The following is a 129,082-nucleotide window of genomic DNA, read 5'->3' on the forward strand; positions in this document are numbered from 1 at the left end:
CCTCTTGGGAGAGAAGTGCTCAGCAGGTTTTTCTTTTGCAGGGGTGCCTGCAGACCTCAGGGGGTGGGTGGCATTTACAAGGCATACCTCCAGCCTGCTTCCAAAGGACTCGGGACACAGCGTCAGCACGATGACAGAAGGGACAGAGAAAGGGAAGAGAGAGAAAGGCAGCACACCTCCCTACCCCATCCATTTCAGACCCAGCACCTCGCTTTTGCTTACCAAAATGTACCTATGCAGTAAACACCCTGCTCTGGCAACACGGCCCTGCAGCACTCAGGTGATCCAGCAGCAGCAGCCCCCAGCAGTTTTGTCAGGGTCTCAGCTTCCTGCGGCATGGGATCGAGCCCTTGCCCTCTCCTCCCTCTTCCCTGAAGGTCTACCCCGGCTGCGGCACTCACAAGCCTCCCTTAAGCACAGTAGGATGCTTGCAGCAGCAAGGCTTGCTTAAGGGACTCCATGAATTGCTGCTGTCTGTGCAGATAGCGCAGCACTGAGAAAGCCTACACACACAGGCAGATGGCCAACTTAATCAGCTTGTGGTAAGTAGCTAAACCATTACGATAAAGGCACTAATGCTTGCACTGATGAATGATCTCAGCATTATAATCAATGTTTCAGCCAAAATTAATGCACCCAAGCCCCAGGCAACCTCCTGCTGAAGGCAAGCAAGCGATAGAGCTGTATGAGCTCTGACAGCCCAAGCAGTTACATTCTGGTGGAAGGTATCTGACAGCCCCCTGCTATCACAGGGCATCAGGATGTGAGCAAGCCAGCAGCGCTTCCTGCCCACCGCTTCACACCTCACGCAGTCCGTGGTGAGGCCCAAATCTCAACAGGGTCTGGAGCTCAGAGGAACACTTCAGATAAATACCTGGCACAGCAGATACTTAGCTGAAAACTTGGTCAAACTCTTTGCAAGGCCTGTGAAAAAATGCCTTGAAATCTCCTGAGAAAAGGCTCTCTCAGGAAATTTCTGGCAGGTCCTCATTTCTATCTGGGGCCAGCGTGCTACCACAATCCACCTGTCCCTTGCAGGAGCTACTGGCTGGCAAAGATGGGGGAAGGCATGAAGAGGGCAGGGAGCAGGAGGTATCACCCATCCAATCTCAGGCTGTCCTCAGGGCTCTATCATGTAACTGCAGATCTGCTAACAGGCAAAGCACCAGAGAGCTGCCCAGTTTTGTTAGGGAACCTGCCAGCCCATGGCAGCGTGGCCTTGGAGCCACACATGGTTTTGTTTTGTTTTGAAATGAGGTTATAGCAGGCCTGACACATCGCGTCTTTCCCCTGCTAAAATTTTCCAGACCAATTCTTACACACAGTGAGACTATGGGATGCAAAGGACGGGTGTCACAGGCTTCAGGAGAGGGTGAAACAGCAACCATGTCACATCAGTCATCAGTTGGGTCCGGGAAACAGTCTGAGGCATGTTCCTGGCTTTCCACATAACCTATCATCTCCTGTTCTGGCATTTCCTCAGGTTCTACCACCACTGGCAAATTTTCTTCCACCAGGGGTGGGGGCTCAGTGCCTGGACCAATCTGGGCAGCGTCTGGAAAAGAAGGGGGAAACAGCTTACACGTGTGCAACACATTCATCCCTGGGGAAATTACCCCCTCCCCTCCCCAGCCCTCAGTGCTGCCAGCTGCCCAGCCAGATCAAGCACCCCCCTCCCCAGGCTTCTACAAGCCACATTTCAATATGCTTCATAACTACTGACTTACGGAGCTCTCTCTGCAAGACATGTTGGTGCTGAAGCTCTCTGGACCCAACAACCCAAAATATACCAAAACACCAAAGCCAAATCTATTCAGTTTTATTTGAATCATAAAAGCTAGCTAAATGTACACATTTTTAATATGTTCTCACCTTAACACTTCCCACATGCAATTCTGCTTTTACTAATTTGTAGAAAAATTAAATATGGGATGTTTTGTTAGTCAAACTGATACTGTGGAATTTTTTAAAATAGAAACAAGTTCTACATTATTAATATATTAATATTAAACAACTACCTGAATGACTTGCATTTTTTTTCCCCTTTCTTGCACTACATTCAACAAATGCTTCTTTAACAATGATTTAATTATGACGCTTCTTTAATAAGTGCTTTTAATAAACTGAAGGCAGGGCAAAGAAGCATATAAAGATAGACAAAAAGCACAGATGAGCAGGTGAGAGGCCATGCATAGTACAGCGAAGGACACAGGGAGCAGAGGCAGCAGAGCTGAGCTATGACCTATGTAATGATGTCTGTGCTGGACCTACTTCAGCTCTTGATGATGCATTACTAAGGAAGGTGTTGCCAAGCATTCATGTTTGTGACAAATTTGAGGGAAACGTAATGCAAAAAGCAGAGTATTAATATCGAGTGCTCACAGATTTCTGAAAGGTTTTTATTGCTGCATTCTCTTGACCACACTATACTAAAGCTGTGGGGTTTTATTATCGATTATTTTGAAGGATATAAAATGTGATTGTATTCCTATTTTGGCCCCAGTTTAAGGAAATGTGTAAACCTCTGACTTTGATAGGATTTAGCCCTGTTTACAGCATATTGGTAGATGCTGTCCCAAAGACGACATCTGCCTACTGAAACATTGCTGATTCTTATAAAATAAAACTGATGATAACGGTGTGGGGGGGTGATAAAAATTGCAGGAAAGCTGCTAATTTGGGGGATGGGGGTTGCTGGTTTTTTTTTTTGTTTGTTTGTTTTGTTTTCATGGGACATTTTAGCACGGGATACAGTGGCACAGAGAGCATACAACCTGCTGGCAGCACCCTCTGCAGGACACTCACGAGAAGGCTGCTGCTACATCCCACAGCTGGGTGAGGGCAAGAGCTACCCAGTACAGCACCGATAGGCGACCTGCTGCAACTTCTGTCACCCAGACAGAGTGCAGCGGCCTAGCAGTCCTCACTAGCTAGCTTCAGGCTTCCCTCTGCAGCCAGGTCCCCCCCGCTGTCACACACGTTCATTTCACCCTCCTCAGCAGGCTGTCTGGCGTGAAACAAGTCACTGGACGCACCCGGCACTGGAGGGCAGTCGATTTGGGCAGCTTGAGCCTCCACATGGTCTCCGTTGGGGGGGCTCTTCACAGCTTCACTGGAGACCACTGACATTGCTATTCCGTCATCCTTTTCATCCTCTGCAAAGCCAAAATGAGAAACTTGAAGGGAAGAGGCCCCCCGGCCCCTGGCAGCGCTGGCACGTTCGTTGTGAGGCCAGGCCTCCAGCACACACTCACGGCTCCCCCTCACATGGTGCTGGCTCCGCTCCCAGAGCGGACAGCTGCCAGCACACAGGGCCACTGCCGGCCTGCCAGAGACCAGCCTGGCCGTACTGGCAGGATCACAGCTTGAGGTGGCCACGCAGGCAGAGAGCACTTGGGGACAGGTGCTGACAGAGGACGGCCAGCAGAAGCCATCAGGTTCCTTCAGAATCAGGCCCAAACGAGGCTCAATTTTCTTGCCCATACAAAAAGTTTTGCTGCGTTTCTTTCTGGCACATGCTAGCAAACGTGAGCTGAAGAAGGGAAAAGCACAGTTTTCTTCAAGACCCCATCAGTCCTAGCAGTTGCCTGTCAGCGAGTAGGTTTCTGCTCCACTGGGTCAAGGGAGAGCTGGATGGAAAACGAGTACCCACCGAGGTGAGGCCAGTTCATGCTGGGGCTATTTCCACCCCAGCCCGTAGACACACTGCCCCTTCTGGGTGACCCATCCCAGGGGCAACAGAGCTCCCCACTCACCTGAAGGCACTGGGATGAACTTGTGCTTCCTCTTCATGCAGCAACAGATGACTGAGGACACAACCACCACCAGGATAGCTGCACCCCCTGCACATCCTGCCAGGATGTAAATGAACAACGGGTACTGCAGCAGGTCTCCTGCAAGAAGGACAGCATTGTTAGTTGCCAGGGCAGGCAAGCGTCTTTCTCCCAGCTGGAGAAAGCCCCACGGCCAGATTGGTGCATGTGGGCATTACTGTTGCTTTGGATCAAGGATGTTTGAGAGGAATTATGAGCTGTAGCACATCGTCATATATGTCACATCGTTTAATCGTGGTATGGAATTTTTCATTATAAAAAGACTCGCACAACTATGCTGTGTGCATCTGTTTCTGTCTACTCTGAACAATATCTCAGATAATCCACACTTCCTCAAATTTAATGGAGGAGGTGGTGGTTTTAAAGATGCTACATTTCAAAAAGTTTTGTGAAAACCAGAAGCACAGAAGGAGACCTAAACTAGCATCTCCTGCTGAAAGAAGAGCCACAGTCTGCCCTCAGTGCTCAGAGTATGCCTCAGAGAATTCACTTCAGATAGCAGTATAGCAACTATGCCAACCTCAAAGAAAGCGCAGGTTCTGATCTGACTTTATCAGATAGACACAAGAGGATACAGACACCAGGGCCTCTAAAGCATGCTAAACCTCACCATAGCTTTTTGAATCATTGGGACCTCTTCTTGCCTGCTACTCAACCCCTTTGAACAAGACAGCAGTAGCTTCACATAGTGAGGCTGAACAGCTAGGAACCAGACCAGCTATCCAAACACAGCACTTCTTCACTTTCCCTGCATCTCTCTTTTTAAAAACACACTGGCTAAACTCCGGGCAGCGCCACTCAGGTTCCTCCAAGAAGGCTGCAGACAAGCTCCTTTCTGAGCTGGGCACAGCACAGCGCCAGCACGATTCTCCTGCTCGGCCAGCCTCTGTAGGGACAGTTAGCACATTTTTAAGAGTCTAGGCTCAAAATTAAACTTTCAGCAAATGAGAAATCATTGCCCTGATCATTTTATTTCCTTTTTGAGGAAAGCTCAAGAGAATATTGTCCAAGGCCTAAAATATGTTGAAAATGGTCCTGAATATTTCTTTTAAAAATGCCATTTGTTCAGAAGGTCTTTCCAAGAGGTATTATGTTAAAAATCAGAAATAAAACAGGCACTAATTAAAATATGAATAATAAAATCCTTTTATGTATGTTGACTTGTTAACTTCTGAGCCATTTGTTTTAGATCCTCCACAATGAGAGCCCTTTGGTGCCTTGGAAATTTATAGTATTTCTGCCAAATTGTTTTAAACACTTAAAATTAATTTCATCAGCCAACAGGTTGCCCAAATGAGTGATTTTACAATAGATCTCGTATCTGAATTGGAACAACTGTGGAAAAACTATATTTATCCCTTTGTCTGGAACAAATAACTCACAAAATGAGTTAGTCTTTAATTCATTTAATTGAACTTATTTCTCTCCATTTTTCTAGTATCCATAACAGCTTTATCGCACTTCTTATGAACACGGCTGCATTTGGTGACTAAAAAGTAAAAATGCTGCTATTTCCTTTCTCTCACACCCTTCCCAATACATGTTTATGCATGTGCTCATCCCAACAGAGCTATCACCAAACCCCCTCGTGGGCTTTTGAAGAGGAAATGAGAAACTGATATCACACCCAGGGAATTGGGCAGCCACCCAGAATAAACAATGGTAGCTGTCAGCAGTCGTGTAGTTTATCACAGGGCTTGATTCAGAGCTCATGGACATTTGCATCCTCACTCCCCAGTGTCTCAGTTAACTTGGGTCTGACCATGCTGAACAACTTTTGGCCAATTCAACTGGACAAAATTAGGACTGTTGCTCCACAATCACAAATGCCAAACTTGTACAGGCTGGCCTGCAGCACCAATGCAACCAAGCATAAACAGCCCATGGCATTTCTGTCAAGTGCCAGAACACAGAATTCTGTGCTTAGGTCAGTATTTTTGCTTTTATACCAACTCTATGCCAGCCATGAGAAAAGACAGTACCCAATCTGCTGCAGAGTTGGAGCATTTCAGACAATTTCTAAAACACTAGGTGCTATTGCACAGTACAATTTCTCTAGCAGCAAAGCTTTGTTAAATTACTTATGACTAAATTAATCAAAAATCTTACGGTTAAATTATGTTATCCTGACACAGTTCTGATGACCATCTTCACTGCCAGAGAGGACAAAAACCTTCAGATCTTCACTACTGGAGATGCAAGTGAATATCTAATCAATTTGATTTTGTTCTTTATTAGAAGTCAGCTTACAACACTGACCAGTGCTTTGCATCTTGAGGTTATGGCAGTCCTAGGATGCAGATTTACTGTTTCATTACAGCATGGTCTCATTCAAGCAGGTTACTCAGCATTTATGGAGAGCTTGCAAAGGGATCAGGTCATGGCTTTCTCACAGAACTACATACCCAGGCAGGGACAGAGATTTTTTTTTATTTTTTTTTTATTTTTTTTTTTAAGTAAATGACTTGCATCTTTACCTCACCTCTGATAATGCAGGGCCGATAAAGGTATTTATATAGTCTGGTTTATCTTTGTGCTGCTGGTCTAGACAAGGAGAAAGATGAGGCAAAACACCTCAGCTGAGTCCAGCAGCAACAGGGCTGAATTAGTAGAAGCGTTTTTTCCAAGGATGTTGCAGAAATTGGAAAGCAGTGAGGGTAACGGGTGAATGTCAGAGTAGGAAGAATCTTGTGTTTCTACACTGACTCTTAAGAGCATGTAAAATCTCCATCACTAGAAGTAGAAAAAGAAATACAGAGATCCTTCCCTGCAGCAGAGTAGGGTAGAAGGACCTGCTGAACAAACTTTCACCCTTTCTATGACTGTAGCCTCAGTCTGAGACAGAGCAGGAAGAAGGAAGTCACTGGGACACTTTCTAATGGAGGATGTGGTAAGTCTGGAAGGCAGCTGCCCGAGGACAGAAGACCTTATTTTTTATGCTGACAGCAACAACTCCTAAGATTCCCACCACAAGAGACCAAGAGGGAGATTTTCTGGCATTGCCATTACTCACCATAGTTGCAATACAGCACAATGGGCCCGCACCTCGAGACGCTGTTCCTGTGGTGAACCTCACATACAAATTCCCCAGGCATGGTTTTGTCCAGGCGAACCTTCTTCCCACCATCCTTAATGCAAGCCTCGGAGGTCTTCAGCTCACTGCCATTCAGCAGCCACTCAAATCTCATCCTCTCGTTGCTGGGCACGTTGCAGGACAACTCTCCGGTCCCATTGGGGAAGCACTGGATAGCAATGGCTGGCTCTGGTCATGCAGCACGGGGCAACAGGAACAGGGAGGGAAGAGAGACAATGAGCAGACTCAGCACTGACTGAGAGCTGGGCAGGAGCTTTTCCTACCAGGAAGACTCCCACAGCATTTGCTGTTAGCCAGGGGGCACAGCAATCAGTAAACACTCTTCAGGGCCTGCTCCCAGCCCTCGGCAGCACTCACCCAACCCTACTGCTGACTCTTGGTCAATGTTTTGGGGACACCACAAAAATACAGCCTCTCTTCATTTTCCATGTAGAAACTGACAAAGGCAACAACAGAAACCCATGATCTGAGGATCGTGGACACACCCTAAGCATCTGGTGACCAGAGGCTTTCTCCATAATCAATGGATAACTGTAGCTTCAGAGGAGAGTCAGACCTCTCCTTGACCAGGTACTTTTGCTGTCATTGTCTCTACTGTTTTAGTGAGGAATTAGTAGAGATCATGTCTAACATAGGTACCAACACAAGACACCCACAGTTAGATAGAACGGCCCAGACTAGGACAACCGAAACTGAAGCAATGCATCAACAATCATATTGTGTTTTCCTGATTTTCTCTCTTTCAGTCTACTCTAAGGAGCCAAGCTATTTCTGATATTTGCCACTTTGCAAATACAGACTAACCAGAGAGGTTGTATGGTTTTATGACCATAAGAGTCACATTGAGAATATCTATGCAAATCATCTATGTAAACAAGCTCAGAAATCACCCTCCTCAACTATGACATCAACTTCAACTAAAATTACTGCCTCCAGAAATACCTTTGCTGTGAAATTGTTTCCCTGACTTTATGTGGCAACAGAACACAAGGAGGAGACAAGTTCCCAGAGTAAATTCACTGAAATAGAGGTAAAAAACAAAACACTTTGCAATCTTTGCCTACTTCCAGTCTAAGCCCCTGATCTTTTTTGCCAAGGAGTCACATCTTTGACCTACTCTCTGTGGCAGTTCTGCTTGTTTGCACTTGAACAGCGTAAGGATTCATTTGTCTTCACTGAGACCAGTTTGCTTTGACATTTTCATTACACTTTCATGCGCTTCAATTTCTCTTAAAAACTAATAAGTGAAAGTTCTGTAAAAGGAACGGTGGAGATGAGGACAAGACCCATGGTTAGTGGCTATCTAGAGCACTGTTCAGCCAGGGGCTGAACCTGTTTAAGCCTTCTCTGTATTAACCCAAGCAACAAGCTGGATTGTGTGTCAGTGACTTCATTTCCTTCTTTTCAGTCCACAGGTGGATGACCAGGCAAATGAAGGGGAGTGGGAATGCTGAGGCCATGGCGATGACATCAGAGAGACTTGCAAGGTAAGGTACCTACTGCAGGTCTCTACACAGACCCAGAAGACACTGACCTCAAAGCTGATAGTGGGCAGGAAAGAATCAGAAAATCATACCTGGACTCTTTCAATACCTTTTCTCAACTGCACAAAGCCGTCTCTTCATGAAACCCATCAGGAAGATTGCTCTAGAAATGGACTGAAATCTCCAGCTGCATGTCTATATACTGTAGACTCAGCTTTAAAAACACTTGATGCTGCTGCCTCTTACATCAGGAAAAAAAGTACATAGCTCAACTGACTGGCTACTTGAAGGGAGGCTCAACAGACAGGAAAGACTGACAACATGGATGCAAAAAGCATTCTTTAGCTTACGCTTACCATTCCCGCTCTCTGAGACTTATGAAGCTGTGCCTTCTGTTCCAGAGGCACCTATAGCTCCTGCAAGCTCAAGAGGTATCTTAGAAAGAAATTCAAGGCAGCAGCTTCCAGACAGGCTCACAGGTTCACAAGCTATTTATTGTTAACAAAGTCACTTACCAAACACTTTCAGTGCAAAGGATTTGCTGATGTTGTTAAAAACAAATTCATAATTTCCTTCATCCTCCTTCTCCACAGTCCTTAGCACTAGAGAGCCATTCTGCAAGTTCAGACGTCTGTAACGTGTGCCACAGCCAGCCAACCAAGTACCATTTACCATATCTACGAAGCATCTCTCATTGTCCTTGCTCATTTTGGAGAGGTTCTGCAGGTTTTCAATTCCTACAGAAAACATTGCTGAGCTGCCGCTGAGCACACTAGTCGTGGTGACAGAGCCTGGAAGAAGAGCGCAGAGTGTGGGCATTGAGCTTTCTGTGTCCGTCTGTCTGTCATCCATCCTCAGCTGCCCCCCCCAAAGGGCAAAAACTGAGGTGAGATGTAAGAGGGACCCACCCCTGGGGACACCACGAATCAAAAAATCAGAGGAGCAGGAAGGGCGACAGTATGCCTTCTATAAAGGCTAGCTTTCTTCCCTGCTACCGTGAGGGTCGTACACACACCATGCACACAGTGACACAAGTCTGAACAGCTGGTCTTTCCTCTCCCCGAATTTTACATGACCCTACCCTCTATCTACCACTTCTCCTGATTGCTGAGTGTCTGTGCAGAGAAAAATGCTTAGAGCATTAATGCCATAGGTCTAGTGTAGATAGTAGCAGAAGCAATTGCTGCTTGCACAGCTTCTTTTACCCAAAGAGTACTGTCGCAGTGTCAGCATGAACAAGCCTCACGGTATCCCTGGACGTTATTAAGTTGCTGTACTCAAATCATAGATGGGTAAATGGCAGGGTGACAGCAGCTCAGGGACTGACCCAAGGTCACAGTGAGTGTTAGGAACAGGACCACATTGCTCTCCACCCCTCCAACCAGCATTTTGCATACAAGGATCTTAAGTTCTCCATTGAAATGCTTTTACAGACACAGTACACTGGGAACGTACTATATTGTTAGTTATAATTAGTTTACTTAAAAAAATAAATATACATCTTCCCATAGTCCGACTGCCCCTTTCATGCATTAGCAGTTACACTACTTGATGTATCCCAGAGCCTGGTAGAGTCCTTAAAGATCTTGGAATTAAATTAAGGTGTCCACCTATCTAGGCAAATCTGTGCCACAATGCCATAAAGAAAAATCCCACTTACCATCAGTAACAGTTATTATCACCAGCAAGCACTGCAGAATAAAAGGAGAGTTGAAATCCATTTTAAAGAGCTCCTTGCATCATATGCAGAGATGATGATCTGGCTCCAGAGCTCAGTGAATATAGCGTTCAGGAAATGATGTCAGAAGCAAGAGTGAAAAAAAAAAAAAAAAGAAAAGAAACCCCATACCGGACAGATTGAATAATGTTACAAAATAGACCTGCAAGGTTTTGGGTGACTGAATTCAGACTGAGCCGACATGAGCCACAATGTGCTTTGCAAAGTCCCGCACCTTGGAGCGGGTTGCAAGTGTGAGAATAGGACTGGGAGGTGAGGAGAAGGAAAAGCTCTTCTGGTCAACTCACCCCACCTAGCAAGATGCCAACGCAGAGACTGGGCAAAGGGGAAAAACCTGTTTCTTTCAGTCTTTTACACTTTACTGAAGTACAGAATCCCCACGTAGGGAATAGGAGTCTGTCCAGTCAGATAAAGCACTGCATATACAGGCTGATTTTCTGCAGTACCAACAACTGTCCCTCACCGAGATCCTCACCAGCAGTAGGTGTGGGAGAAGATTCTCCCTCTGTATACAAATATACCTTGCCAGTCTGAACTTTGCTGGGCTCTTCCAGTGTTGTGATGGTACCTGCCAGGCAGGAAAAGGCTCTCTGTACAACCACCCCAAGCAAATACAGGCTACAGAAAGCTAAGTTGCATTGCAAAACCATACCAAATACAGCCTGAAAGCTATTTCGGCGCTGTTTGGAGTACAGCTCCCAGAGATTAGACCAAAAAGCCAACCCCAAAGAATCACTGTGGAACACGTATCCACAGGGCCAGTGCGACTGCCCCACTTTGTTCACACTCACTGAGAGGACTTAAAACTCACTGGTATTTCACACAGAGCGAGGAGGAGGAGTGCTGCACACAAGCAACGCAGCAGAACCTGCCACAGCGTTAGAGCCAGCATCTGGATGTTCTCAGACACGCTTAGCAGATGTGCTTGGGAACATCTGCGACGGGAGTTCAGGATGCAGCTGGTGATCTTATGCTTTTGTGTTGTTTCTCTGGACACGCAGCCCAATGAGTTAAGGAAGCTCCACATGGTGCAATTCTGTATATAGGCACGATTCTAAGAAATAGTTAAATCCCTTACATGTGCTGTTTTTCAAACAGTTTGGCTCTGCTTGATAATTCCACATTTTAGCCAGTGGTTTGGCCCCTCCAACTTCTTAGCAATGACAATTAAATCTTAATACCTTGTGCTCCTAGCGTCTAAAACCTACAAGTTAGTTCAAGGCTACCACAGCATCATCCTGTCTTTACCATACATGCATAGGACAGTCCTAAATTGATCTACGATGTGACAGAAATAGCCTTCTCTGAGAAAAGCAGTGAAGTGAGTCTTTAGACACTTGCAGCAGAGCAGTGGAAGGAGGAAAGAGAAAAGTATTTACAGCAAGAAACACTTTCATTTCCTTCTGTTCAGCTGAAATTACTTGAAGAAACTCTCCCTCCAAATACTGCTGCAAGACTGCGGCTAACCATCTGCCTTGGATGTGCGTGTCCATTTTCATTTCACCTCCACGTTTGAAGGGCAAGCTGGTTGAGCTTAGGATTGCAGTGCTATGGTGGAGACAGGAGGCAAAAAAGACGGCATGTGCAAGGGTCGCTTCAGACTAGAATTCCAAAAAGCTCAGAGCCTCAGAAAAACAGCAAAAAGCAGAGGGTGTCGGCCCACAGCAAAATCCAGCAGAAGTTCACCTTCTCTCCTAGTCAATGACAGCAGCCTTGCAGAGCTCATTTGCAGATTTGTAGTGAAATGAAAGAAAAAAATACGGCCTTTCTGCTGTAGCTTTTTTGTTACAGAATAGACTCTGCATGACGGTGACATTGTGGTGTCCTGCATTTAGTCTCCCTCGCAGTGACTCCAGGGCAAACGAGTACATTTATGAGTTCAATATTTCTGACTGCTAGCGCCCCATACATCACGCAGGGTATGAAGTCCCATTAGGCTCCTTCTGTCCCTCAACATCCTGGCCAGTGAAAAAAAGAAGTCACAGCCAGGATGAAGATGACTGCGCGTACACTGTCTGTGTTGCCATCAATCAGCAGTCCCTTCTTAAAATCAACTCTCCCAAATTTTGTACATAAGGAATTTTTAGATGAGACTAGACACTAACTTCTGACATTAACTAATGAATGCTCACAACACCCCTAAGTAGCTGGAGAAAATACTTCCCCTTTTTATATAAAGATGCATGAAGTTTTCTGTGACAAAAAACACCTTGTGAGGCTTAACAGAAACCACAAGAAAAAAAAGTAATTTGCAGTTGGAAGGTGAACTAAAATCTTTTTTACTTGGTGAGCTGCAAGCTCAGAGGGCCATTTTGCCCTTACAGCCGCTAATGGCATAGCTAACCACTTTTAACAGAGGAAGGACACTCATTCCCTATACAAGTCCCTGTTGGAGCACAAGAGACTGAGAGACCTGAGCTAGTAAAGTAGGAAATAAGCTGTGAAGCACTGTGAAGTAAATTTGTACATCTGAGCTCTGCATACCTTCCTTTAAATAGGCAGGTGACCGCCAGCAGCGCACCTATTTTTACGGCTACAAATGCACGCAGCCTGCCTTCACACAGGGGGAGGTTGCAGAGCCCAGCACCGCAGCCTCTGTGCATGGAAATGAAAACAACACAGCAGCTCTGGTGATGCACAGGACCACCTCCACAGGCTGCAGCATCGCCCCCATGCCAGAAAACCCACAGCTCGGTTGCTCAGCTGTGCAATGGTACGGCCATGACCTACAGAGCTGCAGTCCTGGGAGGAAGGAGGCCTGTTGCCCTGTTAGCTTTGCTGTCCCATCCACACCTACATCTATCGGTGCATGAGAAAAAAAAATTAACATACTTTGAGTGCAGCCATGAGGCAGGAACAGGGTGCAGGTCTGAGAGATGCTTCTGAGTGGTGGCAGTAGGACCCCTGAGACCACAAGGAGAAGATGTGAGGACAGGGAAGAGTAATACGAATTCTTTGTTAAATGGAAATAGACAGAGCACTATGCTTGGACCCTGAACTCCTTCTTGATCTATATTATATATAGATCTATATATATTATATAGAGATCAAGAAATTATATAATAATTTTATATAACTTTTATATAATTATTATATAATACTTTCTATTATATATAGAGAGAGAGCAAGTAAGTTTTCAAAGATAAACACAAAGTTGTATGCTTACATGGTGATAAAGAGAGTGCCATGCAGCTTGTTTCTCTAACTGCAGAGTTGCAGAGGTCATAGCTACTCAATAACTTATTTACAAAGTGGAATTACCTAGTCTGGGTGCTCCTCTAGATCATGTTCAGAGCAAGTGACTTTTGGACAAAACATGATGTACCAGGATAGCAGGACAACAGTCATAGATGAAAACCCTTTTCTGTCAGGGAATCTACAGCCCCACACAGAGCTGTAAAATGGAAATAAACCTGTACCCTCCCAAACTCCTACTTACAGACAATCAACTGAGGCATGTGTAGGATTTCCCCATCAGCTCCTGCCAAACACCGTACGCTCCGCATAAGACCTGCCCCACTGGCCCTTGCCTCAGCTGCTCCACCACAGCTCTCATACTTGACACGTTTGTTGCACAGCACAGCAGCTCTGCTGCTTTGGGACTCAGCATCTCAAATAAAAGCAGTCAGCCTGATCCACGACACACAGCCAGCTGCACCTTGTTTATGTGGTCCTGCAGGGGCAGAGAGAGGCTGTGGTGTGGCTGTGGATGGACAGGCCTAGAGCAGCCCCTTCTCAAAGCTGATCCACACCTTAAATGCACACGCCATGCACTTGAACAGATGCACGCCACACCATCTGATAGCATGTCTGACAGATTAACGTTCTTCCTACCACGCAAACCAGAGCGGGGAGGTCCCATGTGTCAAGCTTTAGGAAAGTGGACAGGCCACACCCAGGTCACTGATGCTTCTCCCCACCTCCCGAAATCATTCATTTGTTGCCATTCCTACATAAAATTGCACCTGGGGAATTTCTTCTCACCAGCTCTTAACCTGGATGCTGAATGAGGCAGATGAGGGAACTGGACTTTAGCTCTCATTCCTCTTGCCTCCATCCCAGAGACAACCTGCAGATGATTCCCTTTTCTGCCCAATCCATGCAAACTGTACAGCCTGAAATATGCCTGTACAGATACACATGCTCAGACACAGACAAAGAAGGACCCGGGGATCTTCTGCAGAAGGTCTGCCATACCTCAGACACATCTCCATGAGGCACACACCACTGGTCCTCGTCTCATGCTTCCTGCCACAGCACTGACTTTTGCTATGCAATGCTGAGGCTGTCTGAGACCCACTGAACCAGACACTGCTGTTCTGTCTAAAATGGACCACCCAAGTAACGGGGCATGGCATGTAGGATCCTGAAGTGGCAAAGGAGACAAGGTTCTGCACAGCAAACTGGGGACCTAATCTGCAGAAACCCTCTGCTCAAAATAAACCAAGCAGAAAACCCACAGTAGCACTTTCATTTGCTGCGTATCGTCATATACTTTGGGGGAGCAGACTTCTTTGCTAACCTGCAATGCAGAGCAGAAAAGTCCCATGCTTTCAAAATACAGAGAAGACAAGCTGGAGATTTTCAGCTTCCGTTTCTGACAAGATAAAATCCACGTGTTTGTCACACTTAATACACAAGCTTCCCCCTCCAGCTCTCTGGTGTTGAAATGAGACCGATCAGAGTTACAGAAGGAAATCAGACTTCTGCACATTAATAGTTGCTGTCATTCTCCCTCTTGTCATACCTGACTGCTTTCCATATCTCCCCAGCTATCAGAGAGCTCCAGGGGGAGCACCACACATTCATCCCACCCACATGAAACCCCCAACTCCACTTAGTGCTGAGCAGCTACGTGGGGAGAGACCCAAGCAGGTCCACTGAGCAGCACACACACGGAGACGGCACTGTGCCACAGTGCCCCTCGGGGCGCTGGAGCACGCCGAGTGCCGAGTTCCAGGTGAACGGTCTGACGATGGCAGAACACTGCATCATCCTGTCTCAACGCTCCTGCCACGTACTCACAGCCTTCGCACACACCGCTTGGGGCACAGGCTCTGGCTGCCCCAGCGAGGGCACCGGTTCTGCTGCCAAAGGTCCCAGCACCAGCTACTACCTGCCATGTCAGTGCTCGTCCATCCCCTTGCTGCCAGGGGACAAGAACATGAGGATCCCAGATGTCCAAGCCAAGCACAATGATCACACACAGTTTCTCTGACATAGCTCTCCTACTTTGGCCCATGATAATGATAGAAAAAGAACAGTCTGTATATGGAATAATTGCCAGAAACCACACAATTTATATTTAGTGCCACTGTGTGCAGGGTGAAGTGCTTTGCATTTGCTTTGGGGAAAATATATAATACATAAATATATTATTACAAAACTATTGGGACGTATGGGTTCAATCAAGCTTCTACAAGATCAGAACTTGACTGGACAACCCTATCAAGGACAGCAAACACAATGCCTGTAGTCTCTAGGCTTTGGCCAGTTTCACTAGAATTAGAGGAAAATCTGTCGCTGTGAGTGGACAACACTTGGAGAAGTCAAATTAGGATCTAAGCTGCCACAGGTTGCCGCAGGTCAGCCACGCTTTTATTTCCCCTTTTATTACCCCTTTGTGCCTTCTGCTGAAGCTTTGCTATCAGACGCAAGAAACTGCATCTGCTGATACCTGGAGCAAATTAGAGCATTTAAGAGCTTTAAGAAGTCTTTTTTAAATAGCACATACATACTCTTTGATCAAGTGTGTATATGTGTGTGTATATATATATATATATATATATCCAGCTCATCTAACTTTGTATTGCCACTTTAAGTGCTTAGCAAATCCAGACTAAGATATGTAGAAAAAACATTCTTGTCAGAAGACTGAATTTTTTTTTTTAAATAAGGTCCAGATCTCCACTAGGAACGTTTTAGGGGTCTACATACTAAATGGGGCTGAGAAGCATTTTTTTTTTTTTTTTTTTGTGGGATCAAAACTTCAGCTTGCGAAGTTAAATCTAAAAGGCAAGTGGAAAAATCCTGGTTGAGGCCAAGACAGCAAAAATTAATATGGCCTTTCTAGACTAGATAATTCTTACATACCCCAAAAAACTGAAATGAACAACTTCTTTTTAGAAAGTGCAACTTTTTTTAGAAAGTGCAAGTAATTCTGTGTATTTGGCAATGCCAAGAGGCTGACAAATGTTTCTCCCATGCTCAGTGGAAACAGACATGGCCTTCTGGACTGACAGCTTAGTTCATGGCAGAATGGACTAGGTCAAATCTGAATATGGGGGAAGGCAGAACACCATAACACCCAGATCTCTGCAAATTGAGTGGTCCCTGAACAGGTCCAAACCACATTGCAACAGAGATTCAGCTCCATGGAAACAAAACCAAAGTACTGCGAGATCTAAGTCTTCTGAAACTCAGGAAGGCCACCATGAGACTGACTTTCACATGCTAGAAGTTTAAGAATATGGACTGTAAGGCTTTCTACCTTGTATTTTCCAGTGGTTTACAGAAATAGTTCTGATTACTTCCAAGTGTAGACAGTTATTGCAGCGGAGGCGCATATTCTATTAAATGAATTTCCAGCAATGCTGACAACCTTAAAGTACTCCCTGGATATCGAGAGGTGATCAAGTTCAGATCAAGTTCATATTCACCCATGGTTCTTTTCCCTAGAGTACTTCTTCCTAAACTTTTCTTGTTGTCTCACTGGAAACTGAAATTTGGGTGTGTTCACCAGAGTTCTGGATCTGGGGATCTCTCCAGGAGTAAAAATCATGAAAAAAAGGCAGACTAGTAAAATGACAACTTGAGAAATACATCACTTAGATTTTTCTGCCTAAATCCACATAAGATTTATTTGCAAAAATATCTCACATTACTTACTGTGTTTATTCAAAAAGCAATGGAAAACTCAATCACGGACAGAGATAACATGCATTTTCACATTTCAGTTGAAAAGACTCCATTCCTAACCATATCATAGAGACAGCATTTATAGGTTGCTTAAAACTCTTTTATGTGCCACAAGGAATGTGATGGAGGGATAAAAGTAACAGTCTGAGACACTCAATACAGCACAATAAAACACTATGCTTAAGACTTTTAAACCTACCTTACAGATGTAGTTGAAATACTCTTTTTAAGAGAAGATCACCAGATACATCATACCTCTTGACAGCATGCTGTTCTCAATCCTCTTGCAGTGCACTCTTGAGAATTAAGGTATTATTAAAGAAAGGCACAAAAACTACTGCTGTCTGAAGAGGGCTGATTCCTCTGATCAACCACGAAGGAAGAAGAGAAGTTGTACCAGACAACCTGATGAGATTGTCACTGGAGCAGAATACATTCCTGGGCAATAAAAGAAAATGTTACAGGGATGCTGGACTCTAACTGTAGGATAGCCATGTAGAACTGATTAGAAATGGAATTGGGAATTCATATAGTTCTACCCCAAAGCTGCTCCCAATTGGCCGTATAGTCTCTAAGAGTCTTTCTATGTTCCTCTTCTTTATTTACTGTACCTGCAAAGCGTCAATTATGGACCAGTAACTAACTAAGGCATTTAATTAAATGCCTTGCAACCCACCAATTCTTTAGGAGGCACAAGAGGCATCATATCCTAGGACAAACATGCAAGATTTTCTTTTGAAAAAAATCGCAAATTCTGAATGGATTTTTAAGTAACATTTCCATCCAGAGAAAAAAAGCTTTTAAGGGTTTCCAGAAGAACCTCTTTGTCTGCCTCAAATGTCTACTGCAGGAAGGACCTCATTTCTCAAAGTCTTCAAAGTTACCCACTCAATGCAAGGGATGCCCTAAGAAACTTGTACACTTAGCTAAGCTAAGTCACAGGCCTCTGTAAGTTAGGGAAAAATTGGGCCACCGGAGGTATGTCACAATGAATCCCAGCTATTGCATTCTACCATGACAGAAATGCAACTGGCTCACTTCTCACAAGAGTTCTGCTGTTTTACCTCTTTCCCATCACACCACATTTACAGCCTGTACCTGGTTGTATGGGAGGTCATCTGCCCTTTTCCAGAACAGTCCCCCCCAAACACAAACTGTGATGCAGTGAACTAAACTGGTGGTGGATGGTTTTGCTTCACTTCTGTTTCCCCAATAACTGATCACACATACCTAAAACCCAGCAGGGCACACACGTTCATGCTGGAAAAATCCCCCAAGACAATCCCACACACACACACAGACATAGTGCAAATCACTAGAGCTGAACAAATACTGAACAAATAAAGGGTTCTTGATACCCTTATTAAGTACACATGCACACTCAAAAGGGAAGAATCAAAGAACAACTGTGCCCTGAGCCTGCATCCTCTTAAATGAAGCGTTGGGAAATTACAGGAACTGCATTAGCATCTTCAACAGCAGTACATGGCCCTTGTCCTGTCTGCCCATGCAGCCCAGGGAACCCAAACAAACACCCTTCTGTTTCAAGAGGAACGACATTCCCTTGGCAACCCATACATTTGTGTGTGCAAATACAAGCACCAGTGAAGAACCACTATCCCCACAAAGAGGAAAAGCCCCATGTATCTTCACTAGCCAGCTGGAGACAGGAGAGGAGCCTGAAGGTCACACCAGAGTTTTGAATGCACACATCCCAAGCAATACAGACCAGTTAACCAGACCCACACAGCTCCCTGCGCAGGACCCCATTCCACCCACCACGCAACAGACCTACCATAAGATTTCTGAAGCTCGTTTCAGGTGACCCTTGGAGAGCCTACTAGTTTGAGCACGAGCCTACCAGTTTTGTACGAGTGCCGAATTTCAACCAGTCCCATCTAATTTTTTGCCAAGTTAGGCTGCTCTGGCCAGAGATGAGCAACTAGTCTTTGATTACTAAGTGTTTTTTTTCCATCTTTGCTCTCTTAATTTTATATCCACTGAGGCTGAGATGAGCATACAACAAAATTCTTGCCCTTTCAATGAGACTGGATGCTAGCCCTAAAAAATTCTATATAAAAGTTTCTGTCACCTTATCCCAGGCCCTGTGTGTTTTAGCTGTCAGAGACACTTAACATGCAAAATACAGCAGCATTCCAGAAACAGCAGTGCAAATCCTTCTGGAGAAACTTAAGCACATCTTGTGCTAATAGTAAAGAAATCTTCTCTTGCCAAGTACTCATAACACTATTAATTCCATTGAGAAAATAAGTCTAGACATTTTTAGTGAACTTTTGTCCACTTTGATTTTTGTCAAAGAAGAACATCCATTATCTCCATTTTTCCTCACCAGTGTGAAGACAGACTGATGGCACATCCTCATCTTCTCATAGAGTCACAAAACTTGAAGACAGCTATCTGTCAAGAGTCTCTGCAATACATGGGTGCATGCCATTCCACAGCTGACCCCATTGGAACAGGACATCGGTCTAGATAACCTGTTTATCCTATGATCCTAGGTGAAGAAGTATACAATTTAGAAATCACTAAGCATAACATCTCCTACTCTCTTCCAGTAGTCCCTGAATTATTCTCAAATTCCCCATCCTTGAACCAAGTGACCTAGGACTGCTCCACTGTTCCTCCACATTGCCCACAAGCCTTGGCTCTTTACAATGTTTCTCCCCTGTTTGCAAGAATGATCCAAACCCACCCCAGCAAGATCAGTGAACCAATGGTTGCACTAGGAAATCCATCTTTGCATTTCCCAATTTCTGTAATTGGCTCCTCTTCCCATTACTAATGAGAGATTTCATTATTGCTGCCAAGGTTCCCCAGCTGAGTGGGAAACCTAGGCTATCCTTTCACATAACAAACTAACTGAAGCCCTACCTTTCAGAAGTTAGCTGCTGCACTGCTGAACAACCTTCACAATGGTGCACAGCATTTTGTTCAACAATTGACTGATCCACAACACAAATTACAAAGCAAAAGTATGAAACACTGCAAAACTTCCAGGACTTTGTTCACGTTTATATATTGTATATATATAATTCATATATATGAACAATTCATATATGTTCGTATATACATGAATTGCTCATAATATTGTTCAAAAATATTGTTCATATATTTTATGTTTTCATATACATATAAATATCATATTTAGAAATTACAAAACAACCTTTACTAAAGGTTATTTCCCAGGGATCTGTGAGAAGGTCACTGAGAACTGTGGTTACTGCTTCTGGAGAAAGTAATTTTTTAGAGGAAAAACATCTGAAGAAAATAAGCATAGTTTTCTGTAATTTCACACACTGTTCATAGGGTTAACTCTGGGCACACATTCTAGTGCTATTGCCCCTGTTCCTTATCTCTGATTGGGAAATGCTGCCTCACCACACACACAGGCATTCATGTAGTAACAAAGCTTCTAGTTGCTTGGCACCAGTTCTTCAGTAACTTCTGCATCTGTACTTTTTTGTAATATAACAACACATAGCAACTCATCTAACTGGAGGAGAAAAAAAAGACAGGAAAAATTCTGGACTGATATGCTTACACTACTTTGCTATCCTTAGTAAAATCACACTCTGTATGTACCACCACCACCACAGAAGAGCAGGGAGGATGGAGAGGCATAGACTGCTGGCAGAATTTGCTTCTGAGTTTCTGCACATCCTGTCCTACAGCAGCCAGCAGCACAACGCTGAATGCAACATGAGGAAGTGAGACAAATTAGAAGAACTGAGTCCCAGTGGTCAGTCTTCGCTGAAGGACAGGCTACAGTTTCTGCCTGCAACTGAAGCTAAGTTCTTCATAGCACCTGCAATTACAACACTTCACAAACTGAAGAGGAAAGCCTTGACCATATGTCAGCTAGTTCTGTAAAAATTTTAAGAGTTCAGAAAATACAAAATACTTCATTATTAAAGACGCAAATGTCTACATGAAAAAAAAATATGTTTGCTCAAAATTCAGTGCATTTAAAGGTAACGTGAATTATTTTGCTTACATTTCATTGCATATAGCCTTGAAATACAGACTTCTGTGGCTCCAGTAAATTTAGCTCACATATTTTTGGTATAGCTAAAGATGTGCACGCATCTCACATTGCTGCTTCTGTTTCTCATCTCTAATTGGGAAACGATACCTTACTACAAGCAAAGTTGCTCTTGGGGCATTTACAACCATTCTGCCTTTGAGTGTATGTACAACACAGCTCACCTGAAGATAAGGAGAATGGCCTTGTAAGGGACTTCTTTCCCAAAGGAGTAATTTTTCCAGGAAGGTACCTCTTGATACAGGATTTCCTCATGTTGAGCTTCCTGAGCATAGAAGCACGCTATTTAGAGTAAAAGCAGCAAAGGAGAGCAATTTCCTCCAGATCATGATTCACCAAATTGGCTAAAGGAACCTAAGGGAAGTGCTGCAGATTAACAAGGAAACAAGAGACAGAACACAAAACAGTCAGGAAAATGTCCAACACTCCCTTTCCACCGACTTTTCTGCTGCTCCTTCACCTTCCTCTCTGTCATCTAACCTCTGCTGATGTTGAATACCTGCCCAATCCACACATGACATGCTTTGAAATCCACCACTCTCTATCACTTAACCACAGTCACTTTCTTTAAAACTGAATGACTGACACACCATTTCAGAAGTCTCAATTGGGCACGGCAACTGAGAACGAACAGAAGCTTAGACACAGCTTTAAAACTGCAGGATATATTTGTGGACCAATTGCATATTCAATAAATGTACCCTGGGCCTTCAAATACCTCATGAAGCCAGATGGGGAGCCATGAGGGGCAGGGTTTCTGTGGTTCTCTTGGCTGAAGAGGCTCATATTTCCAGCACTCAGCACTTCCACCACAGTGTGGAGACACCAGAAGGAAAACTGCTTAGGTAAGGAGTAAAAAAAGATCAGGAGACAATCATATTCTCAAACCTTGTGGCTACAGCAATCACTTCAGTTTCTGAGAAATCTGCTGTAAAACATGATAGCAGCAACAAGGTTTGCAACTCCAAGTAATGTTGGCTGGCTGTGGAAAGTTCACAAAGTTTGTAGCTGGTAATGTAAGCAGCAATACTGAAATTAAAGTGGATAAATCTTCACCTGACCAATGAAGACATATAGTTTTAGTTACATCACTTGATTTGACAAAAAGATTTGCTTTTGCAGACTTTTCTAATCATTATACATAGAAGTGGGCAAATACATGCAAGAAACAAACTAAGTAGAAGAGCGAGAGCTTTCATGCATTATAAAAGGCTCATACCTTTCTGTGTTCTTTGGGATGCTTATGGGTTTAAACACGTGCCTCCAGGCTTTGGTTTAAAGTGGTCATACAATCACTGAATCAGATGTTTTGCATATTGCCACAGACTCGGAATGCTTCTCTTTGCAAGCTTTTACATACTCAGTAGGGTTTGATAGTTAAGGTTTTACTTCCTCTTGCACAAAGAGCGATAAACAGTTTTTGACAGACAGTAGTGCACTTGAGACAGACTGACTGTAGCTATCCTTAAGAGGACACAAAAAGCGTGGCTTGCAACTCTGTTAATTTTAGCCATACAGTACAGGGGTTGGAGTGAGCGCTGTCCAAATAAGGTGACGTGGAGCATGGGCTGTATGCTAATTCCTCCAGAACCGCTTCTGTCCTCCAGAAATAACACTAACAGTATGTCCACGTTTACCATTTCCGTCAAAAATCTCCTCTAAGCTGATCACCTTCAGATATGTTTAATTATCACATAACACTCCTCCAAACACTCTGGAAGTACCAGATAGGTAAGTTTTCCATTAATTTTCCTCTTTTTTTTTGTGCTAGGGAGCCCAGGACTGGATGCCTTTTCAAAGGCAGAGAGAAACAAATCGATCTAATTCGCCAATATCTAGAAACTAAGACAAATGCTGGTCTCCTAACAACACTGCACATATCGACAAGTTGCTGACTACACTACACCTGAACAGAAACTAGTATTTTTCCAGGCCAAACTCTGTCTTTTAGTAGCCTAATTTCAGATGTCTAGCACTCAAGTCCTGACTTTAGTGTGAATGCTGTGGATGACTAAAATTACATAACCAAAACCAAGGACATTCTAGCATAACCACCTTAAACCATCAAAGATGATGATAGCAAAGTGACACTGTAAGAAAAAACAGAGGATCTGATCCTTCAGAGTAAATCACTATTATTATTTACAACTACCACATTTATTTTAAGTTTTATTTGTTAATCACCTGATAAAGGTTTCTGTTGTGCTCTCCTGCATCCAGTCTAAGCACTGCTGAGGACAACAATTCCATTACAAAAACCCCCAAAAAAATCTACTGACGAGTCCAGTTCTTTAGGAGACTCCCTGCCTCCAACCTACCAGTACGAGCCAGTTGCTCCAAAGCAAGTACAGTCAAGACTAACTATCCACTGTCTCACGTACAGTTCACACACCACCATGCTCTGGAAACACAATACATTCTGCAGCTCAGAAATGTATGAATCTGGGTATTGAATGAGGTGGTCTGGGTGATGCCAGTATCCAAAGCATAAAATAGAAACAAAGACCCACAGGCTGAACTGGAGAGTGGTGCTCAGAAATTGTTAATGCTGTCCCTAACCGTGCTCCTTAGTCACTGTATGAACTCAAGAAAATAATGTCATCCTCCTCCATGTTTCCCCTATCCATACAGGGCGAAATGAAGCTGTGCCAGACTTTTCTAATTTATCGTTCATAAGGATGCTTGAGGAGTACTTTATAAATGCATTTATAAAGGATTTTATAAAGCACCCTATTCTGAGGTAAGAAGGATGAATTCAAAGTAATTGATTTTAATTAAGTTAGTTTTGTGGCCACTTCAGGAACCATAACCAGCTTCCTGCTTCTCATGAGTCTCCAGAAAACTTGCAAACAATATTAATCTGTTATGACCTTTGAAGAAAACACAATCTTATGACAAAATTTTCTATACATTTGGTATTTCTTTTTCCCAATGTTAATGTATTGTTGAGAAATAATGTTACAAAGGAACAAATAGATATAACAACCTGCCATAAACTCACTACCCGAAATACTGTCTAGAAGGAAAACATTATAACATTTATCACACTGAAATCAAAATCAGTCACTGTACACATCGGCATGACTACTACTTGCCACACTGGAGCAAGGGCAGAGAGTGACTGTGAAGGAGCAGCAGAGACAAAGCATCAGGGACTGACCACAGCCCCATTCCCCATTCCCCGGCACTGCCTGGGGGGAGGAGGTAAAAGAGAGTGGATGGGGGGAAGGTGGTTTGAGTTTGCTTTTGGTTTCTCACTGCTCAAGTCTGTTAGTGATAGGCAATAAGTTATATTAATCTCCCTAAACTGAATCTGTTTTGCCTGCAATGATAATTGCTGAGTGATCTCCCTGTCTTTATCTCAGCCCTTGAGCCCTTTGCATCATTATCTTCCCCACTTTGAGGAGGGAGTGAGAGCGCAGTCGTGGCAGAGCTCAGATGCCCAGCTGGGTAAAACCACCACACATGCACTAGTGCGTCTTAAAAACTCCTGAAGTATTTTTTGCACAGCACAGAATTTATCTGTCTTCTCACTACCACATTAGATACTTTGTGGCCTAACAAATGACTTAGACTACCTAGTTAGGACTATTCAAAAATAACCCTCCTCACTCGTTTACTGACCGCAAGCACCAAGAAGCTGACCCTGTATGCACCATTTTACAGCAAAAAGCAAGCCACGGTAATGTCTCTGACCCTCTCTGTGCTCGGATAGCATATACAAGGATTAGGAGAAAGTAACAGGTCAGCTATAAAAACAAGATAGCTTGTTTGGCTTTGCAACCAGAATTTTTCAGTCTGTATCCATGGTGGAAAAAGTTGTGTAGCTCTTCTCAGAGCTGTTCCGTCAGTCCTGTTACACAACTGCTAGGCTTGAACCTTTTTGCAATCTTCACTGTCATACTGCACGGAAAGAAAGATACCCATTTATAGTCAAGTCTTTCTTTTAAAGCACTGGAGCTTAGGAATAACATTCTCAGTCTACATGGAAGTCTACATTTTAAGTCTACAACTTAAAAAGGAAATTATGAGGAATCTCTCAGTATTTCCTACCATTCACATAGCATTATTCAAGAAATCTAATCTTCACAAGCATCCTCCTGTCCAAAAAATAAAAAAAAAATAAAGTGCACCATATCAATAATTAAATAAACTTCACTTAAAGAGTCAGCACTAATATCATTACTAGTGCCATCATGTTAATTTCAGGACTGATAGACACGCAACTAAAGTCAATGGCATAGGTATCACATGTCAGGAAGGGATGATACACTGGAAATCACAATGAAAGTTTAGATGGTGTGCAGTAGAGAAAATGAATGAGCTGTTTGTAATGTGTCACCTTTCCAACCAAGTGAAGCATCCTTCCAAACACACGCTTTCCCGACAGGTAAGGATCATACTAGACAGCCTGGCTTATAGAGCACTGGAGGGGACAAAACTAAATTTCTGTGTGCATGAATGATGGCAAGCAGGACTAAATCAGCCAAGATATGATTTTCAAAGTTGACGTGAAAGACAACACAAAGAGAGACTTTAAGTTACACATCCTCTGGCCAAGGCTGAGACCATAGTTGTGAAGGTGAACTGAACACAGTCTGTTGAGTTAGCTTACCGTAGCAGTATCAAAATGATCTCCATCTTACCTGTTGTTTTAAGGAAGTTAATAGTTGAGGATGAGTGGTAAACTTGCACCAAAAATTTCCTTGCACAACATCTTTTGGGATGCATCATATACTTATCTCTATTCTTTAAAACAATGCATACTAACAGGGACCATGCTCGTGGAGAAAACCTCCAACCTGTAACTGCTTGAAATGAGACTGTGAATGCAATTTCCACCACCTCTGACCCCATATCCCTTAAGAAAATTGAGTTTCTGTTCAAGAGATTGCTAAACTGTTGGTAGCTCCAGAATAACGCACCAGATGAAAATCCAGATGATCCAAGTAAAGTGGGAGACAGTAAACCAATTGCTGAGATGCCCAGTTTCCTTCACAGAAACAGCGATGACTAATTATTTGGTAGAAGTTATCTGTATATATAGCAAAAATATGTAGTTCTCAGTTCAGCATTCATATTAATGTTCTCCTGTACACGTGCATACACACTCTTGAGCAGACAGAACTGAAAGAACGCTTTCTGTGTCACACATCAGAAAGGAACTACCCCCAGCAACTCAACATCATCTTTGGTTTCTTCAAGAGCTGTGTTCATAAAGTAGCTTATTACAGAGACTAAAACCATTCCCAATCCCATGGTATCTTCACAAACAGCAAAGCTTAGTTCCATGTTTAGAAGCACTCTAAACATGAGACATCCCACTTGGGATCCCACAGCAGAAAAATGAGGCTGGCAAAGTGGGCAGTTTACGGTCACAGCTTATGATCCTGGACAAGGCAGCAAAGCACAAATTCAGAGACAGTGGTGTTTTTAAAAGAACAATTAAGGATTAAACAAGTTTGAGACAGTACTAACCTAATGAAAGCACTAGCTCACATATGTACTGTCATTTAGCTTAACACATGGACTTACCTCTACACGTGTTTTACAGAAGAGAGCACTTCGCTTTGGCCCTCATACACATACTTACATTACTTGTGTTGATCACACCTGTAAAGGAAGGGAGGCCAAAGCACAGGGAGACCCATTTTGTTTCCTATCAGAAGCACAGCTGCAGTCAGTCAGCCTCATCTACCCAAGCAAGGTGAAAACTATACCTTCATACCAAGAGAGCCCATTGCAGCAAGATAGGAAGTGTTCAGCATCTTGAACCAACACTTACTTCATCTGACTAGATGCAAACTGATGACATTCAGATACTGATTTGAATCTGGACAAGGGTTTATTTGCCAAAAATAAAAGAAGCCATGCAAGGACAACTCACCAAAACAGAGAACAGTCAGATATAGTCTACCACCTTCCCTCGCGTGATGTACACAACACCAGCACTTAAGACCACACATGACGGTCATGACAAGACAAGGGTTTTTTCAACTAGAGAAGCCAAATCTCTTCCACAAGACAGGCCTACAATACAAGCATCCATCAAGGTTTGCTCACCTGGGCTCATTCAACAACATTTAAAGCAGAGCATCAATGCAGAGATGTTGGACATGGTTATCTTTCTAACGTACCACCAAGACTAACAAAATCTGCTATTTTAAGAAAGCTTGTCTGCCAGTTTCTGCCATGGCATTTCTGCCATTTCTGTCAGCAGATCTGCTGTATGTGAAGAGTGATTGTTTCTTGGCACAGTGCACCTTTACTAAAAAAAAAAAAAAAAAAAAAAAAAAAAAACAGCATTTTCAACATCCTCCTGCAGATGTCCACTCATCTTCTCACATTCAGAGAAGATTATTTTTCATTTTCAGGTTACATGGTAAAATTGATAGTTTTAGAGATTTAAAGCACTTAATAGTTATGCTAACATGACATAGATGATAGCTATATATTTTTTCTTCACAGCCTTGAAGGTGATTTGCATGCATACAACTGTTCATGGTCTCTAAAGAGCAGAGAAATTTATATGAAACACTGCTAGTCTCAATTACAATGCTTATTATAGATCACAAATAGCTTTTCTCCAGAGCAAACCTGAACAGACTGTAGGGGTCAGCAAAGCCAAGCTAACAGTATTTCTTTTCTCATCTTTTTGCTTAACAGTACAGAAGCAAAAATTCCAACCTGAACCCCACTGTAATGCCCTCTTTACTGAACAGTTGCCCTGCCTTTGTCCACAACATTGTATCTACCCTGTTCACAACACAAAGCTTCAGACCTGCCTTGGGAAGACAAAAGTAGTGAAGGACAAGGCAGCTCTCACATTTGCAGTTACCACCTGCTCAGCACAGCCCTGCTCCCCACTTTATGGCCACAAAAGCCCTGGGGTCCTGATAGCAAGGTCACCTTGTGTTCAGATAGATACCTGGATCACACATATACTTTAGAGGACAGCTTTTGCACAAGCACAAAAAGCTAGCTGTGGTACCTAAAGGGTTTTCTCTTGCTTTTTTCTCACTCCCCTCTTTTCTGTGCAGCATTTTGCCCTTTTTTCAGTATATTAACACAAGGGTACCACCAGCGTGGCCGCAGGGCTCGGCCGTGCCCTGCAGTGGGGCAATGGGAGCCAGGTGGAATCAGTCATGTCCTGCACGGGGCAGCCACCAGACTCTTCCCACAGAGGCCAGACCCACTAGCAAAAACTTGCCACCTACACCCAATACACATAGCAAGAAGAACTCAACAAGTAAGAGCTGACAAAGGGTTATTTTAAAAGCAAAGCATCTTTAGCTTCCAGCTATGATACATAATTGGAAAACATTTCATTAGAACATCTGCTGCAACAAAGAGCAATAATAACATTCACAATGCACATCATCCACAGGGTGGGACGTTAAGGAACCCACTTCCATGCTGCTCCATCTCACACAAAGTTTTAGAGGAAAAAAGGAAAAGAATGCATAAAGTTGGCAGGGGGAGAACCAGAAACGTAGAGAAAGCAATGTGAATTCAAAAGTTACCTTGAATCCAGGAGAAACTCACTCAGAAGGACTGGGGTCACAGAATCACCAAATGGTTGAGGTTTGAAGGGGCCTCTGGAGACACTCTAGTCCAACCCTCCTGTGCTCAAGCAGGGTCACCTACAGCATGTTGCACAGGACCGCTTACTGGTGGGTTTTCAGCCTCTCTGAGCAACCTGTTCCAGTGCTCTGTTACCCTCACGGTGAAGAAGTTTCTCCTTATATTCAGATGGAACTTCCTGTGTTTCACTTTGTGCCCACTGCTGAGTCCGTTGCTGAGGCCTCATCATTTTTACGTCCTCAGGATATTTATACACATTGATAAGATCCCCCCTCTCAGCCTTCTCTTCTCCAGGTTAGACAGGCCCAGCTCCCTCAGACTTTCCTCATAAGAGAGGCGCTCCAATCCCCGAATCGTCTTCGTAGCCCTCTGCTGGGCTCTCTCCAGGAGCTCCAGGCTTGTGCTGGGGAGCCCAGAACTGGACCCAGTACTCCAGGTGTGGCCTCGCCAGGGCTGACTGGAGGGGAAGGATCACCTTCATCTACCTTGACCTGCTGGCAACACTCTTCCTAATGCACCCCACGATCCCACTGGCCTTCTTGGCCACAAGGACACACTGCTGGCTTACGGTTCACGTGTTGCCCACCAGGACTCCCAGGTCCCTCTCTGTAGAGCTGCTTTCCAGCAGGTCAGCCCCCAGCCTGTCATGATGCTTGGGGTTATTCCTCCCTAGGTGCAGGACCCTGCACTTGTCTTTGTTGAACTTTTTGAGGCTCCCCTCTGCCAACTCTACAGCTTGTCCAGATCCCAGATCCCTCTGAATGGCAGCACAGCCTTCTGGTCTGTCAGCCATTCCTCCCAGTGTTGTATCATCAGCGAATTTGCTGAGGGTGCACTCTGTCCCTTCTTCCTGGTCACTGATGAATAAATTGCACAGGACCAGACAGTACTGACCCCCCAGGGACACCGCTAGCTACAGGCCTCCAACTACACCCTGTGCAACTGATCACAGCCCTCTGAGCTCTGCCATCCAGCCAGTTCTCAATCTGCCTCACTGACCACTCACCTAACCCACACTTGCTGAGCTTACTTTTCTATGAGGATATCATGGGAGATGGTACCAAAAGCCTTGCCGAAGTTGAGGTAGACAACATCCACTGCTCTCCCCTCCTCTACCCAGCCAGTCATTCCGCCATAGAAGCTAACCATATTGGTTAAACAGGACTTCCACTCAGTGAATACCCACTGACTCCTCTTGATCACTTTTTTTTTCCTCTACATGCTTAGAGATAACATCCAGGATGAGCTGTTCCATCACCTTTCCAGGGATGGAGGTGAGGCTCTCTGGCCTGTGCTTTCCCAGGTCCTCCTTCTTGCCCTTTTGGAAGACTGGAGTGACATCGGCTTTCTTCCAGTCCTCAGGCATCTTCCCTGTCCTCCACGACCTTTCAAAGATGGTAGAGAGTCACTTAGCAATAGCATCTGACAGCTCCCTCAGCACTCATGGCCTCATCCTACCCAGGCCCCTGGATTTGTGGGCTTTGATTTTGCCTTCGGCATGAGGGCTCCCACACTACTCAGCAGCAGGCCTACGTTTTCCCTGGTCTTCCTCCACAGCTGATCTTCTCTGAAGAGAAGACGCATTTGAGGAAACTTGGTCTTCTTGACAGCCCTTCACAGATTTAATTCCAAACAGACCTTGGCCTTCCTTCTCACATCCCTGAATACTCTGACAGTGTTCCTATATTCCTCCCAAGGGGCCCATCCCTTTTTCCACATTCCATATATTCCTTCTTCTGTTTCAGGATGAGGAAGCGCCTTCCTCATCCAAACAGGCCTCCTGTCCCCTTTGCTTCACTTCTAACCAGACCGATGCACACATCCTGAGCTTGGAGGAAGCAATGCTTGAATAGTAACCAGCTCTCTTGGACTCTGCTTCCTTCTAGGGCCTTAACCGATGGGATTCCCCCAACTTGGTCCGTTCTGCTCAATCCTACTCATTGCCCTGCTTTCTCCATGCAGGATCCTGAACTCCTCCACTCACAGGTGTTGCAGCCAAAGCTGATGCCAACCTTTACACCTCCAACCAGTCCTCTTCTGTTTGACCCAAGAATACTGCCATGGTCTTCCTTGACAGGCTCCTCCAAAACAAAGCATGGGGCTAACTCATAAAAAAAATGAGTACTTCAACCACTACCAATAAATCACTACAGATAATGAAGAATTTGGACAACTTCTTTTCGAGCTATTTTACCTCAAATATCGTGATTTTTATATGAAAGCATGTAGGCAGGTGACTGCTTCACATGCTACTACTATAATTCCAATTAACACATACTTAAATTGCAGCACAGCAAATAACAAAGCTCCTGCTGCCTGCCGAAAGTGGATACTTTGGTCAAAAAAAAAAAAAAAAAGACACCAAATTTACGGTATCAAGTGAGCGCTGTGCCTTTCAAAGGAACCATTCCACCTCCTTCAGTAGGTCATGACACTGCCAGAGCTGGCAGGAGCACAGGGATGGGTGGCCAACAGCTATAGTAGTGAAGTTCTCGTGTGCAATGTGTGGATATTAATGGCAAATAGTGATTGTGTAAATGATTCTCTGGCTGGCTGGCTAGGGGACAGAGTCTCTGGCTGGGCACTGGGAAGGTGACAGGCTTTGGGACTAGTCTGTCTGGTTGACTTGGGATTTTTTACAACATGGAATTAATGTAAGAATAGAATAAATAGAATACATTTTCAAAATAACAAATGGAATAACTCTACAAATAAAATCCTACTGAAGGTTAAATCGATGCTGAGCCTTTAGTGTCTTTTTTTTTTTTTTTGGAAATGAGGAGAAATTTCTTCTCAGAAAGAGTAATCAGGCATTGGAACGGGTTGCCCAGGGAGGTGATGGACTCACCGTCCCTGTGGGTGTTTAACAAAAGGTTGGACCTGGCGCTTAGGGACATGGTTTAGTGACATTGGTGGTTGGGGATGGTTGGACCAGATAATCTTGGAGGTCTTTTCCAACCTTAAAGATTCTGTGTTGCTTCTCAGTGAGTCTAAGTCTCTACTCACTGTGTTCTGGCAAATAAACTTTGAGTACTGTGTACAGTTCTGGGCACCACAGTACAAAAAGGACGTGAAACTATTGGAGAGTGTCCAGAGAAGGACTACGAAGATGGTGAACGGCCTAGAGGGAAAAATGTATGAGGAGTGGCTTAGGTCACTTGGCCTGCTCAGCCTGGAAAAGAGGAGTCTGAGGGGGGACCTCATCGCGGCCTACAGCTTCTTCATGAGGGGGAGTGGAGGGGCAGATGCTGATCTATTCTCTTTAGTGACCAGCAATAGGACCCCAGGGAATGGTGGCAAGCTGTGACAGGGGAGGTTCAGGCTGGATATCAGGTAGAGGTTATTCACTGAGAGGGTGGTCGCGCACTGGAACAGGCTCCCCAGGGACGTAGTCACGGCACCAAGCCTGTCAGAGTTTAAGAAGTGTTTGGACTGTGCTTTTAGTCATATGGTCTGAATTTTTGGATAGATCTGTGTGGTGCCAGGAGTTGGACTTGATGATCCTTGCGGGTCCCTTCCAATTTGGGACATTCTATGATTCTATAAACAGCTGAATCACCTTCTTGGTCTTCTATCAGCACCCATCAGGAATTTAAAGAGGACTTACACCATCAAGACTCAAACTCACACCATAGACTGGAAGGCAGACCTCAGGTTTTGAACCAAGTGGTTGCTCTGATAAGCCTGAATGCGAGCTAGCAGGTGAGCCTCTCAAAAAAAAAATAATAATAATCTAACACCTCCTTTCTGAATGCAGTAAGAAGGGTAAGAGTTGTAAAGACAGGCAGTTATCCTGATAGCTGTAAAATTCAATAGGAAAACTGCACTCAGTTGTGAGAAACCCAGGTGAAGAAGGATGTGGACAGATTGGGTGCACTCTCCACAGCAAAGAACGACCCTCTGAGAACAAGACGAAAAGGGCTTGTTCTGCTTCCCAAGGAAGGGCGGTCAGGAAGTGGGACTGTAATCATGACCGTATCTTTGCTCTAAAGAGACACCACCAAATTATCTCTGTTTATTCTAGGGCTAGAATACAAAGTGGTAGATTCTGTCCACATACAGGGCATTAGGATGTACTTAGTCAGTCAGTCACATTATATGAACAATCCCAGTTCATAGCAACACTCAGCAACAGCTCTTCAGTTATAAGAGAAAATACTTTTATTCAGCATTCTATAAGGAAAGATACTTCATGAAACCTGCAAGCAGCACCTTATACCTGTAATACAAAAACCATCCACAAAAATTACTACACACCATTTGAGATGCAATTTAATACAGGTATTGAAGAAAACACATCTAATTGCCGTTAATGAACAGCCTTGGTAATTACAGATATGGCTATACCCCTTTGCTAGCAATGTTCTGGTTTCTCTGCATTCTTTTTTTCCTTCTAAAAAAAAAAACAAACAGTTCCTTAATGTGCTGTCTAGCAAACGCTATAGTGAAATCACGTCCAAGTCTACTGAGTTACACTGCAGCTTTCGTATCATCATACACCATATGAAGGCTTTGGCAAGCTGCCCATGTCCAACAAGCTGTTAGGGTGTTCATCCTCTTCCCTGTGCATTTACACAGGTGCATGGACCACACAACAAATGGGGACTGAGGTCTGGGGCCTGACTTGGCCTCCGGACATCCCCAAGGTCCTGCTTTTCTTCATTGGAGCCTTTTAGCAGAAGCAAAGAGGCAGAGGCTCAGCTCAATTCCTCTCACAGTTAGTTACCATGCCTCTTTTCCAAGGGGTTCCTAAGGGGTCCTCCTGGAAGACCTTCAGAAGCACAAAGGGTAGAGAAGGGCTTATCCCTGGAAAACAAGCTAATCCCCAGAGACACTTCCTTCAGGCTTCTAGCCAATTCTTCTAAGCATGTGAAGTAGCAGATTCATCTGAGCAACAGCAGAACTGCAATGTTAGCTCAAAGCCAGCTGAGAGAGAAGGGAAGAATCCAAACCTCAGTCCAATACTGTCAACATGTTTCCTGGCAAATCTGATAGTAAGAACTCCATTCCGAACCTCCAGACTTGTCCTCTGCGCACCCCGTTCTGATCAAAGCACACGTAGAGGGTTCACCTCCTTCACTGCATTTCCAGGACACTTTGCACCTTGAAGATGCATGGTATGCATTGTCCATAACAACACCCTCTTTGTCTTTCAAGTCCTCAAACCCTGGAGGAAGGAACTCCTCAAATTCTGCAGGAGCACTGTCAAACACCGGGGGAGCGGGATAATCAAAATTTGATGGAATGCAGTCCTCAAATGCTGGATGGATGTTGTTCTCAACGTTGGGGACAACACGCATTTCGCTAACTGAAGCAGGAGGCTCTGCAGCTTTCCTGCCTTTCAGCTCTGGCAACTTGGGTTTTTCTTCAGCTGGAGGAAAAAGCCAGTTGAACAGAAATCTCGTCAATGCCAACAACTAGAAAAGACAGTGAAGACAACACAGGAAAGAGACAGGGCCACAAGTGGCAAAGGCTGGTACTGGTGGTAGAAGCGGTCAAAGAATATGTGTGAACATGATCCCCTTAAACTAAAAGGCTGTCTTACTGATTTTCTTTATGTGATTTGTAACCAAGTGACCAGCTGCCAGCAGAGACACCATGACACCCCGAGCCAGAGCTCACAGTGCACGCTCCCTTGCAGCTTCACAGGGGCACCCACAAGCACAGACTGACCCCACCACAGTGGACTCTGCTACCTGGACAGGTAAGGGCCTTGGGACACCACAGTCCTGTTGCCTTCCTGGGGTGCCTACTCCCCTCGCCCTGCAAACAAACCCTGGCTCAGTTTGTACCTCTGCTTTCTGATGGCACGGGCCCCAACTCTGGACTTTCTTACACCCAGCGATGACACATGGAGACCCAGAACATCCCAGTCATGCCTGAGGCAGCAACATGCAAATGGATCTTTCCCTCCATACTGAGCTGGTGGGAGCAGGGCTGCTGGCCAACAGCAAATTGGAAGGATCGCTGCAGTTAAGACAGGAGAAAAACCTGCCCTACATGATCCAAACAAGCCCCTCTGCCCAGAAAGTGTCATGCCTAACAAATGTGCAGGGCAAGTGGAAGAACAGGCGAAAGCACCAGCTTTCCCCAGGCAGTGAGTAGCTACCAGGAACCACAAGCCTGCACAGCATTGAAGAGAACCCTGCTATGCTGGGGCAAGAAGGATCTGAGACTGCAGAAAGAACTCTATCTAGATAGTCCCTTGTTATCTAGATAGTCTTAGTGCAGCACACGTGATTATCTTAGTATTAATGCCATCGGCAGCTCAAAGTGCTGTCTTTGTTCAAATTTCAGATGTTTCTACGTTAGAAAAAGTTCCCCTTGATTACAGTACTCTGCTTGCATAAGACAATCATGCCTCACTAAACCAAACTCAGACAAGCCACATCACACTCTTAGATCCCTGTCTGTGACCCATAGGAAGGCACATAATGAAACATACTCACCATTTTCAGACCAGTCATGTTGCTCAGGATAGTCTCCGTCATCTGTTAGTCTCAAGCTTGAATGCCGTAAGACTGGTACTCCTAACCAGGAGTTAAGCCACGTCAAGTGAAAAGCAGATAAATATACTTGAAGCGTTTGCAGGAAGCCATCATTCTGCATATTCATCATTCTGCATATTACTCAATTCCCTATAGCTTATCACTTACTAGAGATTAGAGGATAGGAGGAAATTCTTCACTCAAAGGGTGGTGAGGTGCTGGAACAGGTTGCCCAGAGATGTGTTCAAGACCAGGTTAGTTGAGGCCCTGAACAACCTGGTCTAGTGGGTGGTGTCCCTGCCCATGGCAGGGTGTTGGAACCGGATGATCCTTAAGGTCCCTTCCAACGCAAGCCATGTTATGATTCTGTGAAGTCCTCCCCCTCTGTTCAGCTTTTAAGCCTTTCAAGTAACTACCTACTCCTTCTTACCGGACGGGACAAACTACCTTATGTCTTCATTACCTATGTGCTGGACCAACTTTGCGTTTCAACTGCAAAGCACCGCGGGGCAATAACTAACAGCTTCTTGTCAGAAGACCACCCTTTTCCACCCTCTCCTACCATTAGGCATTGCAGCAGGGAAAGGAGATTCTCCATCCCATCTTGCCGACATTTGGGGGTGAGCTACTTAGAACTAAGAAACCAAAAGATCTTCAGGTAGAGGTAAAAACTCACACAGGCCTCAGAGCTAACAGGGCTCTGGAGCAGCAATCAGCTTCATCCATACTGTGCAACACTGCCAGGCACTTGGGAAGGTTGCCTTGGTTTCAGCCCCGGCTCACCAGCTCAGGAGGAAACACAGGTCCCTCCCCTTGCCTGCACTCACCAACTCTGTGCTCCCAGAAGTGACCAAACCCAGGGGAGTTCAGCAAGGCACAGGTCCCACAAGCAGAGATACGAGGCCCTATCCTACCAGTCAATGTCCCACCACAGGTGAAAAATAAATAAATAAAAACACAGCTCTCAGCAGACCACACACCACACAAACAGGAGAACGGCAGCTGCCGCAACCTCCTAAGGCCTTGCCACAAATCCACTCTGCAGACATCAGACCAGCCTGGACACTCCCAGCATGCGACCTTGGCATGGAGGGCTGAAAATCCTCCCATCAGTGTGGAAAGGCCTCGGGCGGTCAGTCCCTACAGCAGAGCCACGTGCTGGCTGTCACCAGCACTGACAGCAGCCTGCTCGTCTGGACCAAACTCATACCAAAAACCACAGTCAGATATCTCCTGAATACAGAGAACTGGATCTATGCATCAATTGCTATTTAAATAGGCTATTTAGGTGTTGAAGGAGATTTCTTACCTGTCCTATGCCCAGGCTTCTGAAAATCCCATATCAGTGCAACCAAGAAAATAGTAACTACAACAGCTGCTGATATTATGAGAACATAGAGAGAAGGATTTCTTCCAAGCATCTCCTTTTGCTCTATAATGAAAATTTATTTGTCAAAACACTTACAGTACAGCAGGTTGAAGCTCCACCATTAGCTTTTGTGATCTTAATCATTATTCTTACGTCCTGTAAGTAAAATATCAGAAAGCTGACTTCTAAAATTAGAGGTTGTCCTACTGATTTTCCTTAAGTGATCTGCAACCAAGCAGTCGCTTTTCACAAGGTGTCACCTCTAACCCAAGGCATTAGGACAGACCTCAGCCAACCTGCCACCAGCTGCTCTTTGTCTCATGCCACCAACTGAGAAACTGATAAGGTGTAGTGGTAATAATAGCTAGTATGCTACTTTCACATGCTAGGCAATTTGCTGTCGCAACACACCTCACTTAAACTTGTGAGTCTCCCTGTATCCCTCTGGTTCAGTTTCTCCATCACAAAAGCTGTGTAGTTTAGAACAAAACCATCATCATAAGCAGCATTGCATTGAGAGTTTCCTGCTTTCCCCATCACAGGAACCCTTGCAGATGTGCCGGTGAATCTGGTCTCAAGTTGGGGAACAGTCATAAACTCAAATTCACCAGAAAGCCCTTCTGATACATCTAAACCAGCAATCATTTAAAGATACAGCATTTACTGGCCCCCCAAAAGTCATTCTTCTATCACAGCTCATAGTATTTCCTAGATACAGTGGAGTAACAAAGTAGAACTCAAATGACACCTTCTTCCACTCTGGGTGAAGTAGGCACTGGCAAAAGAACGCCCAGCTTTACCCAGCAAGGCTTACCCCAGGAAGTCTGTGCTTCATCTCTCTGCTAATTACATGACTGCTCATGCATTTGGGGCCGTCTCCTACATAATCCAGTAGATAATCCAGTACACAATCTCTTACATAACCCAATACACAGACAGGTTTCTGTCTCTAGTCTGGACCCAAGAAAGCTTTTCATTTTTTAGCAATACTCACCAACATTCACATTAGTGATGCCTTCATACACAACTCTGCCATCTCTGTCTTTCACTTCTATAGAATACCTGCCACGGTCACTTGTCTCAATCCTGTCTAGTCTAAGGCTGTGACTAGACACAATCTCAGACCTGTTACCGTATTCTCCATGGTACCAAAACCAAGAACCATTTGTCCGAGCTACTTCCGTGTTCTCCTTTTTCCAGGCTATCTGGAAGAAGTGTTCCGGCATCATCTCTGTTAGATTCAGGAATATGGACCCGCCGATAAATTCTGTGATTTCTTGAAGTGTTTCCACTTCTGAGGGGAGAAAAACATCAGCTCATTAATACAGGATTTTATATGCCATACAGTGACCACAAGCAGGAATATTCCTCGCATTTCTCGTTAAGTGGAAGTGTGCTTTGCTATAATTGATGTATCAGCCCAAAATCAATACACATAAATTTGTTTTGAGACTGCTCTGATAACTTAACTTGTAACCAGGTAGCTTCTTTTCCATTATACTAATGCTTCTTCCCCACCACCATCTCCTTCCCGACAAGGGAGAAAGACAGTAAATGAAGGGCATTGCGAGTGCTGGAAAGAGCAAAGGGAACATGAGGAAGTACATATGGAATCAGAGCTAGAGCACGCCTCCACAAAGCCAGGCATGCCTGCCTTCAGGATTTGATTTTACATCACACCCAAGAGCCAGGTCTCCTGCACTTCGGAGAAGGCTTGAAATGCAGTAGGACTTCCCAAAATTATCATCTGAAAAGCTGGTCTGAATGTGACAAGAACCACCCTCGGGCACATGACTGTCCCAAGCACTCATTCCAGACATTAACCTGTGCCTATAGAGACCCTCTCCCCGCAGGCAAACTGTTCTGTGGCACAGGACTCACAAGCAGAGATAGCAGCCTGGCTTCTTGCTACAAGATGCAATTTGAGGTTGATACAAACATGAGGTAAACCACAGGAATGTGGACTCTGGTTGAACCCTCTCCCAGTTCAATGTTTTATGGAGATTGCTTACACTTCTATTTTTCTTCATACTGGCAAGGAAACCATGAGCATATGCTGGCTCAGGGGGAAAGCAACTGGTCTTGGGCCACCATTTTGTTGAATTTCATGAAATAAGATTCCTTTGGAAAACAGGCTCTGGAAGAGGAAGCTTGCCAGAGTAGCGTACACCATCTACATGTTATTTTCAGAACTTGCCATAGAAGTAAGTGCATCTCCTTTCTCTGCTACCCCCATCCAACCTACACATTTAGACTTGAATCCTACAACACAGCTACACTCAGAGGAGGGAAGGGAAGAAATGCGCAAACGTTTTTCCAGATATTTCATTTGTCTACAACATGCATCATTTGGGAAAAGACTCATCTAATCATTTTGTAACCCAAAGTGAGGCATGCAAACGCAGAAAGGACACCTGAAAATCCATACATTAACACACGTGTATAGCATGCTCAGACTTACTCTTCAGTTCCAGGTGAAAAATCTGATGCAAATGCAAGCCATCCTGATCGTACACTTCTGCCACATACTCTCCCTGATCTCTCCATTCCGCGGGGCAAAGACTCAGGCTGCCGTTGTGGAACACACGGGCCCTCTTGCAGTAGACCTCTGACGCGTTTACCGATTGCCTTCTGATCTGCGCCACTCGCTGTCTGTCTTTCTTCCAGATGGCATGGATGTACCCAGCTGACTGCAGGCAGGCCAGGTGAAAAGCAACACAGTCACCTACAATCCCTCTGACAAGGTATCCTGTTGAAACACGTGCATGTGAATATTTACTTCAGGGAGATACAGGATATCTTGTACTTTTGCTTTTTGAAACTTTTTACTACCTTGGAAGCATTTCCACACAGGCTTACAAGTAATCTACCAGGACCTAGCATGCCGACAGAGCTTACTTTTAAGAAACGGCAGATAATGAATTAAGTCCCTGAACGGTTCCCTACGAACCCTAAGAAAGTCCATTGCCTCGTCATGCTGAGGAAGCAGTTTACTTGGATTAGATTTAAGAAGGGAGAATCCTACGGGGAGGTCACAAGATATATCAAGAGCGTATTATGAATCGGCATCCACCATATATATTAATGCCTAGGGACACATCTAGAATATTGTCTTTGACACTGACCAAAACCCAGAGAGTAAGTTTTCACAGTTTCCCTACAAAATTGGATCCTGGCATTTACAACAGCTGCTGTGTCAGAAGTAAATGGAAACAATAAGCCTTATGTCTTTTGTCATAAGTGGAATTCAGCATGTCTAAGTTATAAAATTACTATAGTCTCTATGTCTGAATGAAAATAATTCCCATGCTAATGATAATTGCTTGTTTCCAAAAAGCTAATCACTTCTGGGCAAAGATTATTTTGCCCTGACAAGCAAGGATTTTGCTTATCTGTACTTAATTCTTTCATCCCCAAACTCTCAAATTTGTCAATATAGTGCTAGAGACAGAAGAAAAAAAAATTCTTCAGAATGCAGCATCTAATTTATGCAACCCAAAGTAACAACTGCCGTGCAACAATAAGCAGAGGGTGGTGTTGACGACACGGAAAGCAGGAAAGCAGAACAGAGCAAAATCCTGACTAATCTTCAAGCTGTGGATAAGATGACAGCAAAATCAAGATCTGAAATAAAGTCATAGTTACATTTAAAAGTCTAACTGTAGCATCTTGCTTCTAGACCTGTGGCACAAGTGTAGATACTAATCGTGAGCACAACAAATGTTTAATCAAAATCATGGCATGCAAGTGTTCTCACGAGGTTAATACGTGAACTCAAGAACAAAAAGGCAGAAGATGCCAGCCAGGAACACACAACCTATACATCGTAATGCAAACTAGCGTCTGATCCAGGCATCCCTACATCGTAAGGGAAGGTTAAAGTGATAACTTGCACCCACCATGCACATGTAACTGAAATGTTCTTTGGTGGAGGCAATGCTGAGAGCTGGCGCAGACCTTAGCCGTGTACTGTCCTGCATCCTCCTTTCCAACAACGCGGAGCCCTAGTGTTCCATTATGAAAGACACGAATCCGCTGGCCGTACCCAGTGCTGCCATGTGACCCCCGCTTTAAGAGCACGTCTCCCTTGTACCATCTGATCTGAGAACGATGCTCCAACTGGGCATAGCCAGGGTCAAAAATAACATAGTCGCACGCATTTCCATTTATCGTTGTCACATCACCGTGAGCTGAAAACACAACACAAAGAACGAGGTCATTGCAAACAATTTTCTTTCAGTGTAACCCTCAAATATCACCCTAATCCTGCAATTAACAAACCCAGCAGCACAAACCTCTTGGAACACATCCACACCAAAACACATTTTCAATCACAGTTCAGTGTAAAAGCGCGTAATGGCTACAGAATTAGGAATCAAATAAAAAAAAAAATCTTACCTTCAAGAATAACAAGTGCACACAACGCAGCCTGGAAGGTGAAAATAGGTAACATTTCAGAAATGATCATTTCTTTGCTATTATGTATACATTTCTGCATGGGCTTGTTCACCAAGAAATCATTAAATCCTACTAGCTTAGGTCACTAATGAATGATGTGACTTGAAGTAGGCGAAGAGAAATGTTTAAAAGATGCTTTTATGCTAACCGCTTCCTTACTGAAAACGTGCATGAAATTCTCAGACAAACAGAATAGCTATTTTAAAAAAACACACACTGGTTTCAGCCTCTGTGTCAGAAACGCATCAGCTATGAACCTGTGGGTAACCTTCCCTTTTTTCTTCCTTTTTTTTTTTTTTTATCATGCCACAGTTGCTATCAGACTACTTTTCACAGCAAAGGCCATCGAAAATATGTTTGCTATTGCTACTGTGTGCAGAACCTTAGAGCAAATCTGAAGGTCAGCTGGGTTGCAGCTGGGACAGAGTTAATTTTCCTCCTAGTAGCTGGTATGGTGCTGTGTTTTGGATTTAGGATGAGAATGTTGATAACACAACGATGTTTTAGTTGTTACAGAGCAGTGCTTACAAAAAACCAAGAACATTTCTGCTCCTGGTGCTGCCCTGCCAGCGAGGAGGCTGGGGGTGCAGCAGGAGCTGGGAGGGGACACAGCCAGGACAGCTGGCCCGGGCTGCCCAAAGGGATGTCCCATGCCATACAGTGTTCTGCTCAACCCTAAAACCGGGGAGTTGTCTGCGGGGGCTGCTGCTGCTTGAGGACTGGCTGGGCATCAGTCATCTGGTGCTGAGCAATTACATTGTGCATCTGAGTAATCTTTTCTTCTTTTTTTTTTTTCCCCATGCCTTTTCTGTCCTATTGAACTGTCTATCTCAATTCACAAGTTTTACTTTTTCCCCCCTCAATCCTCTCCCCCATCCCACTGGGTGGGAAGTGAGCAAGCAGCTCTGTGCTGCTTTGCTGCCGGTCAGGTTAAACCACAACAGGTGCATAGTTTTATAATCGCAAGTGTAAGGATGTCTGCAAAAAAACTTTATCAGTTATCTGAAATACTGGAACTTCCCCCAAGGAAACAGTTTATGTGAAACAGTGTCACACTATACAGCAGACCAAAATAGTGTCACACATCCCATTCAGCTTCCAGTTTTGCATGAATGTGCACATGACACTAATAAAGCGAGCCATGGGAGACGATGCAAAGTACTTCTTGATAGGCCAAAGGAACTTCTGCAAGTCTCCAGAGAGGTCTGTGGTGCCCGCACATCTGTCAGCTGGGTAGTCAGCTCAGCAAGTGAATTTATTTCTGGAGTGCACACCATCTGATTTCTCATTCTCAAGCCATAAATTAGGGTGAATTTGCCTTTGCAGTGCATGCACACCACCACGACTGCAATTTGTGCACTAAATTATTGATTGAACTTATCTTTGCTGTCTCCTGGTTGCCCCAGAAATGACTGTTTCCACTTGAACAAGAAAGAAGCAAAACTGCACATAGGGCAGAGCTGCGTTGGAGGCCCAAGATGAACAACAAAATGGACAGGATTTCTGGGGAGGAAAGCACGTTGTCTCTCTTTCTGCTTGTGAAGCAATGCCTCATATCCAAGTAGAGCAAGTACAGGGCCATAGAAAGGCATGCATCTGAGAGCCGGAAGATGAAACAAATGTCAGCTGACTAGCACTGACAATCCAAAATAACAACTTATGTGGTTCACACTCATACAGAAAATGAGAGACATCCAAAGCATGCATCCTAAAGACCACATCCCAACTAAAAATGTACGCCGCCATACAGGTAATCAACAAGTCAACCACTTCTGCTATGTAAACTTGATCAGCGAGTTTCCATAACCTTCACTGCTACCTTCTTCACTGGATGTGTGTTTAACCATGAAATATGGCTTTGTGGATCATTTCACTGCCTTGTTTCAGCAAATGCAAACACTGTGGAAACTACGGCACTCTGAAGACTTAAGAAGCAGTGATTGCACATTCAGAAGAAAAGGAGAACTGCAAACTAGTTTCTTTCAACACAAAAGCATTCAAACCAATAGTAAGAAACGAGCACAAAAAGCCATCAAATACAAGTCTAAACAGTCCCATCTCAACTCAGAGTTATGAATGAGCAGGGTGATTTAATGAAGCCAGAGAGGTAGCCATAGGTCTGTCAGTGCCATCTGAAGCCATCATTCAGCTTCAAAAGCCCTCTGAAGGAGAGCAGCTACACCAACAATTAGCATCTTTCACCACAACAAAGATGACCAACATCAGATGCGCCCTCCCATTATCAATCTTGGCATGGTAGTCTATGCCTGGACCAGCTAAACGAGCTCCGCAAACGGTGCAGGCCCAAAAGGCATCCATCCAACCTACTGTTTATTTGCTGGTGATGGCACAGGCACTCTTCCTTCCTGCCCGTCTAAACTGGTGATATTCCTTGTTAGATAGAAGGAGGGGAACACTTTTACCAGGTGGTCAGTAATTCGTTGAGTCTTTACACAGCCAAAAATAGTAGCAAGACTTACTAAACAGTGGCAGTCAGCTTTTTAGATGTAGTTTCATGCCAGGCTCAAAGTGGAAAGATGTTGACTTGCACCTTTAGTCACACTGGTCTTGTTAACTTCAGTGTGCCCTTCGCAATTCTCATGCTATATGAAGAGTTATGTGCATGCATGTGTGTATGTGCATGTGTCCATGTGCAGCTATACTTGAGTTTTTTTTGTTTTAAGCTTTGCCTTGCTTGTTCATCCCTCAAGCAGTCATCATAAATAGAAAAGGCTAACAGAAACCAGCTGAGTGACTCCAGCCCACCTCTGACAGGCTTGCATACAGAGCCTTCCCTGGGTACTAGCCTCCAGCATTCTCATAATCACCTCAAATGCTAAAAAAGTCTCCTTTGTTAATCACTTCTTCTCAGAGCCCACCCACAGACCACTGAAGCCCAAATAATTTGCATACCATTACCTTCAGGCAGATAAGACATGTGTGTGCAATTTTGGGTACACAGTTTCACTTGTAACTTGTAAAGCAATCAATTCCAGTTGAAATTACGCTGCCATAGGACCCGAGGCTGCTATCTTTTACTTTGCATAACACAATTACCCTGATGAGGGCTACAAAATACATATTTAAACAAATAACCATGTTAATATAGTTCAATTCCTGTATCAGCCTGCACCTAAAATTAAATAATTTAACACCATGCTGCCTGAGGGAAGAAACAGGGAAAGACTGCCCCCTCCTGTACACAAATATGTAATTCTCTGGATAGTTGAAAGCAAAAATCTTGCTTTCTTAGTATACCTTGGAATATTGATCTAATTGGAAAAAAAAAAATATATATATATATATATAAAGCATAGTTAAAGCTGTACAAAGAAGTTTCTGTCACCGTTTCTGACAAACATAAAATAATGAGAGTACTGACTCACTGGTCAAACACGTACAATTCCAAAATAGGCCTGGCTATTGAAAACACATGAACAAAAGCCAAGCTTCAGTAATACAAGGCTCAAAACACTATGTAGTGCACAACCTATTTTTTTTTTCCTTGAGTGTATTTCCTCCACATCACTTAATCTAGCCTTTTTTCTTCCCCCAGACTGAAGTGTCACTGGAGACTGCATTATACTTCTTGCAGTCTGAAACACCTCAACAACACGAAGAACAGCAGCTGGCATTTTAGGGGCAATTCCCCTTGTAGGCATGAAGTCCTTCCCACAGACCCCAGGGATCACCTTCTCACCTTAATTAAAACAGTAGCACTGTTTACAGACCCAGAATACCCAGAGAGTAAGGCATTTACTAAAACAACGCGCTGACACCTGCGAAGAAGGGAGGACAGAAAAACATGTTTAACCATAATGCAAGCTCTACCTGAAGCAGCCACCCCTGGCCTAAGCCCCCTCAGGGTTTAGGCCAGACCTCAGGGTTTAGGCCAGACCTCAGGGTTTAGACCCAAACGCTAAGGGTTGGGGTTAGCTGTGGGGAAATATGTATTTTTAGTCTTCTCGTTGGTGAGAAATTTTCTTTCACCTGGCTGACTAGTGGTTTATAACAGTTCCTTGGAAACTGATGGGTTTTCATAGATATTTGAGGGCAGATATCCCTAATCTTTCATTTACAGACACATTAAGGGAAGGCCGAACAAAAGAGGGGAGGACTTGGGGCAGTCATGAAATGGACTAAAGTGATCAAATGAATCCTTGGAGAGCACTGTACTACCACAGCGAAGCATCACCTGCCACCAGCGCAGGAAAGGGAGCCTTCCTTTCCTCTGGAACAGGGAAATGGGATGCACAGGGAAGTAAGACGATTTAGACTGTTTATTGAGCAAACTACATAAATTGGGTGTCTTCTAACATGCCATTCAGAACCTGTAGAAAGACTCCTCCATGTAGTTTCTTTGGCCCTACTTGGTTTCGTAAGAGCATTGCCAAACCAATAAATCTAGGTAATGGGCAATGAAGTAATCAGCAACTGAGATAAAGCAATTCCTTTAGCGCACAAGTTTTATTGGGTACACAAGTTTTATTGCATAAATACCTGACTGCATAAAGCATAACCTCCGTTAACAAGCTTTCACCAGTCCATTGGCCATCTGTCTCAGTAGTCCTGGGAGTCTGAGGATTTTCTCCAATGAATTCATGCAGAGATTTACATAGTTGTGTTTGCTTTTTCTTTGTTCTAGTCCTCTTGTATATTTTTTCCATTTACTTGACGCTCAGAATGCCTCTGCTTATACAGTGGTTGATTTTCTTCCCTCAGATATTACCTTCCTTTCTACATCTTTTTTTGATTGGTTGCTTGTTTTTGGTTTTTTTTGTTTGTTTGTTTTGTTGTTTGTTTTTTTTTTCCCCTTATCTCTTTCTGTTTTACTTAAGGATTCTTAAAATTATTACACAATGACAGCTGCCCTCTGTTTGGATGAGGCAGAAGCCAGTCACAGGTTGCTTATGCTAACCATCATTCATGGCTACAGATTGCTGGTCTATAAGAGTGTACCTGGGCGAACCCCCAGTCACTACTTTGCTTTACAGGGCGTTTAAACACCAAGTCTCCTCAGCTATAGGTCACTTGCTGAATTATGCAGTGCATCTCATATATAATTGGCCAAACACATTCAAGTTAATGATTTCTTCAAAAAGGAAGTGTTATCTATTGCAAATAAAGTAAGACCTTAAAAATAACAGATGTATGGACATGAACTTTTTTTTTTTTTTAATTCCTATTTGGAAAATCTGTAAATTATTCAGCAATTTAGGCACACTTGAATCAAACCTAGCAAGAATTTTGTTACAACAATGGGTTGCTGCTATTCCTGGGCAGCCCTGACCTGATATGTATTATCAGCATGTCTGATATATAATAGCTTTGATGGTCATTTTAGTCCCAGTCGGTCAAAGGTGTCCTTGAAGCTTCTAGCAGAAAGTTCTCTGCATTCATTTTCAAGACTGCTAGCAGATTTGATTCAATGCAAGATGCTCAAAGCAGCAGTTACTAACAAATACAATATGAATACCTCAACCTGGAATCCTTCCAGAGAACTGGAAGATATTGTAGTCTAAAGAATGTATGTCTTTGAAACACAATTAAGCTGCTCTGAAATACTAAAAAATGGAACATGATACAGTGATGCTGCTACGGTTTGGAAGTTGGCTTGCTTGTTTATTTGTGAACACATGCCTAGATTCAGGTAGTTGCATTTTTGCACTAATAAAACAATTGCTTGCTTTCCAATTTTTTAATCAATCTGGTAGTAGTTTGATTCCTGTCTTTTTCTTTTTTTCTCCTGTGAAATGTAACACAGATGTAATGGATATGTATTGATATTCAGAACCTGATTGGATGTGATCCTGGGCAGCCCTCCTTAGGCGACTCTGCTTGAGGAAGAGGTTGCACTAGATGATCTCCAGGGGTGCCTTCCAACTTCAGCCATTCGGAGATTCTGTAATTCCCATGTCAGAAACATCTGGGAAAAAAAAAATATGCTTCTGTACTTCAAATCCAAACCTGGGGATATCATTATCCTCTTGGAAGGCACTACACTTAACTTTTTGCAGCGGAAACAAGCAACCTTACCTGGGCTGTGGAAAATTGCATGTGTCACTGGTTTAAAGCTAAAATACTTACAGGAGTGTTTTCTGTCAAATGAAGAAGAAGACAGCAAACTGCTCTCATTGTTTATTTCTCTTTTAGCAGCTGTGCAGAATGTCAGTGCTCTACATATGAGTGATTAATGTATCACTCTGCACAGAAAGCTCTTTCAGTGCAGGTGAAAATGGTTGATCAATAGGTAAGTTTAAGAATCAATCTTCAGTGGGCAGCCACAATCTTTCAAATGTCTTTAAAACTTTCCTCCATTCTATTCAGATGGCAGTTTAGCTGATTGTAAAATAATTATTATAAAGACTGTTGGGTAGATACAGCATTCTTCAATATCCAGAGAATGGTAATGCTGAAGGTTAGCTAGAGCTAACAGCAAAGTGGAAAAATGGTTATTCCCCTGTGTAGTGCTTCTCCTTTTCTACTGTAATTCTCATTGGGATTTTTTCATTGCTTTGCTCCAACAAAATCTTCATTAGACATGGGGTTTTGGTCATTTCAGCTGTTGAAGCGTTATTGCTTTTTTAACAACAAAAAAGTACTTTTAACACAATGCATAGAACCTTTTAAAGCTGATACATCAGCTTTGTCAGAACATAAAGAGGTACTTCCAAATCATTAGCCAACTGAAGCTCAAAATCACCAAACACTGAAGTTGCTCTGAAGCAGTAAAAAATGGAGCCAAGGCTTGACACAGTGGTGTTTCTGAACTAATACAGCCATTTTGAAATGCAAGAAATTTTTGAGAGCATATGTCAGGTTTCAGGCAGTTATATTTAATAGTGACCTAGTAAATGCCAGTTTACCATTTTTATCAACCTGGAGACACTTTGTTTCTTTTTCTCTTCCTTGAAATATGATTGCATTACCCATTTTGAGCACTTTATTGCTTTATGCATTTTTAAGACAGCTAAACTTTCCTGGGAGGATTTCTCCCAAATTACCGACTTGTAATTAATGAATGGTCTGCAGGATGATACATGTATTGTGTCATGTAATTGCTGACATCTTGCTCATGGAATCACAGAAACGTTGATTGGAAGGGTCCTCCAGAGTTCAACCTCCTGCTCAAAGCAGAGCTATCACCAGCACCAGATCCGGTCAGCCACAGCTTTGTCTAGCCAAGTTTGAAAAACCTCCAAGAATGAGATCCAGCAACCTCTTTAAGGTAGCCTGTTCCTCTCACACACTACCCTCATAATGAAGATTTTCTCAATATCCAGCCTAAATTTTTCAAACCACATTTGCCTTTGTTTTATCATCTCCCACTAAGCAGAACAGTTTGATCCATCACCTTTGTACATCCTTTCAAGTAGTTGTTCGAGCATCCTCTTTGCAAGAACAAACAGCCCCAACTCCCTCAGTTTCTGCTCACTGGTTGTGTGCCCTAGGCTCCTAACCACCTCAGGAGCCCTCTCCAGTTTTTCCACATCCTTTTTGAAGTGAAGGGCCCAAAACTGGGCACAGTATTACAGGTGTGGCCTCAGCAGCTCTGAACAAAGAGGGATGATAACCTCTCTTGATCTGCCAGATGTGCTTTTCTGGATGTAGCCCATTAAGCAGGTTGCCTGAATTGAGCCTACTGGGCCATTTTCTGCTTGGCCTAGGACCTTGGTGCAGCTCTTGCTCAAGCAGCCAGCTCCCAGCCTGTGCTAATGCACATACTCTGACATGCGTGAGGAACTTTGCCCTTCTCCTTGTTAAACTATGGCAGGTTTGTTGGGCCAATTCATGAGTTTCTCGCGTTTCCTTGGAACTGAATCTTTGCTGTATGAATATCTCAGCTCCCACTCCACTTCAGTATCACCTGCTAACTGGCCACGGATGCGTTCTTTCTCATCACCCAAGCTGCTCGTAAAAAAAAGTCATTACTAACCACTGGCTGTTACAGGTCATAAACTACACATCAAAATGTTGGCTGAGCCTGAAGGACCAGTAAGTTTTCAGCCTCTCAACTTCCAAAGCAGATGCAGTAACCCATCAGGAGCCTTATTAGAAATAAGGTATATTACATCCCCTGTTCTCTTTTCATCCCTATCACCAGTCATGTCTTGATAGAAGGGAATCAGTGTGGTCAGTTGGGGTTTGTCCACGGTAGATCCACTCTGAGGTTTTCCAATCACCTCTTTTTCAATACGTATTTGGAAATGAATTTAGCAGTTTTCTTCACCAATCCTGGCCAGCAGGCTGATGCCTGAGCCTGCAGTGTCCCCTTGTATCAGTGTCAAAGCCACGGGCATTACTTTAGTTTCATGTGCAGGACTACTTTCCTCTTTCATTCGTCTCTATACATTTGTACTTGGGCTGTGAACATATTGGTCCTCAGCCCTCCATATTTCTAAGCAGATGTGCTATGCTGCAAACATGACTGGGATGCAGCAATGCGCCTGACAGTAGTACTGTTTTACAAATTGATGGGGCTATGTTTTCCCTTTCATTCTATTTTGGTATTCCCAGCTTATTTTGTTGATGGCCATTTCTCCATCTGTCCAGACCCAGTGAAATTACAGACTGCAAGCTTAACAAGCCCATATCAGACAGACTTCTCCAACAGAAAGTCTTTAATGCAAATTGATGCTTAAACCTAACAAACAAAGCCTCAGCATGACAAAACAACCTTGCTCATTTCGCTCTTAATTGCAATTCCCGTATTGTTTAGGGCACACAGTCACTAAGGTTTCTGACTAACTCAGATCACTTTTGTGTCTTGCTAACAATAGCTTTAAGTGAAAAGGAAATTTGAGTGGCTTTGGGGGTGGTTTAACGCTTTGTTTCTAGGAAAGAGTTTGAGATTCCTTGAAAACCGCTCGCTCCTGTGCTGAGCCAGTCAGTCTTTGTGTACCACCACTAAGCACACGCTGTGCGTTTGGGCGTTTCAGCTCCTAAAAAAACAGTGTGGTTTTCTATAGTATGACACTGGAGCGGTGTGGCAGCGGTCCAGGCCCATGGTAAGGCGGCCGGGAAACCCAAATGTCACCACGGCGTGAAAACAACCGCTCCCAGGCCACCATGGCAAGAAAGAGCGCTTCCCTAACACACACGACGGAAGAACTCGTTCATGAGGGAAGACCCGGCCACCTCCTCCCACAGCCGCCCCCCGTGCGCCCCCCTCGGCCTGAGCTCCTGCCTGGCTTAGGGGGGGCACGGCTGGGAGTCGCCCCCCGCCACCCTATCGTGCCGGCCCCAAAACAGCCCGGCTCGGCCCTGCTCGGCCCTGCACGGCCCGGCCGCTCCGCCCAGGAAGCAGCGCCCTTTGCCCGCGGAGCAGGAAGCGGCTGCCGCCGGCAGCGGGGCCGGCGCCGGGCGCCCTGCAGGTAGGCGCGGCACGGCACGGGTGCGGGGAGGGGGGCTCCCATCGCACCCAGCACTAAACCAGCATGTGCTGGGTAAAAATTGTACAGCTGCACCATTAATTGTTTTTTTCTTGTTTTTTTTTTTTTTTTTTTTTTTTTTTGTGATGAAAACGTCCTCACCTTTGATTTCAGCATTGTGTATCCCCGATACTAGTTAGGGAGGGGAAGCTTTGAACGCCTTCTTCTGAATGGCAGGTCCGTGCCTTTGTGCCTGGGGTGACCATGCGGAGAACGCAGCGGCAGCGCTTCGGGAGCAGGCGGCAGGAGCCCGAGGAGCCCGAGGACCTGGAGGTGTGGAGCTCCACGCTGCGATGGTTCCCGGAGCCTGTACAGCCTGCCACGGCTACAGGAGGGCTGCGGGGCTGAGTGGTCAGAGGAAAAGCTGAACAGATGCCTGCAAGGAGCCAAGGTAAAGAAAATAAGTCGTTGGACCCAGCCACAAAATCTGCTATTGTGATATATGCCGTTACTATACTAAAGTCAAGGACCCCAGAGTGGCGCGGTGTGTTTGCTGGAGGTCCAGATCAGACACTCTTCCCACCTCATTTTAGTAAAGCTATGAATGTTGCATACAGTAACCTCCCAAACCTACATAGGCAGATGTTCTTACTGTCTTGGCTTGCACATTCAAAGAATAACACCCCAGGATGTGCTTCTGCAGGGTCAGAAGGGAACTAGCTCTTCCTTCTACTTGTCCGCTTGCTTAGAGGCTTACCCAAGTGGTTGTGGTTGGACATTTATCAAGATGATAGTCCCTCTGAAATGTGGAGGGATCTGCTTCTCTGAAGCTCCTGCTTGTTGACAGCCTTCACGGAGAAACCCTGCTGTTTGTGGTTAGCTGCCTCAAGGGAGATCTGCATGGACAAGGTTTTGTCTCTTCCTGCTTTAGAGTGAGGGCAAGCCATCTGGTACACACTGCAGCATGTAAATAGCTCGGTTGGCTTGTACCATCAACCTGTTGCAGCAGAGATTCTTGGTAGTGGCAAAGTCCTGAGAGCTGTAAGGCTGCAGATAGCAACCTACCTTGGAGCGGCTTGAAATGATGCATCTGCAGGAGTGGTCCCCTTCAGCATTCAGGGAATATTTAAAGTAGGCACTCAGATTATTCTAACTTCTAAGGTTTCTTTTTTGCACGTCTGTTTTTTTTGTTGTTGTTTTCTTTCTTCGAGGTTCTGTAGTTCAAGAAGTCTCTCTTTTGTTTTCTCCCTTTCTTTCTGTCCAAATGTGTCACCTGGGATCAAAGACTTCAAGACTGGTGTTTTTGTAATCACTGGTATCTGAGGTCCAAAACCATTCCCATCACCTGAGCTGTCACCTTGATTCTGGCATTATCTAATCCCTTATTAACAACTACCTTTCAGTAAATAACTGCTGGTGATGAAGTGGACCACAACCTGGTGCCCATCACTCTATGGTGTTTGCACCAGAGCCCATCTGTCCAGTTAGTCAATTGCATTTGGAGCTTGAACAGTTGTCCAGAGGTGTATTTTTACTTTGGCTCAGCCATAAATAAACAAGAAGGATTGGTAGCTTGAAGCACAGTTCAGGGAATATGTTTCTGAAGTGATGCCTGTTCCCATATTCAGCAGGGGCAGTAGATTTTAAGGTATATTATGTGATGCACTCTTGCTGAATATTCAACTAAGCTTAATTTTGCTTGCTTTTGTAAGGATTCCTGATTGCTGAACCTGACGTAAATGCCCAGATGGACCAAGGAGAAGAACAAGATCATGAGGTGCTGGAAGAGATGCATATGGGTGAGAAATAAATCAGATAAGTTTACAAACAGAGCAAGCAAATTGTTCTTTGAGCTTCCTCAAAGTTATTTAAGCTGCTTCATTTCATCCAGCTCATATTGAGATCTGCTCTTTCCTCCCCAGGGCAGGCAGACCACCTGCTCTTGTCAGTGTGCTGTTAAAAGATGTATGAGAAGATGTAGTATTAAGACAAAATATGAAGGTTTCCTGGGGGCAAGGAAAGACCCATCCCTGGAGGTGTTCAAAGTCAAGCAGGATGGGGCCTTGGCCAGTGTGATCTAGTGGGTGGCATCCCTGCCTACGGCAGGGGGGTTGGAGTTAGATGATTTTTAAGGCCCCTTCCAACCCAAGCTATTCCATGATTCTATCAAAGATCTATAGCATCCTGCTGTTTGTGGCACACATGCTCCGGGTCGCATGGTGAGGCTACGCTCCTATGGATAGTTTTCCCTTTGCTCCCAGTCCTTCCCTTTACTGCTTCTCCTACACAGTGCAGGCCAGGCTCCCTGGGAGAAGAGCTTGCCCATTCTCTGCCACGCCATCTCCAAGCAATAATCACAATTATTTGTGCATTTTTTCCAGGTGGTGAGGTAGGTCACCTTCGGGACCACTTCACAAGCGCAGATCAGCAGGACATGTTGGCGGTGGTGGCCAGAGGAGGAGAGCAACAGTTGGGTGATGGCCACGGAAGTCAGCACGTCTCCTCAGAGGCACAGCGAGGTGACTATAGGGCGGCAGAGGAGGCTAAGTTGCCTTGCTCTGCCATCAGCCTGGTGAAAAGACAGGAGGGAGGGGTGGCAGCAGCCTCACGGCGGGCCCATCGCGCAGAGCGGCCCACCATCTGCTCCGAGTGTGGCAAGGGCTTCAGCCGCAGCATCCACCTCATCCAGCACCAGCGAATGCACACCGGGGAGCGCCCGTTCCTGTGTGGAGAGTGCGGCAAGGGCTTCAGCCAGAGCTCCCATCTCATCCAGCACCGGCGGGTCCACACGGGCCAGAAGCCTTACACCTGCACGGAGTGTGGAAAGAGCTTCAGCCAGAGCTCCAACCTCCTGAAGCACCAGCGCATCCACACCGGGCTCAAACCCTACGTTTGCAGCGAGTGCGGGAAGATCTTCAGCGACAGCTCCACCTGCATCAAGCACCAGCGCATGCACACAGGTGAGCGGCCCTACAAGTGCCCAGCCTGCGGGAAATGCTTCAGCCAACAATCCCACCTCCTCCAGCACCAGCGAGCCCATGACGGCATCCGGCCTTACTCCTGCGGGCAGTGTGGCAAACGTTTTGGGCAGAGCTCTGACCTCATTAATCACGCTCGGACCCACACAGGTGAGAAGCCTTACAAATGCAGCCAGTGTGGCCGGGGCTTCAGCGGCAACTCCAACCTCATCAAGCATACCCGCATCCACACGGGCGAGCAGCCGTACCGCTGCACCCAGTGCGGGGAATGCTTTCGTTTCCAGCCCCAACTGGTGCGCCACCAGAAACACCACACGGAGTAGTTGGCCCTGGGGACCACGGGCAGCAGCTACCTGGTGCTGCGAAGACACCTGGACACCTCATGTGGGGCATGAATTTGGGGGGAGGGAGCCCTCAGAGCCTGTCCCCTTTTCTTCTGGGTAGGCCTGTTTGTGAGCACTGCCCAGGTGCACAAGAAAAGAGGGAAGCCACTGCCAAATGAACTAGTGCACGTTCACTGCAGTGAGGTGGCTGTTCCCAGCCCCTCCTTCAGGGACGAGGAAAAAAAAAAAGGTGCTTACGGTATGGTACGTTCAAGGCCAAGAGGGGAGAACATAGAACCGTTCCAAGGATCAGTGCCTTCTGCTTTTTTTTCTATGGGGTGTGATTTTTGCCCTGGTAAAAACCAGCTGAAATCTGTTTTCTCTACAAGCTGCCTGGATTTTGCCCTAGGGGTAAGGCCACAGCCTTACACGATCGCTCCCCTTAGAATCCACATCTCCCACTTGGCAGTTTTCATGGTTTTAGGTGGTGTTAGCAGCTATTTATTTTAAACCCCCACAATATGTTGTAGGCCCAGCCAATACTCTGTGGAGGCCCTGTCTATGGGATTGTGTTTTTGCTGGGTTGTATGGTTAAACTGACAGTCCCACAAATCGTGCTGCTGTTTGACAGCTTAATCCTCAGCAGCAATTAAGTAAATTAACATCCTAATCGGTATTTCTCCCAGGTTCTTGTTTAGGCGCTTTTGTGGGTGGCACTTTATGAATGTTTTTATAAGGCTTTTAAAAGTATTTAGGATGACTTTTTAAATTGTGATCTTCTAATTGTCAGTTGATGAAAAGGAAGAGAATGATGTTAATGATGTTTGAAAAATAAGCTATGTCAAACTTTGACTTTATATTAAATGTTAAACATTTTTTCTTGCATAAAACTTTTTAACTCAAACACTGGTTTTGAGTTGTTAATGATTACAAGGAGGTGATTATGACAATGATTTCTAGCATTTCTGTGCATTTCTGCAAGCGGTTTTGATGTCGTCTTTAGTATTGACTTTCTAAGGAATATGGGGGAGGCAAAATTCTGAGAAAGCAGAATGAGCTGACCTCTAAAGAGATGATCTTCACTTTGAGGAGGAAAATACTACTACTGGGAATCTGTCCTTAAAAGGAATTCTAGCTCAGACGACCACTTGGTACGGGGGAGGAGAGAACTGGCAGTAATAACAAAGATGTTAATATCTCTAGCACGGAAGAACTCCTTGTAATGAACGTGGCAGTGTATACTGAAATGCCTGTTCCACCCACGGAGCCAAACAGGGGAAGAAATCACCGTGTGCTTCAGGCAAGAAAATGAAGTGATTGAATCTGTTGTGCTATAGAATTTTTATTTTCAGCATTGCTTATGGGCCTAATGCTAACAGTGAGCTTTCAGATGGAGATGAGCTCCCAAATAGCAGTTATCACTAAGGGCCAGGAGAAGGCCCATCTCAAAGAGCACAGGATCCTGGGGAAAACAACAAGCTGTGAGCAAAAGCAATGTGACTGGAATTACTGGCTGAGTACTGCAGGCACATCTATACCTCCCTTAACCTCCAGCTGGTGTCGTGGAGGGCTCAGCTTCATGCTCCACTGGCAGTAGAGATGGTTTAAGTCATTTGGTTTCATTCTACTCCCACCTTCTCCCCCAGAGCCTGAATTAATGTAACTGTGTGGACTAACTGTTCACATGGCAGTGCCCTAAATCAAATCCATGAAATGATCCACATTTTTAAAATGAAAGACTTCAGAGAGTTCATTTTAAACTGCACGAGTTCAGTCTAGACCACAGCCTCACAAGCAGTAGGGTGCATACCACTGAGGGGTTTGGTGACAGAGAAAAATGGATGAGCCAACAAGCAAATAAATAACATAGCCAGTACTGTTGTTAGTTCCCAAACAAGACATCATTTAAGATGTTTCCTTGTTACAGGTTTGGGTTTGTCTGTTTTTTTCATCAATGTTTCTAGGGAAGATTAGACCTTAGACCTGGAAAGGCCTGACACATTGCCTTTATTGTTTCTGCATTCCCCCAGCCACAGTGGGAGGACATGTACCCCCAGTGCCACAGCATGATGGAAACTACAATTCATTTCTGGTGCCCTTAGTGCATGTCCTGTTATCCAAAAGGTTATTGATTCTAAGTGGCAGTTGCTTTTCTCCCCCATAAACTGGCTGAAAACCTCTCTCGCCTCTGAGTTGAGATGTCAGCATATTAAGAAACAACAGCTGAGGACATTTTCTCTCCTGCACCTTTCATATATATACTCTTAGTCATGCATTCAGCAGGTACAGCAGGCAGGAAGGGCAGTAGGCCATTGTGGGGCCAACCTCCTTCCAGGAAAGGCAACTAAAATGCTGTGAGGAATTGCCTGTAACTGCTGCATGATTTCGGAGAGCTGGTTCTCACATTACCTAAGTGCCAGGTTGCCATCTAGCTAGACAGGGCACTGCCCACATGTTGCTCTTGGTAGATCTGTTCCCTGCTCTCCAAGACGTGTCACTCCTGCAGGATATCCTAGCGGACAGCCCTGATCAGCTGGTGGTCCTTTGGGAGCAATTAAGAGCTACTGCTTGTGGACTGTTGCAATTTCACTCTGCAATACAGTACAGAAGTGCACAAATCTGTTATGCAGAGCAGATGATCAGGGACTGGGCACCTGTGTTCACTCCCTGGGACTATATTATACACCGGTACAGACATAACCCGAGTAATCAGCTAAGATTATCGACGTTCATGAAGCATTTCTCAGTTCCTTGCATTGCCACTTGATGTGTTGAAGTACACCAGCACACACATCCGATTTTACTCCTGTGCTTGCTTTTAGTGCTTATCTGAAGTCAGCTGCTTTCCTGTCCTCCTCCAGGCTCTCACTACCAGCTGCTTCACAAACAGTGTCCTCCCTCAGTAGCTTAAACAGTTTATCTAATATTTTGACCATGGTTTGCTATTAATTGGAACAAAATTAATCATGAAATCAGAGTAATTGAGATGCTCAAACAGGAACCAGTTAAGCTTAGCTGCAAAGGCTGTGGGTGTTTTTTTATTTAATTAATTATTATTATTGATTTGCCTACAAGTGAAGTGGAGCGTTTCACAGAAGGGCCCAGATCTCAGGTCTGCCAGGCAATACTACCTGCACTTTTCCTTTCAAAGATCTTTGCAGTAATATAAAATTATGCTAATGCTTTTCAAATTTGTTTTGAAAATTGTGCTGCACATGCCCACATGTTGAAACTTTTAGACTTCTAACTTGTTTGAAGGCCTCTAATACCCCATGCTGTTGGGAGCGCTGTAACTCCACTCCTTGTTATGATGAGGGAAGTTGAGACACTTTTGTTTCAGCTACAATATGGTATCTTATCTTGATTAAGAAGTGTTTCATATCAGGAGAGCAGGCCGTTCATGGAGACCTCTTGATTACAGAGCTCTGCTGCAATAACTTTCCTTTTACAGCTATTTACAAGAACCAGCCTGAGTTGCATGCTATGGAAACTGGGGAGTGACATTTCCTATTCAGGCACCATATTGGGCTGAACAGAAGGCAGCCTCTGATCTCTCTGCTTAGAAACTAAACACAAAAATGACTATATATAAAAACATGTTTCTAGAGAAAAAAACAACAACATATTTCGCTCCTCCAGCGCTACTTAAAGTGTACCTTAGTCTCCAAGTCTGCTACCCACACATGTTCTGTCACACCGGTCATAGGTGAAAGCATATTTGTACACGGGACAAATCGCTCTCCTCTTGGTCTTGGCAGCTCAGTTGTTCAGCAGAGATGCAGGTCCCGCATTGCATCATTTGGCGCTGCACAATGCAGTCTCTGTAAATAGTCTGCACCGAGATGCTTGCAGGTTGCTTTTGCTAATTTGAGTTGTTTCACTTCCTCACAAATCCTGGGCACTTGACTCTGCTGATGGTTTCAGCACTAGGTGGCAGAACTCCAAGTCCTAAAGAAAACTGTTCCAGGTAGCAGGCCCATACATCCCTTCAGCACACGCTTAGTCACAGTAACCAGGTACACATAATGACTTTTAAAGTCATGCATTTTAGGTAGGTATTTCTCAAACTTAACTGTACAGGCCTATCCTTCAAAGTCTAAAATTGCCAAAAACTTCAAAGAGAAACCAGGAAGAGCTTACATAGCTAAGCTCATCCTCCTTGCAGAATGTTACTGGTCTGAAGACGAGAGGCAGGTGCTCCTTGTCAAGGTGCTGGCAGGGGGCTGCTCCCTAAGGGGAGTCTATGGCAAGTAGCAGCAAGCCAGGTGGGGCCATGCCAGTCCCATAGCACCAGAAGCCTCTGGGCAATGCTTGTTGGCTGATTTGCTTTAGCCATGCCTTACATCCTCCAGTCAGGAGGGATGCTGTTTGCAAGGACCACCAGTCTCTTTTCTGTGGTTGTACATCGATTTAGTGATGACAAATAGGTGCAGCTGTCCATAGGTAGGGCACGACAGTATATCTGTAAGAGGTAAAGTCTTTAGCATTTTAAATTTTACCTGATCTCCACCTTCCTGGAGGTTAAAGTCCTTGCCAAAACTTGTAAGTCCAAGGTGAGCAGGACTGAGGCCTGTAGAAACAGGTTCTGCCTTTACCAGGATATGGGGTACTTCAAGGGACTCATACTTGCCCATGGAGAAGCCCAGCAGGGGGTTGGAACTGGATGGCCTTTAAGGTCCCTTCCAACCCAAGCCATTCTATAGTTCTGTGATTCTAAATAAATTAACCATTTAGCAGGCTCTCGAGTATAAAATGCATCCAGTTGGAGCTCAGACTCTCGCTACCCTGGAGTACCTATTGAGAGGTAAATATGCTGACAAATCTGTTGCTCACAGAGAAGATGTTATAAAAGGGAAACAAAAAAATCACCAACAGCTGCTCTGGAGAGGGGCTGGTGGAAGCAAACTTGGGAGGTAACCAGGAAGGATTTCTACCACGCACTGAGGGCTGACTGAAAGCACAACGCCTCTTGTAATAAGTGGTCCTTTGCCATGTGAGGCTTTTTTTTTTTCATGCTCATTTCCCTAATTTAGAAATGGGCCTGAAACACCAACCCGCACCTAGAGCAGAGCGCACAGGCCCAGCTGGATCTGAACACAGAGCAGCCTCATATGTACAGGGGGTGGCTGGAAGACACCAGCACAGCTGTCAGAGCCTCTGAGCCCTTGGCCTGGATCATGGACACGGCCACTACCACATGGCCTCTGGGTGCCTGTTCCCATCGTCAGCAGTGGAGCAGCAGGGTCCAGGCCTGAGCCACCCCACAGTGTGTGAGGGGGCGTCCAAAAGCAAAGTGGGTGACCAGGCCGGCAGGCAGCTGCGGGTCAAGTGTGGACAGAATCAAGTCCCCCTAAGTCCTCTCCCCAGCACAGAGGGGTCAGGGGCAGCATTGGGCAGGGGTGTGTCCCCTCAGCACTGTGCTCCAAGCTGAGGGGCCTGGTGGGTCTCCAAGGATGGAGCTCGCTTACAGGTGTCTGTAAGCCGGGGGACATGGCTGTTGGCTTGGTAGGGTATGAATGTGAGGATTGAGCCTGTGTCTGGATCCACATTTGCCAAGGAAAGAAGCCATGGCATGGGCTCAGCGCATAGTGGGACCGCTGGCGACGCAGCCCAGAACTTGTGAGTGGCAGCAGGAGTGGGACAGGGCTCGCCAGGGCCTGACCAGCACTGCCCTAGGGAGCAGGCGGCTCTGCATTGCTTCCCACTTCACAGGAGGCAACTGAAGAGCGGGGAGATGACGGTCCTTGCACCGTCGGTGCTGCACGCTCTTCTTTCTCCTGCACCTGTCTGCTGGCACTGCCTGGCAGATAGCGATCTGAACACATAAATGCTGTTCAGATTACACCCACAAACTGTGAGAATCCACATCCGTTATTTACAACAGGGAGACAGGGGTTGAATGAAGGTACTTGCTTATGAGAGAGAACCATCAATCCACAGTATTGCAGACATAAGGACAAAAAGGTCAAACTGCCAAAATGAGAACGTGTCTGTAGAAAAAAAAGGTAGTTTCTCAATAAAATCTGCAGGGAAGAAGCTTTTAGGTCTGCAAAACCAGGGAAAAATCCAGTGAAGCCCCATAGGGTACTTCAAGGCATTTCATGTATGAAGGGAGGGTGGGCAGAACGTGCTCCTTTATGTTACGCCATGAGCTAGGATATTTATGAAGGGCTCTGATGCTCCACTGGAAAATTTTTATTTTATCATCCATTAATCAAAAAAGGTTGAAAACCACTCATGTCAACTGCTCATTTCTTAGCAAAAAGTGGGCAAATTGTTTTGCCTGCAGGATAATAAAAAGGCAGATTAGTGGTAGCTTTTCCTGCTTTTATTCGCCATGGTGACAACTCAAAAGCAACAACTGTGAAACTGCAAGCATGGTAAATGTATAATGCTTGGTAATTGGGGATGAGGATGTGTCCCAAAAAGCTATAAAAGTGTTGTATTTTCATTGTACAGAGCATTGTTAGGTCTTTCTTATCACCATCCCCCATTTTGAAGATTAATTACAGGAGAGAAAGGAAATCTAAGGAAAATAGCAAAAGCTGAGTACAGCAAAGAAAGCCACTCACTCACTGCATAATGGGGGAAAAATAGTTGTTGCAGATAAGCAACCACAATAAAAAAGAGAAAACAAAACAAACACAGCTCTTTGATAAACAGCAAGAAGACTATATCCCAGGCTGGGGATTTCAACAGGGTCTGTGAAAAGCCCGTGGCAGCGGGGCACCTGGCTCCCACCCAGCACTCCACACTGCATGGTTTGTACAGCGGAGCCACGGCCGCCTGTTGGGATGCGTGATGGGGGCAGCGCTGGTGCTCCATGGGTGTGACGGGGACTGGGTGCACAAGAGCCTCCTGTGACCTGCACACTCATTTGGTGCTTCGGGCACAGAGGGCACGTGGTTCTCAGGGCACAAGTAAAGGCTTTGCAGGGGAAAAAAAATAAAAAGTTTTTTCTCTCAGAGTGAGCAGGTGTGGCAGAGATCCACCAAGAGGCGCTGGAGATGAAAACCTTGCCGTTTTCTTGACCTGAGTTTTGTTTTTTAAATGAGCCTGTCAACTTTTAATTCATGCTTTTAAACTCAAATGTAACTAATAGCATCTTGGAATCCCATTTGCTTTCTATGAGTCATGAAACGCTGCTTCCCTCTGCCACTGCTCTCACCAAGGACAATGAAATCTGAAGGGATTTGCTTCTGTTGTTTGCACTCCAGAGCTTACTGCAGCTGCCCTGGGGTTGAAAACAATATTTACTTGTTTTGAAATTGTGTTCAGCTAGAATTTTTAAAATATTTCCAGTAACATCCTTGCTTGGGCTTAGAAAATATATAGCAGGTTTGGGGTTTCCTTTTGTGTTTTCTGTACTTTTTGCCTTTATAGTGTTTTGTTTTTATTTTTTTGGTGGTGTTTGTTGTTGTGGGTTTTTGTCTTGTTTTTGTTTTGTTTTGTTTTCAAAGTACCACTTGGTCCACATCTAAACTGACTGGAACCTTTAGGTGTGAAGCTGAAGGTTATCTGAAAATAGTCAAGGCAAGCAGAGTGGTCAGAGAGGGATTACAAGCATGACACAAAATGACAGGCAGAAAGGGAGGGGAGGCAAAGGTCCCTCCTGGAAAAGGTCCCTGCAGAGGCTGGGGTGAATGTCCAAAAGCAATTATGAAGATCACAAGAGAACTTGAATGGGAGTCATGGCAGATTCCTTCCTTTAGAAGCAGATAACTTTATTCTTAAGATTGTTCTGTGTCTGATGCTGGTAATTCAGCTGGCATTTTTGAGGTGGTATCAAAACTGATAGCCAACACATCTCATTATGTACAGGGATGTCTTTCCTGATCTCCCAGGCAATGGGAAAGTGGCTTCATGAGCCCCAAGTGAAGATGAGGATGAATTCAGTGGCACAGCTGTGGCAGAAAGCGCCTATGCCGGTGCTGTACCGCAGGTTTCAGGAGCCGGGGTCAGTTCTGCAGCACCTGGCTTATGCCGAAGGCCTCTTTGCTCCTAGACCCAGTCAAGGAATGAGCTATATCCACTTCAGCTTTCATTTCCACGTGTCCCAAACCTGTATTTAGTGACACAGAGCAGATCCTCCCCCACAACTTCATGTCAAAGGCCCCTAGAGAAAAAAGAAGGTAGACCTACACATTTCCTCAGTGGAACAGTCTCCATGACGTTGTGTTTATTTTCAGAATAGCCCAGGCATGATAAACACTGTGTCCATGTGCCTATAAAAGTTTGTGGCTATGTTCAGCTTGCGAAATGTTTTGTGATTGCTCCTTCTTAGGGATCCCTATCTGTACATCCCAGGGGCTGCCCTGCATCTCTTCAGAGAAGCAGCTTTGGAGGGGACCTTGGGCTAAATGAGACATACAGACCCCTCCGAGTACGTGCAGAGGGAGCAGTCACTGTGCTCAAGGCAACCTGCAACCGTAGGAGTAGGCTGGCAACTTGGCCGAGAAAAGCTCTTCTGAGCAATGCCAGAAGGAGGCTGGTCACATGCCAGTGGTGCCATCCATGTGTGGTTAACTCTCCTAAAACTCCTCGAAAAAAAAATATCTGAGAATGAGAATTTTCCATTTTTAGAAGGCCAGTTTCATCTTAAGGTGCCTGATCCAGATACTTTCTTTGCTGCTCCCTCCCACAAATTTCTCTGGCCAGTTTTAGGTGACTCTTTGAAGAAGATCCATATGTTAAAGTCTTCATTGGCTGCAAAACCATTCGTCTCATTTCTGTTGCAGGAGAACTGGTATTACCCACCTAGAGTGGGCTTGTCAGAAAAAAAGGCCAGGGAAGGAGGGTAACTGCTGGTCCTTGGCAGTGGTACCCAGAGTCACCAGCCAGAGCCAAAGCCACGATGCAGTGAGCTGCTGAGGGGCCCTCGCATCGAAGCAGGAGCAGAAACCTTCCAGGGAAACAGCACACACTTCACAAAAGGTGAGCTGGGCCTGGGTCACGTTGCCGATGTCTGTCTCTGACTTAATAACTCGGGCTATGATGTTTACAGTTTCAGTTCTTTCCCCTATATTATATGCTAACAAAAAGAATAATGCTGGCTGGCTGGCTGAGCTGATGTATGTTGGAGTTCCTCCAAGTTTCTAAGTATTCAAGGTGCTAGTTTTGTTAATTTTCCATTTCAGTGGAGGCGGAGTGGTCTGAGGATATTTGCACTAAACCCACCACACGGAAGTTTTACAATGTACCTTAAAGGAATAATGGGATTATTGAGAAGTCATCACCGTTGACATTTATTTTCCCATTCCATCAAATTTTTTTCAGTAGCCCAGATAACATTTTCGACAGCACATCCAGATTTACTGCTGATGCTTGATCCTGCTGTTGCTCGGAGGGCTCATAATTTTTTTACAGGATTCACTCATCATCTTAGTTGTCTTCTTAGCTAGTCACTGTTGTGATGCTTCATTTTAAGGCCACAAAACCATCTGCATCCTTGACATGACTCAGACACCCATATCCTGTATGAAAAGGATTTTAATTTTATGCCAGCAATAAAAATTGATCACTGGAAAATTTATAATTTGAGACCCCGGTACACCCACGTCAGATTAAGTGCAGTAATCAGGCTCATTATTTTCCAATGCCTGCATTCTGCAGGTGCTCTGAACGATGGTGCAGGCACAAAGCTACCGTTACCTCCTCTCTGAAACAAGTGACTCCTCACGGCCCCTCCATCAGCCTCTGGCTCGCTGTTCCTCTCCGTTGCCTACCCAAGAGTCACAAGTCATTAGGGCTATGTAGCTATGGAGATGAAAGCCCTGCTCTACGTCACCCCTTGCTTTCTGATATGGTCCATTTGGTGCCAATGCAGACACACTTCCTGTGGGAAAAATAAAGATGGCTTCAGGACAGACACCATCAGTAACTGAGAATTCCTTCAGATTTGTGTAGGGAGATATGAATTGGTTGCTAACGTATTTGGAAAATGTAAAATTTTAGAGCAAAGGCACAGCCAAATGATGGGTGCTGCCCAGATCTGAATTTAGGGAATTAAGACCTGCTCTTTTTTTTTTTTTTTTTTGAGGCTGAATTTTTTATCATCTGGTAAAACTTGTAGAATCACTAATCATAAAATCTTCAATACTACTCCAGGTACTTGGGTTCAAAAGAAATGTTGGACAGTTCTTACGAACAGTTGTTTCTACGGTTAAAATTGTTCTCTTAAGAGAATTAGCTTACAACTACTTTTCTACATGCTAGGTAAATAAAATGGCAACTTCCTAAACACAGTGTGCAAATACACTAAAGTACCAGGCATCAAGCAAACAAAAGTGATTCAGATAAATGAGGGGATGGATTGCATTTTTAATATACACAACTCATTCCTGAGGGCTTGATCAAATCAACTACAGTGACTGAGATAAGGGACAGACACAAATGAAATGAGATTTTGAAAGCTCTGGCTTTCAGAATGATTTAAAAGATACAAGTAGTCAGAGAATGTTAAATTGCTGTTTTGCCCCCTTTCTGACACAATTATTGTTGCAGACACACATTCAAATCTCCATGTAAAATGCTTCCTGGGTCTGCTGGATGTCTGATGAAAAGACAGCAGGATAAACTCCCCTAAAATCCTAACATAGGGGTTCCCAAGGTTTTTCGTTCCAACAAAACATTAAGTTTTGCTGGCTGTATCAGCATATGTCAGAGGTGAAATATTTAATTTTAAATGGCATGTAATGTAGCTCTGTATGCTTCTCGAGGCATTGGAGACCTCAGATAGAAACCACCTGCCAGCCTTTTGTTAACCATCCTGTGGTTTTCCTAGGAACGTACATTAAAGATGAGAAAAGATCAAAATACTTACAGTTTAGTCTCTCCAGCCATAATGCAAAGCAGAGACAGGTATAGTATGCCCCTACAGGCTAATCCTTCTTTGGCCTGGAAGACCCAGGACTAGAATTTACAAATCTGCACTCACCACTAGAGAAGCCTGGAGAAGAAAGACATCCTTGTATCATTCACCTAGTGTGAAAAACTGGAATGTCATGGCAGCTGTGGAGATCATTCATCCTCTCCTCTGACCATTCCTGGTGAACTCATATGGCGAAGGAGTAGTACAGAAAGCAATCTGCAATTTTTATGGAGAACTGCAGTGATGTTCATTAATCCAGTGTTCAAAAATGTATTGCTAGAGTGAGCACCTAACAAATTTGAGGCCAGGTAGCTACCAAATTTCCAGAGTTAAAAGAGAGATGGAATTTCAGAGGCTGACAATGTCCATAACACAATATGGCACTAATTCGTTTCTAGGCCTGACAGCGGTCAAGATACTGGACCTTAGAATATTCCCACCATTTTCCCTCACATTATGATTTTAGCAGCTAAAAATTAAAAAAATGACTGCATTATACCCTATGAAATCCAGATTGTAAGGCTTCCAGATGGTGTGGAGCACTCACTTCCAAATTCAGCTGTTCCTGAGACAACAGCCACTAACATCATGTCACAACTGTAGTGACTGAAACGACTGTAATTGAAAAAGGTGACTTTCAAAGCTTGTGTTCATCCACAGCGTTAATTCTTTCTCCGTTGTTCTTACTGCTCTGTTCAGTGCCTGAGAACAATGACCAGAAAGGACTGATACCAATAGCATAGAATGAAGAGCTGCAGCCTTCTCACTGCAATCTTTTCCCTTTTGCTTCTTCAAAACAAAAAGGCCGCTATGCAGAGAGGTCTGGAAGCAGAACGCCAGCAAAGCTAGAGCACTGCTTCTGATATGGTGGTGTAGATGTTCTAGCTTGAAGCTCTACAGGGCCATAGCTCAGCTGCAAGGAAATGCAACTTTATCAAAACAAATCACAGTTGGGGATGGGGGAGAAAAACACATCATGTTCTCATCACAAGAAAAGCTACTTTGATCCACTTTCAAAACAATACATCAATCTCACTTGCAACTCTCATCACAAAATGAACATAACTAAATATATTGAACGAACCAGCCCATACTTGTCTCTCTCTCTCTCTCTCTCTCTCTCTCTCTCTGTTCAGCCCTTGCCAAAGAAACACCTCATCAGTCCCTGCTCTATGGTGTCTGAAACGATGTAGATTTTCTTTCATAATTTAGGGCCTGATCAACTGGAGGCGGTCTGCAGCTGTAAGAACGAGGCCTCCTCCCAGCATGGGGATGATGCTGAATAGGCTCCAAGTACAAGCATGGGATGATATTGATCCAGAGAAGAGAGGAGACAGAGAGAGCAAGAGGTATGTATGCACACAGGCCTCTCCCTGCACGTGAGACAGGGCAAGAGGCACAAAGGCAGCCTCGCTCGTAGTTCAGGGCAGCAGGGGCAGTAGGGACGTGGCTGCCTTCCAGCGCAGAATGGAGGGTGCCAGAGGGAGCCCTGGCCTCATTTTCTTTGCAGACTCCCAGAGCCTCTGAGATCAGGCACTGTTCGTGGGAGTCTGTCTCTTAGGAAAGCCTCTGCTCCCCTGATGAAATAAATGATTCAAACTAAGTCCCAGGCTGGTGGCTGCAAAGGTTCACGGGGGCCTGTTTTGCTTGTTGCTCTGTATCTTTTCCACCACAGTCACCTCGTGGTATCCAGCCCATCAACATGACATGTCCACAACTTCACACCACGAGGGACATCCTCGTTGGGAAATCATTCTGAGAGGAAAGAGAGGAGACAAGTGTCAATAGGAAACCACCCACAGAATGGACAAAGAGACAGATGTTGCTTTGACAGAGACACAACCGGAGAGTGACATTTTCAGGCTCACGCCCCTGTTCTTTCTTGCACAGGCCACTTTGCTCAGGGCCAAGACCCGAGCTCTTGGCTTCCCCTCCCCAGCAGCCACAGTCTCATCAGCCCTCACTAGCCCGGACTGGGGCAGGATGTTTCGCACTTGCTGGTATCCTGGGTGACAGATGCCTTTGGCGTGCATGGCACATGTGCACACGGCCGTGGGCACACACCCACAGGCATCTGTCACCTCACCCCTTTCACAATGATCCCGCTGAGGTCTCTCGCAGGGTTTCTCGTGCTATCTGGGGTTCCCCACACTCCGACTCCATCCATGCTATGCCATCTCCTGGAGAGCCCCCTGCTCCTAAACTCTGCTTTGTGACCCCCGCCTGGCAGCTCACGCCTCAGCGTATTTGGATCAGGATCACCAGACATGGCCTCACTGTTTTCTTGGGCTCCTTTTTCCTCTTCTTGTCAGAGGCGTTGAGGTAGGCCTGCTCCCTGGCCCGGTACGAAGGGCCTCGGCTCAGCTCCCTCTCGCTGTAGGGAGGCAGGGTGTCCTCCCCATCCTCCTGGTCAGACGACGGCGGCTGCTGCGACTGTTGCTGCGACGGCTCGGGCTTGTAGGTAGAGGGTGGTGACCAGGCATAATACGTTCCCCCTCCTCTCTGGCTGGGCTGCGAGCTCAGCTTTGAGGGGGTTTCACAACGGTCACCGCTTTCATCGTAGCTCCGGGATTTCCTCTCCAGGACGCTGCTGAGGTAGGAGTGATCGTATTTCTGGCTCCCTCCAGGCGTCCGGCTCACCAGCCGGGGCAGGTGCTTCTCCTCGTGGGCCCGTCTCCGGGGCGGGCTGTACGACCAGCCCCGATCCGAGTCCGTCAGCGGCTCTCGGTTCCCCCTGCTGCGCTTGGTGTAGTACTCCTCCAGGGAGCTGTCCTGGTGGTGCAGCCCTCCGCCACGCGACTCCGAGCGCTCGAAACGCCGAGTCTCCTGGCTGTCCGCCCGCCGGGCCCGCTGGCTGTAGGACTCCGCGAAGGCTGCCAGCTCGTCCATGGAGACGGCCGGCACTCCCACAGAGAAGCTCTTACGGGACAACATCTCGGACTTGGATCTCTGCTGGCTGGAGGAGGGAAAAGGTAGGGTTAGAGACCAGGATTCAGCTGCACTCATCCCCTCAGCAGCCTTCAGAGACCATGGAGGGAAAGAGGCGCTCCTGGGGCATGAATCATCTGACCTGTTTTCATCCCCTTCCGTAGGAAGAGATGTATCACATCCTAGAAAAGCCTACTTCTCTCTGCTGACTGTAAGGGCGGCCTGGTGTGGATAGCTCAGATTCTACATGCCTGACATTACCAGAGATTAACCCCGGGATGCACCTTCCTTGTCCTCCGCTGTGCAGGGCTGAACTTTCTTCCCTTAGCCCCAGCACTTGTAGGTGTATGTCCTGCTGGGAAAACCCAAGAACCTGGCTACAGAAGCTCACAGGAGGGTAATTTTGAAGCAGGTTTAAAGGGAGTGAACTGGCACAACAGCTCAGTACTGACGGAAGTAAATCCCTGCCATCGCTTTTGAGGGACTGGGCTGCTGGTATGAGGGAAGAAGCACATGACATCTCTTCTAGGTGCCAAAGTGCCAGTCCTTCAGACCTGGAATACAGGTTTTGGTGCACCAAAGCACCGGGGTGTGATTCCTAACACAGTGCACCAGCACTGAGAAGTGCCTGAGGGATCAGGTACAGATCTCAAGGGAGCACTATGGGAAGGTGACTTTGTTTCCTATTTATCTCACTTTTACATCCTACCTGGAATGGTGCCAGTACCTAGCACTGCCCAGCTGGGGAGGCTTCAGCAGAACTATAGGAATCAGATCGATTCTGTCCTCATCTAAGACATCTTCCATCTGAACCTTTCTCTCCAGCTGCAACCCCTCCGTCCTACTAGGCTAGACCAGAGCAGCAGGAAATGGAGAACAGCTACCAGTACATCTGTCCCTTCTCTTTAACTTACTACTTTGGCTGATACAGTAGCCTCCAAAACATAGCACTCCTCACCTGTGTCGGAAACTGTCCCTCTCATCTCTGTAATCAGAGACAGCCTGGGATCTCGACGTGCTGCCCCCGCCGACCACTCCTGCCCAGTACTCAGCATCCCCATCCAGGTCTCCTGCTGGAGGCAGAGGTTTCCTCCGCGCCTGGCGGTAGGGCTGTCGGAAGTTCAAGTCGTCCTCATGCAAAGAGCTGAGTTCAGAGATGGTGTTGTTATCTGAAGGGGAGGTTGCAGAAAAGAAATGAGATAGGCATTACCTAGTAGCATATGGGAGAGGAGAAGAGAGGACAGGAAGGCTGTGGAAAGCCTGGCTGCAGATTTCTCAGACAGAAGCTGAGCTGTCCTCCATTAGAAAAAAAAAAAATCAAAATGGAACCCAAGGCCCAAACCCTTGTGTGACTCCTGTGGCTCAGTTTGGACACAGATCTGGTGTTGGACCAACAGGTCTTCTGAACTGGTTAACCAGTAGCCAGATGGGATATTCTAAGGGTATCTCAACTGGCATCAGATGCTTGTGTTCAGACAACAAAGTTCAGCCTTTGTGCAGAAATCCCCCCTCAGCCCTGCTTCGCTAGCACGTGTGAGCTCTCCACCCTCACGAGGTGGGCGCTGTGCTTGGTGGTGCATCATCCCAGCAATTGTGCCACCTCCCCCTTTCCTGGTGTGAGACAAGCTGGCTCTGGGTTTGGCCTGACTTGCTCAGTTAAAACAAAAACAACCCCCTCAAAAAAAAAAAGAAAAAAGAATTAAAAAAAAAGTAAGAGACTGTCTGAATCACTGTCAGTCTCTACCCCGTCAAGCACATTGACATCTGGAGGCCTGACATACCAATCTGGAGAGGTCTTTTTATAGTAAATCTTGTGGGTGGAGAAGACAGTGTGCTCAGCAATGACTGTTTTAGAAGTACATATAATTTGTTAGTTATGCCTAATCTGTACAGAGCCTTGATGTAATGTCATTCCCTAAAGCCCCTACCTTCATTGATTTGCAGGATCTCACATGTCTGTTTTAAAAGAGCCTCTGCCAGTGCCTAATATGGGTTAGCTCTGCATCAGTCGGATGCTGCACGGAGGAACCAAGCCCCCCAGCCTGCTGTTGTCCTCAGAACAGCTAAAGAACAAACACCAGCACTGCAGGCCCTCCTCGTGCACATAACCTGTCCCACCACTGCACCTCTGTCTCCTAATGCAGAAAGATCCTCAAATCCTCACTAGGGTTTGTGCTGACACCCATTAAACACCCCTTCAGTCTTTATTTAGGAAAACAAAGCCTGCAATAGGAAGACAGTGAGGAGTTCCCTGCAGAAGCTCCCTTCTGAGCTTGCATCATGCCCCTCCCTTTCACCTGCAGTGTCTGACTGCCAAGCCACCAGTGCTGCTGCACATAGTACCTCTGATCTTACGTTGGCCAGTGTCACCAAACCTCCTGGTAATCCCCTTGCTTCCTGAATCTTTCTTGTAGTCCCTTTTGCAGGGCAAAACCCACTCCAAACTACCTTTATGCATCATTCAAACCATACTGTGGGCACCGCAGCACACAAAACAGACCTGGCTTTTCAGACCATGATGATCCAAAAGCTCAATTACCCGAGCAGCCAATTTTCATGATAGTTTGAGTCTCCCACACCTTGTTTAGTCTAATGAAGGATGATTATTAGGTGAGCAGTAACTCTTTAAAATCAGAACATATCCATAGATTCCTAAGATCCAGACTTTATCCATCCCAGGATTAATATCCTAGAGGCTAGCTTTAAGACAAAGCCAGTGAACTTTTAGCTATGAATTTGCAGAGTATTTTTCAGGTCAGTGAAAAACAAAATCAAACCATTCTTGTTCCTCACATCGTTCTCGCATCCTCCTAGCTGGGTCAAACTGAGCCAGTTCTTTCTCGACGTAGTACAGCACCTTCATGGAGTCCCTTTCCTTGTCAGTTTGTATCCTGTACCCTTTGCGCACTGCTGGGGAGAAAAGAAAAGAATTTAGAGGAAAACACATTTAAGTTTGAGGAGACTTTCAGACAACATTGCTTCTACAGTTGAGCTCACATTTGCAGGCAGGTAGGCTGCATCTTCCAAAACAGTGAGTCAGTCCTTGCTTCAGAAGAAATTTGTCTCTAAGGTGGGATGTGAAGTTGTGAGCAGCTGCATCGTTTAGAAAGTTTGCAGCAACAGCAAAAAATGTCTTGGAAATACCCGATCTGTACAGCCAAATGCATCAAGTGGTGACATTGCCACAGTGATTCCACCTCCTACAGAGGATGGCAGGGAGGAAGGTAGCAGTCGCTTCCCCTTCCTTAGCACTACCGAAAGGATTTGTCATGGTATGGGAGAAGCAGTGCCAGATCAGGCTTCCTCCATGCAGCAGAGGTAGTGAGCTCCCAGGCTGCAGGGGAAGCAGGTGGCTGAGCATGTGGGAGCTGTCACTTCGCAGGAGCACTCCACATTCCCAGCCCTACGAATTCTGCTCACACGGGTTGAAAAGCATGTGGTAGGAGATGCTCCAGAACACGGAAGGAAACATAGAAAGTCCCATAAAGCACATCGCACTGAGATCTATACCAAATCCAATAATGGGGCCAATCAGGTCACTGGGTAACTGTGAAACTGCTTGCTCTGGAATTCTTTATGTGCAGTATTTTACAGAATAGGTAGGTTTCACACAGACATTAGGTGCTTGAGTCCACTTGCAGGGGAAGCCTGGACAGCTTTTTTGGCTTTGCCACCTTCCTGTGCATAGAAAAGAAGCTCCTACACACACAGAGCCACAGCAGCTCTAACTCTGGCAGGCTGGCTCCATGCACACTTTATGTGCTAAGCCTATGAATAGCCTGGCTACCTCAAGGCCAGTCTACAGTCAGCAAGCAAAGAACTCCACCTATTAGGGCGTTGAAGAAAATAAAGCTTCTATAGCAGATTGTTTAAGAAACGTCTGAGCCTGGGGCTATTCGAAGATTGACAGAAACACAGGTCTCAGTCCCAAGGAGCTAACCCTGAAATTCAGCCTCATTAGAGCACTGCTGTAAGGATGAGTCGCTTATCACTACAAAACGAACCTGTCTGCCTTGCACGGGGTTAGTGTGTTCCCTTGTGTGAACACTGCAGCGTTGCATGAGCCCTCCTCTTGACGCACTATTTTAAAAAAATACTTGGACGGTGGTAGTGAGCCAACCTCTTCCTTCTGTTTTATCCCATACACCGATATATCAGTATCTAGCATATGGGTTTGATAGTACGTTGCATAGTATGCAGTGTGGGCTGAACAAGGACTTGGCACAGGTATTCTTAGGCACCTTCTGTCCTAAGCTGCTGTGCTTGTGTCTGTGCACTATGAAAAAAACACGCTCTGCCTCAGAAATGGCTGTGCCATAGGAATTGGTGGAACAATTCCTGTAATACTCCTGCAAATTGCTTCAGGAGGAAGTGCTTTACTATGGATTTTAACTGTGTCTATGTAAAGTGAATTTCTAGATCTTGAAATATTGCCTAGTGTATTTGTATTTGGGAAAGGTATTAGGTGTTAAAATGTAGTACGGGTCTATCGCAGTCCTGCTTTCAATGTGTCTCCAGGACAAACCCAGATAGCTCAGCTGATGGCAGTCTGGAGTTTCAGTTTTATCATCACCACAAATATGTGTACAATAAGTGTAAATGCACACCATGACTTACAGAACACAAGGAACCCTGCCTCTGCCTTCCAAAGTGGAAGACCAGCATGTCTCTGCAGGTGAGTTGGACTGACTGGCCTCAGAAGTGGTGACTCCTGCTGCACTGACAGAGCTGGCACAGCATAAGCAACAGCAGTGCAAGTTCTCTGCTTTGCCTCACCATCACAGTTGACCTCTGGTCTGATACACTGCCAGGAAAGAGCCCTCTCGCTGTTCTTCCTTCCAGTGCATCTCCTAGGAGCTCAGCTGAGCTACCACCTCACTTTCACACAGGCCAACAACCAAACATTAGCTGGAAATGACTCTGACCTACTGATAGCCTTTGGGGAACTTGAGCAGGCAGCTTCCAGATTCTGTCGCACAAGAACCACTAATCATGCTGAGGCTGTGCCAAATATCTATTTGGGCAACATCTTTAGCTGCTGGAACCGATGGGAGATTTAGCTAGGCTTCATGCTAGCTTCATGCTTGACTTGCTATTGCAGCTATGTATCAAAAGGAAAGTGACTTTCTTGGGTAATTCTGTAAGCATCCAGAAATTAACTTGGGAATTAAATCTGCAAGGATGACTGTGAGCAGCCCATAAAAAGGATTTTCCATTACAGATAAGGCATATTTTGTCTCTACATTTATTTATTAAATACTTCCGGCAATGATATTGAATGTTCAACTTATTAAATCTCTTTATTATTCCTTTGTGTGAGATTCAAAGATATTATTGCTTCTTCCTCATACCCTTCTTCATCCATAAATTGCCAAAATCCTTCAATAAGGTCTGCATATTTTTAGACCCATCTCAATTATAATGAAATGAAGATGCAAAGATGTTAAGCACTTGTCCAGAACCATTCCATTAAAGTCAAAGGGAATGGAACATTCTTCCCTGCTAGAGCATATTTTCTTCTCCTGAACAGTTCATAAATTTCTAATGCTTAATTTGTTTAACTTTGGACACTTTTTTTATTCTTCTGTGGGTGGAACCAAGTCAGACAAAACTGTAAACTGTTTCCCTCCCCAGAAAGGACAGCACTACTATTTTTTTCAGGCAAGTGTGGTTAGGAAGTAAGTGATTTCTCATCCTTTTCTATTTCTTTTCACTTTCTATATTGGAGGTCTGGAGTTCAGCTCTCGAATTAAAAGCTTCCCTATGTGCATGGTCTAGAGAATCTATGCCAGAGTCTCCAGGTAACCACTGCATTTAAAATAGAGAGCATACATCCTAACTTATGTGTTCCCAGCAGTTCTAACTACGAGAACTGAACGTTCGTTTTTATTTTCTGTTCAGCCCTAAGTTCAGGACCAAGTTCCTAAGCTTCACTGGAGCTTTGTCACATGGCGTTTATGTAACTGTAGGCAAATTTTTTAAATATTCTCGTGCCTTAGTTTGCTCACTAGATCACCTCACAGGGGTCAGCTACAAGCACAGAAGCTAACTAGGGCAAAGGCTGCACTTTTCAGACTGGCAGCCAGGATTACAGAATCCTCCAGTTTCCATCCCCTAGCACTTCTGATCCTATTGACCATTTTTAAATGAACTAGACAGAAGTTTTTGGTATCAAAGATACCAAGTTTTTACAAGTTTCAGATCAGACCTACAATAGCTGTGTGGAGGATGCAGAGACCATAATTAGTGCTCCTTCTGAGCAAAGACCTTCATTATCCATTCAACTATTATCTGTTTTGTTTAGCTTGCCGTCTGGCCAACCAGCAAATAAGCAGCTTGGAAGAGCCATGTAACGTGTTCTCTCTTCTACAGCATGTAATTAGGGGATATTCTGGAATGATAACGGAGCTTAAGAGACAAGGAAGGGAGTGCAGGGAATCAACCTGCCTTAGCTGCTCAGTTCAAGGAACACCTTCTTTGTGCATCCCCCTGCACAACAGGAGCATGATCCAGGCTAAGGGCTTGTCCATATTAATAAAATAAATATTAATTTTAAAATAATAAATAAATAAAAAGCTTAAGAACCTGTCGTCTCTCCACAACAGTTAAAAGTCACTACAGTAATAGTTTAATTTGCACTATGTAGTATTGCCTGTCAAATATTGAGCTGAAGATTTAAGTCTTGACAGTTTGATTCAGATTATATAATAAATGCATTTTTCTGTGTAATAACCATGGATGCTAAAGGCCATTCCATTTGGTTTCTAAACACATCCATAGTTTTTTATTCAGCATTTGTGCTCTGCTAGTAAAGCACAGCAGAGACAAGCACTGGGTCTGTGATTTGACTCTTAAAAAATCCCTGAGGTTCCCACAGCCAACACCATGTTCTACAAGCAGTGACATTTTGCACAAGAGAAAAAAAAAAAAAAAAAGCACTGTGGCTGTCATTCATCATTTTCTGACAAAGGTTTTTGAATTGGATACATTCTGCTTTGGATCAGTGACTGATTTATTTCCTATTTCAAAATGCACCATTCCAGAGCTCTGTTTTCATTTTGGTGGGAAAAAAAATGTATGGCTGTTGAATGAAAATACTTCTAGTAATTCTGAAAAGGTTAATATATTGACTGGGGCAGGGGAAGAATGTGGAAGGTTATTCCAAAAGCTTAATTATTTGAGTAGGCTACTTGATTTGTGGAACTTTTTGGAACTGTCTTATCAACACACTGTCACGAGTAAATTTAACAATTGATAATTAGTGTAGAGCTTTCAAATCAGACATGTGGCTGGATCAATGGCAAACATACTCTGTCAGTATGGTGACTATCTTGGTAAGTCACTTCTGCTGCTGCAGTATGTTTGAGTTCAGGCAGCCACTCTAGTCTTGAAATGCTGCTAGGATGTGGCTAAATAGCCATTCTCTTCTTCCTTGAAGGCAACTTCCTTTACAGCAGAAGTGACCCTCACTGAGATAGAAGCACCATACCCATATTCTCTCTGTCTGACATTGATCTATAACTCCCTTCTAGTTAGAAGCCTTTTATCACACATTTCATAAATGGAAAGGCTGAACAAGCCAAGTGACCTACTGACTTCTGTCAGGTATGGGAGGGGATCCAGCCGCAAATGCTCTTGGGCAGAAATGACAAGGGAGCACGTACCTGTGTTCGAATTGCTACAGGGGCAGTAAAACATGCTGCAGCAAAAACTGCTGCCAGAGGGGAAGCAGCGCTCTACACAGAGCAGCAAAAGCAGTTTACCAAGACAGAGCAGCTTGCAAGGCATTGGCTCTAAGGGGAAAACAGCCACTGCCTCTGCTCCTCTGCAACCACCTTCATTCATCCTTTTCTCTCCCGCAAGCAAAGGTTTAGAAAGGGGCCCAGAGCACGAACCTGACCTCCCATTCCCTGCTGGCCTAATTCAGTACCCCCAAACAGACACTTTGCTGATGGCATTAGACAAGTCTGACCACATGGCCCTAAGGGATGCAAATGTCATTGCCAGCACCAGGATTAAAATACGATTTGTCTGCGTTTATCCTGTTCATTGCACTCTATCAGCAACGCATACCCCTCCCGTTCCCAGCCCTGCTCCCAGGAAGAGAACTGAATGCTGTGCTTGGCACTGCAAATTACCGTTTTGGCTTCCTCCGCTGGTGTCACTTGGGGCTAAGGGAGGTGGGTGTGACTTATCCATCAGCACAGCAGGAGATGGGACACCGGCTACAGGAACACTGGGGATGTAGTATGGACCTGGCATGGAGGAGACCGCAGGAGGGTACCCTGCCTTTGCTGCCTTGCCTGCTACATACACTGAAAAAGAAAAAGAACAGCAGTCAGCATCACGCCAGCCTCCCCCAGAACCACATGGCTTGTGGCAGAAACCTGCACACCGCTGACATTGGTGACAACCCAGCAGGAGACAACTGGACAAGTGAAATGACAGGGGCCGATACGAATTTCTCTAAGCCTCAAATAGCACTGAGGGGAGTTTAGAAAGTGCTCACGGCATGTCATGTGAGCACTCCAAGATGCCCAGCGTCTGGAAGATACCCAGCGTGTTAGAGCCAGCATTACTGCTGCCACAACTTAGCAGCAGCTCAGCTTTAAAAACAACTTATGTCTCAAGCTGCAGGGATGAGGCTCATGAAACTTGACAGATCTGCCTGAGCCTGACCAGGAACCTTGCTGGGTTGCAAGGATTTTGCACTGTTGTAGAGGGCAGCTGCTTTGCACTGTCGGGAAGAAACCTCCCAGGATGCTTTTAGCTCTGCCCCCGCAACACTCGCTGACATGACAGCAACTTTGGAAGGGGAGCATGACACTTTGGAGAAGCAGACGCAGCTGCCAAGGCAGGGAGGCCTCAGAAAATTACATTTGTAATTAACTTTGAGCGCTCAAGCATTGAGCAATAGGTCAGATGCTTCACTCCCCAAGAACTAGTTCTTGAGTCAAGCAAAGTGCTCAGGGCAAAGCAAGCAACATTAGCACATTCTCCTCCTGTTCTGCCAGGGAGCAGAGGAGGTAAAGAAGATCCGTGCCAGGCCTGGACAGGGTCACTCACGCGCCCGGGGACAGCAGCAGGACTCAGGACAGCAGGGGCAGCGGACGTAACAACAGCAGCTGTGTGGGCAGCACTGGCACCAGCAGATCCCCACCAGGAGGAAGAACAGGAACGCGCCCAGGATCACCAGGCCCACAAAGACCCACTCTGGAAAACACGGGGAGAAAAAGAGATACTTACAGGATTGCACATCGCTGGGGAAGCGAACAGCAGCAACATCATCCCTGTGGAGAGCACAGGGGCAGAATAGATGGGTGGGGCTTTTAATAGAAATGGACTCCCTCCTGGTTTAGGACCATGTCAAAGCAGAAATGACACATGGCAGTGAGAAACAGAGCTACCAAAATATGGTCCCTTCTCAAACTCTCTGGCTGGCTGAGAGGCAAGCAGCATGCAGGCAAGAGCTCTGGTTCCCCACACGGAAACCCTTCATCCTGTGGCAGACCTGTACGAATGCTGCAGGACATGCCCTGTTAGCATTTGGGTCTCATTAAAGACTCATTCTTCTCAGCCATGTTCATGCCCTGCTTATGTGTTTGTTCCCTACCCATATTCCAGTTTTAATGGGACAAACGACGGTGAAAAGCAGGCTATAAATAGCCCAGTAAATGAGCCAGGCCTGCCCCTTCACAGCTAGGCCCACGCACACAATTATTCTTTTGAATGTGCTGAACGAACATCCTATTCAGGCGCTGCAGCCAGCCAGGAAACCTAACAACCACTTTTTTTTTTTTTTTTTTAATTTTCACTGAAGCCTCAGATGAAGTCTGTGCAAGTGACAGGGCAGAAGGGATGGTCCACAAAAATCGTGATGGGGCTGTAATGGGCTCTATTTACATTACATGGGAAGGGGAGCAAGAAAAGGTCCCTAAAACTCTGCTGCCAGGAAATCTGTAGCAGCAGCAGCAGCCATGCTGAGGGCAGGTGCCCAGCCTGCCATGGGGCAGCTCTCAGCCCTTCACTTCACTGGGGATGGTGGGCACAAGGCTGCGCATACTGCCGCATGGCAATTCCCTGGATCAAGGGAATGGTCAGCAAACCCACGTGGACCAAGAAATTTCAAGTCTTTGAATGTAGAGGAAGCCTGGAGTTGGTTTTATATCAGAAATATGCACCAGCCTATCTGGAACTAAGACCGCTGGTGAGGGAAAACCTGTGAGGAAAGACACCAGAGGTTCCCAGGTGGTTGCTCAACCACCTTGGAAAGCTGGCAAGAAGGCAAAGAAAAGAAGTGGTGGGGCTGCTCAGCAGTGGGGTGGGGTTTATACCACGAGAAGAAAAAACAGCAGGCCACTCTTTCTGAACTGAAGTCAAGCATTCTCTACAGGGCCTCCTGGCACAATGGTATTTGGGCTGCAGAAGGGTTGATACAAGGGCTGCAATGCAAGGACGGAATGACACCGAGCCGAGTGAGATGAAAAGTCGAGGAAAAGATTCTTCAGCTTGGAACAACCAAAACACAAGTTCTTTCTAGTTCTTAATAAAATGCAAAAATGAGAGATCTCATTTTTGATTCATCCACAGAGTTCTGTTTGAGCAGAAGTAAAATTCTTTTCTTTGTTGGCATTTTCCTTCACTCTTCTACAAATAATTGCCTTTTTTAAATGCAATTTTTAATTTCAAACTTATGAATGTCAGTGAAAGATCTGGCATTTACAAATCAAAACACTTCATTTCAGAAGTGTAAAGTGAAACATTTTATGTTTTTTGAATATTTTATTTCTCTCTTGGCTGAAACAGACGAATTTCATTTAAACTTGCAGATAATTTTGGTCCTTGTGGAATATTTTTTGGTGAAGTTACTCTATGTTGAGAAAAACTCAGCTAATGAATAAGGAAATAGCTGGAGGGAAGCATTCATGAATGGAAAAGTAACAGCTGATAGGAAATTGTTAATACAGTTCCTCAGGTACCAGTTCTACGAGCCATCTTATTCAATGTTTGCATGAATGACCTTGACACAGAAAATAAGAATGCATTAATGCAACTTAAGGGTAAGAGGTAGGGAAGCATTCCAACAAAGATGAATACTGGAATATCTTACGGAAAGGGCAAGTTGTCCTTGGGCAGGCCTACAATAAGAAACATGTAACAGCAACATGCTGAATTTCAAGGTGTGCAGCAATACTTTCAGGGTCACGTGTTCAAGGATCAAGAACAGTTTCTGCTGTGAACAGGACTTCATTTCTTGAAAGCAACCAAAAATAAAGGACACACTATACTATTCCATCACAGGACAACTGTAACCACTTAGGCTATACAGCCACAAAAAAATGTAATTGTAATCTTGTGCCCCATAGAGGAGGAATTTCCAGTAGTAGTGTTAAGGAATGCCTTCATAAAAGGCCTCCAAGTAACTTCATCTGAAGTTACTGACATTATACAACTCGGATCATCATTGCACAAGAAAAGATGGATTCAGGCTGGAGCTCATGCGAAGCGGGGATTCAAGAGTGAAGAACAGATTCGACAGCCTGCCTTGCACAGAGAGAGCAGAAGCTTGCTGCATTAGCCTGTCATAAAGAAGGCTGCGAGCAGACATAGTTGCTGCCAGGAAATATGCTAGGAGGATGAATGCTAGGGGAAAAAGCAGTTATTATGGTTAAGGGTCCTAAATAAATGAGCATAAACAGGCTATGAGTAATGTCGGTGGAAGCTAGAAGCAGCACATCAAAGAAGGCGATGCAATGTGAGAGAGAAAGGCCAAAACCAGGCTACTTTTAAGTTTTTTAAGTTTTTTTAAGTTTGCTAAGCTTATGAAAAGCATGAAATAACATGGTGCTTGGGATAGCAAGTGAGATAGTAAGCCAGACTTCTTTCCAGCCCTGTACTTCCTAGTCTATGCCACTCTGAGCAGGTCAGAAGCTTTCTTCTGTCATGTTCTTGTCATGAAATATTACTGCCTGACGGAAGTGGCCAGCCACAGCTATGCAATGAAGCTCAGGTGTCAGATCTCCAGAGCTGTTAACAAACTGTTCACTAATAAAGGATAAAAGCCTGGTGGAGGAAAAAAACAAACAGCAAGTCCACTGTAAGTGTACTTGTGGTCCTTCTGAAAATGTTCTAGGAGTATAAAAAGAGATCAGATTAGTATGTATGTTACGTGTTACTCAGCACCAGGAGAAAACATTTGAAATCCATATCCCAGTCACAGGAAGGATTTGATCTCACAGAGTTAGACCATTTGCTTCTGTGATAAGGTTAAGAAAACAGCAAAAGAGCTCGCTGCCTCCTCCGTAATGCACACAACTGGGAGTTCAACCAGTTTTACCTGCAATTGCCTAATCCTCACCCTGCTACAACAGCCATTACCTTCTCTCACTGCCCTTCCAGATACACCTGTGTAACCCTGAGGTGTAAACATTTACCAAGCTGAAATGCAATGAATCTCACTGTCTGAAAACTACCGGTTTGTGCTTGCAAGAGCATCTGATTTTGTTAATTCAGGTTAACAGGTAACGCAGATGATGTGTGGTCTGTTACTGCTTTTTATACTTCCTTGTTTTTTATACGTATGCAGTGGGGTACCAGAAAGCTACCTGGTCAATATACAGGAATTGTACACCCATCCAGTAGGACTGTAAATAGTGGGGAAAAAAAAGCATTAGGCAACAGAGAATCAACCTCTGTCCATGCTGAACAGGCCAATCCCTCTCCTGCCATGCTGAGCTTCCAGGGAGCTCTGGGTTTCACTGGAGGTGGAGGAGTGTCTGCCTTCTCTCCATTTGCATCTCTGGGACAGCTTTGAAAATAGCTTCACACATTTATATGGAGATGTATTTCTGCACAGAAGTGTGAAAGAATGCCTTCCTGGGCACTGTCAGGGGATGATCATGACTCTAGGGCTAAATGTTCCCACAGCTCTTCCCTTTCAAGGACAACGTGTTGCAGTCTGTTTCCTCTTTAAGGAGTGCCCCAGTTGGTGGCTCTCATTAGTTTGGCTAGCGAGGGAGTTGTCACAGGCAGAGATCCCTCATAGCCGGTCCAGCCACCTGGAGTTACCTAGGATAATGCCCAGGACACACGGCACGAGAGGGCCCGTGCCACCGCCGGGTTGCTAGCCAGTGCTCTATTTCTAGCACTTCCTGTGCTGCCATCTGGGGCGATGGCTGTAACAGTACCTGCAGCACAGAGCCCAGGGAGGGGAAGTTACTGGTGCACGAGAGAGGATGACGTACAGGGCCATATGGGCACACGAGGCTGCTGAGGTCTCCACAGGCTGGAGCAGCGTTGCCTTGGTTCTAGCTGAGAGCTTGACACGAAACTTCTTCTGAACAGCGCTGGCATTTCTGCTCTCACGCTGACCCTGGCATGGCATTAACCATTTCTGTAAGTCGCCTCCCAGCATGGCCACTCCTCCCCCAGTCCCAGCATCAGCTCTCAGTTCTCAACCCAACATGCATTTCCAGTAAGCAACAAGCTTTTTTCTTTTCTCCACCAGATAAAGTACACATAAGAGTAAAACGTACGCCACATAAAAGATGCTGCAGAGGGATAAACAGACAAGATGACAGATGACTGCATAATTAAAGGATGAAATGGCTGAATACCTGGCATAATCTCCACAGCAAAACTGGGCAAGAGATCAGCAAGCAGCCCTGTCCTGCCTAGAAAAGACAGAAGGAGGAGAAGAAGGAGAGAGGTTACTGCAAGAAAAACACACTTCCCAGCCCCTGCCTTAGCTTCCAGTCCCCTTCCTCATCAGCCCACTCGCACTCCTGGCAACCACAGATCTCATCATGCTCGATGCCTGGTGTCCGCCTCGGCACCTCTGCCATTTCTCTGTCCTTGCATTTTACCAATTTATCTCTTCCTCAGCAGAGCTTGGGGGGAACAGAGCTTCTCTGATTTAGGCACAAAATGACAAGTAGAGGGGCGTCCCCTTAGTGTGATTAAAAGGTAGTATCTTCATCTGGAGTTATGCTCTACACATGCAAAAAACTCCTGGAAACACACAACATCCCTCCAACAGAAGGATTTGGTTTACTTTAAAAATGTACTGATGTAGTTTGAAAGGATGTGCAACATCTTTAACCCAAGGCCCTTGACAGCCACACGCATTGAACAGCCACAGGTCGTGCCCTCCACGTGGGGCTCTGCAGCTCCAGAGACAGCTCCAGGAAAGCACAACTGTGAGCATGTGCCACTTCTTTCCAGATGCACGAGCAGCTTGGTGAGACTGTATGATATAAAGCCAACTCTCAAGTGAAGCAAACCAACCAGGGAAGGGCTCATGTACAATTTCACAGAATCATTTTGCAAAAGGAAAAGAAAAAAAAACATAAACAAGAATTTGACTTTTAATTTAGAACTGAATACAAACAAAATCCAAGCTCAAAGGCAGCTTGGTGCCTATTTGTTTTGGCACTGTGCGTCTGGGATATTTCTAATACACAGCAAACATCCTACACAGTGTTCAGCTATAATTCACATGCACTTGTGCATGGGCAGAACAGCACTGTGTGCAGTTGTGCTTTGTGCTCTTTTCAATAGCACCAGGATCGTGCTCAGTTTTTTTAGGATGTGCTATAAGGTAGGAGAGCTGTGCTCTAGAGAGGCATACATTGTGGCTGGACCTTAGCTGATGCAGCTGAGGGTTAGCCAGTGTAAAAGGCAGTCGAAAGCTACCCCACGTGTCCTCCAGGTCCTGCACTGAGCAGAGCTCAGACACAATGATGAATTGGGCCCCAATTTCCTTGACCTCAAGCCTGCCCTTGAAGTGTGTTATAATAAAAGAGATTGCCACTCTGTTTTTCTCAGTGCTTCAGCTGAGCTTCTGCAGAGATCAAAAATCCACCAGGATGCCTGCTGGAGCCATAATGAACATCCTCTGAATACAGGCAGTGCTTTGCAACCAGTTGCAACTCATCAAAGCTGTCTAGTGCTCACTGTAACACCACCAAGAGGTGCTCGCGAAGCCTTAGCAAATGACACAGTTCAGGTAATTGTTCTTCATTTACTACTTTGAAATAGGACTCCTGCCATCCGCCTACTGCAATATTTTCATCTGCATATACAAAGAGTTTCACGACATTGGTAGTCCATTTGCTGGAAGGATCAAGTGTCCAAATGCTTGTTCAATGAAAACACGCGTACTCTCTGCTCTCTAGATATGGGCATGCACATAACACACACAGGGTAAGCCTTGCGCGTCACAAGTGGGCTCCAAATGTACGCCTTGTGTCAAGATATACCAGATTTACATTATGTTCCATATGCACATTAAATATAATCTCTATTTTCTCAGCACGCACAAACAATATGCAATTCTTGCGCAGGCCTCCGTGCCTGCCTGTGAAGAGTGCACGTGTGGGCCACATGCTCACAGAGCATACAGGCAGACACGGGCACGCAGCCTGCCTCCCACGTATTACAACTCCACGCAAGCTTGTGTGCAGTCCTTGCCCGACAGCAGATGTCAGTGGCCAAACAGCTGGAGGTAAAGAGCTAATGGGGTTTGGGATGGCAGAGGTGAGGCAGTGACAGCCATACAGAGCAGAATCTCCATCTTGCTAGTCCAAGAAGCTGTCTGCTTTGTTATGAACCTACCCGAAAAGCCTCGACCCTTGCATGTGCTGAGGCCTCATGATCCCCAGGAGGAACTGAACGTTCAAGGGGTAAGCAGCATCCCTCAAAAACAGCAGTGCTGTGAGAATTTTCGTTACAAAGACAACTGGGGGCTCTGTCCCCATCTCTACCCCAAATTAATTCCCCATTAATCCTTCTCCCTGCTGCCAGGTCCAGGCGGGTGAGGCCAGGCTTGGCCACAGGGATGAGGCAGGAGGCTCCATCAGGTGCCCCGTGCAGAGGCCGAGCTTCCTCCTCCACCAGCATAGACAAGTGGAGCCGAAACACCCAGGAGCAGACTGTGGTGCCGAGTTGCAGCGCTGCCCCCCATCTGCAAGGGCTCCATGTCCTCTGCGCAAGCTCCCGCCCTTGAGCCCCCAAAGGGATTCAAGAGGGAATAGAGGATATAGAGGACGGCCCCATTTACCAGGGTCATCCAGGAAGCTCTGATCGAGCCAGGAGCATGTCCTCGTCCCAGCACGGATCTGGGACACGTTCCCATCTCTATTCGCACCACGCTTGAGGCTGCGCTCCCCCACAGCAGGGCACCCCTCGTGCCCCAGGCCTTGGCCAAACCTGAGGTGCGAGGCAGCCCCCCAGCCCCTGGGCTGTGGTGGAGGAGCACAGTGGAAAAGGTGGAGGAGAAAGGGGTGAAGGAAGAGCTCAGGGGGTGCAGAGCAGGTCCTGATGGTGTGGAGATACAGGGGGGCACGTGGGGACACAAGTCGATACACAAGAGGAAGGCGGGTGGCAGCGCGAGGGCACAAACAGCAGCGGCTCAAGGAGAAGCAGGAATCAAGCAGCTACTTAGCAAGAGTCTGCAGAGAAAAGACACGAAAATAATTAGGGTAAGTGGTACAGCTGAAAAAGAAGTGACGGCAAGAATAAAGTAGGTGCAGGTGCAGTCAGGAACATAGCAATTGGGTAAATACAGGAACATGGTAAACACTGGCAACTGCATAAATGCCATAAATATTGGGTAAATACAGGAATAACTGTTGCATTGGTGTCCCTGTTGGAAACCACCTGCAGCAGCAGGGCCCACGGGAGGCAGCAGCTGCAGAGGGAACAATTTCTTCTTCAGAGGCAGAGTAATGTGCCAAGCCATGCCATGGCCAGAGGCCGCTGGCACGGGACGCTGCCCCGAGGGGAGGCTGGAAAGCACCGGGGAGGAAGCGTGGCGCCTGTAAACCCGCCGCTTTTCCAGGGAAGCTGCTGCGAGATTTATTGGGAGAGCAGGGCTCCGCAGCGAGTAGGGCCCTGTAAACTTTATCCTTTCTTCCCATCCTTCTCTTCCCTCTTTCAGTCGGAGGGAGAAACAGCAGCAGCCCTTCTCGGGGATCAAAGTTTTAGCAGGCAACAAAGACCTCCGAGGAGGCTGTTGCCATGGCTGCCTTGGTAACGGAGGTCTTTTAATCACGCCAGCCTCCTTTGTGAGCAGCGTGTGGCTGTCGCTGGCAAATACGGAGGAAAAGAGGGGTAAAAAAAAAAAAAAAAAAAAAACCTTGGCAACAAGTAGCACTTGTAAACGGCGTGAAATAAAGAAGCAGGAGCGGCCTGGCCTGGGACAAGCGGGATTGGACCGCGACGACAAAGGAGGCAGCGCAGTGGTGCGGGGCAGGGCAGGAGAGCAGTCAACACAGGACGCCCAAGGAGGACGAGGACGGAGGACGTGCGTGCCGGGGCCGGGGGGAGGCCAGCGGCCTTCCTGGCCTCCAGGCCTCTGCCAGCTTTCTCAGCAGAGGCTCCCACGCCCGTCGCTTCCTTCGCCTGCTGGCGCTACCCGCCTTCAGTCGCGGAGGCGCAGCTCAAGGTCGGAGAGCCCTCGCTGGGACACTGCTCGCGGACACGTCCCCGGCGGAGATCTGGCCCTCTTGTCCCCAGCACGTGGCCGACAGCGCTGCCATCCCCGCCACCCGCTGCGACCAAGTGCTGGCTCCGATGCTGCTGGCAGCCTCTCAGCAAAACGCAGAGAATCCCAAAATTGTCATCTTGGATGGGAAAATTTTGCCAAGAACTTTCCCATCTCCGAAACCACATCAACTTCTATAATACAGTCTCTCCTGGCAAGCAGGAGACTCTGAACCTCCCTTTATTTATCCCAGGTATTGAGTCATTTTGCTGAGTAAGAGCCATCTTATTAGCACTCCTTGCCATACACACACGTCCCAGGAGAGACTTACCCTCTCTGAAAGCCAACACACGTCTCCATTAGTACATTAGTTACTGTACAATGTGCTGTGTGTACGTGTATCTACCTTCATTCCTACCTACGGGTATTTATTACACTTGAAAAATTTGGGGTTTAGACTTGTATCAATATTGGCTAGTAATATAAATTACCGAAGATCTTGGTTTACCTATCAGGTAAGTGTCAGTTTCAGAAATTAAGAAAAAACGATGTGCTAATTGTTGTTTTTTAAAATACAATAACGATAGAAACTGAAGCATCTGAAAGATTACTTATAATATTTCACTAATACATCATTTATGGAGTATTGGCTGCCGAATCAGATGGAGAAAAAGTAGGCAAGAGCTGTCTGGCAAAGCGCATGGCTCACTAACCAAAGCATGAAACCAAGAATCCAGGATTAGTAGATCACTTTCTTGCCTCATCCAGGAACTCGACATGTTCTTGGGAATGAAGCCACTGTGTCTTGAAGCATGTCTAAGCAATGCACAATCTCGTCAAGCAAACATTCCTGAGCCTGCACAGACCTATGCATTTCAGGGTAGCCAGCTGTGCCTGCCTACACCTATAGCCATTGCCCTCCAGATGTTAACAGCCTCGGAAGGGACTGGTATAGCTGCTTTCACAGGACCCCGCAGCTGATTAGCAAACTCTGGCTTTCAGAAAGGCGTACTGGGTTATATGCAGCGCTGTGCAATTAAGCTAGACAGCTTCTCAGTGTGAGCTGGGTCACATGAAGCTAGGACGGGGTATCTCCTGACACCGCCCTGCACTCCTGATTCAATGGTTACTCCAGGTACCCTGCATCCACTGCGCTGATGCACTCGCAGTTTCCTTCAACAATGAAGGAAATGCGGTACTGAATGACTTTATTAAAGACCACGGATGTTCTCATACAAAAAGCATTCACAGGTGCTATGAATAACAATTTGATTAATAGCACTGTGTGTGTGTTTCTAGAACCAGGTCACTCTGCTGCTACCTACTAAGATAGAAATGTAGACACAGACACAGACACAGATTTCTAGGTTGGAAGAGACCTCAAGATCATCGAGTCCAACCTCCGACCTAACACTAAGTACTCCACTAAACCATATCACTAAGCTCTACATCTAAACGTCTTTTAAAGACCTCCAGGGATGGCGACTCCACCACCTCCCTGGGCAGCCCGTTCCAATGCTTAATAACCCTTTCGGTAAAGAAGTTCTTCCTAACATCCAACCTAAAACTCCCCTGGCGCAACTTTCGCCCATTCCCCCTCGTCCTGTCACCAGGCACGTGGGAGAACAGACCAACCCCCACCTCACTACAGCTTCCTTTAAGGTAACTGTAGAGAGCGATAAGGTCGCCCCTGAGCCTCCTCTTCTCCAGGCTGAACAAGCCCAGCTCCCTCAGCCGCTCCTCGTAAGACTTGTTCTCCAGACCCCTCACCAGCTTGGTCGCCCTTCTCTGGACTCGCTCAAGCACGTCCATGTCCTTCCTGTAGCGAGGGGCCCAAAACTGAACACAGTACTCGAGGTGCGGCCTCACCAGAGCCGAGTACAGGGGCACAATCACCTCCCTAGACCTGCTGGCCACACTGCTTCTTATACAGGCCAGGATGCTGTTGGCCTTCTTGGCCACCTGAGCACACTGCTGGCTCATATTCAGCCGACTATCAACCAGTACTCCCAGGTCCTTCTCGGCCAGGCAGCTTTCCAGCCACTCCTCTCCCAGCCTGTAGCTCTGCTTGGGGTTGTTGCGCCCCAGGTGCAGGACCCGGCACTTGGCCTTGTTGAACTTCATACAGTTGACCTCAGCCCATCGCTCCAGCCTATCCAGATCCTCCTGCAGAGCCTTCCTGCCCTCGAGCAGATCGACACACGCACTTAGCTTGGTGTCATCTGCAAAGATGTCGTCTACATCTGCAATGTAGACTTTCTTAAATTTAGGATTCAGCCTTTTTGGTTCAATCATACATCAGTTCTAAAAAAAAAAAAAAAAAAAAAAAAGTATGAAGTTGCAAATGGATTCACTAGCCCAGATGTCATGCCAGCAAAGAGTTCTAAAATTCTAGTAAAATACAAGTGTAGCAAGCCTCAGGTGATTCCTATTGTGCAATTTCTAAGCCCTGCATTAACCCTGATGCAGCAGAAGTGGAGTTCATACATTTTCTAGCATGCTAGACCCTGTTAGGAGATGCCAAATCAGAACACAAATATTTGATAACAGTGTAATAATATTTTTAAATTGAAATTCTCTCCTTTCCTTTTCTGGATTCACTCTCTTTCTGTGCTTCTGAGGCACAGAGGTTACCATCCCTCTTCCCTTGCCTGCACCGATTTCCTTAGCAAGGGTTAAAGACCCTGATAAGCAAAACCTACTGAAGGGTCTCTTCAGCAAAACACATGGTTAACATCAGGTATGCTTTATAAATCCTGTCAGCTTTGCTGGGCATGAATGGATGTACATAAATGCTTATGTGCTTTTCTGAAATAGGCCTGAAATAAAGACAACACGTGAGATTCTCTGCAGCTACCTGCAGTTGCCCAGTCTCTGTGTGTGCTAATGTGACACACAGATGCAACAGAACTCAACATGTAATCCCACCATGACCTAGGCAGACTGCCTACTTAAGACTCCATCGGATAACTGCAAATAGAGCCAGAAGTCTCTGTGATTACTTCCCTAAGAAAAAAAAAAAAAGAGGAACACTGTAATTTATTTCAAGTTGTGACAAAGCAGCTTTTGACCACATGTTAATGTTGTGATTCACTGTGCAAAAGCAGGATCCTCTACTTTCAGCTAAGTTTCTGTTCATGTATTGACACTACTAGGCACCTACCATTTTTGCCTCTCAGACCTTCCAAGGTTTCTAAGCGACACTAAGCTGTCCTGAGAAGCAGCATCTTTCTCTAACCTAAATACACCTTTATATCTTGGCATTAATATGCAGCAGCCCCAAAACAAGCAATGTAAATTGCATCTGAAAGACAGCACAGAGCAAACAGCAATGTACCGTGGGAATGGCAGTATCTCTTGCAGACACTATCTCTCTGATGCTCAACCCCTCTCACAAGGAACCTGGGTTCCACTCAAAGAGCAGCAAACAGCAATCTCTTACCATGTGTCCCCTAGGACTGCTAAAGTGCTCAGATCTACATTTGTATTCAGTGTCTCCCTGCAAGTCACTAATATCTGGGAGAACAATGATATGAAATAAAAAATGTCCCAGAAGATGCCAGAATATTAAGAAATGGTATTTTCACCAATGGCTGCCTCCTCCTCCTCCTCCTCCCCTGCCTCCTCTAGCCATCACTGGGAGAGGTAAAGGAAAAGAGAGAAAAAATACCAGCATAGGCAGAAGTAGAAGTCTTAGGTGGGAAGAGGAAGAAAGGAAGGAAGATGATTAGGTAACCTGGACTCACTCCAAAAGCTGGAATGTTGCCTCTGTACACATTACCCAGGAAAAGAAATACACACAAGCTGCACCAAACAGCATGAGGCAGAACAAAGTATGCCCACGATAAGTATGTTTTCATGCTGCTGCCAAACTTAGCAGAGCACTGCACAAAGTGCAAGGTCAGACCCACGGGCTGTAGTGAACAGAAAAGCAGATGCGGTCAAGATAACACAGCCTAAGTGATGTTTCCTCCCAACATGACCACCACAAACCAGGGCCGGGAGCATCACCAAGCCAGCTTCAGAGGAGGGGACTTCTTTGTCTTCCCCCACGTAGTCCTCTGTACACACTGAAAACCAGATTCTCCCTGTTACCATGGCACTGTATCATCACTGGTGCCTGAGCGCAGTTGTAGATACAGATACGAGAAGACACCAAATCATGGCAAGGAAGGTGAGGAAAGGACAAAATTCAGCAGTACACCACCACAGAGTCAGTCAGCTCCTCTGAGGCTACCTAACAGCTACAGCTCCACAGGGCAGAGAGAGAACCTCACTTGAACTGAACACAGGTCAACCTTGGGCCTGTTTTAACCAGCACATGATACAGAGGCATGCTGTGGATTTAGACAAGGGTATGACACTGCTTTTTGGAGGGACCCATTCTCCAATTGTCTGCCACCTGACTGATACCTTAAGGAACAAGTAGAGGAGATGGCACTGTCCCTAACCCATGCCACTCCATCTGATTTATTTTGTGATGACATCTCCAAATAAAAATATCAAACAAATTTTCACCTGAGCCTTGAGACCAAGGGCACTTGACAGACATGTTCTACTGTATGCCTCCAGGTATCACTACACACTACAGACCCAAGGTTTTTTTTTTTAACATCACAGGATGTACAGAATCTGTACACTCAAAAACCATGCAAACACACTGACCAGGCAAACACTGGTGTCAGCAGGTCTTACGGTAAGTTAGAAAAGCCTCAATATACCCTTCTAGAGCAGTACGGTACTACAGTTGGGTTAAGGCAAACTCAACAAATGCCCCTGAAAGCTCAATTCCGCTGTTTTCTCTTGTAGCTGGGATGGGTAAATTTTTGACCTATGGAGAGAGACAGACTGTTGAAGCCAGGGCTGAAAGCTAATCCCATGACTAGGCAAGACTACACTGCACGAGGAAGCCTAACAGACACATACACAGAGCCAAGAGTGCATACTGCAGAGAGGACAGGTCCTTGTAGTGGCAGCACCAGCTGAGACCCGACTGAGATCATGGAACTGTAACTCTAAGTGTACAAGTACAATTAGGCAGGCAGAAAAATATCCCAAATTGCCACATTCAAGCAGATAAACACAGTGCTTCTTGACATCCCCACAGGTCAGAAAAGTAGAGCCAAGGGAAGGTTAAACTGCAAAAAGCATATGATTTGATGTTCTTCTGGGTGTCTATTTTTGCAAGACTCAATCTCAAGTGTTCACTTTGCTGCAAGTTTATTGTTTTACGCCTTAAAAACAAGGGTTCTGACTTTCCCCAGCCCTGCACTTTCTGTAGTCATTTACGCCTGTTTAATGTGTGAGCAGCGTGGGTGTAAACATTACTATTCTGGTTTGGCAGCATTTGCCACCCACTTTGCCTAGGTGTGAATGACTGCACAAGGTGCAAGGCAATGGTGAAGGTACTGCGGGGACTGTTTTACATAGATTTTACACCCATAGTAATATGGTGCGCGGATATGTGGAGAGGGAGAGAGAGAGTGGAAGGAAAGATACATCAGCTATCAACCCAAGACTCGATCTGGCAAGAGGGCTTACCAAGTACAAGCAGCTCCACCGATTCTTCATTCTTGCCCTCCACGTCATCTGGTGTGATAATAAGGCAGTAATAGAGCCCACTGTCCCCCCACATCAGCTTCCCAATCTGAAGGTCTGCATCTGAAAGGCAAAAAAAAGAAATCAGGGGTTCCCTCCAACACCAGTTGGTAGAGTGAGTCTGTCTCCAAGCCCCAAATCCAATTAATTTCCTTATGAAGATAAGTGGTTAACCTTATTCTGAATACCAAGAAATTCACAAAAAAAAATACACAGATGTGGGGCTCTGTGGCTGTAAATGGGAAGACAAGTAATGCCACAGAGGAAGCTCACTGTGCAAGTACCGAAAGCAGAAGGGATAACTAACATTACTCTGCCTTCCCATCACCACATTCGTGCCATTCAAGAAGGGATTAAGCAGTACCTCCTCTGCAGCACTTCAGTCACCTGCCAAAGAGATCATATGGAGACAAAGGAAAACACTCACCCTCACCAAGGCTGATCACATGCTTGCCTCACCAAGGAGCCCTGGACTGCCCCCACTTCTGGCTAGGTGGTCTCCTGAGCTGAGCAGAAGCCTTGCACACGTGACAGGGCAAGGTTTCTCACACAGACTCAGTCCAGAGCAAACATTTAAGGACCCGCCACCCTCCATCTCCACCCAAGTTGGTTTCACCCCGCGGAAATCTCTTCCACACTGCCCAAAGCTGCATAGAGTTTAGGTTCACAATGGGGTGAGCTGGTGAAGTCCAGAGCTAAACGAATATGAGGTGTAGGATAATTGTCTTATTTTGGAAAAATCAGTGGAGTTTGTAAGAAGAAAAACATGGCTCATAGAGACTGAAATTATACCTCTCTTGCTGGTGCCCCTGTGTTAAGGAAAATCTATATACAGAGCAATATGCAGAAGCCAGGAATAAAAAGCTTCGTTTTCATCAAAGGGAAAATAACACTGTAGCAGGGTTAGAAACCTACATACAGCAGCATGAAGTGCAGCACCAAAGGAAATGACCTTTGGGTCCAGGGTTGATTGGTTGAATCCTAAACATCTGTCATAGGAAAGTCTGCTGGAGGGGAAGCAACTCTTATAAGGGAGTTAACTGAACAATTACTGCCAGCCTCCAGTACCCAAAATTGCCAAGGGTCAATTCCAGGCCCCATCACACATCACGGGGGTAGGAGAGTTACCGTGGACAATGCTGACGTCTCGTTCCTTATAGAAGTCCCCTATAGTGATGGCAGATCCTTGCTTGGAGGCCACGACGCGGACCGTCCTCCTGCTGTCCACACAGTCCAGGTAGGGATCCCAGTCCAGATTCCTCTTGCTCATTGTCTGTACACCAGAAGTCGCCATACCCAAAGCTTCTCCCATCCGGTCCTGGCAGTACGATTTATACCTCCATTGTACCACAGCTGGTTGGGTGGAAGAAGTAGAGAAATGGCAGCGAAGCAGAGCAGGCTGAAACAACATGGCCACCTTCTTCTTCTCGGGCACGGTGACTTGCAACCCTTCCACCTCAGCTAAAAGACAAAAACATGAGCATCATATACCTTGGCGTTGCTTGAAGAGGAGATTATGGCACTTTATCATAGCATCACTCTCCTCATGTGCATAAAATTATAGCATCACATCTCCTCTTTGAAGGTCACACAGCACGCGGCGCCAGCCCTGCCCACTGCACCCTGTTGCCCAGCCACTGCTGCTTGCTCTGCCAAACTAGAGATGCAAGAAAGAGTAGATCCAAATCGCATAGCTCCTGCTGTGGCTGGCATGTAGCGCTGAGAAAAATTGCTCCATGTGGGAGGTGTGGAGAAAAATGGCCCAAACACTCAAGCTTTTCACATTCCCACGGAGGATATGGACCTCGACACGTAATGTTTATCTACCAGCTGACGGGAAAGCTGCAGCCTGGAGCTGATGTATTAAGGCTTCTGAGAAGATACATGGGAATGAAATAAATACAGGACTGCTGCCACATCCTTGTGTAGCTTTGGGAGAAGCCAAGAGGTAAGCAATGCCAGCAGTGAGCACTCGGGGGAGTGAGGTACGCCATCTACCCGCAGCACAATGTCCGAAGCCTCCCACACGTGCCCCTCATTGCTTCCTGCACTGCAGGCAGCACTTACACAACGCTGCAAACACACAGACACTTTCCCAAGCCTGGATGTGCCAGCCTGTGGAGGCACAGAAACAGCCCAGGAGCAAAGTGGGGCATCTGAGAGGGAATAAGTTTGTAAATGGGGTCTGCTCGCTGCTGCTGAGGAACATCGGGGCCCGACAGCAACAGTTCACATGGGAAAAGGGAACCAGTTTCAGTACGGCAGCAGCTCCCTACGCACAGCTATGATATACCCCAAGGCCCAGAGCTCTGCACACTGAAAAAGAGGACAAAATGCAAAGAAATATTAAAGAGAAGAAAGCAAAAGAGGACATTTACACTGCATCATGAGAGACTGCTGGGCTTAGGTGAGGCTTAGGGAGGAATGCAAGATTGAGGACAAAGCATGGCTTTTGGGGAAAGCAGTAGGAGAGAAGGGCAAATACCAGACAAGAATAAAACATAGTAAAGTATTAGTGTAAGTATAAGAAGCAGAAGTAGACAGATGATAACCAAGGAACCACCTGGAAAAAGCTGAAGGTGTCTTAGTCTAGGTCAAAATAATCTCAAAGGGCTGGAGCCAGGTTGCAGGAGATGAAGAAATGATGCAGAGAGGAAACAGCAGAAAATAAACCACCCATTCCAGAAGCTGGAGATGAGATGGAGATGGAAGCTAGCAAAAGAAACTGAAATGGCAGGGGAAGTCTTTAGGATGGAGGGAAAAAAGGCAGAGAGACAAAGCAGCGGAGCTTAACGCAGAGAGAACAGTAGGTACACCAACAGTACGACAACAGCGGGCATGAAGGGACAGGGTCAAGATGGAGACAGCCACAGACCTGAAAAGCAAAAGCAGGCAAAGGTCTCATGAGAAGAAGTCAGAACCACAGCAAAGTGAGAAGCTTAGACCAACACTGAATATTCATGTCAACAAGTTATCAATGTCCACAGTATAAATCACAACAAAGCCTACAACCACCAGTCAGGCGATAAATACACCGTATGGACAGCAGCTAGAAGGAAAGTTTATTTCAGAGAGATAAGCTGGTCACTGATAGCAACAAAGAGTTACTGATCGAGGCACAATCTGACCCTGGGGACTACTAAGCGAAGGCTCGCAGTGCACAAGGGTGCTATGGCATTTGCAAGAGGAATACCATATTATGCATATAATGAATGCATGGCATTATGCATATAGCACTTATGCTATATGGAAATTGCACAGGGGACGTCACGAGTTTTGATAGAAGTGCCTGGACCCAAATCCAAATGCTGATGTTCTCCAGAGTGCCATGAAAGGCAACTGAGGTCCCAGCAAGATGCTGCCACAGGAGAGGCAGCTCCTGAGGTGCAGGCAGAGACAACTCGAGCAGCACCAGCTGGGACTTTTCTGCCGGGCCTCCTGCTCCCAGGGCCAAAGGGGCAGAAGCAGGGGGAGCGCACAGCACTTGGAGAACGTCACCACTCGGTTTTCGTGGTGACGTTGTCTTATCCCCTCCTCCCCAGAGGGCCGTGCCTCCCGGGCTGCATCTGAGCCTGAGAGGCATGCCAAACACTTTGAAAAACGAACGGGTCCCGGTCAGACCTACATCTGGCAGCTCTGCCTGACCCCACGCAGTCTGCGGCCAAAGTCGACGCATGACGTGAGCTGACCAAGTGACTCACCACGTTACTTCAACTTCGGGGACAAAACAGTGACACAGGGAATATTAAAAGCTTTCCCCGGTGAGCGAAGTACGCCGCTCAGTAAACACAGTGCTTTCGGCTGTCTCTGTGCTGTAGCCCTCCTTCCCTGTTAATGAGATTAATGAGTTTGGCAAGCCGGGCACCGCTTTAATAAATGATTAGCTGAGCTTTAGCAAATTCTCAGCTGACAAACTTTCCCCACCCCACTCCCATGTGAATGTCTATATTGAGAAAAGAAACTTGTAAGCAGCTTTTGGGAAAACACAGGACTTCTTCCTTCCAAAAGCATTTGGGAGATGCACAGAAAATTATCTGGCATCTTTTATATTCCATCCCAAGGTCTTTATTAACTTTTAAAATATTCTTTTCAGACCTTTCCCAGAAATAGCATTTGAGAACAACCCAGTGCCTCAGACAGAGACTGGAGCAGTGGAAACTCTCAATCTATTTAAGTCAAATTGTATATAATTATATATGGCTGACCTGGGAAATTATACACCTGTTATTTCCACTGCCAAAAAAAATAAAAGTCAGAATCTATTCATGTAAGGTGTCACTGCTGTAACAATAGCCATCCAAAAGGCCAGGAGGATGCTAGGCTGCCTGAAGACAAGATGGTGGCTTTACGCCTACCAGTTATGTCTATGCACATGAATTACAGAGGTCTCCTTAGGACTTCCTCTAGTTCCAGAAGAAACTACTGAACTCAAAAATCTTCGAGAGACTAGCCAAGAGACCAGAAGCCTCTGGACAGAAATCTGTGTTGTTTATATCACGGAGTCAAAAAATAGTAAAAGATATGAAAAAGGATGACAAGCTTAGTGACAGCAGACTGTGGTTGCTCTTCGTCTAGTTTAATACAAGCAGGACCAAAAAGAAAATGAATTGTGCTCTGCTATGTTTTGACTAACATGGACAGAGTAAGATTAGCCCTTATTTCCAAATCATCACGGAAATATAACTCTTGCACTTTGGGGAATCAACCTGTTTATTGTGAATTTCAAAATGTTTGAACTTTCACAAGCAGTCTAGCTCGTGGGAGTCATATGATGTGACAATTTTACTTTTTTTCTTGTTCTCCTAAATCCCCAGGGGAAAAAAAAAAGTCTGCAAATATTAATCAAGAACATCTTAAAAACACAAATATCCTCACTCTCAGAAAGTAAAAGGAATCTGTATTTTTGTACGTGAGTGCATAAGCACACATAAAGAGCTTAAAAAATATCACCCTTCAGAAACACATGTATGCTTCTTGTCTATTTCTCACGTGCGATGTGTATTTGCCTTTTTTCTCTCATTCTTTCCCTAAACTATTCTCAGATTATGCATGCAAACTATGCAATCAACATTACACACAAACTATCCCTAATACATTTTAGCTGTGATTAAAGAAAATTCCAGGGAGTGATTATAGAGGGCTGTATTCATATGGGCACATTGGAACCTTGTGAGACTGATCTTCCTGAGTACCTTCCATGAATAAAAAAAAACAGAGAGGGCAACTGAGAGGTGCTAATTTAGGTTCTTGATTTCCAGTTGTCCTTCAGACACAGGAGAAGCCCATGCCTCCCTGAGGCTAGATGAATCCCAGGAAGATTTAGCTTCCCTACGCAGCCTTAAGCTAGCCTTTATGAATAGAATAAAGTTGATCTGAAGCACTAATCCCTATAAATAACAACAAAGCCAAACACTGTAGTTCAATGTAATAGGTCTTAAACTGCATCCTTCTACTGCATAAGATAAGAGTCCGAGAGAAGGCAGTACACATTATTCTTCAGGTCAGCATGGGTGTCCTTATCTGTGCATGCATCATCACACTTGTTTCTTTGCTATTATTTGGCCCACATCACCATTTGCCTGAGGCAGCATGGCTGATGCTATGAAACTACTGAAATTACACCCCTGAATTTTATGCATCTTTACTGGTATGAGTGCCAGATATGCATATGGGAGAACAGAAAGTCCTTACGCCCTGAACCCCTAGCCTACACTTAAGGGCTTTGGCAGAAAAACTTATGTTCATAGGTAAAAGGCAGGGGACTCCTCCTAGGGGAGTCTCTATCACTTCTCCAAACAAAATAAACTAATGTGTAAAAGGATGCTCTGTTTTTATTGTGCCTTGGCTACTGCACATCAATTGTAAGTATTCTTCCTCCCCCCTCCCCCGAATACAGGCGCTCAGTCCGCATTTTCAAATGTGGATCAAGCCTAACCTAGGACGTTGAAGGGCTGGGCTTTGAGACTGGAAATCTGAGATGATATGCAGAGGTGCAAGCAAGCGAATGAAGATCCAGTGGGATCACTGAGATAGCGTTGTACAGATTCTTGCCTACTCAGGCTGGGTTACATCCAGTCCACGCAATTAACCAGCAAAAGCCATCACCAGCAGACTGAGTAGTTTATGGGAAATTAAGTACATGTCTTGGTCTAGTTGCTACCAGACTTGTGTTCTTAGCTCCATAGCCACTAATTGTCAACTTTTTTAGCCAGCAGGAAACCAATGCCTAAATAGGTCAGCTGCAGCTGAGGTATAAGGACGGCACTGTTTTATACAGCTCCAAAGCAAAACAGAGAATTTCGGCTCCTAAACTGCTTAACCTGGGCAGGTGCAAAACCAAAGCAGTTGCAGGAAAGCACAGTCTTGCGCACACAGCACAGAACCTCAATACAAAAACTCTCCATTAAGGTACAGCTCAGACTCTGCAAACCAACTGCAGTAGACTTGGATTTTCTTGCTCTTCCAGAATGATTACTCAGCAATCAGTCACCACCAGAAGCCTGAGAACTAAGGCAAGAGATGGAAAGAGTCTCTCCAAGCCTTATAACGGTGAGCCATGACACCTGTTCTTGAGATGGCATTCGGATTTCCATCACTACCAGTCCTCCTCCAGGGTGATCTCCCAGGAACAAGAAGTAATGAAAATGTGAGGTTTCTTCCCAGCTACACTAAGCTTATGCTGGGTGCAGCAAGTTGAGGGAAGTCAGATGAATAGTTTAAATAAAGACAGATAAAACAGACCATCCATTTTCCTGCCTTCCCAGGGAATCTGCTCAGTCAGCCAGGGAACAGCAAAGCACAACCATACTCCACTGTGCCCCTTCTGCCTGCCCTTCCAAACCGTAGATGGGACAGCAGGGTAGTAAATCTACCCACCTTTGTATTACACTATGGCATTGCAGTGGCTCTTCTGCACAGAGAAAGCAAAGCACTGAGTGCTAAATTACTGGAGGAAAATGACTTCACAGGGAGAGGTCACATTTTAATGTGGATGGTCTCCTAACCATAATCTTTCCAGGCTTAGGCTGAGTCTTAAAAGGAAAAGAAAATTTGCTCTGCCTGTTCTGCGGGTAAAACCAGAGTTCAGTCTCCAGTGCAATGCTTCCCTCTAGTTTCAAATGCGTTAGGAATTACTGCATTAATAAGAATGATGGTAAACATGAGGGGAGAACTCTTCCCAGAGTCAAGCAGCACCTGGTAGTTTATGAGAACCAGCTTTACAGAGGGGCCTAAAGATACTTGACAAATTGTACCTTCTTTTTCTAGACAGAGTCAAATAGTCCTGCACATATCCCAGCCCACACCACTTGACGCGAAGGAATAAAGGATGACCTGCTCTTCATCCTTTGCTGTTGTTATTAAAACACGAGCTTTAGGCATGTGGGAGAGTAGGGCAGAAGAAAAGCTGAAACAAACCCATCATACTTCACACGGGATTTTTTTGAATTTGCAGTAAGAAGTCACAATGCAAAACCAAACAAAAGATAATGCAAGAGCCAAAAATTAAAGACAAACAAAGGACACAGAGGCATTATTGCTGGGAGGAAAGGAACTGCAAGTGCTGATTAGAAATTTCTCAGCCCACCTAGAGGAGGGAGGAGGGGAGAGCAGGGGGCGAGAGCCTCCCTCTCTTTCTTGCTCCCTTTTGTCTCCCTGCTTCCTCCCTGTCTTGCAGGCTCAGTCTCCTACCCTGGCCCCTCCACCTCCCAGCCCCCACTCCTCTTTCCCAGAGCAGAGCGCTGCTCCGACTGGATTAGGGCTCCTTACCTTGATACAGACCTTTCATTCCTTTGCACAGCCACTGGGGAGAAGAAAATCTTGAATCCATGTTTGCCAGCCTCTCTCCCTTTTCCGCGCACACTCTCACACTCACTCGTTCACACGCACACACCTTTGCTTATTTGCTTTCTCTTGGCCACGAATTGCTTTCTCTTGGCCACGAAAAAGGCCGGCGGCGCCTGCTCCGTCCCTGGGTGGCAGCAGCTGGAGGGGAGCAAGCTGACACCGGCTGCCTCCATCTCTCAGCGCGTGGCTAACCTGTTGCCTGCCAGAAGCCTCTGCCTGCCTGCGGTCGACACCAGCAGCAGCAGCAGGCAGTCCTGTCGCCAAAGCCCAGGACTAGAGGAGACTGGAAGGTCTTCCTACCGCAGCGATACCTCGCTCTGCACAGACCCTGCATGCTCTGAAGGGCAGACGCTGCCAGTAATCACGAGCTGCCTCTAATGGAGGGAGAAAGGTGTCAACAGCCCAGCCTTTTAGCTTGATGGAAAAGTCCTGATTTAGCCAGACCCGTCCAGATAACGAAGCTCTTTAAAAAGAAGGAGGAATGTAATGTGTTTATCTACACCTTGTGCTCCGTTACCAGTCCCTGGATGCTATTTATCGGCACGCTACTACAGCGAGTAGGGAAGGAGCGGTAGTTGTGGGTGCGCTGGCACTCCAGACCAACTCACAGAAGTGGGATACACTCGGAAGCAGCCAAATGGCAGGGAGGGAGGCAGGGAGGGAGGCAAGATGAGCCGGGAGCTGCTGAAGCCCCAGATGAGGCCGTGAAACCCTGGAAGGGAGCAGTAGGCAGGCACCAGCGCTGAAGATGACTCAGAGTGAAAAAGCAAGGAAAGGGGTGGGTGGGTGGGTGGTGGGAGAGAGGTGTTATGACTAAAAGCCGAATTTACTGCTTGTGAATCCTAAATCTGAAGAGGAAGAGGGAAGAGCCTGAGGTCTTTTTTTTGTGGGATACATCGGTGGCGGTGTGAAATCCAACTGCTTCTGCTTCTTCCCCGAGCCTGTAGCCAGCCTCCCCGGCTAAGCCAGCCTGCTGCAGCCTTTTCCACAGCCTCCTGCGCCCGGATGCTGCACCGGCCGGGAGGCACAACCATACCCTGCTGCCCCTGCCCTCCCCTCTCCTCTCCTCGCTGCCCTCAGCTCAGCCCCTGCCCTTCCCCATCCCGGAGCCCCGCCGTGCTCCCCCCTGCCCAGGGGGGCCCCGGGAGCAGCGCTGGGGGGGCCGGCCCCGTCCGGGGCTCACAAAGGGCCGGGCACCGCTGCTCCACAGGCCGGGTCCTGACCCCAGCCCCGACCCCAAGCCCACCAAGCCCGGGCATGGCAGCCCCCTCCCCTCGCTCCTGCACTGTGCGGCCGGGACAGCGGCGGACAAGTTCCCCCGATCGCTCCCGACCCGGTGGCGGAGGAGCCCCCCCCCCCTCCAAAACCCCCCGGGAGCCCTTCGGGACGCCTACCTGCGAGCCACAGGAGGACGATCCAGCCCAGGACGTGCCCCTCCATCTTCTGGCGGGCCGGCGGCCACCATGCCGCGGGGCGGCGGGAGAGGCCCGGGGGGCGCCCGGGGAGCCGCTGCCCGGGCTGGCTCCGTGCGGCTGGGCTCTGCACGGCTCGGATCGGATCGGCTCAGCACGGCTCGGATCGGCTCCCCTCGGCTCCTCCCCCGCCGCCGGGGCCGCCCCCGCCGCTGGCCGGGAGGCGGGCGGGGGGCCGCGGCCGTAATTGCCGTCATTTTCGATGGAGCGGAGCCGAGGAGGAGGTGTCGGGAGGGGGGGGTTAGGTTTTCAGGCCAGCGCGGGGTTGGAAGGGGTTTGGAAGTTGTCCCGAGGGAGCCGCCGAGGAGATGTGCTGCTGTGGAAGATCGTTTTGTAACGGGACGGGTGGTGCTCCGAAAGTAAACCATCACGGCCCCACACAGTGTGCTTAAAACTTCTGAACTCCATGCGAGAGTAAAAGAAGGCGGTGGGAGTCTGTGGGAAGTGCTCAGAGCTGACTGAACAGCGACTTGTTTTCACAGAATCACAGAACCATTAAGGTTGGAAAAGACCTCCAAGATCATCTGGTCCAACCATCACCCTTCTGCCAACGTCACCCACTAAACTTTTGGTGGGTCAGCGCCAAAGAGAAGCACCTTCCAACACGGCACTCGCCAGCACAGCTTCCCTTTGTGTGCTGCTCATCCTCAAGGCATTTTCTTTCAGGGGCTTGGCTTGCATTTGTAACCGAAGCGTGGATTCTGCAGATGTCAGTGACCCACATGGGAGAAGGGAGTAGTCTTCAACCTCTTCTCATCCGAAATCTGCCAAAGAACATAAACAATCCTGATTTTCTAACACCAAGTTGGGCCCCAGAGGGAGCAGTGCGAGGTGTGTCCCTCTGCTAAAGGCACCCTGCAAGTGATACCTGCAGTAAAACTTTATAAACTATTTGCATTCTAGCAGGTATTTTCCAGTTGCCTGTAGATTCCTTATAATTTTGCCTTTAAGACTGAACTTCTCTACAGGCATAATAAGCTTTTTCAAACGAATGAGCAAAAATAGATCAATAATTTCCAAGGGAAAAAGCAAAACAGCATGTTTGCTGTGATAAAAGATGTGTTGAAACATTTTGGTTGTTTTTGAACAGTTGTAGTTCCTCTGCTAATGTAGTTATAGTGGAATTGGGCAAGGAGACAATCCCAAGGCAGCCAGTCTGTTTTTAAGTGTTTTATTCCAAGCTATTCAATGTTATTTAAAAATACTTTTCACATAGAAGTTTATTTTATTCAGCATTACTTAAAAAGAAATACACACCCATCCCCAAATAGTCTCCTGACCTTTTGGGGCTCAGAAGGTTCCTCTGACCCAATATATTAGTTTAATTGTTTTGCAGTACCAGCTAAAAGCCACAATTAAGAACTAAGACCCCGCTATGTAAATAGCGTACGCACAGAGCAGTCCTCCTTCAGCTCGCAGTGATCTGACACCTGAGTGCCTTCGTGCATTCTCACAGCTGAAAGGCAAAGTAGAAACTCTTATTAGGGCTGCAACTTCAGCCTCAGGAAATACATGGAGTTCCAGAAAACTCATGGTGCCACGATACTTCAGAACATCTGAGTGCTTGCCTCACCTTGATTAAACATCTGTAGCATATAATCCATGAAGGTTTGTATGCACTGAACTAAGATTCCTAAAAGGAGGACACAAAGCTATTTTTCTCTCCCTCCCTCAATCATTTTTCTTAACAACCCTCAAAAATCCAAGTGAAATCCCTGTGCCTTGCCTTTCTGTAACTTAATTGGGCAGGAGGCTGATCCAGTTTCCTGAGACAATGTTGATGTGATATTATCTCATATGTTAAAGGTTGGGAGTAGGACAATCCCTTATGTATCACTATTGTTAGCTACTCCTAGTTTTTTTTTTTTTTTTAATCTACTCCAGCTTTTGCAAATAAATTTGACATACAACAGTTTTGCTAAACTTTTGACTCACAACAAAGGAAGGAAAGATTTTCAATACATGGAAGCACCATTGTTTTGCATGTAACTTTGGATTTATAGCTGCTTTGAAATTTTCATATACTCAAACTCAGTGTACGGTTCTTTTTCACGTAAAGTGAGCTGTCATTTGTATATATGCATGTATGATGGATTAATAGATGTCTGAGCCTTGAATAGATGTTCCAGATCTCTGCAGACCTTTGATCTGAATATTGCAACATCTGCGCTGGCTTAATAGCTAACAGGGATGTTGGCTTTCATTTTAGCCAAGTCTTGAAGACAGGAAGGTGCACTACCACAGTTAGCCCCATTTCACCTTCAGACAGTGGGTGAATTCCTAACCGATTACTCAGATCACTTCAACCTGCAGTCCAGCAGGGATTCTTTGTCCCCTGAAAAACAATTCCCCGTGGCTGTCCTGAATAATTTAGCCCCAGACTTAACTGGAAGAATACCACTCTACAACACTGATGTAAGTGATACTTCAACACTAGCTGGGAGCAGTTCTCTAAGCAATGGGATCATGCAAAAATCAGTTGAGCAATATGGAAACAAACTCACTTCTTGTTATTCATACTGTAGTAACTGATGGCTTTTTTCTCTTCTTGCAAACTACTTCATTCCTCCCTTCTTTCTTTGATCTTCCAGTACCAGTCTTTTGTGGTCATTTCCTCTGTTGATAAGCAGAGGCAGCTTTTTAATATGTTTCCAGCATCTGGAATGATATACACCAGCACCTCACTCAGAATGATCCATCTTGGCAACATCCCCAAAAACCTGACATGTCACATGAAAATATTTCTCTTCATGAGTACTTTTGTACAACCATTCAGCCCCCTGGATTTCCTTGGAAGAAATTTCCATACAAACAGTGTTTTCAACAGCTTTCTGGGATGTCATACTAGATTCAGCCATTAGGCACTATTCTCTTGATTTAGTACTGAGACCAGCACATTACAGAAGCTATTAAGTGACACATCATCAAATCACAGTGTTTAGCGAGTCTCTTCAGAATAGCTACTAACTAAAACTTTTCCTCATTTGCTTTGTTACCCTGGAATCTCTTATTAATCTTCAATAGCTTCACAGCAAGACATTGCAGAAATATATGCATTCTCTCTGTATATGCTATTTTTTCTCAGCCGCCTGGCTACATTTGATCACACAATGATATGGAGCTTTTACTTCCCATTAACATCAGGAGTGGGTGATATGGATATATAAACTGCTTTTGTTCTTAACCATGTCGTTTGTAACAACTAACATTTAGAATGTTTAATGGAGAAACTTGATTTTCTCATTCCAATGAGAACATAGTATATTGTGTATCTGTAATATAAATTCAGCACTATAAAAAAAAAGAACAGCATCTTTCTACAATATTCACTCCTCCATATAAATTTCCCATGCTGCTCCTGATTCTTTCTTTGACACCAAAAATCATAGTTTCTATTTGCTATGCTTTGAGATGGGACCTAAAAATTTGCACTTAAATAAAATACTAAGTGCATATCAGCAGTAATGTTTTGTGAGGTTAGTATACAGGTACACGTTCAAAAGTGAATCCTCCCAGCTCGTAATCTTTTATGTGTCACTGTACTCAAAAAATAGGAATAGGAACAAGACAAACTCTACTTGCATATCTACAGTTAGCCAAGGATATAACAAGTTGTTAAATTGTCTGTGATTGCTGGCTGTAGAGAAACTGTGGCAACACAAATGCCTTCTGGGAACTGGGATTCAGCTGTGATAGTCTCATCCAGCTTTCTTAATGAAACAAATCACATCACTTTGCCACACTACATCCTGTTTGAACCACAGCATATCTGTTAGAAAAAGAATCACAGAGTACTTTGAGTTGGAAGAGACATCACCCTGTGCCTAATTTCATTCAACTTCAACTTCTAGTACTGACTAGCCAGATGGAAAGGTCTTCTTAGGGGATTTCTGAACAGAGGCAATGACTGTGATCAAAGCACCCTTTAACGTTTTCTTTGGAAGTTCAACAGACTTTTGTTATTTTGCTATATTCTGGAGCTAACACCAGATCTGGAGGGAGGATCCCAGGCACAGCTGCTAAAAGTATGAAAGCAGATGTACTAGTAAAGTATGAAAACAGATGTACTACATCATCGTCTCTGCTGCTGATACTTAGTTTTCCTTCCAGCGATGACACCGTTAGTCCTTTTGACATAGCATCACATGGGGAGATCCCATTTGTTGGATATCCCACTCTGTCACACTCATTACTAACTATTCCCTCCATCTTTGGATCATTTGCAAGCGTCCATGACAACTGCATGTTTGTTTCAAAGGTATTAAATATTTAGTAGTACACAGCCAAGAAATGGCATAAGAGGGATCCTGCTGAAAACGTGCAATAACAATTCCTCATGTAAAATTACATTTTGAGACATCCTAAGCTAATGTTTTAATGCATTTACTGGCGACCACATTGTCTCTGTGTCATTCTGTTTCCTTGATTTAGTGTTGCGTGGTCGAGTCATATGCCTCACGTGTGTCTGAATGCATTACCTTTAGGAACCACACTTAATATCTCTTTGATGCAATTACAAACTAATGTGACAGAATCTATTTTTCTGCAAACCCAGGTTGATTGACATTAATTAAGTTAGTTTTCTTTAATTCATTACTGAAGCAACTCCTATATCAGTGATTCTATTCTCATGCCTGGGATCCTCATCAGTCTGACAGGTCTATAATCACACAGGTCATCCTATTTAGGGCCAGATCCAAAACAAAGACTTTGGAAATTTTTCAGTACCAAACTGTAGAACTGCAATCTAAAAACCTCTCATTCAGCAGCAATTTCAGACATTTACCAAAGTTGACTGACTATACACTTACAGTTTTGCTTCCCTGCATGCCCAGACCGTTTTGGGCGTGTAAGACATTAAACAAGCACCCAAGCTAAGACTTACATACACGTGGGTTGTCCTGGCCAGCTCCAAGCTTTCCACCTGAAAACTTAGTTGAGGTCTTACCAAATATTAAGGATTTCTAGTATTTGTCCAGGAGACTGGAACAATGTGGCGGCTTCACTGGAGCCACGGCATTAAAGATATTTGGAATATATAGCATAGATGGGATGCAGCTGCACCCCACACAGGCAGCTGGTTGACACGTACCTTGTAACACCTTGAGTGCTTCAGGGACATGCTGACCAGCAGAGATAAAGCACATGCCCAGCAAGCCCCATGCATCCCACAGCCACATCACCTGCTGCACTGCAATTCCCAGCACAAAAGCTAGTATTTCTGAAGAGCAGACAGAAGCATAGCGGCACCCACTCAAGACCCCCTTGAAACCTGGAAGAAAGATGCCAATGTCACCTGTGAGGCCTGATCCAAGACATTCACAAGATGTCCAACACTCAACAAAGCCCTGCGAAGGCAGGCAAGGGAACAAGGCAGGGCCATATGGCTTACCTTTTGTAAAAAGACCTTCTGACTCTGAGCTGTCCAAAGTTACATCCTCAGTCACACAACTGAGGTGAACGGCATTCTCCACTCCTATTGCAGTTGTGACACTGTTCAGAAAGAAACCCAAGATTCATTAGATCAGGGTGAGACCAAGAGAAAAGCTGACTGCTAATAGCTTACAGCTTAAATCATTTGCCTGAGGGAGCGGAAGCCTGAAGATTCTGATTCCTGAAATGCTTATGCACTACATATAAACCAGTAATAACTACTGGACTGGAAAGCCAAAGTTCCCATTTTATATCACTCTCCCGGGAAACTGCCATAGGTCTAAAAACTCCTTTACCAGGCTGAGAAAGATATGAACTGCAAAATTGTGTGGTAAAAACTCATCTTCACACCCACAAAGGAGTGCAGGGAGACAATGACATGGGGGTAGCCCAAATAATACCCCACCCTGGCTCCTCCCTGGCCCATCACAAAAACCATCAGCCCATCAAAGGCCCACCTCCACTAGTCCAGAGAAGCACAGGAACAAAAGGGCAGGCAGGATCCCAAATTTAGGACTGAGGGGAAGGAACGGCTTGTCTGGGCCCCTCCCAGGGCTGTTCCAGAACAGCCCCAGCCCCAGGGTTCAGGCGTGAAACCCATCAACACCACAGCAACTTTGGGACTGCAGCCTAGGAATATAGGACACATTATGGGATGTAGGGGAAGAGCAGTTCAGGATTGCACAGGACTTCTTACGGGACGTTTAGGGGAGGAATCAAAAGTAGAGAAAGGGAGGGAGCTAGGTGATTTGGGAAGGAACAAGTGTGGGGAAAGGGAGGGATGAGGGAGTAAGAAGAGCTGGTTGCATGTCAACAGTTTGCTGTTTGATGTGCTTGTCTGGCCATGCCCTGCGCCTGCTCAGCACAGGCTGTCCTATCTTCTAATTAAATTCATTTCTAGCTCTTTTCCTGGGTGAGGGACTGTATTTTGTGTGTATGTGCATGTATAAGGGTCTGAGCACCAGCGATGAGACTCAGGCCATGGATCAGAGGACCTGTGTGCCTGGGTGCCAGTGACCTGAGAGACACAAGTGGACAAAACCAAGTGACCCACTGGGGTGGGCCAGGGCCACAGGAGAAGCTGGCTACTGGATCTCACCCGAATTCCCTAATGTGAGCACCAAATATTTCCCACTCTGTGGGACAGGGCTCTAGCCTCAGAGCAGTAGATCGCTGGGTAGCAGCAGATGTAGTTGCCAAGTTTTTTCAGAATATCTCTGCTTGTTCCTTCTAAGGAACAACTGTAAGACACATCTTGGAAAGAAGATGATAGCCATGAATCCTGAGTGAATGAAAATGCATTACTGGCAGAAAAATTCCAAATAGATTTTCTCTTTCAATGTACATAGACCCTATTTTGAGACATCTAACGAACTACATGCATTGATGGGAAAGCACAGGTCCCCAGCTGTGGAGCTGGGTTTCCAAGGCCAGCTATTTAAGAGTTAGGTGTTGGCATATCAAGTCGTTTAATTTAATTAAGTACTTTAAAAAATAATACTTAAACACTGGCACAACCCTTGCTTTTATTCCCTGGAATTACCCCAGTGTGACTTACAAATCAGCATAAATGGTCTAGAGAACTCCTTTCCCAACTATGTTAAACAGCAGACAATCAAACAGTTAAAACATGAGTTTCCAGTTAAAACACGGGGCGCTCCCCAGGGTCCCAGCCAAGAATACAGATGATATGGTGCTCCAAAGATGACCTTTTTCCTCTTTTTTCTCTCCCCCAACTCCACGTATGAAAATCCTTTCTCTCTTCACTGCTTATGAATTTTATTTTCCAACCACACCTCTAGCCCTAGGAGAGCTATTAGTGGAGCCTTGTCTTCTTTAAAGAGTTGATGCACACATTATCTGATTTTTTTAAGAGGATGGGCTGTTAAAGGGTGGGTCACAAAACTGCACACAAGAAAAGAACATGGTGTGAAGGAAAATAAAGCAACTGTGCACAGATGTACTCCTAGCAACAACTCATACAGTAACACAACAGCAATATTCGCCTTTCAGGCTAAAAAAATAGACTCTGCAGAAGTTTGTATTTAAAAGATATAAGTTATTTCTTGCAGTCTCTCTTCAGAGATTTAAACTAACATATCAAGAACTAGTCCTGGATATAAGTAAATTTCCACAAGAATGACAGTGACTTTAAACATGCTCATCTATTCTCATTGAGTTTACGTGATTTTATGTTTTTAACAATGTGATTGGCTCCTCCTGTAAATTTAACAGCAAATTCAGTAAGTGGTTCGTAAACAGCATAAAACAAATTGTTTCATTGGATTTGAGCAAGCCTCCAGAAGACTAAACTGCACCAGCATTTTTTAACCCTCAGAGGAAACCAGCCACCAGTAAGATGCAAGAGCAATGTGATCTGACCTTACCTGCCAGCTGTTCCAGCAGCAACAAACATAATTAGCTGAGCCAAAGATCTAAGCCTACACAGCAGCTACCTCCTTTGGAGATAAACAGACTCACAGTTACCAAACCAGAAGATGAAGAAAGCAGACAGACTGAAGGGAAAAGTTTTCCAATGAAACACATTGAAGTTTTCAACAGTGTTTTATATCCTTATGTCCAAATTTACAGTAAATTCAAAAGGACTCTGGAATAGAGGATGGGAAAAGAATCTTCCAAGTCAAGGCTGTACTGTCCATCTTTATTGAGATTGCTGGGGTAACTTCACTGAAGTCAGCTCCACAAGCGTAGTGTGCTGGCTCCTGTTCTGCTACACCATGCAGGCTCTGCAGGAACTGCAACCACATACTGAAGACGGTCCCCCCATCAAGATGGCCCCCAAAGACAAAAGGAACAGTGAGTAATGTGGGAGATACCACATATCTGGGGCAAGAAAAACCTGGCCAAAATTTAATCAGAGCCTTTGCTGACACTGACACATTGGCAACTCTGCTTCAGGTTAAATTTTGGTTTCTCTACTGCAGGCAAACACATTTCACAATCCCTTCTGTAAACTGATTAAGCTTTCTTCTATGGCCAGTTGTGGATATATATATACATTTTAATACACTACGACAAGTCACGATCACTTACTTTTTGAGAGAGATTGATAGAAAGCTTAAGGAGGGAAGCAACTCATCCTGCCTATCAAGATGACGCAGATCAGGTTGTTTCCAGCCTTTATTTTATGTGAACTGTGGCTCAGTATGCAAACTTTCAGTGAAGGAAATGTCAATTATGTCAATGAGATAGATGAAAGTCTGGACAGCTTTCCCAGTTTTGCAAAATATGAGGTCCCAAAGTATTTTTTAATAACCAAGTGCAAGTCTGCCTTTCCAAGCCTATATGCATGCCCTCTCACCTCCTCCGCTCTTCTGCTACATGTCTCAAAACTAAACCCAGGCCTCTGGTGTGAAGCTGGTCTTCACTTTTCCCCCACTCCCTCCTGTATCCCTCCTGTGAGGACCTCTACTCCTGTTATCTGTCACCCCGCATTCTCACCCAGAAATCTGGGCCCTGGCAGCACTTCAAGCACTACTGGATGTGTCAGAGCAGGCACATCATCCTGACCCTGTCTCATGGAGCACCAGCTCCTCCTGAGGTCACTGTCAGGGAGCACCAAGAGCCAGGCTGCTCCAGAAGGAAAGGCAAGCCAGGAGCTCAGGGCAATCACGCAGGCTGCAGGGCAAGCACCTTGTCAGCAGCGCCCATCCCTACAGGACAAGCTGGTGTGCAATGGCAGCAATAGCTTGCACCAAGTTCTTCCAGACATTCGAAAGGCAGGCTCCCCACCCTCACAAAGTGGCAATATACTGATTTTTCAAATGAAAAAGTTCATACTCCCCTATACCCTCCCACTCTGAATAATGTTACATATTAAATTTAGTACAATCCTTACAAAGAGTTACTACGCTCATTTATGAATATAGATATGTTTGTACACGTATAAATAGAACTAAAAGAAACAGAACAAGAAGACTTTAATTACATATCCACAATGCATGGCACCAGGAGATGTATTTGGGACTTAGAATATGCAGAGATCATTACTTACTACCGGTTGCAGGTACTTCCCCCAGGCCGCAACAGGCCCCCTACCGCACCGCGCTGCCAGGGAGCAGCAAGAGTACGGCTCCTCCAGGGGAGTTTGAGCCAAGAGCTGGGGGTGACCCCAGCCCAGGCAGAGCAAAGTGCATGACGGGGAAGCCTTCATTTCCACACAGGAACGCAGTGCCATGACCAGACGAGGACCACACGTGGTCACTGGCAATAACAGGCTGCATTTTTATTGTGTTTCCGTCTCGGCAGATGCCGGAAGACCTATTGAACCGGACATTAGGGAGAGCAACGCTCGCAACCCCAAACAATGCAGCAGAAAACATAACAAAACAAAACGCCACCTGCCACTCTCTGCTGCTGTGGCAAGGCACTAACCCCCGTGCCCACTCCTCACCCCACTGCCGGCCATCCCGGGGCTGTCACCGCCTCCCGGCGGAGCGGCTGGGCATGACGGCCACCTCCCCTGCCCACCGCCCCCAGGCGACGCCCACCGCCCCTATAAAATGCGTGTTAGGAAACCATCCCCCTGTCCCAGCAAACGCCGGTTGCCAGTGGCGAGGGGGAGGCCAGGAGGACAAGGCCAGGCGGGTGGCGGCGGCGGCCGCCATGTCGTGCCGCAGGGGCTTCCGCAGCCCCTACTACTTGTTTGCCCGTGACCAGCTGCCCGAGTTGCAGCAGCGCGGGCTGCCCGTGGCACGCGTGGTCGACGCCATCCCACACTGCGCCGAGGACTGGGCGGTGAGGGCCAGGGAGCCGGGCTGGGGCGGAGCCTTTCTTCTGGGGAAGAAGGGCTTTGGGTTAACGCTGCTTTGTTGGAAGGGGGTCGGAGGGAGGCCCGCTGCCCGAGTTTTGCACCAGCTACTCTTGCTGGTGGCAGAATGGCAGCCAGGAGTTGGTGGTGGCACGTGTGGTGGTGAAACTCCAGAATGGTACTTCTGAGAGGGGGAGTTAGCTGGTGTCCCAGCTGCTGTCTGCTTAGCACAGCCTTACCTTTTCAGATGGGTGCCTTGAGCAGCTCTATCTGATTTCAGTTAAGAATTACTCCCACCCTGGCTTCTGCAGCTGCAGAGGAGGACATCTGGCTTGTGAGGTGGTGGCACCCCTGGCTGGTGAGAGGAGGTTCAGGAGACCAGTCTGTGCTGTGACAGAGCCAGCTTGCCCTCTTCTGAAGGTGCTTTAGGTGCATGTGCTCACCAGGTGTTCTGAATCAAAGCTTAGTGGCTTTGTAAGCGAGAAAGCTGCCCAAAATCACAGAATCATCTAGGTTGGAAGAGACCTCCAAGATCACCTAGTCCAACCTCTGGTCTAACACTAACAAGTCCTTCACTAAACCATATCACTAAGCTCAAAATGCTTGATTTGATGATACCAGTTAGCAATTTTTACTAAGTATTGATAGCTTCCTTTTGAAAAACGGTGTAAAACATTTGATTTGTGGAACTACTAGAAGGAAGTAGTAAAAACTTCTTAATAACTTGCTTTCTTTCAAGTTGCTGACAGAAGAGGGAAAGATGGCATATAATGAGAAGGCTCAAAAGTGGAAGAAAAAGAAATCACAGAAGACAATAAAGGAGGTAAATACTCAGAAATTAACACCTTTTGGGAAGTAAAGTGGTGCTTGGGTTTGGCAAGGTGGGACGCTATAGGAGATTACCTGTACTCCTAGCCTCAGACTTTTGGAAATTATGGCTGATGCGGTAGCCCATACTGTTGTGAAATTTAAACAGAAAATTGTTCTGCTGTGATTTGCTGGTGAGAGTACTCTGTATCTCTTTAAATAATCACAGCTTGTTCTTCTGTACTCTTTTAGCTACTAAAATGTTGTTCTCTAACAGCTTAGTTTTATGTTTAGCAGTATTTTGCAGTGTCTGATTTAAAATGTGTTTTATTTAGAATATGGTAAGTTAGCATGGCTTTTAGTCACAGGTTCATGTTACCTTTGCTTTGTGGATGTCCCCAACTCAGGTCATTCTTGTCTGATGGCATGAAAGTAAGTACATTTTACAAGCAGCTGATTTGGTGTTCTTGAGGGGCTCAGTGGTGGACCAGGTCAATGAAATGTTGCAGCCTGCACACACACAAAAAAGTTGCTTGCCGTTAGTTTTAGATTGGGTTGCTTATGGAGAAAATAGTGGTGAAGGACAAAATCTCGGTGTAGGGGTTAGTAGTTTTCTGACTACAACAATGTTCAGTTTATAGTGCTCTCCCAGCAGGTCCCTGAAGTTTTCCTTAAAGTTTGAATTATGTGAGGTGTCAGAAAGCTTATTTTAGTCCTGTCTTGGTTGTCAGCATAAAAACTTGTATGTCAAAGCAAAGAGCCTGATTCAGTACGTGGATAATACTGCATTTACTTCTTCATTCCGTATTACTGTATACAGGCCTTGAATTACTGGTGAGGGTAAATCTTAGGACATGAAAGTGCTAACCTGACAGTAGAGAGAACAGTAGGATGACGGTAGTTTGGAGTAACTAGTAAATCTGGATTAGTTGAGTTAGTTAATTTGGACTAGTAAGAACATGTTATACAATGTCTTCTGATTTGGGGGCCTTTGTGTATAGGAAAGGACTTAAAACATGATCATCATGTTATTTTTAGCAGGCGAGGGGTGTATAATTAATGAAGTTCAATGTTCATATATAATGGAGAGCAACACGAAACAACTAAGTCATAAACAGAGACTTGTGTATTTCATTCCACAAGAGGTAGCATTTTAGAAAGCTTTAATCAGGAAAGGAGTAATTGCTTTACTAAAATAAATCACATCATCCTCGTAGCCTGCCAGTGGAAATACAGGACTGTGCATTTGAAATTGTGATCTCATTTTATTACTTGCACTTGGGTACACAGGAAACTACAGTTATTTCGCATAGTGAAAGGTCTTGGTCAACTTTTGGAGATGACCAAAGCTTACATGGGTGGGACTAATTCCTCCTTTTAAATAGTTTAAACTGATAACTATGAGAGCTTGTCAGGCAAAGATGATTGTCTGGAATTTGTGTACCTAGATGTGGATGTTATTCACAATTTGGGCCTTGAATGATTGAATCCTGTAAGCCTGTCATGTATCTGGGCAGATGCCCAAATCTCCCTGCCTTCTTAAAAGCTTATTGTTCATGCATGAATGTGCAATATTTTACTTAACAGGCCTGTGAGCCCCTCTTACTTGCTCTGTACCAGAGCAGTCTGATGAATTGAGGCTTTACTGGGTTTTCATGAATGACATTCCTAGTCAAAGACAAATAATGTACGTGGCAAACTTTTTTCATCAAGTTTATGTATTGTTTGAAATTCCAGTTGGAAGACTTCCTCCTGTGCAACAAGTAGTTCAACCTAACAGAATTATAATTTTTATATTTTTTTATATTTTTTATTACATTTTAATGAAATAGCTATGGCTCTTTCCAGTTGTGAGTTAGCCAAGGTACTAAGACAACTATCCTTTGTTGGAAGAGAAATCTTGCTGTCCCAGTCTGCAAGTACACAGGCACTTCTACATAAATGGCAGAGTTGTTCCACCTAGCCATAACTAGTAATGGACATCAGATGTTCCTCTAATAGAAGGAGGTGAAGGATTTTATTGGGAGTTAGTAGACTGATTTTTAATTATTTCATCTTTTCCAGATGCCTAATCTGGATCGTCCAGCACCTGGTTGTCTGACCCCTGTGATGCACAGAGTTACTTCTTTTCCTGATGCCTCTGCTATGTCGTGGAAGAGTGATCAGGGTATACTAATCTTACAGTAGTTGATTCTGTTAGATAAAAGCTTGCTTTTTATAGATATTCTGAGTGGTACCTATACAAAGGACACTTTCATTTTTTTCAATAGCTCTCTGTGTCAAGTGTGTGTTTGTTTTTAAAGTAATGGTGTAGGCCTGCAGAAAAAAATAAAAAACTTACGCATTGCATTGAGAGAAGTCAGTGCAAATGTCCTTCTGCCTTGCCTGAAATGGTTTTGTCCTCTGGTGTTTTTTTCTTTAGCTTAATGGGTGTATATCTACTATTACATTCTTTACAATTCTTTCAAGGCTTTTAAGAAAAAGATACTCTGACATATTCTTCTACTCTGACATTTGTGATTTACAAGGCTAATCCAAGTTCAGAATAAAAGAATGCTTCTACCAAGTTCAAAGAGTGAGGAGTTGTTAGATATCAAAGCTCAAACTTTGTATAGGTGTTAGAGAAAGTGATGACCTGGCCTCTTTGGGAGAATAAGAGTGGATATGTACTTGGTCAATGCTTTTATAACGTCCTGGCTAGCCTGGCTTATTGAAAGAACTCTTGAAACCTAAACTTTTCCTATCTTTACCTTGTCTTCAAGTGGATGTTCTGATTTAGAATTGAGTAATGAACGCATCTGTAATGTTTCCCCAACAAATATCTTTTTTCTGAAAAATGATAAATGGTAGTGCTTACAAGGTAAGTTAATCAGCCTCATAATGCAAGCTATTTCTGTACTGTTCACTTATGTCTCTGCTCAAGCTTTTTACTTAAGCCTCTTGAACAGTTCTCAATATTTTCATGGTTATAGAGGGTCAGGAAAGAGTAGCTCAATTTAAAAAGTGTAATACCTGTTAGTTTCCTCTCTGCCAGAATCCATGGTCCCCTGTCACTGTGGTGCAAATTTGAACAGGTTCATCACAGTGACTTGGACTGACAACTGATCATAACTGCTCTTATTCAGTTGAAAGATAAGGGACAACTGAGATGCATTTTATGATGCTGCTCCTTAAATATTTCTTAGTAAAAGTCCTGCATGGTTGCCCACACCTATATCCGTTTTTTTAATAAATAAAGCAGTTGCACCTAAGAGGTATCTCTCCTGGAACTTGTAGAGATTAAGACCCATGCAAGAGAGCACCAGAATTCAAATTTAGGACAGATGGTGTTGAATGCCATAAAATCTGGCCCACAACATCATTTCTGTGTTAAAAACACAGATACCTCACTATATAGTTCTCTCTATATAGTAGAAAAAGTAACCTTTTTTTGGTAAGGGGCAGAACGTAAGCATAGGGATTAAATAGATATTTTAAACTTCAGTGGGAATATTACGTGGCATTCATTGAAGATTAAGCTTTAAGGTGTATTGTATTTTTCACAGTAGATGATGATAATTTTTTTCTTATGCTTTCCTTGGGTATTCTTACCTTCTTTGGGAGCTCATTTAGTGAGGAGAAGTGGTCCTTAGAATTCTTCCCATCTCCTCATACTGTAGGTTAGCACCAGCTCACTTAACGGATCTAACTTAATGAATTGAGCTTGCAATGCTGCTTTCCAGTTAGCAACATGTCTTTAGGTCTCTTCACCCTGTAGGAGAATAAGACTATCATAAAAAGGAATAGACTACCAATATGCCCGACTCTTGCGTAAGTATTAGTTACCTTGTCATCTCACATGTCTTTCTCCATCTGTGTGCTTCACTTGGTCATTACCCTACTTTACTCAGTTCTATGACAAAGTGCACAAAAGCTTTCACTGGATGAGGTGAGGCCAGGATGGCTTGCTGTAACCTCTAGTGATTCTTCTGAAAATGTTGTTTTTTTTTTCCTATCAGCTGTGGTTGCAGACATCTTCTATTTCCTGAACATTTACAGTCATGGCAAGCTGCCATCCCACTGTGAACAGCGCTTCCTTCCTTGTGAGATTGGGTGTGTCAAGTACTCCCTACAGGACGGCATAATGGCTGACTTCCATCACTTCATAGATCCAGGTGATTTCCAAGGAAGGGTAGACAACAAGCAGTTCATCTTCTGCATTAAGAGGGAGGCTTTCTAATGTCAGTTGCTGCTGCCCAGATTAGATTTCTGGTATTAAGACAGGTTTATTTCTTTGACTATAAGTGATCGGACTTCTACTCACAATATCTGAGCAGTGCTGTTTTCTGTTTGTTTCCAAAGATGTACTTAAGTGCTAGGACTGCATGAAGCTTCAAGGAGGGTAGAATAAATCCAGAAGGCACTTCTGATGTTTGTGCTTTATATTTCATGCAAGGAACGTTTGTTTTGGACCTAAACATAAGTGCTATACAATATACTTTTTTCTCAGACACATGCAACTGCAAATAATTTTTTCAAAATAGTTGTGGTACTTGTACAAGGCCACAGGGGAAGATGAAGCTGTTCCGTTCTCTAAATCAAAATGTGGTGCGTAGTTCGGAGTTAAGGATCTGTCATCGTGGTGCTGGATGATGGTTGTTCTTTTTCTCCCCTCCCTCATGCTTTTCTGCAGAAGTACCACCACGTGGTTTTCGGTACCACTGCCAGACTGCTAGTGAGTATCAATGGAGAAAAAGCGGTATGCAACGGTGTACAGTTTGAGACTTGGCTTATCTGATCTGTCTACGTGTTTTGTACATCTCTCCTTCTGGGAGGTCCTCTTTCCCGGTTTCTCTTTCTGGGAACCTCATCTCAAGTTTTGGTGAGAAAGGGGTGATAGAACAGCTTGTTGCAGTCATTTTGCATGTTTCTTGTATCCACAAATGGCAGAGCTCTTGACTGCCCTGTTTCCCTTGTGACTCTTAAGCAGTGTTTATACATTCCAGCTTGTTTCTGTTAGTACACTTCCTCCCCTTTCTTGCAGAAGGAACAAACTTGGCCCATGTTATCCTATGTCAAATATTTAGATAATGGACTGTTAAGAGGGAGTAAGTGTGCGTGTCTGCTCACAGCCCAGACCAGCTAGTCTTTTGCTGTCGGAAGCAAGGTTGTGATAGTTTAATCACGGATGCTGCCTGTAGAGAAGAGGTGTGTGTGTTTGTGTGTATATGTATATAAAAAAAGATACAAAGGGAGGTTGGGTGGGGCTGTATCACTTAAAGAATGATTTCTCATAACTTCCCCCCCCTTCTACCTTCATTAGGCGATGCCACTCATAAGATCCCTATATCTGGATTTCATCTTTCACGTACCTGTTACCCAGTTGTCTTACGTGAACTTCTTGAGTTTGCCCAGCCAGACGGAGGTGCTTGGCCTCGTTTTTTCTGCAGGGTATGGTCAAGGTCAAAGTAAGGCACTCTAAATCAAAACCTCTACATTCTCTTGCACTGTATAATCAAGGGAGAGACTTCATTCTAAACCATAATCAGTGTGCTGGGGCGGGGGGGGGGGATTTGAATCTGAGTATAGGAAGAAACAGTCCCATTTAAGAAGTTGAGTGACTTTTAACTTTCTGTTAGTGATTACAGCTTTTTTGGTTAACAAAAAGCAATAGGGAGCCTGAATAAGCAAAATTCCATTTTTTGTCTTTTTTTCTCCCCCCCCCCCACCCACTCACACGTACTCCCACCCTGTTTAGGAAAAGAAGCTAATGCTTTTATAAATCAGAGACTGAGTTTTTTGCCTTGTTATTCTGTCTGGCTCTAGTCTATTGATGAATATTTTACATAGTCTCTGATACTGTTTTGACTTGGATTAAGGATTTTTAAGACTGTACTTAAATTGATTGTGCTAAATAATAGTCAAATAATCCGGCTTTTCTAGGGCTGTTTTCACATTTTAATGCCTTTTTTTTGCCATGAGAATACCATAAATCTTACTTTACTTGTTTCACTGAGTTGCCAGTGAGTGAAACAAAACATTGGGGTTCAGAGGAGAGTTTAAGCTTCATGATGATTATTTTTTATTCTATTCAAGCCTGATGTTAATTCATAACAGGAGGAGAGGATTGATATCTTGGGTTCCATCCATAAATACAGGACTCTGAAGAAGTGTGTGTGGGAAAAAATACTATACAGCAGTTAGTGGAAATAGTTGTAGCATGGGTTAACTGTTAACTTGTTCCCAGACATCGGTCAAATTTCTCCTGAGGTTTGGTTATAAGTCTGCCTTGGTATTAGATTCCAATTCAAGGGAATTTTCAGAAAGGTTGTACACAAACATGGTCTTTTGTTTTGGAGGTGGCTTTTTAAGATGCAGCCAGAAGTCTTCAGATGTCAAAATTCTATATTGTAATCGTATGTAGTTCTTGAATGTGACTGAAATTTTCTTTTCTCTAGTCTGATGACAGATTCCGAATAACTTGGTGTCTGGAACGAATGGCTACTGTAGCAGGTGGGAAATCAATCCTTTTGGGCCTTATCATTATGTAATCATGGATTAGTCAGGAGTTTGAGTCTCAAAGTTTTCATAAAAGCTGGCACTGATAGCTAGAACTACTTGGTGTGCTACTCCCTCTTCTTTTCCTCCAAATAACTGCTGTGTGGTCAGTCAGCTAACTGGGTAATGAGCCCAACCACAGAACAACACACACTATTTCTTGCTCAGCCAGTTAAAGGAGCAGCAGAGACAGTGAGATTACTGTGAAGATGTGTGTGGTAGTAGATAGGAAAACTAACAGCTTCTGAGGAAAGGTGGCCTGTAGGTAGGCTATGTAATTATTGAGGAAGAGAAAATTGTGGGAATACAGGACCTGCTTTGCTAGGAAGCCAAATGTTAGTAATACCACTGGTGGAATGAATAATTTGTTGAGGTTTACATGAGCTTTGAGGCTCAGAGAAGAGGCTGAACAGTGAACAAGGACTAGCTGAAAAGTGAGTAAATGTTCTGCTCAGCTGACTTTTCTGTTCTGACCTGGATCTCCTCTGCGCTATAGGCATTGAGAGCCATCTGGAGCTTCTTACTGTAGAAGACCTGGTAATAAAACTGTACCAGAAGAAATATCAAAAGGAGCCATCCAAGACTTGGGTGTGTAGAGAGCTAGATGCTGTCTTGTGGGATTTTTCCAGTAATACCAGGTATGTTGGCTTTTTTTTGTGGAAATGGGTATTATCCTGACATGTCTTGGTGTCCTACGTACAGCTTATGCACTACTAGGCTAAAATCTTCAGCAAACTTCTAATCAGAAATGCTTCTTATCACAGTGTGACTACAATAGGAAATGTGAAATTCTGTCTTTTCCCCCCCCAAAAAAAAAGTGTGAAGATTGATGGCTTTTAAATGCTGAGTCTGGGGGCCTAATTTAAAGGAGGGTTAAAAAAGGGAATTAAATATATTGTGATACTTAACTGGAAATCATAAAAGTGAGAAGATTCAGAATCTAAATTGTAATTAGGATGGGAAGCTGGCTGTTAGTATGTACCTCATGCTGCAGCTGTGATGAAGGCCTAGGTATGCGTGCTAGCGGCAGTAATCAAATTCTTAAGCTTAAGAGTTAAGCTAGATCTTTCTTCCTGAAGGAATGCTCTTTATACAGCTCTGGAATGCACTTACTTGTCAGATTGGTGTTTTGTTTCATTCCCTGCATGTGTCTTGAACAGTAAAAGTTTTTTTTTGCTTTCAGATCCTTGTTTCTATGAAGAAACGATACATAGTGGTGTTGCAGGGGAATATTTAGCACTGATGTAGTTTACTTAAAAACATACCTTAACATTTTCCTCTCTTACTGTTTTAAGTAAGAACTAGTAATATGATCTCATTTTTTTTAAATCTACTGAAACCTATCCCTAGTCTGCTTACGCTGTGGATTTTGAGATCACTTGTCGTAAATCAGTGTCACTCTTTACATTTGTATAGTCAGGCAGTTTTCCATTTCCATGAGTATCTTCACAGTAGTGAGAGACCTCTTCAAGAATGGCAAAGTGTACTTTAAAACACACATTTGCAGAAGGAGGTGGGGTCGCTTATACTAAGAGGAGCTATCCCACTTTAATGGGAAGCTTCTAATTGTTATCTTTAAATTCCATTTATCTCATAGGATTCTCTTTTCTTCCTTTTCCCTCCCACCCCAGTGTAAAAAAAAAAAATGCCACTTAAGCACAGTTCTTGACTTTACATAAACCACCTAGATCTTTGTTACCGAATGCTGATCCTATGTGAAATTTAAAATGTAGTATATTTTCACTGAGACAAAAGATAACATCTTGAATGTTGGCTCCTGTTCCTTCTAACCATACCAACTATTTGCATTGATTAAAGGTACTTCTGTAATAGACCTGAACTTCATTTTTATGTAGGTGCAAGTGGCATGAAGAAAATGGTATACTTTGCTGTGCTTTGGCATCTTGTAAGAAAATTGCGTGAGTATTGTACAGGAGTTACCTACAGTATGACAACTCTTCATTTTGTTATAGACATGGGCTTCTTGGCTCTGGCTTTTCTGACTGCTTTGAGCACCGTGGTTCTAAATCTCAAGCTTTATTTAATCCTTCTGCCTCCAGGTCTTTTCTATTTGTAGCTTTAATTTTTGTTTGTATGTTTTAGTAGTATGCTGTATTAGCACTTAAATGTAGTGTAATTTCTGTGATAGTAATGTCCATCACTTGGTTTGTATTCCTCCTATCACTACCTCCACTTACTACCGGAGAATTGAGAGAAATGCTATTTATGTTAAAATTTGCTATTTTTCTTCAGAGGTTTAATAAACTTCTGTTTGGTGGGAAATTCTCGGTTTATTTTAGTCCATCTCTACTTTGGATATTTTCATACTGTTCTAAATATAATGTATCTGCATAAGCTTACCTAATCTTGAAGGTGGGGGGGAGGGAAGAGCAAGTAAGTAGTTGTGGAAACAAATGCAATTAAAAATCTTGGTCAATAGTAGTAACACTATTTGAGAGAAATAGTAATGAGTAGTCTTTCATTTAAAAAAAAAAAACTCCTGTTACATATTGCTATGCCTTGCCAGAAACTTTCTTTTCACATTAAGTGGCTGCATTAGATAGTGTAGGGAAACAGTTGTGTTAATTTCAGGTGTAGTTGTAGAATAGGCTGGTGGTCTTGGAAGGATGCAGGGTCACTATCTAGCTGCTGTGACAATACCCTACCCTCTGTCATCTCCATGCATCGCAGTCTGTGGCTGCTTCTGTTGATTGAAGAACTCAGAATGCTGCGCTTCTGTAAGTGCTACACCCCTCTTAACAAAGCTTCTCTTTATTTTCTTGGTTAAGTTACTGCATCAGTAAATCTTTAGCTGGCGTGTATGGAGTCTCACTGACAGCTGCTCACCTACCTCTTCAAGACTGCGATTCCAGTGGAAATAGAAATATCAGTCGGGTAATACTGGATGCTGGACGTTTTCAGGTCAGTTTCTTTAAATTAGTGTCCTGTGTTATTTCTAGTTAACTTGGGTGTCTTAGAACAAACTTGCTGATTTCAAAAGATCCGTTTTCATCTTGGATGCTGTCTTCTGTGAGGTATACTAGGCAGCCTGAGAAAAAGTCTGTAGGTGGGCCACTCTTTGTGGTCTATTTTGACTGTAACTCCTAGGTATCGTGAGTAGTTGGGCACATTTCATTTTGGAAGACACATCTATTATTTTGCATGTTTATTTCTTCATACAGAAAATGAAGGCTGAGAGTTCTGGATATGACAGATATACCATTTCTCCAAGTCAGGATCAAGAACACGTCCCTTCTAGTTGTGAGTTTGAGATTTCTCCATTTATAAAGGGAAAGGGTATTTAAACTTAATCCACTTGCTGCTTTTTCAAATTTCTGGGTAGAAAAGATGTCCGTCAGTGACATAAAGGTTATTCAGCTCTGCATGAGCTGAGTTTATTTCTGTATACAGTTACAGATTTCATTCAATTTCTGAAGATGAAAGAACTACCCTTTTCTTACTGGACAGAAACTTATGGTCAGAAAGCCTATCCAAACTTTTTTTTCTTTAAAAAAAAAAAAAAACGTTGCTATCTGACTTACGTAACAGGAAAATGAGAGGTGGTGAGGTCCCTTCTTGCATGTTTAGGTGCTTTGAGGTAGGGCATCTTTAAAATGCTGTCTTTTGCTCTTAAGTCATGTGCAAATTCAGCTGGTATCTGTTGCAAGTGCAAGTATTCTGTTACAACAGGGCTTTTAAAAACTGCTCATTTAAGGTCATCTTTTTGGAGCTAAGAAGTTCCTAATAAAAAGCATGTGCACTCAATTCATTTGAGCAATTTGTGGTTAATCTTCAGAGAGGAACAGAATCAAGTTTTCAAGACAAGTAAGAATTCTGAGTTTGCAGCTTATTTTCTGCATAGAAAATATACTGAATTAAATGCTGAAACTGTTCCAATTATAAATTGTGAGATCATGGACTTGATGTTTTCAGAGGACAGAATCCCTGTCTAATTTCTTGTATTAGGACTCTTGAATACATTCAGCTTTACACCATAAGAAGGACAATTCCATTAGTTCATGCAAGCTTTGAGGGCTTATTTAATTTGTAAGCTTTATTTAATTTAATAGGTGATTCTCCATGTGACATGAAGACTTCTTTTTATGGAACAAGTACTATGCGAGGAAGAGGAGTTACTCGATTACTGGAAAGTACATCTGATCTGTACAAGTCCTTCAACAACTGAAAATCTTCTTTACATCCAGGACAGCTGCACATTGTTTTATTTCTCGTTTCCCTAAGACAACCAGCAGTTTCTCCAGACTGCAGTTAGTCATGTTATGTGCAACCCTTGACGGTTCGTGTTCTTGTTAGAATGATAAAACTGTTACTGAATTTATTTTTAAAAGATCTTGTTTATTATATCCAGCAAGACATTCTGAAAGAACCTGGCAGTTTCATCCTCTAAAAATAAATGCCATGCTAGTTCTGTTTCTTAATGGATGGAATGCAAAGTCAAGATTAAATACACAATGTCATTGGGTTAGAAGAACTCTGTAGTGGCGAGTGTGACTTGCTTTATTTCTTCTTAAATAACCTCCTTCCCCTCTTCTGTATGTGGAAGATCAAGTTTTAGTGTATAACAGTTCCTCTCCAAAATATGGTGGAGGGGAGCAATGGAGGTATGACAGGATGCTCTAAGGGAATTAAGTGTAATGGTCTCAAAGGATTGTTCATAATCTGTCTCTTCCACCCATTAAGAATTTGAGTGGTCATTCAAGCCAAAACAAAAAAAGCAGATTTTCTATGAAATGTCTTGGACAAAGTATGGTGGCAATTCTATTGATCTGATAGTTGTGTAGGCACAGTCTATATATCAGGAACACACCTATTTTCCCCTTTGCATTGGTTTTCAGCAGTTAAAAAAAATGTCCCTTAAACTCAGAAGGAGTGTAGGTGTTAACAGTTGGGTTTAGTGGGTTTCTTTTTTGTGTGCGCACACAATTTTGTTTGATTTTTAGGGATGTCAAAATCAAACATACATTGATCTGTGGATGTAATCTTGCAAGTTTAATAGGGCTGGGACGGATACCAGTCATAATTATTTGAAGGGATATAAAAACTGGGAGACTCTGACATATCATTGGGAAGTTAGATGTCCCATTTCAAGGCAATGCAAGTCTTGGACAAGCCCCTAAAAAGTTGTCTAGTACCTTTAAGCAACTGATTCTCAAAAATACGAGCTTATATTCTGAGTGGTTTTTACATCGTGTTCCAGTGGAGGTCCAGTTGTGAAATACTACTTCCACAGCAACTAACTGTAAGAGGAAATGATTCCATTCCTTGTAGGAACTGAAAATTAGTAGTTCATCTTTTTGGATGATAGGCAAAAAAAAAAAGTGATCAATACATTTATGAATAAGCTTAAGCATGCTGATCAGTATGTTAAAAAGGCCAATTGCTGGTTTAGTTGGAAACCTGTTAAAGTTGCTGTAAGGCCATTTGAGGGCTGCCTTCCAGTATTACAGGATCACTGAGCCATTTTGATGTCCCCTACTTAAGAGTTAGTTGTATCATTGAATTTTCTTGTATGATTCTGTATTTCCTTGCTTTGAGGCCGTTGTTCTACCTGCCAAACTTCAGCAAATTAAGGACAATAAACCTTGAAGACTGAGATTTACCAGTCTTAGAGGCATCTGGAAGCATTGTACCAGGGTCATAGTGTCTACTTATTAGTGGTAAAGGCTTCTCTGCAGTGGAATATGGTTGAGTTTAAGTTTCGTAATTGACAGCCATTCCTGCATTGACACATCAAAATGTACAAAACTGTAATTTGGGGATTATTTTCAGAAGTCAGTGTTGCAATAAAAGTTTCCCGTTTCAGTTCTTAAGAAGAGAATCTTAAAATAATTGTTCAGTATCGTACAAGTACATAGACCTATAAAAGCTTTTGCTACTGTGCTTCAAGACCAAGATGATGAATCTCTCCAGAAATGGAGAAATAGTCTGTGGGTTCCGTGGTGTCTATACCTTATCTGTAACATAAATCACCTGTAACATAAAATAATATGCATGTTATATGATTGTTACATACTGTAGACAATGGTCTATAACTAGGGCAGTAACTGTATTATTGTAATAACCAACAATTTGTGACGGTTTTTGTAATGAAAACTAAAATCTGCATAATGAGAACACTAACTAGATGTAGCCCGTTTACTATCATCTTTCTGTGTATATTGAGGGGAACCCTAATAGCTACTGGAGAATGATGGCAAGTTCTTTCATTTTGGAATTCTACTTCTCTGGCTGTTGAACAATTTGAAACTTCATCTTTGTTTTCTTGAAAAATAAAAACTGTTTAATAAACACAGTGTAGTAATACTTTTTTAATAGAAAAGTAAAGATTAGGGAAAGATGATGATTTAAACCTTAGCACACTCCTTATGTCAGACATAGTTGATTCCAGCTGGCTCCAACAGCCCTACTGCAGGGCACAGCTCTGCCGCTGGGAAAACATACTCAAAAAGGCAAAATGCTGCACAGCAGGTGAGGGTCAGGGGAAGCGTGAGAAACAACCCTGCAGCCACCAAGGTCAGAAGAGGAGGAGGGTGAGAAGGTGTCTGAGGTGCTGGAAGAGAGGTTCCCTGCCAGCTTGTAGAGAAGGCCATGGTGAAGCAAGCTTGTTGAAGGTGCGCTCCAGCCCAGTGTCTAGACTGTAAATGAAGAGGTAAATAGTATTGGAGTCAGTAGGAGCCCTCTATGGATTGATCTTCAGCTGGACTTGGTGCCTGTGAGCCTGGCAGTTCAGTTAGTTTTCTGTCCACATTGTGGTCCACTTATCTGCTCTGTACTTCATCTGTTTGTCTGTGAGGATGTAAGGACAGTGTTAAAGGCCTCACTAAAGATAAACATCCACTGCTTTCCCCTTGTCCACCAAATTCTTAATACCACTGTAGAAGGAAAGGCTGCCAGGTTGGTCAGATGAGATTTCCGCTTTGTAAATCTTTATAAATCCATGGTAACTACTTCTAGTTACCTTCCTGCCTTTCACATGTTTGGAAGTGGTTTCCAGGTTTACTTGCTTGATTGCTTTCTCAGGGATCAAGGTGAAGCTGACCAGCCTGTAGTTCCCCCCCATCTTCCTTCTTTCCCTTCCTGAAGATGGGAACAATACTTGCTTTCTTCCAGTTGTCAAGATCCTCTCTTGATCACACTAGCCTTTCAAAGATGATTGAGTGGCTTTGCAACATTAGCCATCTCCTTCAGCACTTGTGGGTGCATCCCATCCACTTTGTTTAATTGTACCCTACCATGAACCTCCTCCACTGAAGTTAAGTCTTCCTTTCTCCAGACTCTTGCACTGTTTCACAGACCTGGGATTGCTGGAGTTGTCTTACCAGTAAACATCAAGGCAAAGGTGTCCAGTACCTTGTCCTTTATGACCAGGTCCCCTTTTCCATTCAAATGCACCAACAGAAGCCCTTCTTGTTGCCCTTTGTGTCCTTCAGCAGATTTAGCTTTGGGTGGGCTTTGGTTTACCTAACCCCATTCCTGTGTGTTCAGACAACGTGTATATTATTTTCCCAAATTATGTCTCTGCTTCTACTTCTTCTATGTTGTTTGTGTGTGTTTGTTTGGTTGGTTTTTTGTCAGGGTCTCTTTGACCAACCTTTGTTTGTTTTCCTGCTCATCTTGGAGGAGGTGATACTTGAAAAATCAACAAGCTTACCTGGACTGCTCTTCTCTCGAGGGCTATCTACTGTAGGATTCTTCCAAGCTTATCCCTGAATATGCTGAAGTCTGCTCTCCTGAGATCCAGGTTTGTGATCCTGCTTTTTTCTTTCTCTTAGGATCCTGAACTCTGTAATCATGGTTACAAGTTTGCCCCCAGAGTTTGCATTCCTGGCCAGTTCTTTCTTGTTTATAAGTATGGTCCAGCAGGGAGTGTCTCCCCTCCTTGGCCCCTCAGTCACTTGTAGCATGAGGCCGTTTCCAGTTGTCTGAAGGAGGCCTAATCTACTTCTTCTTGATCAAACTCTTCACAGCAGACACCCACTAGAATGTCAACTATGTTGGTTTACCCTCTAATCCTAACCCAGGAGCTCCCAGCTGGCTTATTGTCCATCCCAAGGCAAAGCTCCATGCATTCCAGTTGCTCTCCCACATAAAAGGCAACTCTTCCTTGCCTTTGAAGTGAGAAAACACTAGGCAATAAGAGATGTGTAGGTTCAACACTTGTGCCCATTTCAGCATCTACATTATAACTAGTTATGTTATCAAAGAGAGTGTAAGTAAGATTGCTCTTTATTATGCCTTTAGCAATATGTCAGTCTTCAAAATCTTAAAAGGTAGAAGGAGAGTTGTAATTTGGTGGGGACTGTCTGGGTGGAGAGTCTGTCAAGTATCAGGTATTGGCTTTTGCTCTTCAGGCAGATGTCAGACTGGAGGAAGCAATGCTGAAATCCTTGTTCAAATGCCATGGTTCATAATAATTCCATGGGGCACATTTTTTGTCAGCTACATAGAGTAAGGACCATACTAAGACATACACGAATTGAAAACTTGCATGCATTGCCAGGACTCTGGTTCTTGAGCCATCGCAATCAAATGGAGTTGTGCCGAAGGCCAGACTCTTGCAAATAAAAACTTGTGATGGTGTTGTGGTTTAGCCCGGCTGGCAGCCAAACACCACACAGCCGTTTGCTCACCCTCCCCCCTCCCTCTCCGGGATGGGGGAGAGAAACGGGAAAGTGAAGTCTTTGAGTTGAGATAAAGACAGTTTATTAAGACAGGGAAAATAATAACAATAATAATAATAATAATAATAATAGTAATAATGTGTACAAAATAAGTGATGCACAATGCAATTGCTCACCACCCGTTGACCGATGCCCATCCTATCCCCGGGCAGCCGGCCCCCCCCTCCACCCCGGCTAGCCACCCCTATATATTGTTCAGCATGACGTCAGATGGTATGGAATACCCCTTTGGCCAGTTTGGGTCAGCTGTCCTGGGTCTGTCCCCTCCCAGCCCCTGCTGCATCCCTAGCCTGCTCGCTAGCAGGACAGAGCGAGAAGCTGAAAAGTCCTTGGCTTGGTGTAAGCACTGCTCTACAACAATTAAAACATCAGCATGTTATCAGCGCTCTTCTCATCCTAATCCAAAACATAGCACCCTGCCAGCTACTAGGAGGAAAATTAACTCTGTCCTACCTGAAACCAGGACAGATGGGTGAATGAAAACCTGCATTCAAAGAAGCCTTGCCTGCATTTTTTTGCAAACTGGCTGTAGTTGTCTGTTCCTGATTTTTTTTTAATGAAGAATTAATATGGAGAGTGTTTTTGACGTCTTAGTTGAATTTAAAAATGCTAATCCTTTTCCCCATCAAGAATTACAAATTTTTCCAAAAATGTAAGTGACTAAAGTAAATATGTGAAACTGAGTGCTTAGTTCCTGGAGCTGACTGTGAAAGCTTTAACAGTATCTTTCTATTTGGCAGAGTAAATGTAATACAGTGGGACAGGGGAATAACAAGTTTGCTATCTAGTTTCTGCCCTCTTAGTGTCTTCTGTAGGTTTACTGTCCTTTACTTCTACCCTATAATGAGCTGCTGATTAATTTTTATTGCAGTGACTCAAGTAAAATGAAGAAATCAGCAAACACTGTTATTAGTCTAACCCTGTATTATCTCTGTTCCCTCATTTTTTTTCCATGGTTCTGTCTTAGAAGCTCCCACAAGCTTCTCTAATTACAATTTTCAAATAATTCCCCATATTCCCTAGTGAACAAGTGAAAGGCAGGAGAGAGAAGTTACAAATTCCCTTATGTTGGGCTATAATAAATTTAGTACTAGTCCCAACGCATCCAAAATTAATCTTGACGGTTTGCTCATTGTACTGTGAACTTCTTCAGATAGAAGACTACCTCAGTGTCTTTCCTGGAACCGATGATACAAATAAATAGAAAAGAAGTGCTGTTACTCTAGCAACAAGAATTGTGAGATAAGTAACTCTTGTCTATCTGATCAGTTCTGGGTTGTGCACCATTCTGAATCTTGTAATAGGCAGTGGCAGCCTCTGCTTTTGTGACCGTGTAATACTGGAGTTCAAGATCTTGAGAAGAGTGTGGAAGGCAATGAAAGGTATGCAGGAAATGGGTAGGTGGAATCCCTGGGAGACAGCTCTAAAGAATAAAGGAGTCTAGGAAGACTGGCAGATCACCGAGGATAGCATCTTCCAAATGCAAGAACAGCTCAAGAATGTGTACTTTAGCAAGGCTCTCAATATGGTATGTTTGTGTTCAAGTTGGGATGTTACATATTGGTGGACAACAGATGACTAAAAATCTGTTTGGGCTCTGAAGGTGGCGGGTAAGAGCTCAAGGGCAGGACTGCCATACAGAGGGACCTAAACAGGCTGAAGGAATGGGCTAATAAGGAACCTTGTGAAATGCAGCGAAGTCCAGCACCCAGGAAGGAAGAACCCCTTGCAACAGTATAGTCAGGACTTGTAGGAGAGCATCTCTGCTGAGAAGAATGCCCAAAACTGAGGGGAACAAAAAAAGGGGTGTTTGGAAGGTGAAAGAGAAATAGGAACAAGGGTGTTGATGAGAATACTTGCCTTGCAGGGTATATCAAAGAACTGGGAATACTGATTCCTTATCTCCATGCTTCTGCTGTGTTGTGGTCATCTGTGTCTCCTGTCAGATCACTTAACTTTTGTCCCATCTCTTTGTCACTCATAAATCATAGCATTTTGCTTGCCACATTTAGTAGACCTTTGAGTTACTTGGAGCAGTTCTATTAAGCAGTAGCAGTTTTCTGAGACAGTACTCACTTTTAAAAGAGAAAATGTGATAAAGTTCTGGTTAGTTTAATTGCTCTGGGAAGTGCAGGGTGATCCAATTTTTCAAATTGCATATGAGATTTCTCTCCTACCTACTTTTCATTGCATTGCTAGAGTGTTGGAGTGGACTTGTTTGCTCCCTTCATACACCCCATTATACAAGAAATGGCTTGTTGCAGATTGCTGAGCTAATGTCAGGAGGAAAAAAAAAATGTAACTTTTAAATATCTTCTTAGTATGCTTGCTGAAATAAATCTTGCTAAGCAATGATGTATCAAAATCTTACTGTGGCTGTTCTTCCCACTTGGGGTAACAGATCTCAGCAGTCCTGAAGATGGGAGAATGATTTGGGAGCACTTAAATCCTCGTATTTTGTTGTGTTTGTTTTTTTTTTTCTTTTTCATGCACAGATAAAGCATATACATTCATATTCTTCCATGTGCAAACTGAACACAAATAAATAGTAATACACTATAGTCTGTGTAGATTGTCACTCTTTTTCTGCCCAATTCCCAACTTTTGAGGGATGTCACTGTCAAAGTTGAGTATGCATACATTAATTCTTGGGAATTCATTAAATGCTGATCACTTTCCAAATCTTCTCCATAAAAGTGTTAGCGCTGCTTTAGTTTTCTTTTAAGTTCTGGGTATACTAGAGGATCTTAGAGCTATTCCTGCTTCAAAAGACATGTAAGTCACAGAAAATCTTGGAGTAAATTAGGAATTTGAGTATGTGTATTTTTGGCAGACTGAATTTAACAAATCAGTAGCGTTCTGATAAATACACAACTTTCAAGATATTAGTCTATAAAAAAAATGTATGAGAAGCAGTGAAATATCTTAGCCCT

General features: G+C 44.7%; 4 protein-coding genes across 15 annotated transcripts; 2 read left to right on the forward strand and 2 right to left on the reverse strand.

The window, feature by feature from the left end:
* Window positions 1-1,394: 1,394 nt before the first annotated feature.
* LOC118244993 (uncharacterized) lies at window positions 1,395-10,132 on the reverse strand. Its single transcript, XM_035540529.2, has 6 exons — window positions 10,072-10,132; window positions 8,927-9,202; window positions 6,847-7,095; window positions 3,756-3,893; window positions 3,036-3,155; window positions 1,395-1,555 (listed from the first exon to the last, which is right to left on the reverse strand). Exons 1-6 carry the CDS (start codon window positions 10,130-10,132, stop codon window positions 1,395-1,397), a joined length of 1,005 nt encoding a protein of 334 aa, XP_035396422.1.
* Window positions 10,133-50,128: 39,996 nt separating this feature from the next.
* On the forward strand, window positions 50,129-54,630 carry LOC118244925 (zinc finger protein 239-like). Of its 3 annotated transcripts, none has more exons than XM_050708288.1 (4): window positions 50,129-50,403; window positions 50,638-50,851; window positions 52,113-52,199; window positions 52,782-54,602. In XM_050708288.1, exons 2-4 carry the CDS (start codon window positions 50,833-50,835, stop codon window positions 53,699-53,701), a joined length of 1,026 nt encoding a protein of 341 aa, XP_050564245.1. In that variant the 5' UTR covers window positions 50,129-50,403; window positions 50,638-50,832; the 3' UTR covers window positions 53,702-54,602. The 3 variants fall into 3 exon arrangements, with proteins under 3 accessions (XP_050564245.1, XP_035396278.1, XP_050564244.1); XM_035540385.2 differs by having other exon boundaries at window positions 50,339-50,403; window positions 50,575-50,851; XM_050708287.1 differs by having other exon boundaries at window positions 50,345-50,851; window positions 52,782-54,630.
* Window positions 54,631-62,924: 8,294 nt separating this feature from the next.
* Window positions 62,925-100,040, reverse strand: ILDR2 (immunoglobulin like domain containing receptor 2). 10 transcript variants are annotated; one of them, XR_007707737.1, is made up of 11 exons: window positions 99,822-100,002; window positions 91,711-92,043; window positions 90,526-90,645; window positions 76,566-76,712; window positions 75,638-75,814; window positions 70,293-70,409; window positions 68,458-68,668; window positions 66,849-67,527; window positions 64,638-66,326; window positions 63,353-63,536; window positions 62,925-63,174 (listed from the first exon to the last, which is right to left on the reverse strand). XR_007707737.1 is itself a non-coding variant. In XM_035540381.2 (10 exons), exons 1-10 carry the CDS (start codon window positions 99,865-99,867, stop codon window positions 66,291-66,293), a joined length of 1,923 nt encoding a protein of 640 aa, XP_035396274.1. In that variant the 5' UTR covers window positions 99,868-100,027; the 3' UTR covers window positions 63,008-66,290. The 10 variants fall into 10 exon arrangements, 8 of the variants coding, with proteins under 8 accessions (XP_035396274.1, XP_035396275.1, XP_035396276.1 ...); XR_007707736.1 differs by having other exon boundaries at window positions 66,251-66,326; window positions 99,822-99,971; XM_035540381.2 differs by adding an exon at window positions 81,116-81,172 and having other exon boundaries at window positions 63,008-66,326; window positions 99,822-100,027.
* A 9,561-nt stretch (window positions 100,041-109,601) lies between these two features.
* MAEL (maelstrom spermatogenic transposon silencer) lies at window positions 109,602-120,840 on the forward strand. The gene is given in 12 exon segments (XM_035540596.2): window positions 109,602-110,090; window positions 110,843-110,926; window positions 112,975-113,077; window positions 114,909-115,064; window positions 115,583-115,624; window positions 116,213-116,340; window positions 117,348-117,402; window positions 117,944-118,085; window positions 119,304-119,366; window positions 120,237-120,369; window positions 120,630-120,739; window positions 120,741-120,840. Coding segments are annotated over 12 exon segments (1,605 nt in total).
* The last annotated feature ends 8,242 nt before the right edge of the window (window positions 120,841-129,082 follow it).

Source organism: Cygnus atratus, chromosome 1 (assembly GCF_013377495.2).
Source record: "Cygnus atratus isolate AKBS03 ecotype Queensland, Australia chromosome 1, CAtr_DNAZoo_HiC_assembly, whole genome shotgun sequence".
Classification (NCBI taxonomy): Eukaryota; Metazoa; Chordata; class Aves; order Anseriformes; family Anatidae; genus Cygnus; species Cygnus atratus.

Coding starts and splice junctions, on each gene's coding strand:
- LOC118244993 (XM_035540529.2), bottom strand. CDS start 10,132: ATGGATTTCAACTCTCCTTTTATTCTGCAGTGCTTGCTGGTGATAATA. Junction 7,096..8,926: donor CTTTGCACTGAAAGTGTTTG/GTAAGTGACTTT, acceptor CTGCATGACCAG/AGCCAGCCATTGCTATCCAG. Junction 1,556..3,035: donor CGACTGCCCTCCAGTGCCGG/GTGCGTCCAGTG, acceptor CTTCTTTTCCAG/ACGCTGCCCAGATTGGTCCA.
- LOC118244925 (XM_050708288.1), top strand. Junction 52,200..52,781: donor GCTGGAAGAGATGCATATGG/GTGAGAAATAAA, acceptor CATTTTTTCCAG/GTGGTGAGGTAGGTCACCTT.
- ILDR2 (XM_035540381.2), bottom strand. CDS start 99,867: ATGGAGGGGCACGTCCTGGGCTGGATCGTCCTCCTGTGGCTCGCAG. Junction 75,815..76,565: donor CTGCTGCTGTCCCCGGGCGC/GTGAGTGACCCT, acceptor TTTCTTTTTCAG/TGTATGTAGCAGGCAAGGCA. Junction 66,327..66,848: donor AAAAGGAGCCCAAGAAAACA/GTGAGGCCATGT, acceptor CTTTCCTCTCAG/AATGATTTCCCAACGAGGAT.